This window comes from Salmo salar, chromosome ssa12 (genome assembly GCF_905237065.1).
Source record: "Salmo salar chromosome ssa12, Ssal_v3.1, whole genome shotgun sequence".
NCBI lineage: Eukaryota > Metazoa > Chordata > Actinopteri > Salmoniformes > Salmonidae > Salmo > Salmo salar.
The window spans coordinates 97,158,488-97,284,599 of NC_059453.1; the positions used below are offsets into that span (position 1 = coordinate 97,158,488).

At 44.2% G+C, this 126,112-nt stretch overlaps 2 protein-coding genes across 3 annotated transcripts; both read right to left on the reverse strand.

Annotated features, from left to right (window-relative positions):
* Positions 1-15,311: 15,311 nt before the first annotated feature.
* Positions 15,312-45,953, reverse strand: lmcd1 (LIM and cysteine-rich domains 1). The gene is made up of 8 exons (XM_014134099.2): positions 45,787-45,953; positions 37,324-37,409; positions 36,048-36,168; positions 35,373-35,498; positions 27,687-27,836; positions 27,128-27,343; positions 16,700-16,915; positions 15,312-15,766 (listed from the first exon to the last, which is right to left on the reverse strand). The coding sequence occupies exons 1-8, from the start codon at positions 45,811-45,813 to the stop codon at positions 15,629-15,631; spliced, it is 1,080 nt and encodes a 359-aa protein (XP_013989574.1). The 5' UTR covers positions 45,814-45,953; the 3' UTR covers positions 15,312-15,628.
* Positions 45,954-70,756: 24,803 nt separating this feature from the next.
* Positions 70,757-118,490, reverse strand: LOC106566225 (inositol hexakisphosphate kinase 1). Of its 2 annotated transcripts, none has more exons than XM_045691965.1 (6): positions 118,250-118,490; positions 87,948-88,152; positions 82,794-82,975; positions 78,262-78,437; positions 72,066-73,390; positions 70,757-71,940 (listed from the first exon to the last, which is right to left on the reverse strand). In XM_045691965.1, the coding sequence occupies exons 1-5, from the start codon at positions 118,356-118,358 to the stop codon at positions 72,707-72,709; spliced, it is 1,356 nt and encodes a 451-aa protein (XP_045547921.1). In that variant the 5' UTR covers positions 118,359-118,490; the 3' UTR covers positions 70,757-71,940; positions 72,066-72,706. The 2 variants fall into 2 exon arrangements, with proteins under 2 accessions (XP_045547921.1, XP_045547922.1); XM_045691966.1 differs by having other exon boundaries at positions 70,757-71,203; positions 71,261-73,390.
* Between the last annotated feature and the right edge of the window lie 7,622 nt (positions 118,491-126,112).

Consider the following 126,112-nt stretch of genomic DNA (forward strand, 5'->3'; position numbering starts at 1 on the left):
GAGGGCTGTTTGTATGGCTGGCTGGTTCGCTTTATGGAGAGGGCATCAATGAAGCTGCCGGAAACAGCACAACTTTTCCTCTCAAAACAGTGCCAAATTAAAGATGGCTGTAGTAGATGGCTTTGGCTAGGTAACTGCTGTTTGACTTGACATGAAACTAAACTAGAGGTTTTAATCCCGGTGCTGAACTAGTGTTTAGCAGGCAGCTAATTATTGTATGAGGCGTTTGTAGAATGTTATGTCCCCTATTGACTGAGGTGAACGAAGCTTCAGTAACAAGGTTATAAAGGCTGGGTTGACTTGAGGTGAACGAAGCTTCAGTAACAAGGTTATAAAGGCTGGGTTGACTTGAGGTGAATGAAGCTTAAGTAACAAGGTTATAAAGGCTGGGTTGACTTGAGGTGAACGAAGCTTCAGTAACAAGGTTATAAAGGCTGGGTTGACTTGAGGTGAACGAAGCTTCAGTAACAAGGTTATAAAGGCTGGGTTGACTTGAGGTGAACGAAGCTTCAGTAACAAGGTTATAAAGGCTGGGTTGACTTGAGGTGAACGAAGCTTCAGTAACAAGGTTATAAAGGCTGGGTTGACTTGAGGTGAACGAAGCTTCAGTAACAAGGTTATAAAGGCTGGGTTGACTTGAGGTGAACGAAGCTTCAGTAACAAGGTTATAAAGGCTGGGTTGACTTGAGGTGAACGAAGCTTCAGTAACAAGGTTATAAAGTCTGTTTTGACTGAGGTTCGTTAAACCACTACAGCAGCTGAAAGAGCCCTGGCAATCGTCCTTATGCAACGTCAGTGTAGAATAATATTATATAACATGGCATTGTGCACCCTTCTCATCTGAGCTGGAAATAGATAATCAACCTGAATAAAGAACATTCCATGTCCATTATGTCATGCAGTTCGCCCCCAAAATAGCAGCCAGCATAGCTCCATTTCACTCCTATGAAATGCCATGATCATTTATTTGTCTCTTTTTTTCTTCTTCTTCCAGGAAGGAAATAGGTAGGTCTGGTTAATTGTGGATGACGTAAAGACCTGACAATGTAGAATGAGTTCTAGAAGGTTGAATATCTGGGATTCTTACTGTGGCTATGTCAACACACACTGGTTATTGTTAGCCCTGCAGTCTGTCATCAAATAAAAACGCATGGGTTTAGGGTCTAAGTTATCTTAACGCTTGCCAACTGTGTGTGTGTGTGTGTGTGTGTGTGTGTGTGTGTGTGTGTGTGTGTGTGTGTGTGTGTGTGTGTGTGTGTGTGTGTGTGTGTGTGTGTCTGTGTTTGAGGTTAGGTTCTGAGGTATCTTATCACTTGCCAAGGGACTGGAATCCAAGAACTGTAAAATCAGAAGAAAGTATCCTGCATGTTGATGCTTAGCTGGTTGCTCTGGGCAATGGAGCGTAGTAAAAATGGTTAATGTTTCAAGCCAGCAAACACACTCACATATGCACACGCACACACAGTTTTCTGACAGGTACCAGTTGATCTCATGCAGCAATCAAGTAGCACCTTTTTTTTTATGTCTTGGGCACCGTAGCCACAGAGTGATGTGGATATTTAGACTACGGGGGCTCATGCAGGACATTATTGTGGCTGAGGATCAAAGCAGATATCCTTTCGCTGACCAGTGCCAGGAGTTGAGGAGGTTTGGGGAGAATTAAATCAATACTCCCTTCCAAAGCCCCAAATATGACTTGAGCGAATGTCAAAACCAACATCACAGGCTATGTCCCAAATTGCAACCAAAATCCACATTTTGTGCCCTGATGACTTTAGGGACCATAGGGGTCTGGTGAAATGTAGTGCTCTATATAAGGACAGGGTGCCATTTGGGACGCAGAGTACAGACTCCGGTGTGTGCAAAAAAGCTAAGCCAGAGAGTCTGAAATTCCACTCAGTTTAGGTTTTATGTCCCTCATATGACTTGGATATATGGATGTATGGATACATGCCAACAAGATCTCACGCTCTCACTTCAGTATTCAACGTTTGTCCAGGGGGGGATAAACGTCTATGAGTGAACTGAAATTAGGTAAGGGGAAGCATATGTGATCTCGCTGTAATGTATATGCACAACTGCACATTGTTTAAATGTGTTTTTTGGGTTCTGGGACTGAAGTGAGAGATATTTTAACAACTATTGGTTCAGTAAATGTTTGATGTTTTTATAGCAATTCGTTAAAATTATCAAGCACAGAAAAGTTTAAAGTGAAACAAATTTCATTAAACGAAATTGCAGCTGTTTTTTGTTTTATTTTCAAGGAAATATGTTATTTTGGTATAGCCACGGGCACACTGACCTATTTCTCTATGTCAGGGCTCAGTGTTGGTGTAGAGAAGCTACCCAGAGTTCAAATGTCAATATTCTGTATCCAGATTTAGTCAGTTAGTCAAAGTGTTATGTTAAAATGTTCCGGAGGCTTTGTGCCTCAGTGGCAGATAAGATTGTTAAAAGGAATTCATCAACAAATCTCAGACAAGACATGACGACAAACCAGACCAAGACAGTAGGAAGAGTTTTTTTTTGGTTACAGAGGTATTTTGGTCCATTCTGTAACCAAATGTGACTCGTTTCAGGAAACTAGGCGTATGTCACGGGTCACTACTTCACAGGAGAGATGTTTGAACTTAAATGTTTTTTAGTTTTTTTATCAAAATGCGTTTTTTTGGGCAGAAATGCCTTCTGGAACATGTGAACTTTCATGAGGCGGCAGGTAGCCTAGTGGTTAGAGTGTACAGGAGGCAGGTAGCCTAGTGGTTAGAGTGTAGAGGCGGCAGGTAGCCTAGTGGTTAGAGTGTAGAGGCGGCAGGTAGCCTAGTGGTTAGAGTGTAGAGGCGGCAGGTAGCCTAGTGGTTAGAGTGTAGAGGCGGCAGGTAGCCTAGTGGTTAGAGTGTAGAGGCGGCAGGTAGCCTAGTGGTTAGAGTGTAGAGGCGGCAGGTAGCCTAGTGGTTAGAGTGTAGAGGCGGCAGGTAGCCTAGTGGTTAGAGTGTAGAGGAGGCAGGTAGCCTAGTGGTTTGAGTGTTGGACTAGTAACCAAAAGGTTGCAAGATTGAATCCCCGAGCTGACAAGGTAAAAATCTGTCGTTCTGCCCCTGAACAAGGCAGTTAACCCACTGTTCTGTTCCTAGGCTGTCATTGAAAATAAGAATTTGTTCTTAACTGACTTGCCTAGTTAAATAAAGGTAAAAAAATGAGCCTTAATAAATAACTTGTATGCCATCAATAAATACAAATAAAATTGTTAAATTACGAGCCTAGTTGGTTTAGCCACAGAAAGACAGGAACCTTCCCGCTAGCCATGATTGGCTGAGATAATGGATGGGCTGGAGATGCAGAGAGATGAGTTCGGATTGGTCTACCATGTAACACGCTTCTGTCTATAACATGAGATGGTCAGTATGTGTAGGTAATCCTTTTTAACGCGGCTTTTTTGAAAGATATCACGTAGTAGACCTGCAAAAGTGTTGCTCTCCATTTTTTGGAGGACCGAGTTTTGAAATCAGTGGAATTAGAGTATTATAGCTAACAAGATGGAGAAAATTCAGGCGTTTTATTGCAAATATGCAAAGGGATTCGAAAACACACACAGAAGGCTGTTGTATAAAACACCTGTCTCCGGATTACATCTTCAAACTAAGGGTAACCATGGCATCCGTGGCAGAGATAGAAGCGTCCATCCATGTATGCAGGTAGGATAGTCTAGCTGGCCTCCCGAGTGGCACAGTGGTCTAAGGCACTGCATCGCAGTGCTAGCTGTGCCACTAGAGATTCTGGGTTTGCGACAGGGAGGCCCATGGGGAGGCGCACAATTTGGGCCAGCGTCGTCCAGGTTAGGGGAGGGTTTGGCCGGCAGGGATGTCCTTGTCCCATCGCACACTAGCGACTCCTGTGGCTGGCTGGGCGCAGTGCTGACATAGTCACCAGGTTGTACGGTGCTTCCTCCGACACATTGGTGGGGCTGGCTTCCGGGTTAAGTGGGCATCGTGTCAAGAAGCAGTGTGGCTTGGTTGGGTTGTGTTTCGGAGGACGCACGGCTCTCAACCTTCGCCTGTCCCTAGTTCATATGGGAGTTGCAGCAATGAGACAAGACTAACTACCAATTGGATTCCACGAAATTGGGGAGAAAACGTTTTTTTCAAATTGTATGCGTTTCTAAATTTGTCAAAGTTGTTTCAAGTTAAAGCGTACTGTTAACTAGCTAGCTAATGTTAGCTGGCTGGTTTGCCAGCTAACATTACGTGTATGAACTGTGTAGTAATATTATTTGTTTCTCAGAGCCATTTGCATTGCTAGGTATAGCCTAATGTTAGCTAGCTAACATTTAACTTGGTTGGTTAGCTACCTGCAGATTCATGCAGGGTTGTAACGTTATGATTTGGGATTATGGTTCCTTTTTTAGCTAGCTAGCTACATGACTAAACAAAAGACTCCACTATGCAAGTAACCATTTCACTACACCTTCTGTATCCTTGTGCATGTGACAAATCAACTTTGATTTTATTTGATATGGTATGTGTTAACAAGAGAAGGTAATGTGAAGAAAAACATGACCTGCACCAAAGTCAAATTAGGATATAACGTTAGGCCAACGAGACAGTGGCCACATTCTAAAATCTCCTGTAAAATGTCCTGCTTTTATTTCGTAACACTCAAAACCGTAAGTTATTTTCTGTAATTGGCTTGCCATTAACTTGTAAATAATGATCTTGTTGTGAGTTTATTTTACTGTAAAAATTAAGACAAAACAATGAGCTTAAAACCTGTTGGGGCTAGGGGGCAGTATTTGCACGGCCGGATAAAAAACGTACCCGATTTAACCTGTTTAGGATAGGGGGCAGTATTTTCACGGCCGGATAAAAAACGTACCCGATTTAATCTGGTTATTACTCCTGCCCAGAAGCGATAATATGCATATAATTCGTAGATTTGGATAGAAAACACCCTAAAGTTTCTAAAACTGTTTGAATGGTGTCTGTGAGTATAACAGAACTCATATGGCAGGCCAAAACCTGAGAAGATTCCATGCAGGAAGTGCCCTGTCTGACAATTTGTTCTCCTTCTGTGGCATCTCTATCAAAAAAACAGCATCTCTGCTGTAACGTAACATTTTCTAAGGCTTCCATTGGAGCCAGAAAGTGGAATGACGTCTCTGCAGTCTCTGGGCGAAAAACAGCAGGAGTTTTTGTGAGTGGTCAGGCAGGGAACAATGACACTGGAGATGCGCATCCACGAGACGACTCCATGTTTTTCTTTCAGTCTTTGAATGAATACAACGTCGCCCGGTTGGAATATTATCGCTATTTTACGAGAAAAATAGTATAAAAATTGATTTTAAACAGCGTTTGACATGCTTCAAAGTACGGTAATGGAATATTTTGATTTTTTTTGTCACGAAATGTGCTAGCGCATCACCCTTCGGATACTGACCTGAACGCACGAACAAAACGGAGCCATTTCAATATAATTATGGATTATTTGGAACCAAAACAACATTTGTTGTTGAAGTAGAAGTCCTGGGAGTGCATTCTGACGAAGAACAGCAAAGGTAATACAATTTTTCTTATAGTAAATCTGAGTTTGGTGAGCCCCAAACTTGGTGGGTGTCAAATTAGCTAGCCATGATGGCCGGGCTATCTACTCAGAATATTGCAAAATGTGCTTTCACCGAAAAGCTATTTTAAAATCCGACACCGCGATTGCATAGAGGAGTTCTGTATCTATAATTCTTAAAATAATTGTTATGCTTTTTGTGAACGTTTATCGTGAGTAATTTAGTAAATTGTTAGTAAATTCCCCGGAAGATTGCGGGGGGTATGCTAGTTCTGAACGTCACATGCTAATGTAAAAAGCTGTTTTTTGATATAAATATGAACTTGATTGAACAAAACATGCATGTATTGTATAACATAATGTCCTAGGGTTGTCATCTGATGAAGATCAAAGGTTAGTGCTGCATTTAGCTGTGGTTTGGGTTTATGTGACATTATATGCTAGCTTGAAAAATGGGTGTCTGATTATTTCTGGCTGGGTACTCTGCTGACATAATCTAATGTTTTGCTTTCGTTGTAAAGTCTTTTTGAAATCGGACAGTGTGGTTAGATTAACGAGAGTCTTGTCTTTAAAATGGTGTAAAATAGTCATATCTTTGAGAAATTGAAGTTTTTGCATTTTTGAGGTTTTTGAATAACGCGCCATGGGATTACACTGGCTGTTACGTAGGTGGGACGATTTGGTGCCACCTACCCTAGAGAGGTTAAGAATTATAGATACAGAACTCCTCTATGCACTTGCTATGTCCGATTTTAAAATAGCTTTTCGGTGAAAGCACATTTTGCAATATTCTAAGTAGGTAGCCCGGCATCACAGGGCTAGCTATTTAGACACCCACCAAGTTTAGCCCTCACCAAAGTCAGATTTACTATAAGAAAAATGTTATTACCTTTGCTGTTCTTCGTCAGAATGCACTCCCAGGACTTCTACTTCAATAACAAATGTTGGTTTGGTTCAAAATAATCCATAGTTATATTCAAATATCCTCTGTTTTGTTTGTGCGTTCAAGACACTATCCGAAGTGTAAAGAAGGGTGACGCGCACGACGCGTTTCGTGACAAAAAATTCTAAATATTCCATTACCGTACTTCGAAGCATGTCAACCGCTGTTTAAAATTAATTTTTATGCCATTTTTCTCGTAAAAAAACGATAATATCCCGACCGGGAATCTGTGTTTTAGTACAAAGAGAGAGAAAATAAAAACATGGTGTCGCCCCGTGCACACGCCTCAGTCTGATGGTCCTCTGACCGACCACTATCCAAACGCGCTAATGTTTTTCAGCCAGGGGCTGCCTCGACATCATTCAGCTTTTTCCCGGGTTCTGAGAGCCTATGGGAGCCGTAGGAAGTGTCACTTTACAGCAAAGATCCTAAGTTTTCAATAAAAAGAGTCAAGAAGCTCAAGGAATGGTCAGAGAGGGCACTTCCTGTACAGAATCTTCTCAGGTTTTTGCCTGCCATATGAGTTATGTTATACTCACAGACACCATTCAAACAGTTTTAGAAACTTTAGGGCGTCTTCTATCCAAAGCCAATAATTATATGCATATTCTAGTTTCTGGGCAGTCGTAATAACCAGATTAAATCGGGTACGTTTTTTATCCGGCCGTGTAAATACTGCCCCCTAGCCCTAACAGGCTAAGCCACAGGACTGTTTTGCTAGCAAAGACCGGAATATGTTCCGGGATTCTTACAATGGCATTGAGGAGTACACCACATCAGTCACTGGCTTCATCAATAAGTGCATTGATGACGTCGTCGCTGTCACACCCTGGTCTGTTTCACCTGTCTTTGTGATTGTCTCCACCCCCCTTCAGGTGTCGCCCTTCTTCCCCATTATCCCCTGTGTATTTATACCTGTGTTCTCTGTTAGTCCGTTGCCAGTTTGTCTTGTTTTTCAGGTCAACCAGCATTTTTGTTCTCTGCTCCTGCTTTTCCCAGTCTCTCGTTTTCTTGCCCTCTAGGTTTTGAACTTTGCCTGTCCTGACTCTGAGCCCGCCTGCCTGACCACTCTGCCTACCCTGACCCTGAGCCTGCCTGCCGTCCGGTAACGTTGTCCCACCTCTGGTTTACTGACTCCTGCGTCCCTTAACCTGTCTATTGCCTGTCCCTGTTGGAATATTAAAACATTGCCAATTACCTTGATTACCTTGATTCCTGATAGTCCCCACAGTGACCGTAAGTACATACCCCAACCAGACGCCATTGATTACAGGAAACATCCGCACTGAGCTAAAGTGTAGAGCTGCCGCTTTCAAGGAGTGGGATTCTAACCCGGACACTTATAAGAAATTCCGCTATGCCCTCAGACGAACCATCAAACAGGCAAAGCGTCAATACAGGATTAAGATTGAATCGTACTACACTGGCTCCGACCCTCGTCGGATGTGGCAGGGCTGGTAAACTATTACAGACTACAAAGGGAAGCACAGCCGCAAGCTGCCCAGTGACACGAGCCAACCTGACGAGCTAAATTATTTCTATGCTTGCTTTGAGGCAAGCAACACTGAAGCATGCATGAGAGCATCAGCTGTTCTCTGTAGCCAATGTGAGTAAGACCTTTAACTTCTCTAGGGTAGGGGGCAGTATTTTGACGTCCGGATGAAAGGCGTGCCCAAATTAAACTGCCTGCTACTCAGACTCAGAAGGTAGGATATGCATATCATTAGTAGATTTGGATCAAAAACACTCTGAAGTTTCTAAAACTGTTTGAATGATGTCTGTGAGTATAAAAGAACTCATATGGCAGGCAAAACCCTGAGAAAAATCCAACCAGGAAGTGGGAAATCTGAGAATTGTAGTTCTTTTGAATCCCTATCAAAACTACAGTGTCTGTGGGGTCACATTGCACTTCCTAAGGCTTCCATTGGCTGTCAACAGCCTTTAGAAATGTGTTTCATCCTTCTGTTACTGGGCAGAAAATAGGAGCTCAGTCAATGAGTGGACTGCCTGAGGACAAAGGACTTGGTGATGTGTGAGCCCACCAGTGCGCCGTTCCTTCTTTTACTTCTTGAATGAATATGCTATTGTCCGGTTGGAATATTTGACGTTTTATCTTAAAAAGACCCTAAGGATTGATTGTAAACAACGTTTGACATGTTTCTACGAACGATAATGGAACAATTTGACTTTTCGTGTCTGGATTTACGCTCGCGCGTTATCCCTTTGGAAAGTGATCTGAACGCACGAACAAAACGGAGATATTTGGACATAAATATGGAGTATTTCGAACAAAAATAACATTTCTTGTGGAAGTAGCAGTCCTGGGAGTGCATTCTGACGAAGATCAGCAAAGGTAAGAGAATATTTATAATACTAATTCTGAGTTTAGTTGACCCCAGAACTTGGCGGGTATCTGTATAGCTTGCTTTGATGGCGAGCTATGTACTCAGAATATTGAAAAATGTGCTTTCTCCATAAAGCTATTTTAAAATCTGACACAGCGGTTGCGTTAAGGAGAAGTGTATCTATAATTCTTTCAATAACTGTTGTAAATTTTATCAACGTTTATGATGAGTATTTTTGTAAATTGATGTGCACATTCATCGGAGGTTTTGGTGGGAATACATTTTCTGAACATCACGCGCCAATGTAAAATGGGGGTTTTGGATATAAATATGAACTTTATCGAGCAAAACATACATGTATTGTGTAACATGAAGTCCTATGAGTGCCATCTGATGAAGATCAAATGTTAGTGAGTATTTTAGCAGAATTTTTGGTTTTGTGATGCATGTCCTTGCTTGGAAAATGGCTGTGTGGTTTTTCTTATGAAGTTTATGTCCTAACATAATCTCATTTTATGCTTTCGCCGTAAAGCCTTTTTAAAATCGGACAATGTGGTTAGATTAACGAGAAGTTTAGCTTTAAAATGGTGTAAAATAGTTGATTGTTTGAGAAAATGAAATTCTTGCTGTTTTGTATTTCGCGCCATGTTATTTCACTGGCTGTTGAATAGTGTGTCCCGCAGAGACCTAGCCCAGAGAAGTTAACAGCTTGTACCCCCAAGCCATAAGACTTCTGAACAGCTAATCAAAGGACTACCCAGACTATTTGCATTTGCAAAACTGAGTTTAAATGTTTTTGGCTAAGGTGTATGTAAACTTCCAACTTCACCTGTATGTAGAGTCAATATAACTCTACCTACATAGCTCTAGGGATTGATGTTGAATTCCGTGTGTGTGTGAACAATATACATTTGTGGAACAATTAATAAAAACTCTGACCAAATAAGACTGTATCCTGACACACTGACGTTTATAACACCAAGAAAATAAAATCAAACATAAAGACGGGATCAAAAGAGTTTTATTATATCATCTATAATAAAAATACAAACCAAGAGGAAATATACTTACTATATGTATAGATGTAATAAGAAAGTACATGAAAACAAAATCATCTACTTAAACAAGGCAGATAATGAGCACGGTCACATACAAACAATAATGCCAATTATTATTTGGGATAATTAGGTTAATATAAAATCGGTTTTAAAACTTTTACATGCTTTGCAAGAAGAACGACATTTTAAATTAGTCTACTGATTGTCAATTTTCTGCATTTATCAAAAGTCCAATCAAAGTAAACGTGACGACTATTTGATTCTGAGTTCGGACATATATAAAGTTTCGTATCTGATAACTATTTATAAAAAAAAGGTGCATACATGTAAATTCTCTTTTTCATCAACTCACTTTACTCGCACATAAAGAGGGAGGCTTGCATTGCTGATGCTGGCAGACGTGCAGTTCAAATACACCACTGGAACACCGATTAAAGCTGTTTACTTGTCCTAATAATTTGAAAGATTGTTCAGCAAACCAGGCGTTTTAAAAATCGGTGTATGCTTATTTTGATTTTGACCTGACGCCGATTAATTAAGATAAGCAGAATAAGGCGTTTACATGACTAATGCCATACTCTGCCTTCTACCATAATCAATTTAATATCAAATTATTAGTGTGCATGTAAACGTACTCATTGTCAAATTGCAAAAAGAGCTCAGTCACCTGCTGTTTTAAAACAAACACAACTTATTAACTTTCTTTTTTATCTAACAAGACAACTAGCCATAGAACTAAGTTAACATATTAACTATTATCTAACAAGATAACTAGCCATAGAACTAAGTTAACATATTAACTATTATCTAACAAGACAACTAGCCATAGAACTAAGTTAACATATTAACTATTATCTAACAAGACAACTAGCCATAGAACTAAGTTAAAATATTAACTATTATCTAACAAGACAACTAGCCATAGAACTAAGTTAACATATTAACTATTATCTAACAAGATAACTAGCCATAGAACTAAGTTTCAATAAAAACACAGTTTTAGATTACTTTAATTATACTATTAGATGCCTTCTCTGAAAGCAGAAACCCATCCAAGACACAGTTAGATGTTAGTTGTAGAGTCCCTATCCATACGAACACTCCTGGCGAAAAGAAAATCATCAGAACATATTATGATCCTAAAACATGATAGTGCAGTCAAATAACAAAGAAATAAAAACTTACATTTAGATAATTTATTTAAAAAGGATTACTTTTTAAAAAAATGTTCTGCTTTGGGGAATTCCAGGTGTCCACCACGTAATTCCAGTTTTATGAACGCAAGTTTGGCTCCCAAATGGCACCCTATTCCCTATATAGTGCATTACATTAGACCAGAGCCCTATATAGTGCGCTACTTTAGACCAGAGCCCTATTCCCTATATAGTGCGCTACTTTAGACCAGAGCCCTATTCCCTATAAAGTGCACTACATTAGACCAGAGCCCTATTCCCTATATAGTGCATTACATTAGACCAGAGCCCTATTCCCTATATAGTGCGCTACTTTAGACCAGAGCCCTATTCCCTATAAAGTGCACTACATTAGACCAGAGCCCTATTCCCTATATAGTGCATTACTTTAGACCAGGGCTGGCACCCTATTCCCTACATAGTGCACTACTTTAGAGCCGTATATAGGGAATAGGGTGCCATTTGGGACAGATCCCAGGTCTACTAACTACTCTACGTCATCCCAGGTCTACTAACTACGTCATCCCAAGTCTACGTCATCCCAGGTCTACGTCATCCCAGGTCTACTAACTACGTCATCCCAGGTCTACTAACTACGTCATCCCAGGTCTACGTCTTCCCAGGTCTAACTACTCTACGTCATCCCAGGTCTACGTCATCCCAGGTCTAACTACTCTACGTCATCCCAGGTCTAACTACTCTACGTCATCCCAGGTCTAACTACTCTACGTCATCCCAGGTCTAACTACTCTACGTCATCCCAGGTCTAACTACTCTACGTCATCCCAGGTCTAACTACTCTACGTCATCCCAGGTCTAACTACTCTACGTCATCCCAGGTCTAACTACTCTACATTCTCTTCCACCAGCCGCTGTGTGTGTGTGTGTGTGTGTGTGTGTACAGTAGGCACATGAGTGGGCAAGCGAGACCAAGCCTGTTACAACATTATAGACCATCTCTGACAAGACCTATTAACTACTGAACCAGAGAGGAAGTGTCTTTGATCTTTAAAATAGATCGACATCAGGATAATTACCTTCTTTCATCTCTGGACTGTAATGATAATTCTGACTATTCTAAAGGAAGTAAAACTACACATGAGGAGGGTGGAGGGTGCTCTACAAAAATAACATCTGTATTTCTCCGGATTAACATTAAAATCATCATCTTATTAAAATTGTTTCACAACATCAGAAAGATAAACAATGGACAACCTCATGACTGAGAGGCAGAAATACAGTTTATCTACAACTTTGACAGACAAACCCAATATGAATAGGAGAAAGACAGACAGCAGGCCCGAGAGCTTGTGTTCTTAATGTTTTGTATACTCAGTGTATAGTGCACTATTTTTGCCCAAGGCTCTGGGTAAGGGAATCTGGTCCAATATGGACGCAGGCTCTACTCTGGGTTGGGCTGCAGAACTTCAGGACAGAACTTCAGGACAGGACTTCAGGACAGGACAGAACAGAATTTCAGGACAGGACTTCAGGACAGAACAGGACAGGACTTCAGGACAGGACAGAACAGAACATCAGGACAGAACTTCAGGACAGAACTTCAGAGGGATTGCATGGAGGAGCATTAAGTTGCCGGCAGGTAACACAAGTTAGGACGTGCTGCTGCACAGTGGTGTAAAGTACTTAAGTAGTACTTTCAAGTATTTTTACTTTTTTGGTGTATCTATACTTCACTTTTTATATTTTTGACAACTTTATCACGCTCAATAGTTTATACTGCTCCCGAGTGGCACAGAGGTCTAAGGCACTGCATCTCAGTGCCAGAGGCGTCAATCCAGTCCCTGGTTTGAATCCAGGCTGCATCTCATCCGGCTGTGATTTGGAGTCCAATAGGGAGGCGCACAATTGGTCCAGCATCGTCCAGGTTTGGCCGTCATTGTAAATAAGAATTTGTTCTTAACTGACTTGTATAGTTAAATATTTAAAAAATTATATAGTTTTCTTTAGGAATGTAGTGAAGTAAAATTATGTAATTTTTACTCCATACATTTTCCCTGACACCCAAAAGTACTCGTTACATTTTGAATACTTAGCTGGACAGGAAAATGTTCTAATTCACACAATCATCAAGAGAACATCCCTGGTCATCCCCACTGCCTCTGGTCTGGTGGACTCACTAAACAGAGAACATCCCTGGTCATCCCTACTGCCTCTGATCTGGAGGACTCACTAAACAGAGAACATCCCTGGTCATCCCCACTGCCTCTGGTCTGGTGGACTCACTAAACAGAGAACATCCCTGGTCATCCCCACTGCCTCTGATCTGGAGGACTCACTAAACAGAGAACATCCCTGGTCATCCCCATGCTTCCTTTGTAAATGATGTCTGAGTGTTGGAGTTTGCCCCTGGCTATCTGTAAATTATGTCTGAGTGTTGGAGTGTACCCCTGGCTATCTGTAAATTATGTCTGGGTGTTGGAGTGTGCCCCTGGCTATCTGTAAATTATGTCTGAGTGTTGGAGTGTGCCCCTGGCTATCTGTAAATAATGTCTGAGTGTTGGAGTGTGCCCCTGGCTATCTGTAAATAATGTCTGAGTGATGGAGTTTGCCCCTGGCTGTCTGTAAATGATGTCTGAATGTTGGAGTGTGCCTCCTGGCTCTCCATAATTAAACAAACAAGAAAATGATCTGCTTAATATTAGAAATGATTTATACTTTTGATACTTAAGAATATTTAAAAACCAAATACTTTTACTCAAGTAGTATTTTACTGGGTGACTTTCACTTGAGTCATTTTCTATTAAAGATGTCTTTACTTTTACTCAAGTATGACAATTGGGTACTTTTTCCACCACTGCTGCTGCAATATGGAGGGAGGAGGAGACTGTTGGTGATAATTATTGAGTCAGTGCATAAAGCACTAGAGTGCAACAGATGGAGGCTCACTGAGAAGAGCACGTCATAACAAGGTACACAACATGACCAAATGTATGTGGACACCTGCTCGTCGAACATCTCATTCCAAAATCATGGGCATTAATATGGAGTTGGTCCCCCCCCCCCTTTGCTGCTATAACAGCCTCCACTCTTCTGGGAAGGCTTTCCACTAGATGTTGGATCATTGCTGCGGGGACTTGCTTCCATTCAGCCACATGAGCATTAGTGAGGTCGGGCACTGATGTTGGGCGATTAGGTCTGCTCACAGTCAGCGTTCCAATTCATCCCAAAGGAGTTTGATGGGGTAGAGGTCAGGGCTCTGTGCAGTCAAGTTCTTCCTCACGATCTCATTCAAACCATTTCTGTATGGACCTAACTTTGTGCACGGGGGCATTGTCATGCTGCAACAGGGAAGGGCCTTCCCCAAACTGTTGCGTTTAGATTTCCCTTCACTGGAACTTAGGAGCCTGAACCATGAGAAACAGCCCCAGACTATATACAGTTGGCACTATGCATTGGGGCAGGTAGAATTCTCTTGGCATCAGCCAAACCCAGATTAGTCTGTCGGACTGCCAGATGGTGAAGTGTGATTCATCACTCCAGAGAACATGTTTCCACTGCTCCAGGGTCCAATGGCAGTGAGCTTTACACCACTACAGCCGACGCTTGGCATTGCTTATGGTGATGCTTGTGTGCGGCTGCTCGGCCATGGAAACCCATTTCATGAAGCTCCCGAAAAACAGTTATTGTGCTGACGTTGCTTCCAGAGGCAGTTTGGAACTCGGTAGTGGAGTGTTGCAACTGAGGACAGACGATTTTCAGAGGTACTGATCTGTGAGCTTGTGTGGCCTACCACTTCGTGGTTGAGCCGTTGTTGCTCCTAGACGTTTCCACTTCACAATAACAGCACTTACAGTTGCCCGGGGGCAGCTCTAGCAGGGCAGAAACTTTACGAACTGACTTGTTGGAAAGGTGGCACCTTATGACATTGCCACATTGAAAGTCACTGAACTCTTCAGTAAGGCCATTCTACTGCCAATGTTTGTCTATGGAGATTGCATGGCTGTGTGCTTATAGACCTGTCAGCAACGGGTGTGGCTGAAATAGCCGAATCCACTAATTTGAAATCGGGGTGTCCACATACTTTTGTATATATAGTGTATTTCTGGATAATGTATAGTGGTGGACCTCCCTAGATGGCCCTTCCTAGTGACTACCTGATACTTAGCCAATATAAGCTAGTTACTGAATTCTAAAATGGCACACATGACTAATCATGTATGCGTTTCAGCCTCTAAGGAAAGAGCCCTTAGTTCACAACTAATCACTGAAGACTTTATTAACGGTTTATAAGGAAATGAATGGAAATCCTGCAGGGGTACTGTAGGTCCCCGAGAGAAAGGTTGGCCCAGTGACATAGAATGATATGTAATAAATCATTATTATATACATATTATGTGATTTTATCTCTAGAAGATGGTCAGCCCTGGTGTAATGGGTTTGCTGGCGGATGGGTAAAGGGAGGGTGTCTAAACCAGTCTTGGTGTAAAGAGCATTGGGCCTGTCTTAAACTGGTCTTGGTGTTTGGGGACAGGAAGTGTCAGAAGCGGTCTTGGTTACGGCTGGGTGGTGGAGGGCCTAAACAGGCACGGGGCTGGGTGTTTGGGGACAGGAACAGGGGCTGTCAAGACTCTGGCCACACCGCCAGCAGCAGTAATGGTCCTGGTGCCACGCCCGGCCATCTGCCCCCTTCTTGTAGTCCTCACAGAAGATCAGCTGCAAACAGGAGGAGAAAAGATAGGATGTGTTTAAGGGTTCTTTATTGTATAAAATGTTTCTCTATGGAACCAAAAAAAAAAAAATCCACCCTAGACACAGATCAAAATACTGCAGAGATATTATGTCTGACTGCAGAGATATTATATCTGACTGCAGAGATATTATATCTGACTGCAGAGATACAGCATCTCTCCAGGCAGATAGAGCATCTCTCCAGCCAGATACAGCATCTGCGGTTATCTCCCCATAGAATCAGAATGAATAGAACTGACGTCCCTCATTCAATCATTGTATTATGTCTAGTGTGTAATGTACAGTGTATTTTGTGTACAGCAGTACTGTGTCTCAAAGACAATTTTCCCGTTGGGACATTACATTTTAGTCATTTAGCAGACGCTCTTATCCAGAGCGTTTTTTCCCCCCGTACTGGTCCCCCGTGGGAATCGAACCCACAACACCGGCGTTGCAAACACCATGCTCTACCAACTGAGCCACACGGGACCTTAATGTTCATCCTATACCTATTCTATTTCCATGAGTCTCCCCTCACCTCGTCAGACCCTGAACAGCGTGGTCTGGTGTCTCCCCTCACCTCATCACATCCTGAACAGCGTGGTCTGGTCCTCTGGCAGTAGTGTCTTCCACAGAGCAGCTCTCCTTCCCTCCTGCCCCCCCCCCCTTTCCTCTCCGCTCCGCTCCCTCCCTCCCTCCACCTCTCACCTCATCACATCCTGAACAGCATGGTCTGGTGTCTCCCCTCACCTCATCACATCCTGAACAGCGTGGTCTGGTCCTCTGGCAGTAGTGTCTTCCACAGAGCAGCTCTCCTTCCCTCCTGCCCCCCCCCTTTCCTCTCCGCTCCGCTCCCTCCCTCCCTTCACCTCTCACCTCATCACATCCTGAACAGCATGGTCTGGTGTCTCCCCTCACCTCATCACATCCTGAACAGCGTGGTCTGGTCCTCTGGCAGTAGTGTCTTCCACAGAGCAGCTCTCCTTCCCTCCAGTAGTACACTAGATCCACCAGAGCCTCTCCACACTCTGAACACACGAAGCAGGTCGGGTGCCACTGCTTGTCATAACCCGCCCACTCTGCATAGACCACAGGACTGTCCAGGGGGGCGAGCTCCCCGCAACCACTGCATTGCTGTAGGAGGGGAGAGTCGAGGGAGATATGGGGGGGGGGGCAAAAGTGAAAGATGTGGAATAAGAGGGAACAGGGGGAGAAAACACAACTCCGTTGAGCAAACTGACACCGCAGGAATGGAGGGGTGGGGGGGGGTAACCTACTAGCCAGCATACTGTCCCATCCACACAACATGATGGTGGTGCATCGTCCTCTCTCACAGCCCACATCACTACAGCAACAGCGCCAAAGCCAAGCCCGAAACGTGGTGCATTCCTGTTATGATATAAGCAATCAAAGTCAGATGTTTAGTCAGCTTTTAATTGTTTTCATAATGCTCTCCGTCTGTCTGTTTGTCTCCGTCGTCCTCTCTCGTAACGATGGCCTGTATGTACTATATCTCTCGTAACGATGGCCTGTATGTACTATATCTCTCGTAACGATGGCCTGTATGTACTAGATCTCTCGTAACGATGGCCTGTATGTACTATATCTCTCGTAACGATGGCCTGTATGTACTAGATCTCTCGTAACGATGGCCTGTATGTACTAGATAGAAGATTTTAAGATTAAAAAGACAGCGTTCTCAATGAAGCCACAATGACAAATCAGTTGAAAATAAATGTCAGCGTACAGTCACTTTGTAGTGAGACTAACATCCGAAGGAAAAGGATTGTCCACACTTGAGCTGATGTAACCGATGTGAAATGGCTAGTTAGTTAGCGGTGGTGCGCGCTAATAGCGTTTCAATCGGTGACGTCACCCGCTCTGAGACTTGAAGTAGGGTTGCCCCTTGCGTTGCAAGGGCCACGGCTTTTGTGGCGCGATGGGTAACGATGCTTCGTGGGTGTCAGTTGTTGATGTGTGCAAGGGTCCCTGGTTCGAGCCCAGGTTGGGGCGAAGAGAGGGACGGAACCTATCACTGTTACATTGATGCTGTTGACCCGGATCATTGGTTGCTGCGGAAAAGGAGGAGGTCAAAGGGGGGGTGAGTGTAACCGATGTGAAATGGCTAGTTAGTTAGCGGCGGTGCGCGCTAATAGCGTTTCAATATGTGACGTCACTCGCTCTGAGACCTGAAGTGGTTGTTCCCCTTGCGTTGCAAGGGCCGCGGCTTTTGTGGCGCAATGGGTAACGATGCTTCGTGGGGTGTCAGTTGTTGATGTGTGCAAGGGTCCCTGGTTCGAGCCCAGGTTGGGACGGAACCTACACTGTCAGAGACAGAGAGAGAAGCAGAGAGAGAAAGAGACAAAGGCAGAAAGACAAAGACACAAAGAGAGAGAGAGAGACAGACAAAGACAGATGGAGACAAAGACAGAGACAGATGGAGACAGAGAGAGAGACAAAGACAGAGAGAAGCGGAGACAGATGGAGACAAAGACAGAGAGAGAAGCAGAGCGTGAACAGAACTCCTACTCCCACATTTGTAGCCAGCACGGTTTATTCAGATGATATTTTAACAGGGCATAAACACATCCTTTCCTAGCAGCTGAACACAGACGGCCTCAATGAGTCATAAATCCTTGGTTTTATCACTATCCACAAAGGCACTTACTAGGGTGAAAAGACAAGGGCCCTACAGGCACTGGCAAGGTTATGTCCCAAATTGTGCCCTATGGCCCTGGTCAGTCAAAGAGCCCTATGGGCCCTAGTCAAACAAAGAGCCCTGGTCGGTCAAAGAGCCCTGTGGGCCCTGGTCGGTCAAAGAGCCCTGTGGGCCCTGGTCGGTCAAAGAGCCCTATGGGCCCTGGTCGGTCAAAGAGCCCTATGGGCCCTGGTCGGTCAAAGAGCCCTATGGGCCCTGGTCGGTCAAAGAGCCCTATGGGCCCTGGTCGGTCAAAGAGCCCTATGGGCCCTGGTCAAAAGTAGTGTACTATAAAGGGAACCATTTGGACCTCAGTGTGTGAAGACAACCCATTCACCACTTCTGTCTAGTGGGTTCAAGGATCCTAATTGGGTTTTGCCCATCTTCAGTGTCGGATGTATTGAAAAAAAAAACAGTAACTACATGTAAAAAAAAATAAAAAATCTGTTTTGGAGATGACGTTTTCATCTGACAGCAACGCTAGAAGACGTGTCTCATGACCGTTTCAGATGCGAACTACTTGCATCCATTTGCTGTATATGCTTGTTACCAAAATGATTGTCCACAATACAAAATGATCCCCCCCCCCCAATTTTTTTTCTTTTTTTTTCTTGTCATAATCCTAGACTATAGTGTAACTGTCAATCTGAAAAGGCTTGATAGACATTGTTTTGTAATGTCCATTTGGTATTTGGCTATTTTATTAGGATACCCATTAGCTGTGGCAATAGCAGCAGCTACTCTTCCTGGGGTCCACACAGAACATGAAACGTGATATAATACAGAACATTAATAGACAAGAACAGCTCATGGACAGAACTACATACGACGCATCCGGAAAGTATTCAGACCCCTTGACTTCTTCCACATTTTGTTACATTAAAGCCTTATTCTAAAATTGATTGCAATAATTTTTTTTTGCCCTCATCCACACACCAAAAACAGGTTGACATTTTTTGCAAATAAAGACAGAAATACCTTATTTACGTACATATTCAGACCCTTTGCTATGAGACTCGAAATTGAGCTAAGGTGCATCCTGTTTCCATTGATCATCCTTGAGATGTTTCTACAACTTGGAGTCCACCTGTGGTAAAATTCAATTGGACATGATTTGGAAAGGCACACACCTATATAAAAAAGTGACTAGTTTCAGGAAACTAGGCATATGTCGTAAGTCACAACTTCACAGGAGAGGCATTTGAATGTTTATTTTTTCAAAATATATAAAACGTTAGCCATGGAGAATTGCAAAATGTGTTGCTACTGCTCTCAATAACATTGCTGCCCTGAATTTATCAACAGGCGCTATCGAGAAAGGTCAGTGGAATAAAAGTTGTGATGGACTACTTTCATGAGGACGATTCTTATGACATCACAATCAGTGTGAACCAAGTGACTTGACACAACATTCCAAACAAGCTGTACAAACAAAACGGAAACAACACAGGACGTCTTATTTAATGAAAGGGGTTGCAGTCTGCTGTGAGGTGTTTATCCATGTATACGGGTAAGAGTCTAGCTACAGTTTCACATATTATACATTTCTAAATTTTGTCAGAAAGTTGTTTTCATTGCAAGTTAAAGCTTAAAATGGTTAGCTAGCTAACTAGCTAACGTTAGGTGGCTGGCTCTCTAGCTAAAATTACATGCATGATCTGTGTTGTAATAGTATCTCAGAAAATCCATTTGCATTGCTAGCTAACATTGAACCTATTCGGGTAACTTTAGCTGGCTATGACAATCGGTTTGTATTGCTAGTACTCTATGGATGGGGATTATGGTTCACTGTTAGCTAGCTAGCTAGCTACATGTCTAAACAAAAGACCAAGTTAACCTGTTAGGGCTAGGGGGCAGCATTGACACGGCTGGATAAAAAACATACCCGATTTAATCTGGTTACCACTCCTACTCAGTAACTAGAATATGCATATACTTATTACATATGGATAGAAAACACCCTAAAGTTTCTAAAACTGTTTGAATGGTGTCTGTGAGTATAACAGAACTCAAATGGCAGGTCAAAACCTGAGAGATTCCTTTACAGGAAGTGGCCTGTCTGACCATTTGTTGAACTTCTTTTCCATCTCTATCATTTACTAAGGATCTCTACTCTAACGTGACACTTCCCACGTCTTCCATAGGCTCTCAGAGCCCGGGAAAAAACAGAATGTCGTCATTCCAGCCCCAGGCTGAAACACATTATCGCCTTTCTCAAGTGGCCCATCAAGAGACACTAGCTTATGCGCGTGACCCCGACCGCCCCCGCCTTTGGGATTTTTTCCTCTGTTTGCCGAAAAGGAGATTCCCTGTCGGAATATTATCGCTTTTCTACGAGAAAAATGGCGTAAAAATTGATTTTAAACAGCGGTTGACATGCTTCGAAGTACGGTAATGGAATATTTAGAATTTTATTGTCACGAATTGCGCCATGCGCGCGACACTTCTTTACCATTTTGGATAGTGTCTGGAACGCACGAACAAAACGCCGCTATTCGGATATAACGATGGATTATTTTGGACCAAACCAACATTTGTTATTGAAGTAGCAGTCCTGGGAGTGCATTCTGACGAAGACAACAAAAGGTGATGAAACTTTTATAATAGTAAAGCTGATATTGGTGAGTGCTAAACTTGCCGGGTGTCTAAATAGCTAGCCCGTGATGCCTGGGCTATGTACTTAGAATATTGCAAAATGTGCTTTCACCAAAAAGCTATTTTAAAATCGGACATATCGAGTGCATAGAGGAGGTCTGTATCTATAATTCTTAAAATAATTGTTATGCTTTTTGTGAACGTTTATCGTGAGTAATTTAGTAAAATGTTAGCGAATTCCCCGGAAGTTTGCGGGGGTATGCTAGTTCTGAACGTCACATGCTAATGTAAAAAGCTGGTTTTTGATATAAATATGAACTTGATTGAACAAAACATGCATGTATTGTATAACATAATGTCCTAGGGTTGTCATCTGATGAAGATCATAAAAGGTTAGTGCTGCATTTAGCTGTCTTCTGGGTTTTTGTGACATTATATGCTAGCTTGAAAAATGGGTGTCTGATTATTTCTGGCTTGGTACTTCTGCTGACATAATCTAATGTTTTGCTTTCGTTGTAAAGCCTTTTTGAAATCGGACAGTGTGGTTAGATAAAGGAGAGTCTTATCTTTAAAATGCTGTGAAATAGTCATATGTTTGAAAAATTGAAGTTTTTGTATTTTAGAGGAGTTTGTATTTCGCGCCACGCCCATCATTGGATATTGGAGCAGGTGTTCCGCTAGCGGAACGTCTAGATGTAAGAGGTTAAGGGGGTGAATAGTTATGCACGCTCAAGTTCAGTTTTTTGTTGTGTAAATCAAATGATACAACCCCCCCCCCCCACAAAAAAAAAACATATTTTAATTCGAGGTTGTAAGGCAACAAAATAGGAAAAACGCCAAGGGGAGTGAAGACTTTCACAAGCCACTGTATTAATGTTATCTGGTGTTAGCAAGTTATTGATTTCATTAACAGTCTTTTTTAAGCCTACATACATTAGGATGGGCTATTTTCAGCCCTTTCCTGGGCAGTTTATCCTCTCTTGGGTAAGGGGCAGTATTTTCACGTCCGGATGAAAAGCGTGCCTGTAGTAAACTGCCTTCTACTCAGGCCCAGAAGGTAGGATATGCATATTATTAGTAGATTTGGATAGAAAACACTCTGAAGTTTCTAAAACTGTTTGAATGATGTCTGAGTATAACAGAACTCATATGGCAGGCAAAAACCTGAGAAAAAAATCCAACCAGGAAGTGTGGAAATCTGAGGTTTGTAGTTTTTCAAGTGATTCCCTATCCAATATACAGTGTCTGTGGGGTCATTTTGCACTTCCTAAGGCTTCCACTAGATGTCAAGTATTTAGAATGTTGTTTCATGCTTCTACTGTGAATGGGAAGAGAATAAGAGGTCTTGGAATCAGATGACTGAGAAAATGACATGAGCTCAGTGGCTCGTGCTCCCGTGAGAGTTATGTGTTCCTTTTCCTTTTTGAAGACAAAGGAATCGTTCGGTTGGAATATTATGGAAGATTTATGATGAAAACATCCTAAAGATTAATTCTATACATCATTTGACATGTTTCTACGAACTGTAATAACTTTTTTGACTTTGTCTGAACTTACTGCGCGAGCACAGTGCATTTGGGTTACTCTACTGAACGCGCGAACAAAAAGGAGATATTTGGACATAAATATGGACTTTATCGAAACAAATGAACATTTATTGTGGATTTGGGATTCCTGGGAGTGCATTCCGCTGAAGATCAAAGGTAAGTGAATATTTAATGCTATTTCTGAGTTTCGTTGACTCCACAAAATGGTGGGTTTGGTTTTGTGACTGAGCACTGTACTCAGATTATTGCATAGTGTGCTTTCCCCGTGAAGCTTTTTTGAAAATCTGTCACAGTGGTTGCATTAAGGAGATGTTTATCTATAATTCTTTGAATAAGTTGAATATTTTATCAACGTTTATGATGAGTATTTTTGTAAATTGTTGTGCTCATTCACCTGCAGTTTTGGAGGCAAAATATTTTCTGAACATCACGTGCCAATGTAAAATGGGGTTTTTGGATATAAATATGAACTTTATTGAACAAAACATACATGTATTGTGTAACATTGAGTCCTAGGAGTGTCATCTGATGAAGATCGTCAAAGGTAGTGCTTAATTTTAGCTGTATTTCTGGTTTTTGTGACGCCTCTCCTACTTGGAAAATGGCTGTGTGGTTTTTCTTGTTTAGGCTCTGTCCTAACATAATCTAATTTTATGCTTTCGCTGTAAAGCCTTTTTGAAATCGGACAATGTGGTTGGATTAAGGAGAAGTGTATCTTCAAAATGGTGTAAAATAGTTGTGTTTGAGAAATTTGAATTATGAGATTGATGTTTTGAATTTGCCACCCTGATATTTCACTGGCTGTTGATAGTGTGTACCGCAGGTGGGACGCTAGCGTCCCAGATGTCCCAGAGAAGTTAAAACTCGTTTTTCAACCAATCCACAAATTTCTTGTTAACAATTTATAGTTTTGGCAAGTCGGTCAGGACATCTACTTTGTGCAGGACACAATACATTTTTCCAACAATAGTTTACAGACAGATTATTTCTCTTATAATTCACTGTATCACAATTCCAGTGGGTCAGAAGTTTACATACACTAAGTTGACTGTGCCTTTAGCCTCTATGGGCTAGGTGGGACGCTTGCGTCCCACCTACGTAACAGCCACTTGCAGCCTGTGGCGCGATTTTCAAAACCTTAAAAATCCTATTACTTCAATTTCTCAAACATATGACTATTTTACAGCTATTTAAAGACAAGACTCTCGTTAATCTAACCACACTGTCCGATTTCAAAAAGGCTTTACAACGAAAGCAAAACATTAGATTATGTCAGCAGAGTACCAAGCCAGAAATAATCAGACACCCATTTTTCAAGCCAGCATATAATGTCACCAAAACCCAGAAGACAGCTAAATGCAGCACTCACCTTTGATGATCTTCATCAGATGACAACCCTAGGACATTATGTTATACAATACATGCATGTTTTGTTCAATCAAGTTCATATTTATATCAAAAACCAGCTTTTTACATTAGCATGTGACGTTCAGAACTAGCATACCCCCGCAAACTTCCGGGGAATTCGCTAACATTTTACTAAATTACTCACGATAAACGTTCACAAAAAGCATAACAATTATTTTAAGAATTATAGATACAGACCTCCTCTATGCACTCGATATGTCCGATTTTAAAATAGCTTTTTGGTGAAAGCACATTTTGCAATATTCTAAGTACATAGCCCAGGCATCACGGGCTCGCTATTTAGACACCCGGCAAGTTTAGCACTCACCATAATCATATTTACTATTATAAAAGTTTGATTACCTTTTGTTGTCTTCGTCAGAATGCACACCCAGGACTGCTACTTCAATAACAAATGTTGGTTTGGTCCAAAATAATCCATCGTTATATCCGAATAGCGGCGTTTTGTTCGTGCGTTCCAGACACTATCCGAAATGGTAAAGAAGTGTCGCGCGCATGGCGCAATTCGTGACAATAATTCTAAATATTCCATTACCGTACTTCGAAGCATGTCAACCGCTGTTTAAAATCAATTTTTACGCTATTTTTCCTCGTAGAAAAGTGATAATATTCCGACAGGGAATCTCCTTTTCGGCAAACAGAGGAAAAAATCCCAAAGGCGGGGGCGGTCGGGTCACGCGCATAAGCCCAGAGTCCCTTGATCGGCCACTTGAGAAAGGCGATAATGTGTTTCAGCCTGGGGCTGGAATGACGACATTCTGTTTTTTCCCGGGCTCTGAGCGCCTATGGACGACGTGGGAAGTGTCACGTTAGAGCAGAGATCCTTAGTAAAAGATAGAGATGGAAAAGAAGTTCAAGAAATGGTCAGACAGGCCACTTCCTGTAAAGGAATCTCTCAGGTTTTGACCTGCCATTTGAGTTCTGTTATACTCACAGACACCATTCAAACAGTTTTAGAAACTTTAGGGTGTTTTCTATCCATATGTAATAAGTATATGCATATTCTAGTTACTGGGTAGGAGTGGTAACCAGATTAAATCGGGTATGTTTTTTATCCAGCCGTGTCAATACTGCCCCCTAGCCCTTTAAACATCTTGGAAAATTCCAGAAAATTAGGTCATGGCTTTAGATGCTTCTGATTGGCTAATTGACATCATTTGAGTCAATTTAAGGTGTACCTGTGGATGTATTTCATGGCCTACCTTCAAACTCAATGCCTCTTTGCTTGACATCATGGGAAAATCAAAAAGAAATCAGCTATGACCTCAGAAAAAAAAATCTAGACCTCCACAAGTCTGTCATCCTTAGGAGCAATTTCCAAATGCCTGAAGGTACCACGTTCATCTGTACAAACAATAGTACGCAAGTATAAACACCATGGGACCACGTAGCCGACATACCGCTCAGGAAGGAGAGGCGTTCTGTCTCCAAGAGATGAACATACTTTGGTGCAAAATGTGCAAATCAATCCCAGAACAACAGCAAAGGACCTTGTGAAGATGCTGGAGGAAACAGGTACAAAAGTATCTATATCCACAGTAAAAACGAGTCCTATATCGACATAACCTGAAATGCCGCTTAGCCAGGAAGAAGCCACTGCTCCAAAACTGCCATAAAAAAGCCAGACTTCGGTTTGCAACTGCATATGGGGACAAAGACTGTACTTTTTAGAGAAATGTCCTCTGGTCATTTTGATGAAACAAAAATGGAACTGTTTGGCCATAATGACCATCGTTTTGTTTGGAGGGAAAAGGGGGAGGCTTGCAAGCTGAAGAAAACCATCCCAACCGTGAAGCACGGGGGTGGCAGCATCATGTTGTGGGGGTGCTTTGCTGCAGGAGGGACTGGTGCACTTCACAAAATAGATGGCATCATGAGGTTGGAAAATGATGTGGATATATTGAAGCCACATCAAGACATCAGTCAAGAAGTTAAAGCTTGGTCGCAAATGGGTCTTCCAAATGGACAATGACCCCAAGCAAACTTCCAAAGTTGTAGCAAAATGGCTTAAGGACAACAAAGTCAAGGTATTGGAGTGGGTGTCACAAAGCCCTGACCTCAATCCCATAGAAAATATGCGGGCAGAACTGAGAAAGCGTGTGCGAGCAAGGAGGCCTACAAACCTGACTCAGTTAAACCAGTTCTGTCAGGAGGAATGGGCCAAAATGTACCCAACTTATTGTGGGAAGCTTGTGGAAGGGTACCGAAACATTTGACCCAAGTTAAACAATTTAAAGGTAATGCTACCAAATACTAATTGAGTGTATGTAAACATCTGACCCACTGGGAATGTGATGAAAGAAATAAAAGCTGAAATAAATCACTACTATTATTCTGACATTTCGCATTCTTAAAATAAAGTGGTGATCCTAACTGACCTAAAACAGGGAATTTTTGAAAAACTGAGTTTAAATGTATTTGGCTAAGGTGTATGTAAACTTCCAACTTCAACTGTATACATATGTTTCTAATGTCCTCTTCAAGTGCTGGCTTTTCACCCACAGCGACCAACCCACCATTCATTCCAATCTTAACTCCTGTATGTGAACTTTATGGTTCAACATAATTAAAAAGTGAAGAGAACTAAGCATTTGTAATATGAATGTCAAAACAAAAATGAATTTTCTGTTAAAAAAAATAATTTAAAAAAATCCAATTATTCTTGTAGGAAAAAAATATCTCCTTCAAAGTCCAGGGGTGATGAAAGAGAAAAGTAAGGAATTGAGTAATGAAAGAGAAATGTAAAGTAGCCTAAGAATTGAAAGGCTTGGAGTGGGTTGGGAGGCTCTTTAGAGCAGGAAGAGCCTGAGGATAGGTGAGAGATGGGGTCAAAACAGACCTGGGTTCAAGTAGTATTAGAAATAATTTAAAACACTTAATCTGTGCTTGATTGAGCTTGCCTGGCTTAATGGAACCAATAGAATAGTTACTCCCAAAAACTGCAAACCATCTAACACGTAAAGCAAACACTCCTGTAAATATTGTAGTTAAAATGAGACTTACATATTCACTTTTACAGCAGTCAGTCCCATTGGTGGTAGGAGTATAAATAGGGTCTGGCTGGACAATGAGACTTACATATTCATTTTTACAGCAGTCAGTCCCATTGATGGTAGGCGTATCAACAGGGTCTGGCTGGACATTGGTGGCCTGCCCATTCCCAGTTCCGTTCTTCTGCTTATCTCCTTTGACGACGGGCGGAGGGTTAGCCCCTCCCTCCCCAGGAAGAGCCACCTCCCCTACTCCTAGAGCCTCCTCCTTGTAGCGCTTCATGAAGACAGACATGGCCTGGAGCTGGTGGAAGGAACAAGACCAACGATTGGAGAAATAAGCGTTCAGTCTATATGGTGTATATTCCATCTTCAACTATGGTTTAATGAATGTAATGTTTATTACTGCTAGTGAAGCTTAATATTTTATTAATTAAAATAACATACATTTGACATGATTTTGTTAACATAAATAATGGGTAGCTGTCTGCACTCTTTAGAAGGTTCTTCGTATCAAATAGTGTGTGGGTTTGAACATAAGAACCCGAGTGAAGAGACGGAGCACACTATCCAACATGTGGACAAATCCAAAAATGGAGGATTTATTTATTTGAAAGGACAAGAAGTGTATCAAATCAAATTCTAACCTGATCCTCTGGTAGTGGCCCGTGGCACTGGGAGGGGTCCTGATCGTAGACAGGTAGCTGTCTCATCAGCTGCCTGCGCCGGTACATCGCTCCCTCAGTCCCTGCTACAGGACGCTTTTCTTCTGGAAGCAACTCCATATACAGCATTGCCTGGAAAGGAGAGGGAGAGAGGTAGGGATGGAGAGAAGACAGAAAGAGGGAGTAAGAAGAAAGAGAGGGAGAGACAGAGACACAGAAGTAGGGACGGAGAGAAGACAGAAAGAGGGAGTAAGAAGAAAGAGGGAGAGAGAAGTAGGGACGGAGAGAAGACAGATGGAGTAAGGAGAGAGAGGGAGAGACAGAAGTAGGGACAGAGAGAGGAGAAAGAGAGTGAGTAAGAAGAGAAGACAGAAAGAGGGAGTAAGAAGAGAGAGAGGCCAGGAATCCCAAACCACCCCCCCCCTCATATCAACTCGCTCTGAGGGCCCCCCCCCCCCCCGCCCTCACCCCGTTGTCACATGTTGCTGACAAAACTCTGAGAGACTTCCAGAGTGGTGAGGGGCTTCCAGAGTGGTGAGGGGCTTCCAGAGTGGTGAGGGGCTTCCAGAGTGGTGAGGGGCTTCCAGGGTGGTGAGGGGCTTCCAGGGTGGTGAGGGGCTTCCAGAGTGGTGAGGGGCTTCCAGAGTGGTGAGGGGCTTCCAGGGTGGTGAGGGGCTTCCAGGGTGGTGAGGGGCTTCCAGGGTGGTGAGGGGCTCCGTTAAACCCATCACTTTTGGGGGACACACACCTGACTTGAATGATGCAATTAATGTTCCACTTTTAAACATTAAAACAAAATCATGAAATTCAAAATGAACAACCCCCCCCCGTGTCGTTTTACAGGATATACACAGAGTACACCAAACATTAGGAACACCTTCCTTATATTGAGTTGCACCGGCAACAATAGCAGCAAATCTAACGTGTCCAGACAAGTATTTTTGTTACTTTTAGGAGCTGGGTCCTGTAAAATACTTTGAGAGTATTGCTTGAGCTAAACGGTACAGGTAACATCTTTGATTAGTTCTGTTCGTTAAAATAAGGACTGTAGTCAGCAGCAGCTATAAGTGGCTTTAAAAAATCCTGAACTACACCCTGCAACGCCACCTAAATAGCACCCTATTCCCTACGTGGTGAACGACTTTAGACCAGGGCCATATGGGAGACAACCATGGTGTGTTTCCCCATTCCCGGTCGTTGAGAAACACAACCTCTAGTTCAGTGGTTCCTAACCTTTAATTTTTTTTTTTTTTAAATAAATAAATATCGGTTACTGTACCACCAACTGATTTTTGCTCTGCCCAGATTACTACCCCCCCCCGTGTGCATTTTACCCCCTGTGGTTAGACCAAGTGCCCCCAGGGGTCCCTATTACCCCTGGTTGATGGTTGGGAACCACTGCTCTAATCTACAGGGTCCCTGTTTGGGAACAGAGCACAGAGAGATCCATTCATACTGTAGTTCCCTGAGGCCCTTCTCCTTGTGCTGCCCCATACACACCCACACCGCATTACCCACGCTGCAACACTGACTCGTTATTAACAGAGCAGCCTTTATGGTGATGTTTAACACCACCACTTTAAGAGCAGTTTAACTAGCGTTATATGACAAATAAAACTTCTTGGCAGACATTTGTATTTTTTTTGAGGGGGAGAGCACACACAAAACACACACAACAACACACGCATTCCAGAGCAGTTCCACAGTGCTGGCCAATCAGCTACACCTCACAGTGCTGTGAGAGAGCTAGGGGACCATCACTCTCTCCTACAGCCTTCAGGCTGCTGTCAACACAATGTTGCCTCGCTAGCAGAGCCTTCCATCCCTCCTTTCCTAATCAAGCCAACCACCAAACATTGGGCCTACCAAACCACAGCTGTGACCTAGGACAACCCTGCTTCTCTACTACTGTCAGCACTCTGTGACCTGGCACACCCCTCTATTCCTCTTTTTCTCCATCTCTAACAAAAACGTACATCTAGCTAGTCTCTCAAAACAGCTAATTATCCTTCAGCTCTCCCCTAATAACAGATGTCAAACAAACACATTCCTAACAGCCTCAGTAAATAGTAAACTTCCTGGGTCACATTGGGTTTTCTTTGTGAGCACATCCAGGACGGATCGGGTGGGCTACAGCGCTCTAAGGGGTAAGCTCTGCTCACCACTCTCTGCCTGCCTCACACTCTACAATCCTGGGGTAAAGCTCACCGCTCACCATTCCACCACTCTACAATCCTGGGGTAAAGCTCACCGCTCACCATTCCACCACTCTACAATCCTGGGGTAAAGCTCACCGCTCACCATTCCACCACTCTACAATCCTGGGGTAAAGCTCCCCACTCCTGCCTGTCATTAGTGTGTCCTGATGAAGGCCGGCCCTGGCTTTAAGAGCATGAGGGAGACAGGCAGGAGAGAGGCCCACACACACACACACACACACACACACACACACACACACGCACGCACGCACACGCACACGCACACGCAGGCTTTAGCAGGCAGGCTGGATCATGTTCCTCGCTGCATCATACAACTCTGAGGTATTCTTATAGAGAGACCACTAATATTTACTGTACCACTAAGAGAAATATACATTAGCCGTTCCCGTGTCAGAAAAAAATGCATAGCAAAGACTACACTGAGATTGTATAACAGATGAATGAAACTCTCAAGCCAATATAAAACCTTGATCTGAGTTCTCTGTTGTGTAGGTCAGACTAGGTGACGCAGAGCCATTATACAGTTGGGACATTAAGGTTTCTACATTATGATGTATTAACATGACACTACAACATTCTATAGCAGCCATGTTAGAACCCCATTAACACTACAACATTCTATAGCAGCCATGTTAGAACCCCATTAACATGACACCACAACATTCTATAACAGCCATGTTAGAACCCCATTAACATGACACCACAACATTCTATAGCAGCCATGTTAGAACCCCATTAACACTACAACATTCTATAGCAGCCATGTTAGAACCCCATTAACATGACACTACAACATTCTATAACAGCCATGTTAGAACCCCATTAACATGACACTGCAACATTCTATAACAGCCATGTTAGAACCCCATTAACAAGACACTACAACATTCTATAACAGCCATGTTAGAACCCCCATTAACACTACAACATTCTATAACAGCCATGTTAGAACCCCATTAACACTACAACATTCTATAGCAGCCATGTTAGAACCCCATTAACACTACAACATTCTATAACAGCCATGTTAACTCCCCCAGTGATATAAAGCACTTACAGTGAGGGAAAAAAGTATTTGATCCCCTGCTGATTTTGTACATTTGCCCACTGACAAAGAAATTATCAGTCTATAATTTTAATGGTAGGTTTATTTGAACAGTGAGAGACAGAATAACAACAAAAAATCCAGAAAAACACATGTAAAATATGTTAGAAAATGATTTGCATTTTAATGAGGGAAATAAGTATTTGACCCCTCTGCAAAACATGACTTAGTACTTGGTGGCAAAACCCTTGTTGGCAATCACAGAGGTCAGACGTTTCTTGTAGTTGGCCACCAGGTTTGCACACATCTCAGGAGGGATTTTGTCCCACTCCTCTTTGCAGATCTTCTCCAAGTCATTAAGGTTTCGAGGCTGACGTTTGGCATCCCGAACCTTCAGCTCCCTCCACAGATTTTGTATGGGATTAAGGTCTGGAGACTGGCTAGGCCACTCCAGGACCTTAATGTGCTTCTTCTTGAGCCACTCCTTTGTTGCCTTGGCCGTGTGTTTTGGGTCATTGTCATGCTGGAATACCCATCCACGACCCATTTTCAATGCCCTGACTGAGGGAAGGAGGTTCACACCCAAGATTTGACAGTACATGGCCCCGTCCATCGTCCCTTTGATGCGGTGAAGTTGTCCTGTCCCCTTAGCAGAAAAACACCCCAAAGCATAATGTTTCCACCTCCATGTTTGACGGTGGGGATGGTATTCTTGGGGTCATAGGCAGCATTCCTCCTCCTCCAAACACGGCGAGTTGAGTTGATGCCAAAGAGCTCCATTTTGGTCTCATCTGACCACAACACTTTCACCCAGTTGTCCTCTGAATCATTCAGATGTTCATTGGCAAACTTCAGACGGGAATGTATATGTGCTTTCTTGAGCAGGGGGACCTTGCAGGCACTGCAAGATTTCAGTCCTTCACGGCGTAGTGTGTTACCAATTGTTTTCTTGGTGACTATGGTCCCAGCTGCCTTGAGATCATTGACAAGATCCCCCCATGTAGTTCTGGGCTGATTCCTCACCGTTCTCATGACCATTGCAACTCCACAAGGTGAGATCTTGCATGGAGCCCCAGGCCGAGGGAGATTGACAGTTCTTTTGTGTTTCTTCCATTTGCGAATAAAAGCACCAACTGTTGTCACCTTCTCACCAAGTTGCTTGGTGATGGTCTTGTAGCCCATTCCAGCCTTGTGTAGGTCTACAATCTTGTCCCTGACATCCTTGGAGAGCTCTTTGGTCTTGGACATGGTGGAGAGTTTGGAATCTGATTGATTGCTTCTGTGGACAGGTGGTCTTTTATACAGGTAACAAACAGATTAGGAGCACTCCCTTTAACCTGTTATGGCTAGGGGGCAGTATTTTCACAGCCGGATAAAAAACGTACCCGATTTAATCTGATTATTACTCCTGCCCAGAAACTAGAATATGCATATAATTATTAGGTTTGGATAGAAACTACTCCAAAGTTTCTAAAACTGTTTGAATGGTGTCTGTGAGTATAACAGAACTCATTTGGCAGGCCAAAACCTGAGAAGATTCTGTACAGGAAGTACCCTCTCTGACCATTTGTTGGCCTTCTTGATCATCTCTATCCAAAACAGGGGATCTCTGCTGTTACGTGACACTTCCTACGGCTCCCATAGGCTCTCAGAAGGCGGCAAAAAGCTGAATGGTGGCTTTGCAGGCCCTGACTGAAAAACATTAGCGCATTTTGATAGTGGTCGATCAGAGAACAGAGACGCGTGTTGGAGGCGACTCCATGTTTTTAATTCTTTCGTCTTTGAACGAAAACAACGACTCCCGGTCGGAATATTATCGCTTTTTTTACGAGAAAAATAACATAAAAATGGATTTTAAACAGCGGTTGACATGCTTCGAAGTACGGTAATGGAATATTTAGAATTTTTTTGTCACGAAACGCGTCGGGCTAACCCTTCGTCACCCTTGGATAGTGTCTTGAACACACGAACAAAACGCCGCTATTTGGATATAACTATGGATTATTTTGAACCAAACCAACATTTGTTATTGAAGTAGAAGTCCTGGGAGTGCATTCTGACGAAGAACAGCAAAGGTAATCAAACTTTTCTAATAGTAAATCTGAGTTTGGTGAGGGTCAAACTTGGTGCGTGTCAAAATAGCTAGCCTGTGATGACGTGCTATCTACTGAGAATATTGCAAAATGTGCTTTCACCGAAAAGCTATTTTAATATCGGACACCTTGATTGCATAAAGGAGTTCTGTATCTATAATTCTTAAAATAATTATGTTTTTTGTTAATGTTTATCGTGAGTAATTTAGTAAATTCACCGGATGTGTTCGGTGGGAATGCTAGTTCTGAACATCACATGCTAATGTAAAAAGCTGGTTTTTGATATAAATATGAACTTGATTGAACAAAACATGCATGTATTGTATAACATAATGTCCTAGGTGTGTCATCTGATGAAGATCAAAGGTTAGTGCTGCATTTAGCTGTGGTTTTGGTTTTTGTGACATTATATGCTAGCTTGAAAAATGGGTGTCTGATTATTTCTGGCTGGGTACTCTGCTGACATAATCTAATGTTTTGCTTTCGCTGTAAAGCCTTTTTGAAATCGGACAGTGTGGTTAGATTAACGAGAGTCTTGTCTTTAAAATGCTGTTAAATAGTCATATGTTTGAAAAATGGAAGTTTTCGGATTTTAGAGGAGTTTGTATTTCGCGCCACGCCCATCATTGGATATTGGAGCAGGTGTTCCGCTAGCGGAACGTCTAGATGTAAGAGGTTTTTAACATGACACTACAACATTCTATAACAGCCATGTTAACTCCCCCGTGGTATAAAGTACTTACAGTGAGGGAAAAAAGTATTTGATCCCGTTTCTTTTCTATTTCCCTCATTAAAGTGCAAATCAATTTATAACATTTTTGACATGCGTTTTTCTGGATTTTGTTGTTGTTATTCTGTCTCTCACTGTTCAAATAAACCTACCATTAAAATTATAGACTGATCATTTCTTTGTCAGTGGGCAAACGTACAAAATCAGCAGGGGATCAAATACTTTTTTCCCCTCACTAAGTAAAAATACTTTGAAGTAATTTTTTGTGGTATCTGTCAGGGAAGCAAACTAGTCACCTTTCGGTGACATTCGCCATTTTAAATCCAAAATAGGTGACCTAGGTCATTCGTGTAGATCCCATGAGAAGGGAGGGGGGGGCTTTGGATTACTACTGGCTGTAAACGAACGAGTGATGCGTTTGGAGCAATACTGGCTGTATCCAAGACTCAGCCAATCGTTCACATAACAGAATGCAGCATGCGACTGATGAGAAAAGAGACAACCAATTTGCTAGTTACAGTGCGCGCTCTGGAAAAACAGCTTGTCAGTTACAGCAGCGCGTCCCCTGAACTATAACGAAGAGGTAGGTGAAGCCTGACCATGGAGACAGGGGTGAGAAGGTGATGAATCATACTTCATGAGCTGTAATCGAAAAACAACTGGCATTTGGAAAGTTTGAGGTGTGTATCGTTTAGTATCTTGCTAGCTCGATCGAATTCTCCGTTAGCTAGCCAGAGAAATGTTGAGCAACATTAGCCAACTTAACTGATCAAATACTTGAGTTTATGGTGTATATAACAGGGTACTTTTTCCACCACTGAGCTCTGCATTAACATTAAATGGGGAATATAAAGAACATGCTATGTAGCTGAATATCGAGAATAAGAAGAAAATTCATCTAAAAAGAGCCGAACTCTAAACATATGGCTCTGTAGTGATGGTGGCTGTGGACGGACCATCAGTTCTGACTGACTAAAGGTGGGAAATGCCAAGTCTGGAACTATGTTGACCTCTACTACATCACACCTCAATGCTGCCTCTGGCTGAGGCTCACTGTGCTGTTACAGTCAGGTCCTATTCTGGAAGAGAGCAAATCTTTAATGGAGCTCTTTAAAAAAAAAAAAAAATGTAGGAGCTGGACCAGGTCCGACCAGGCCTTTTGTCCACAGGGACCCTTGAGGCCTCGTGTCAGAGCAGAGCGGAACGCGTTAGCAGGACAGAAACACATAAGGTCTAGAAATAAACCTTGTGGTTCTTCTGTCGGCTGACAGGCAGGAAGTGTGCCCACTGTGTGTCAGGGTGAAACCTCCCCCCCCCCCCCTTCTCAGGGGGACGTGGAATTATTAATTAATTTTAGCTGCTGTGACTTTAGTTCCCTCTTTCCGAGCACCAGAATAGGACAGGGCCAGAATAGGACAGGGCCAGAATAGGACAGGGCCAGAATAGGACAGGCTTCTGTCCTCCACTATGGAATTTGAACTTCACAGGCAAAGTGGTCATTTAAATTTAACTACATACTTTTACTAACTCAATTCAACAGGTAAAGTGGTCCCTTCCCTTCCCTCCTTCGTTCCCCCTCACCAGTTTCTGTGTGAGTCCTGGCGGTGCCCAGTCGTAGGTGATGGTGTTAAAGGTGGGGTCCTTCCTGGACACCACAGGGTTGGTGATGACCATGCGGTTACGTTTGTACACCCGGATACCCTTCACCTGTTACACAATGGAAAATGGAAAAGTACAGTATTTATGGCCTCAGGTGGTCAGAGGGTCTAAGCTGATGCCTCCAGAATACACATCCTACTGTAGCTGGATTCAACGCCGTCCCCTCTGCTATTTCACGTCTCTCTATTCCAGGCCTGGGCAACTCCTCGGGGGGGACTGATTGGTGTCACACTTTTGTCCACCAGCCCCAGTTAACACACCTAACTCCAATAATCAACTAATCATGATATTTAGTTAAAAATGCAAATAGTTTAAAATCAGGTGCGTTAGCTAGGGACAGGTGGGGGGGAGTGACACCAATCAGTCAATTCCCCCCCCCCCCCGAGGACTGGAATTGCCAAGACCTGCTCTATTCTATCCAATAAAATAACATGATTTATTTATTTAACCTTGATGAAGTCCCATTGACGTCAGAAGACCTCTTTTTTTACCCGGGATGCAGAATAACTTAATCTTCTTGGCGATATGAAATGCAGTGTATTCCACCTGAATTGTGTTTTTAAAAATGTTCAAAATGCATCAAATCAAAAAGATCACCTTGGCTGTCAGGTGGACGTATTTGGAGTCGGCGAGGAGACGACCCATCTTGTGATCGTCCTCTAGGTCTGAGCTGTGACCATGGTCTTCCACACTGCAGCCACACTGGGTACAGGCTTTTCTGGAGGCAGAGAATTCGTCATATATAAAAGGTAAAGTCATCCTCCAGTGTCCGGACACCCTGCATGCAGGGCAGAGTAGAACACGGCAGGGCAGAGTAGAACAGGGCAGATGATCATACAAAATAGCTAACATACATTCTTGTACAAAACACTTCCACTCTTTGTGATGGGTGGGTGTGTGCTTGGTTCTGATTGGTCCTTCGATCAGAACCAGCAACCTATGGATCTACTTGATCTCTCCAATGTATCCGTTTTTTTGTTCCTCTCTAATCAGGGACTGATTTAGACCTGGGACACCAGGTGGGTGATTCCTCTCCAATCAGGGACTGATTTAGACCTGGGACACCAGGTGGGTGCAATTTATTATCAAGTAGAACAGAAAACCAGCAGTGCTCCTGGAAACTCATAGGGTAGGATTTGAATACCCCTGGCCTAGGTTGAAGACATAGGTTAGAACAAGTCACATTCACAAGCTTTGGAAAATAAACTGATTCATGTCAAGAATTTTTCCTCATTTATGCAAAGAATTATGGGATATTATATTTTAGTTTTCCAACTAAAATATCTACAGGAAGTACCTCTTCATATCCACAGCAATAAAACAAAATCTATTTTTGTTTGGTTCAGCTGAACAACTATCAAAAGTTGTGTTTAGTCCTAAAGCTAAAAATGAAACTTATCTTAGGAATAGTTGAATGGGAGCAGTGGATTCTGGTCAGTTTAAGAACGGTGTGTTTATCATTGATTAGTCAGTGGCTGAATGCCAAATAGCCCCCTGTTCCCTATATAATGCACCACTTAACACGGCCCCTTGGGGGGGGGGGGCTCCACTGTTAACACGGCCCCTTGGGGGGGTGGGGCTCCACTGTTAACACGGCCCCTTGGGGGGCTCTGGTCAGAAGCAGTCTAGCGGAAAGGGTGCCATTTGGTAAAAGGACAATATTTCAGGACCATTCATCTTCCACTAGACACACACATCACCCCAAACAAAAACACTCCATTATGGCCATCGGCGGCAGAGAGGCAGTCAAGGCAAATGGAGCAAAAACATTCCAGAACCATTAGGGGAGAACTAAAAAAAGGGAACTAGGAAAACTTAGGAAGCCATCTTGCTTTACACCACTGCGTTGTGTGTAACGTTGGGGATAAATTACCTCCAGGAATGTGGGAGGAATCCAGAGCAGATCCCTTTACATGACAGACACGTTGCATCCTTCCCTACTAGAGCCGCTGACCACATCTGGGGAGAGAGGAGGAGAGGAGACAGACGATTAGACCAGGAATACAGGGAGGGAAACACTCAGTGGACCTGAGCCTCAGAGGCATTTGAAAGCTTCGTATCCTCAACTCATAAAGCATACAGACACCCCTTTGATGCGATTTATTAGGATCCTCATTAGCCTTGGACTGTAGGTTTGTTTTACTCCATGTGTAACTCTGTCTTGTTGTATGTTGTCGAACTGCTTTGCTTTATCTTGGGCAGGTCGCAGTTGTAAATGGGAACTTGTTCTCAACTAGCCTACCTGGTTAAATAAAGGTGAAATAAATACATTTTAAAAAAGGCAAATCATCTCACCGTGTGTGTGTGTGTGAACATGTTAAAGAGGAACTGAACCAAAACAGCCTGTGTGGCATCGATATTATTCAGAAACATCGATTGTAGTCCTAACATTGCGCAAAAATATTGAAGTACGATAACTTTTGGTCATAACAACTGGCCTACCTGGTTAAATAAAAATGAGAAATAAATAAAATGCCAACATCAACAGGTAGTCTTACTGGGGGTCACATAACGAAATAGACATTACAGACAAAAATACTTTACATACATTTAAAAACATGAACATGCACGCATCTTTCAGTACACACACACACAACCAGTAGGTCACATGGAGGAGAGGCGCTGTGCCATGAGGTGTTGCTTTATCCATTTTATTGAAACCAGGTTTAATGTTTATTTGAGCAATATAAGAAGGGAGTTCCATGCATTCATGGCTCTGTATAATACATGTCCATTTCCTTGATGTACAGCCCTCTGTTTACAATGAAGATCAAGATGTGCCGCTCTGTTCTGGGCCAGCTCCTTGCAGCACTTGACTGGACAATTATCAAGATAAAACTAGAGCCTGCAGGACTTGCTTGTGGAATGCATTGCCAAAAATAAAAAAGCAGAGCATTTCTTTATTACGGCCAGACCTCTCCCCATCTTTACAACCATTGAATCTGTGTTTTGACCATGACAGTTTACAATCTAAGGTAACGCCAAGTAATTTAGTCTCCTCAACTTGTTCAACAGCCACACCATTCATTACCAGATTCAGCTGAGGTCTAGAACTTAAGGAATGTTTTGTACCAAATACAATGCTCTTAGGTTTTAGAGATGTTCAGGACCAGTTTATTACTTATTATGACGGGCCACCCATTCCAAAACAGACTGCAACTCTTTGTTAAGGGTTTCAATGACTTCATTAGCTGTGGTTGCTGATGCGTATATGGTTGAATCATCAGCATACATGGACACACAGGCTTTTGTTTAATACCAGTGGCAGGTCATTGGAACATCATTTAGAAACACACTCACAGGGCCGTATACACACACACACACACACACACACACACACACACACAATAATAGTGAAGACATCAAAACTATGAAATAACACATATGGAATCATGTAGTAACCAAAAAAATATATATATATAAAAAAAAAAAGTTAAACAAAATCAAAATATATTTTACATTTGAGATTCTTGAAAATAGCCACCATTTCAGACTCCTAAAACATTAGAAGGTTGAGCAGAGTGACATCACAGATTACAGATACACTGAAACTCTCCCACGACTAGAATGATGTCATTGAGACTGGATTTTTATTTTATTTTTATTTTTTATGACACTTAAGATACAATTATATCCAATAGTAACCTAAAAGCATTAAGAAGAAGAGAAAAAAAACAGAAAAAATTCCCACAACTGTGTGTGTGTGTGTGTGTGTGTGTGTGTGTGTGCAGTTTGTACATGGACGATCCCTGTGATGAAGCAGCCCTGTCCTGTGTATCCTGCAGCAGCGTGCTGTCTAACTCTCTCGCTCTGTGTCTGTGTGTCTGTGTGTGTGTGACTGCGTGATCCTCCAATATAATTCTGTAGTGATTGGTCTGACTTATAAGCCAACTCTTCCTGAATGCGTCAACTCAGTCTAAACAAGCTCATGAATGAACAGTTTCGAATAGACTTGAAGATGTTTATTTTAAACTTGGGACCTGAGCCAGGTTGTTTTTGTCTCTCTCTCTATTGGACAAAGCCTGATGAAGCCCCAAAATAAGATCTGGTGCAACCAATTACCTTCAGAAGTCACATTATTTAACTAATAATGTCCACCTGTGTGCTACCTAAGTGTCACATGATCTCAGTAATATATATAACAAACATACACACACCTGTTCTGAAAGGCCCCAGAGTCTGCAACACCACTAAGCAAGGGACACCACTAAGCTAGGGGCACCATGAAGACCAAGGAGCTCTCCAAACAGGTCAAGAACAAAATTGTGGAGGTTATAAAAAAAATATCTGAAACTTTGAACATCCCACAGTTAAATCCATTATAAAAAAAATGTAAAGAATATGGCGCCACAACACACCTGCCAAGAGAGGGCTGCCCACCAGAACTCACGGACCAGGCAAGGAAGGCATTAATCAGAGAAGCAACAAAGAGACCAAGGATAACCCTGAAGGAGCTACAAAGCTCCACAGCAGAGATTGGAGTATCTGTCCATAGGACCACTTTAAGCAGTACACTCCACAGAGCTGGGCTTTACGGAAGAGTGGCCAGAAAAAAGCCATTGCTTAAAGAAAAAAATAAGCAAAACACATTTGGTGTTCACCAAAAGGCATGTGGGAGACTCCCCAAACATATGGTAGAAGGTACACTGGTCAGATGAGACATAAATGTAGCTTTTTGGCCATCAAGGAAAATGCTATGTCTGGCGCAAACCCAACACCTCTCCTCACCCCGAGAACACCATCCCCAGCATCATGCTGTGGGGATGTTTTTCATTGGCAGGGACTGGGAAACTGGTCAGGATTGAAGGATGGCGCTAAATATAGGGAAATTCTTGAGGGAAACCTGTTTCAGTCTTCCAGAGATTTGAGACTGGGACGGAGGTTCACCTTCCAGCAGGACAATGACCGTAAGCAACACTTGAGTTGTTTAAGGGGAAACATTTAAATGTCTTGGAAGGGCCTAGTCAAAGCCCAGACCTCAATCCAATTGAGAATCTGTGGTATGACTTAAAGATTGCTGTACACCAGCAGAAGCCAATCCTACTTGAAGGAGCTGGACCTGTTTTGCCTTGAAGAATGGGCAAACATCCCATTGGCTAGATGTGCCAAGCTTATAGAGACATACCCCAAGAGACTTGCAGCTGTAATTTCTGCAAAAGGTGGTTCAGTTGTGTCTTTGTTTGGTTCACAAAAAAAAGATGTAGCATCTTCAAAGTGGTTCGAGTAAATCAAATGATACAAACAAAATCAAAATACAAAATCTATTTTAATTCCAGGTTGTAAGGCAACAAAATAGGAAAAATGCCAAGGGGGGGGGGGGTGAACACTTTCGCAAGCCGCTAATCTTATTCATTGAGATCTAAAAGGCAAAAAAAAAAAAACTCATCCATGATCAGTACTCCTACTCGGAGACACTTTTCTGAAGAGGGACCAATGAGTACAGCATCGTGTGCCTGACCCCTCCCCTCCCTCTGGTCCCGGTCTATTTATAATCCATGATGTTGCAGAGTAGACTGCCAAAGCCAGCTCTGCTTTATGTACAAAGCACCATCATCGATCACTCTGTCCTTCACAGGAATACAGAGAAGAGACATGACAGAGACATGGGACTCGAAGGACACACAGGACAGAGGGCCCGTTCAAAATGGCACCCTAATCCCTATATAGGGCTCTACTTTTGACCAGAGCTCATAGGGGTGCCATTCCCCAGGCAGCACTTCTGTTCTGAAAGTGTCTGTTGAAAAGGTTAAGCAGACAGCATTAGAAACAGGAGAGCAACAAAACAAACTAGGAGGGCAACCATGGTATCAAATCCCTTTGTAATCCACAGCTTTGATGGCTGTCGGTCAGGGTAAATAGGTGTCAATGCAGGCAGGGTGAGGCAGCCACTTCGGCTTGGCAGACGTCTGTTATGCACTAATGTGAACGCCAAAGTAAACAACTGGTCTGAATGACAATGTTGTTCACTCAGAGGTGGCGCACACACACAAACAACTTACAGACGATCACACACGACAAGCTGCAGGTTCTCTCAAACCAGAAAAAAATGGTGTGATTTATCGAGCCACAATAACCCAGTCAGTCTTTATGCTTGGAGTATAAATACATAACGAGTGAGATATGCAAGTTACATTTTGCTGCCTAAATAGTGAGATATGCTAGCTACATATTTCTGCGTCAATAATGAGATGTTGGCTACATATTTCTCCATAAATAGTGAGATATGCTAGCTACATATTTCTCCGTAAATAGTATTGCTATGAAAAAAAAAAAAAAGTAAATAGACTTTCATTGCAACCACATTAGGGTGTGAAAATAAGAAATTGTGTGCTGCCTAAAAACCAATGTCCCTTTAGTCGGACGGGAAGAGTGATGAAATGAGCAAAGCGAAGTATGTGTGGAGGATCTATTTTTCGTTGTAAAGGATAAGGGCTGTAATGTTGTAACGGCTCTGTCGTTCTAAACACGTTAAGTATCAAGTTAGGAACTCAGCCAGAGCCGGGTGGAGAACTGAAGGGTCTAATAGCTCTAGGAAAGACTTGGATGGAGGAGGCCACGTCTAAACTGAAGTGGGTCAGCTCAAGAGCCTCTAGTCTTCAATAAACACACGTTGACGCATCCAATCAACTATAAATAGACGATTGTAGATGAATAGAATAAAATACCGCACTGTCCTTTTTGTAATAACATATTTATTGTAGCTTACTGCTCATCAAACTCAGTTTATCGATTGGACTGTGGAATACTTTGTTTCTGAAACACTGAGGTCTTTCATGAACTCTTCCTTCCCTATTGTAGAGTCGAGGAGTTCAGCGTAGGGTTCAGAACCGTTTTCAGAGAATTGTTAAAATGTGTCACTCCTCAATATGACAACATTGTGGGAGTACAAGAACACGGCGCGAGGAGAAGACTACAAGAACACGGTTGGGGTGTTGTTGAAATTTACTTTTGACTAGAACTCATAGGGTTGCAGGCGGAGAGACAGCGGACTGTAACAAGAGGTGCCAACCCCAAGCAGCACTTCTGTTCTGAAAGGTGCTTGGTGAAAAGGTTAAGCAGACAGCATTAGAAACAGGAGAGCAACAAAACAAACTAGGAGGGCAACCATGGTATCAAATCCCTTTGTAATCCACAGCTTTGATGGCTGTCGGTCAGGGTAAATAGAAGGTGTCAATGCAGGCAGGGTGAGGCAGCCACTTCGGCTTGGCAGACGTCTGTTATGCACTAATGTGACCGCCAAAGTAAACAACTGGTCTGAATGACAATGTTGTTCACTCAGAGGTGGCGCACACACACAAACAACTTACAGACGATCACACACGACAAGCTGCAGGTTCTCTCAAACCAGAAAAAAATGTGATTTGTAGAGCAGCAATAGTGTTGCTAGTTACCTATTTCCCTGTATATATAGTGTTGCTAGCTACCCGTTTCTCTGTATATATATATAGTGTTGCTAGCTACCCATTTCTCCGTATATATAGTGTTGCAAGTTACATATTTCTCTGTAAAGAGTGTTGCTATGAATATTTACTTATTTGACTTTCATTGCAACCGCATTAGGGTGTTAAATGAAGAAAAGTTGTGTGTTGCCTTAAAACCAATGTCCCTTTAGTCGGACGGGAAGAGTGATGAAATGAGCAAAGCGAAGTATGTGTGGAGGATCTATTTTTCGTTGTAAAGGATAAGGGCTGTAATGTTGTAACGGCTCTGTCGTTCTAAACACGTTAAGTATCAAGTTAGGAACTCAGCCAGAGCCGGGTGGAGAACTGAAGGGCCTAATAGCTCTAGGAAAGACTTGGATGGAGGAGGCCACGTCTAAACTGAAGTGGGTCAGCTCAAGAGCCTCTAGTCTTCAATACACACACGTTGACGCATCCAATCAACTAGAAATAGACGATTGTAGATGAATAGAATAAAATACCGCACTGTCCTTTTTGTAATAACATATTTATTGTAGCTTACTGCTCATCAAACTCAGTTTATCGATTGGACTGTGGAATACTTTGTTTCTGAAACACTGAGGTCTTTCATGAACTCTTCCTTCCCTATTGTAGAGTCGAGGAGTTCAGCGTAGGGTTCAGAACCGTTTTCAGAGAATTGTTAAAATGTGTCACTCCTCAATATGACAACATTGTGGGAGTACAAGAACAGGGTTGGGGTTGTTGTTGAAATGTAGGAAAGTATTTTAATGAGTCTGTCCTGTTGAATTGATCCGTCTTCGTCTCTAGTATGACAGGAGGAATAGCTGTGACACAGAAACAGACTAGACCAAGACTCCGTCCCAAAAGGCGCTCTATTCCCTATCTAGCGCACTACTTCTTTAACCAAGACCCATAGGGCTCTAGACAACAGTAGGGCGCCTCCCACAGGGAGGGAAAGGTCATTTTTGGCTGGGATCATCTGCAGCACAACAATGTGTGAATTCAGGATACATCCGTAGGGACGGTCAAGTAAGCTTAAGAGAGAGAGACGGACGGTCAAGCTATTTCAGAGAGGATTTTAGAAAGGTTGTGGCTTAGTTTTTGGTATTTCATAAACGGTCTAAAGCAGCTCACCATAGACAGGTGGTTGTTAGAGGACACGGCTTTCGATATCAGACTAAGACCTTTCAACACCATGCATACCGTAGCCAGTGAAAACTCTTTGTTAGAGGACACTGCTTTCAATATTTGTATTTATTATGAAATCCCCATTGCTCTTCCTCTCCGTCCAACTAAATTAAGGCAGTTTATAAAATGTTTAAAACATTACAATACATTCACAGATTTCACAACATACTGTGTGACCTTTAGCCCCTACACTACCACATATCTACAGTACTAAATCCATGTGTATATAGTGCATATGTTATCGTGTGTACAGTAGGCATGTGTCCGTTCCCGCTGTTCCAATATCAGACTAAGATTCAATACATGCATACCGTGCTCAGTCAACGAGTATCACACTTTCTTCAATTAGACCTTCCATTAAAAAGATCAGACACAGCTTAAATGACCCATAGAGGTCAAAATAAATGCTCTACAGTGCCGTCGGAAAGTATTCAGACCCCATGACTTACATTTTGTTACGTTACAGTCTTATACTAAAATTTGATTAAATTGTTTCTTTCACCCCCCCCCTCATCAATCTACACACAATACCCAATAATGACAAAGAAAAAACAACTATAGATTTTTGCAAATGTATAAAAGAACAGAAATATCAGTATTCAGAACCTTTACTCAGTACTTTGGCAGCGATTACAGCCTCGAGTCTTCTTGGGTATGACGCTACAAGCTTGGCACACCTGTATTTGGGGAGTTTCTCCCATTCTTCTCTGTAGATCCTCTCAAGCTCTGTCAGGTTGGATGGGGAGCGTCGCTGCACAGCTATTTTCAAGTCTCTCCAGACGTGTTCGATCAGGTTTAAGTCCGGGTTCTGGCTGGGCCACTCATGGACATTCAGAGACTTGTCCTGAAGCCACTCCTGCATTGTCTTGGCTGTGTGCTTAGGGTCGTTTGTCCTGTTGGAAGGTGAACCTTCGCCCCCAGTCTGAGGTCCTGAGCGCTCTGGAGCAGGTTTTCATCAAGGATCTCTTTACTTATATCTTATCATCTTTCCCTCCATCCTGACTAATCTTCCAGTCCCTGACACTGAAAAACATCCCAAAAGCATGACGCTGCTGCTGCCACCGCCATGCCTCACCGTGGCTTGGTCTTTGCTCTGACATGCTGTGGGACCTTATGTAGACTGGTGTTTGCACCTTTCCAATTCATGTCCAATCAATCTAATTTACTACAGGTGGACTCCAATCAAGTTGTTTAAACATCTCATCCAATCAAATTGTAGAAACATCTCAAGGATGATCAATGGAAACAGGATGCACCTGAGCTCAATTTCAAGTCTCATAGCAAAGTCTCATAGCAAAGGCATTTCTGTGTTTTCACTTTGTCATTATGGGGTAATTGTGTGTAGACTGATGAGGGGGGAAAGATATAAGGCTGTAACATAACAAAATGTGGAAAAAGGAGTCTTTCCGAATGCACTGTATGTAGGGAGATAAACCTTTTTTTTTTTTTAAAACATCAGTCTTGGTGGATTACTGGTCAGAATATAACGTTTTGCATTCCTATAAGAAAACCTATCACCACTGTTCCTCACAGAACACTGACAGGGTCAGGTTCAAGAAGTGGACAGGTTACACTAACAGACTAGTACAGACAGCAGTGAAAAACACTACAGGAAATATGGAAGATTATGCATAGATTTTGTGGTTGCTGCTACAATTATTGTTTGTTTTTTTAACACTTTAAAAAAAAAAAATGTATGAAAACATTTACAAGTGTGTTTCACTCACCTTCTCTATTCCAGAGGTCAAATCCATAGTCCTCAAGTTGAAGGGCTGAGATACAGTTCCAAAGAGAAATGTAGCCTATCTGGAGGTGTGTTGGATAGCTCTGCTCTCTTCAGAGAACTGTGGTGAACTCCACTACTATGGTTTTCTGCTGCACACGAGTCTGACAAAGAAGGCTTAAATGACTGGCCGCTGGGATTCCCTGGAACACCCGTGCCAACCCAATCGCAGCAAAGTAAAACACCCCACAACCAATAGAATTCCAGTGGTATTTTCCCCTCCTCCTCCCACTTTTTTTTTTAATTTTTCTTCCCCTTTCTCTTTCTTACAAATTGGGAACACCCATTGTCTGGATCAGATAGAGACATGACCTCACTGGTGAGTGAGGATGCAATATCAGGCCCCAGGAATGCACTAGTCACATAGTACCCGTCCCAAGAGGCACCCTGCCCCTCTACATAGTGCACTACTTTGACCACGACCTATAGGCTCCTAACGTAGAGACTAGGGTGCTAATTGGGACACATTAATAGTTGTGATCTCTTGCTGTTAGGGAGATGTTTCCTGTGCTTTTTAAACCAAAGAGCTTTATTTTGCCTTTTTATGGAAGTGGGTGAACAGGAAGGAGGACAGGAGTACAGACCCAAAACAATGGTCAGCGGTTGAGATTGTTGGGCCGCACCAGCACACACACACACACACACACACTTTGAAGATAATTACAGGTGGGTCGGCTGAGACAGTCGGTCATGCACACAAACTCTAGAAATGATACAATTATTATTATTATTATAATAACCTCATTCCAATGTTCTGTTTTTCTAACATCTGTGACTGAGCCCCACGTTGCATAACAATACCCCATAATGACAAAGTGAAAATAACAAGCCATACAATTGTTCTACTACAAGTATGTTGTCATACAGGATGACCCATTCATTCAAAACACTATCCAGAGATAAGACACAAGGAAGGTGCAGCAGATATTTGTTTTATTTAAAAATGTTTGAGCGATACTTTTGAGACCAATGCTTATATTATTATTGATACACATATCACAACAAAGTCATGAAAAAGTTGCATTATATAGAAAAAACTTCAAAAAAAAAAAAAGTTAAATTACTTTATATGAATTTAATAATAAAATAACTTCACTAAAGTGTTCACTTCACTTGGACACTGACACATCGGTGGAATCATCAATACAGTAATTGACCTGACTGCTTTGGGACCATGGTGATTGTGTCAATCTCCAGTTATTACATGGGATACTGTACATTGAACTCTTTACACAAATCCCTCACCTTTAGAATAGAATGTACAATATAAATAGATTTATCTCAACCTTTAACCTACTAACCCTCAATCTTACAGAAGTCTAGCTCTCCTGGAGGGGGGGGTAGGACAATAAGATCTGCTAAAACATTTCATCTAAAAGAGAAAAAAATAAAAATACTGGCTTCTGAAAATATGTTGAGGAGACGGGGTGAATCATCTCAAATGGCATTTCTTCCTCTGCTCAGCTCTTTCTCAAAATGTCAGAATGTTATACGAGAGAGGACGAGAGGAATTGAGGAATGACTTTTTAAGATGTATCCTTTTTGGATCAGGAAATGAAATGGAAGCGCTCAGGAGAATGGCTGGCAAGTGATGGTTTCAGACACTGTTGGACTAAAACACCAGCTCAACAGAACCCATACGATCAAAACAGTCTTCTATTGTTTTGAACTATGATTGGTCCAAATCAGTAGAGAAAAGAAACTGGCAACAGAACATGAGGTTGACATCAGAGCATAAAGATCGCATTCTAAACAGCACCACATCCCCTATATAGTACACTACTTTTGACCAGGGCCCAACAGTAGTGCACTGCATAGGGAATAGGGTGCCTTTTGGGAAGCAGACAATAAAGACAACAGAAACATGTAAACAGTAAACTCCAAGGTAACTTGTCTTGTCTACATTGATTGAAGTGGACTTAACAGGTAACATCAATAAGGGACCATATATTTCACCTGGTCAGTCTATGTCATGGAAAGAGCAGGTGTTCTTAATGTTTTGTACACTCATTGCACATAACTCTGTCCTCTCAGACACTATATAACCACAGTATTGACTGTTATATCTGGAGTATTTCTCCTGTCTTATCCAGTGTCATTTGTGAATTTAAGTATGCTCCCTCTAATTCTCTCCCTCCCGGAGGACTTGAGCCCTGGGACCATGCCTCAGGACTCCTTGCTGTCCCCAGTCCACCTGGTCGTGCTGCTGCTCCAGTTTAAACTGTTCTGCCTGCGGCTATGGAACCCTGACATGTTCACCGGACGTGCTACCTTGTCCCGGACCTGCTGTTTTGGACTCGCTCTACCGCACCTGCTGTCTCTAACTCTGAATGATCGGCTATGAAAAGCTAAATAACATTTACTCCTGAGGTGCTGACCTGTTGCACCCTCGACAACCACTGTGATTATTATTATTTGACCATGCTGGTCATCTATGAACAACTTGGCCATGTTCTGTTATAATCTCCACCCAGCACAGCCAGAAGAGGACTGGCCACCCCTCATAGCCTGGTTCCTCTCTAGGTTTCTTGCCTTTCTAGGGAGTTTTTCCTAGCCACCGTGCTTCTACACCTGCATTGCTTGCTGTTTGGGGTTTTGGGCTGGGTTTCTGTACAGCACTTTGAGATATCAGCTGATGTAAGAAGGGCTTTATAAATACATTTGATTGATTGATTGATTTTGACCAGAGCCCCAGTTAAAAGTAGTGCACTACATAGGGAATAGACCCCTAAGGGCCCTCTTCAAAAGTAGTGCACTCTGTAGGGAATAGGGTACCATTTCAGATGCAACATCCATCTATCCCTTTTCTTAGGGTCCCTCCACCACACTGGCAGGTAACCAACCAGGACCAGTATCAACCCTTAACCACTACTCCCTAGGCAGGAAACCAACCCTTAACCACTACTCCCTAGACAGGAAACCAACCCTTAACCACTACTCCCTAGGCAGGAAACCAACCCTTAACCACTACTCCCTAGGCAGGTAACCAACCCTTAACCACTACTCACTAGGCAGGAAACCAACCCTTAACCACTACTCCCTAGGCAGGTAACCAACGCTTAACCACTACTCCCTAGGCAGGAAACCAACCCTTAACTACTACACCCTAGGCAGGAAACCAACCCTTAACCACTACTCCCTAGGCAGGTAACCAACCCTTAACCACTACTCCCTAGACAGGAAACCAACCCTTAACCACTACTCCCTAGGCAGGAAACCAACCCAGAATCAACCCTTAACCACTACTCCCTAGGCAGGAAACCAACCCTTAACCACTACTCCCTAGGCAGGTAACCAACCCTTAACCACTACTCCCTAGGCAGGAAACCAACCCAGAATCAACCCTTAACCACTACTCCCTAGGTACATACATCTGGATCACATACTGTAGATATGGAAAATACATTCAATACATATATTGATAGAATATATTTAAAGTGTTTGAGATGAGGTGCATTTGATGATTTGGCTTGACGTTTGGAGTAATCTTTACTCCCCGACCCGAGGTCCCGTTGCTCCCCGACCCGGGGTCCCCGTTGCACCCCGACCCGGGGTCCCGTTGCACCCCGACCCGGGGTCCCGTTGCTCCCTGACCCGGGGTCCCGTTGCTCCCCGACCCGGGGTCCCCGTTGCTCCCCGACCCGGGGTCCCCGTTGCACCCCGACCCGGGGTCCCGTTTCTCCCAGACCCGGGGTCCCGTTGCTCCCCCCGACCCGGGGTCCCGTTGCTCCCCCCGACCCGGGGTCCCGTTGCACCCCCGACCCGGGGTCCCGTTGCTCCCCGACCCGGGGTCCCGTTACACCCCCCCCGACCCGGGGTCCCGTTACACCCCCCGACCCGGGGTCACATACGGGACATTACGGGAAATACTTTCAAAATGATTTCTAGAACAGTGAGGGACAGAAAGCGCTATCGGGGATGACACACAGACATATAATATTTTCAGTTTTATTTGACTAGATATTTAGTTATAGATCAGACCTGGCTCACATGTTGTATGTACATCGTGGACAAAACATTAAGAACACCTGCTCTTTCCATGACAGACTGACCAGGTGAATTCAGGTGAAGGCTATGATCCCTTATTGATGTCACTTGTTAAAACCACTTCAATCTGTGTTGATGAAGGGGAGGAGACAGGTTAAAGAAGGATTTTTAAGCCTTGAGACAATTGAGACATGGATTGTGTATGTGTGCCATTCAGAGGGTGGGCAAGACCAAAGATTTAAGTGCCATTGAATGGGATATGGTAGTAGGTGCCAGGCGCACCGGTTTGGGTCAAGAACTGCAATGATGCTGGATTTTTCATAGTCAACAGTTTCCCGTGTGTTTCAAGAAGGGTGGTCCACCAGCCAAAGGACATCCAGCCAACTGGACACAACTGTGGGAAGCATTGGAGTCGACATGGGCCAGCATCCCTGTGGAACACTTTCGATACCTTGTAGAGTCCAATGCCCCGACGAATTGAGTCTGTTCTGACGGAAAACAGGGGGTGCAACTCAATATTAGGAAGGTGTCCTTAAATGTTTTGTACACTCAGTGTATTTGAAATACTATTGAAAACATATTTGAGGTACGCTTAATTTGGCCATTTGGGACTATTCCATTGTGTCATGTACTGTGCGATGATATATACCTCCAGGGTGCACTATGTATTCCCATCAGAGCAGTGCACCGTGATGATAAGGCGGTAGAATGTCCTCTACTCACCCTAATAAGCTTTGCTTTATGATAATGACCATATCAAACAAAATGTATTAAAGAGTGTGTGTGTCTCCTCTCTGTTCACCCACTGTCCTACGGAGGAGCTCCACCCTACGACGCAGGACTCTTAGCCAGGAGTGTGACCTGACCCTTGAAGTATCGTACACCTCTTTTTCCTGACCCCGTTCCTCTAGCAACCCCCCCCCCCCACCCCAATGGTCACGTTGGGCCCGATGGCGCAGCTCTCTACTATCGGGGCTGTAAGGTCCTGGAGAGACACAGAGCAATGACATGTTAGAACAGGGCATGTAATCATAAACCTGATATAGGATCAGGTCCTGTCCATAGAAAATCTGGTTAAAACAGGGCATGTATTCATAAACCTGATCTAGGATCAGGTCCTGTCCTGTCCATAGAATCGTATTCATTTTGATCTAAAAGGCAAAGCTGATGCTCTGGATTCCTACTGCGTGTGAAGTCCTGTTATTTTGCTGGTCCTGAGGCGCCCTCTTGTGGGACGTATGTGTAAACGTGTGGTTACTGTGCCGTTACAGTGTGTATGGGCTTGAAACCTTCTACCACCGTCTACTAGTGCATATTCAGAAACAACCCCTAGCCTCTAATCCTTGGACACTTGTGTAGATCTGAAAGGAAGGATAAGGTGTCAGCAATATGGAGGAAATACCACCAAGCCAACCAGAGGACAGCAATATGGAGGAAATACCACCAAGCCAACCAGAGGACAGCAATATGGAGGAAATACCACCAAGCCAACCAGAGGACAGCAATATGGAGGAAATACCACCAAGCCAACCAGAGGACAGCAATATGGAGGAAATACCACCAAGCCAACCAGAGGACAGCAATATGGAGGAAATACCACCAAGCCAACCAGAGGACAGCAATATGGAGGAAATACCACCAAGCCAACCAGAGGACAGCAATATGGAGGAAATACCACCAAGCCAACCAGAGGACAGCAATATGGAGGAAATACCACCAAGCCAACCAGAGGACAGCAATATGGAGGAAATACCACCAAGCCAACCAGAGGACAGCAATATGGAGGAAATACCACCAAGCCAACCAGAGGACAGCAATATGGAGGAAATACCACCAAGCCAACCAGAGGACAGCAATATGGAGGAAATACCACCAAGCCAACCAGAGGACAGCAATATGGAGGAAATACCACCAAGCCAACCAGAGGACAGCAATATGGAGGAAATACCACCAAGCCAACCAGAAGACAGCAATATGGAGGAAATACCACCAAGCCAACCAGAGGACAGCAATATGGAGGAAATACCACCAAGCCAACCAGAAGACAGCAATATGGAGGAAATACCACCAAGCCAACCAGAGGACAGCAATATGGAGGAAATACCACCAAGCCAACCAGAGGACAGCAATATGGAGGAAATACCACCAAGCCAACCAGAGGACAGCAATATGGAGGAAATACCACCAAGCCAACCAGAGGACAGCAATATGGAGGAAATACCACCAAGCCAACCAGAGGACAGCAATATGGAGGAAATACCACCAAGCCAACCAGAAGACAGCAATATGGAGGAAATACCACCAAGCCAACCAGAAGACAGCAATATGGAGGAAATACCACCAAGCCAACCAGAGGACAGCAATATGGAGGAAATACCACCAAGCCAACCAGAAGACAGCAATATGGAGGTAATACCACCAAGCCAACCAGAAGACAGCAATATGGAGGAAATACCACCAAGCCAACCAGAGGACAGCAATATGGAGGAAATACCACCAAGCCAACCAGAGGACAGCAATATGGAGGAAATACCACCAAGCCAACCAGAAGACAGCAATATGGAGGAAATACCACCAAGCCAACCAGAGGACAGCAATATGGAGGAAATACCACCAAGCCAACCAGAGGACAGCAATATGGAGGAAATACCACCAAGCCAACCAGAGGACAGCAATATGGAGGAAATACCACCAAGCCAACCAGAGGACAGCAATATGGAGGAAATACCACCAAGCCAACCAGAGGACAGCAATATGGAGGAAATACCACCAAGCCAACCAGAGGACAGCAATATGGAGGAAATACCACCAAGCCAACCAGAGGACAGCAATATGGAGGAAATACCACCAAGCCAACCAGAGGACAGCAATATGGAGGAAATACCACCAAGCCAACCAGAGGACAGCAATATGGAGGAAATACCACCAAGCCAACCAGAGGACAGCAATATGGAGGAAATACCACCAAGCCAACCAGAGGACAGCAATATGGAGGAAATACCACCAAGCCAACCAGAGGACAGCAATATGGAGGAAATACCACCAAGCCAACCAGAGGACAGCAATATGGAGGAAATACCACCAAGCCAACCAGAGGACAGCAATATGGAGGAAATACCACCAAGCCAACCAGAGGACAGCAATATGGAGGAAATACCACCAAGCCAACCAGAGGACAGCAATATGGAGGAAATACCACCAAGCCAACCAGAGGACAGCAATATGGAGGAAATACCACCAAGCCAACCAGAGGACAGCAATATGGAGGAAATACCACCAAGCCAACCAGAGGACAGCAATATGGAGGAAATACCACCAAGCCAACCAGAAGACAGCAATATGGAGGAAATACCACCAAGCCAACCAGAGGACAGCAATATGGAGGAAATACCACCAAGCCAACCAGAGGACAGCAATATGGAGGAAATACCACCAAGCCAACCAGAGGACAGCAATATGGAGGAAATACCACCAAGCCAACCAGAAGACAGCAATATGGAGGAAATACCACCAAGCCAACCAGAGGACAGCAATATGGAGGAAATACCACCAAGCCAACCAGAGGACAGCAATATGGAGGAAATACCACCAAGCCAACCAGAGGACAGCAATATGGAGGAAATACCACCAAGCCAACCAGAGGACAGCAATATGGAGGAAATACCACCAAGCCAACCAGAAGACAGCAATATGGAGGAAATACCACCAAGCCAACCAGAGGACAGCAATATGGAGGAAATACCACCAAGCCAACCAGAAGACAGCAATATGGAGGAAATACCACCAAGCCAACCAGAGGACAGCAATATGGAGGAAATACCACCAAGCCAACCAGAGGACAGCAATATGGAGGAAATACCACCAAGCCAACCAGAGGACAGCAATATGGAGGAAATACCACCAAGCCAACCAGAAGACAGCAATATGGAGGAAATACCACCAAGCCAACCAGAGGACAGCAATATGGAGGAAATACCACCAAGCCAACCAGAAGACAGCAATATGGAGGAAATACCACCAAGCCAACCAGAAGACAGCAATATGGAGGAAATACCACCAAGCCAACCAGAGGACAGCAATATGGAGGAAATACCACCAAGCCAACCAGAGGACAGCAATATGGAGGAAATACCACCAAGCCAACCAGAGGACAGCAATATGGAGGAAATACCACCAAGCCAACCAGAAGACAGCAATATGGAGGAAATACCACCAAGCCAACCAGAGGACAGCAATATGGAGGAAATACCACCAAGCCAACCAGAGGACAGCAATATGGAGGAAATACCACCAAGCCAACCAGAGGACAGCAATATGGAGGAAATACCACCAAGCCAACCAGAGGACAGCAATATGGAGGAAATACCACCAAGCCAACCAGAGGACAGCAATATGGAGGAAATACCACCAAGCCAACCAGAAGACAGCAATATGGAGGAAATACCACCAAGCCAACCAGAGGACAGCAATATGGAGGAAATACCACCAAGCCAACCAGAGGACAGCAATATGGAGGAAATACCACCAAGCCAACCAGAGGACAGCAATATGGAGGAAATACCACCAAGCCAACCAGAGGACAGCAATATGGAGGAAATACCACCAAGCCAACCAGAGGACAGCAATATGGAGGAAATACCACCAAGCCAACCAGAGGACAGCAATATGGAGGAAATACCACCAAGCCAACCAGAGGACAGCAATATGGAGGAAATACCACCAAGCCAACCAGAGGACAGCAATATGGAGGAAATACCACCAAGCCAACCAGAGGACAGCAATATGGAGGAAATACCACCAAGCCAACCAGAGGACAGCAATATGGAGGAAATACCACCAAGCCAACCAGAGGACAGCAATATGGAGGAAATACCACCAAGCCAACCAGAGGACAGCAATATGGAGGAAATACCACCAAGCCAACCAGAGGACAGCAATATGGAGGAAATACCACCAAGCCAACCAGAGGACAGCAATATGGAGGAAATACCACCAAGCCAACCAGAGGACAGCAATATGGAGGAAATACCACCAAGCCAACCAGAGGACAGCAATATGGAGGAAATACCACCAAGCCAACCAGAGGACAGCAATATGGAGGAAATACCACCAAGCCAACCAGAGGACAGCAATATGGAGGAAATACCACCAAGCCAACCAGAGGACAGCAATATGGAGGAAATACCACCAAGCCAACCAGAGGACAGCAATATGGAGGAAATACCACCAAGCCAACCAGAAGACAGCAATATGGAGGAAATACCACCAAGCCAACCAGAGGACAGCAATATGGAGGAAATACCACCAAGCCAACCAGAGGACAGCAATATGGAGGAAATACCACCAAGCCAACCAGAAGACAGCAATATGGAGGAAATACCACCAAGCCAACCAGAGGACAGCAATATGGAGGAAATACCACCAAGCCAACCAGAGGACAGCAATATGGAGGAAATACCACCAAGCCAACCAGAGGACAGCAATATGGAGGAAATACCACCAAGCCAACCAGAGGACAGCAATATGGAGGAAATACCACCAAGCCAACCAGAGGACAGCAATATGGAGGAAATACCACCAAGCCAACCAGAGGACAGCAATATGGAGGAAATACCACCAAGCCAACCAGAGGACAGCAATATGGAGGAAATACCACCAAGCCAACCAGAGGACAGCAATATGGAGGAAATACCACCAAGCCAACCAGAGGACAGCAATATGGAGGAAATACCACCAAGCCAACCAGAGGACAGCAATATGGAGGAAATACCACCAAGCCAACCAGAGGACAGCAATATGGAGGAAATACCACCAAGCCAACCAGAGGACAGCAATATGGAGGAAATACCACCAAGCCAACCAGAGGACAGCAATATGGAGGAAATACCACCAAGCCAACCAGAAGACAGCAATATGGAGGAAATACCACCAAGCCAACCAGAGGACAGCAATATGGAGGAAATACCACCAAGCCAACCAGAGGACAGCAATATGGAGGAAATACCACCAAGCCAACCAGAGGACAGCAATATGGAGGAAATACCACCAAGCCAACCAGAGGACAGCAATATGGAGGAAATACCACCAAGCCAACCAGAGGACAGCAATATGGAGGAAATACCACCAAGCCAACCAGAGGACAGCAATATGGAGGAAATACCACCAAGCCAACCAGAGGACAGCAATATGGAGGAAATACCACCAAGCCAACCAGAGGACAGCAATATGGAGGAAATACCACCAAGCCAACCAGAAGACAGCAATATGGAGGAAATACCACCAAGCCAACCAGAGGACAGCAATATGGAGGAAATACCACCAAGCCAACCAGAGGACAGCAATATGGAGGAAATACCACCAAGCCAACCAGAGGACAGCAATATGGAGGAAATACCACCAAGCCAACCAGAGGACAGCAATATGGAGGAAATACCACCAAGCCAACCAGAGGACAGCAATATGGAGGAAATACCACCAAGCCAACCAGAGGACAGCAATATGGAGGAAATACCACCAAGCCAACCAGAGGACAGCAATATGGAGGAAATACCACCAAGCCAACCAGAGGACAGCAATATGGAGGAAATACCACCAAGCCAACCAGAGGACAGCAATATGGAGGAAATACCACCAAGCCAACCAGAGGACAGCAATATGGAGGAAATACCACCAAGCCAACCAGAGGACAGCAATATGGAGGAAATACCACCAAGCCAACCAGAGGACAGCAATATGGAGGAAATACCACCAAGCCAACCAGAGGACAGCAATATGGAGGAAATACCACCAAGCCAACCAGAGGACAGCAATATGGAGGAAATACCACCAAGCCAACCAGAGGACAGCAATATGGAGGAAATACCACCAAGCCAACCAGAGGACAGCAATATGGAGGAAATACCACCAAGCCAACCAGAGGACAGCAATATGGAGGAAATACCACCAAGCCAACCAGAGGACAGCAATATGGAGGAAATACCACCAAGCCAACCAGAGGACAGCAATATGGAGGAAATACCACCAAGCCAACCAGAGGACAGCAATATGGAGGAAATACCACCAAGCCAACCAGAGGACAGCAATATGGAGGAAATACCACCAAGCCAACCAGAGGACAGCAATATGGAGGAAATACCACCAAGCCAACCAGAGGACAGCAATATGGAGGAAATACCACCAAGCCAACCAGAGGACAGCAATATGGAGGAAATACCACCAAGCCAACCAGAGGACAGCAATATGGAGGAAATACCACCAAGCCAACCAGAGGACAGCAATATGGAGGAAATACCACCAAGCCAACCAGAGGACAGCAATATGGAGGAAATACCACCAAGCCAACCAGAGGACAGCAATATGGAGGAAATACCACCAAGCCAACCAGAGGACAGCAATATGGAGGAAATACCACCAAGCCAACCAGAGGACAGCAATATGGAGGAAATACCACCAAGCCAACCAGAAGACAGCAATATGGAGGAAATACCACCAAGCCAACCAGAGGACAGCAATATGGAGGAAATACCACCAAGCCAACCAGAGGACAGCAATATGGAGGAAATACCACCAAGCCAACCAGAGGACAGCAATATGGAGGAAATACCACCAAGCCAACCAGAGGACAGCAATATGGAGGAAATACCACCAAGCCAACCAGAGGACAGCAATATGGAGGAAATACCACCAAGCCAACCAGAGGACAGCAATATGGAGGAAATACCACCAAGCCAACCAGAGGACAGCAATATGGAGGAAATACCACCAAGCCAACCAGAGGACAGCAATATGGAGGAAATACCACCAAGCCAACCAGAGGACAGCAATATGGAGGAAATACCACCAAGCCAACCAGAGGACAGCAATATGGAGGAAATACCACCAAGCCAACCAGAGGACAGCAATATGGAGGAAATACCACCAAGCCAACCAGAGGACAGCAATATGGAGGAAATACCACCAAGCCAACCAGAGGACAGCAATATGGAGGAAATACCACCAAGCCAACCAGAGGACAGCAATATGGAGGAAATACCACCAAGCCAACCAGAGGACAGCAATATGGAGGAAATACCACCAAGCCAACCAGAGGACAGCAATATGGAGGAAATACCACCAAGCCAACCAGAAGACAGCAATATGGAGGAAATACCACCAAGCCAACCAGAGGACAGCAATATGGAGGAAATACCACCAAGCCAACCAGAGGACAGCAATATGGAGGAAATACCACCAAGCCAACCAGAGGACAGCAATATGGAGGAAATACCACCAAGCCAACCAGAGGACAGCAATATGGAGGAAATACCACCAAGCCAACCAGAGGACAGCAATATGGAGGAAATACCACCAAGCCAACCAGAGGACAGCAATATGGAGGAAATACCACCAAGCCAACCAGAGGACAGCAATATGGAGGAAATACCACCAAGCCAACCAGAGGACAGCAATATGGAGGAAATACCACCAAGCCAACCAGAGGACAGCAATATGGAGGAAATACCACCAAGCCAACCAGAGGACAGCAATATGGAGGAAATACCACCAAGCCAACCAGAGGACAGCAATATGGAGGAAATACCACCAAGCCAACCAGAAGACAGCAATATGGAGGAAATACCACCAAGCCAACCAGAGGACAGCAATATGGAGGAAATACCACCAAGCCAACCAGAGGACAGCAATATGGAGGAAATACCACCAAGCCAACCAGAGGACAGCAATATGGAGGAAATACCACCAAGCCAACCAGAGGACAGCAATATGGAGGAAATACCACCAAGCCAACCAGAGGACAGCAATATGGAGGAAATACCACCAAGCCAACCAGAGGACAGCAATATGGAGGAAATACCACCAAGCCAACCAGAGGACAGCAATATGGAGGAAATACCACCAAGCCAACCAGAGGACAGCAATATGGAGGAAATACCACCAAGCCAACCAGAGGACAGCAATATGGAGGAAATACCACCAAGCCAACCAGAGGACAGCAATATGGAGGAAATACCACCAAGCCAACCAGAGGACAGCAATATGGAGGAAATACCACCAAGCCAACCAGAGGACAGCAATATGGAGGAAATACCACCAAGCCAACCAGAGGACAGCAATATGGAGGAAATACCACCAAGCCAACCAGAGGACAGCAATATGGAGGAAATACCACCAAGCCAACCAGAGGACAGCAATATGGAGGAAATACCACCAAGCCAACCAGAAGACAGCAATATGGAGGAAATACCACCAAGCCAACCAGAGGACAGCAATATGGAGGAAATACCACCAAGCCAACCAGAAGACAGCAATATGGAGGAAATACCACCAAGCCAACCAGAGGACAGCAATATGGAGGAAATACCACCAAGCCAACCAGAGGACAGCAATATGGAGGAAATACCACCAAGCCAACCAGAGGACAGCAATATGGAGGAAATACCACCAAGCCAACCAGAGGACAGCAATATGGAGGAAATACCACCAAGCCAACCAGAGGACAGCAATATGGAGGAAATACCACCAAGCCAACCAGAGGACAGCAATATGGAGGAAATACCACCAAGCCAACCAGAGGACAGCAATATGGAGGAAATACCACCAAGCCAACCAGAGGACAGCAATATGGAGGAAATACCACCAAGCCAACCAGAGGACAGCAATATGGAGGAAATACCACCAAGCCAACCAGAGGACAGCAATATGGAGGAAATACCACCAAGCCAACCAGAGGACAGCAATATGGAGGAAATACCACCAAGCCAACCAGAGGACAGCAATATGGAGGAAATACCACCAAGCCAACCAGAGGACAGCAATATGGAGGAAATACCACCAAGCCAACCAGAGGACAGCAATATGGAGGAAATACCACCAAGCCAACCAGAGGACAGCAATATGGAGGAAATACCACCAAGCCAACCAGAGGACAGCAATATGGAGGAAATACCACCAAGCCAACCAGAGGACAGCAATATGGAGGAAATACCACCAAGCCAACCAGAGGACAGCAATATGGAGGAAATACCACCAAGCCAACCAGAGGACAGCAATATGGAGGAAATACCACCAAGCCAACCAGAGGACAGCAATATGGAGGAAATACCACCAAGCCAACCAGAGGACAGCAATATGGAGGAAATACCACCAAGCCAACCAGAGGACAGCAATATGGAGGAAATACCACCAAGCCAACCAGAGGACAGCAATATGGAGGAAATACCACCAAGCCAACCAGAGGACAGCAATATGGAGGAAATACCACCAAGCCAACCAGAGGACAGCAATATGGAGGAAATACCACCAAGCCAACCAGAGGACAGCAATATGGAGGAAATACCACCAAGCCAACCAGAGGACAGCAATATGGAGGTAATACCACCAAGCCAACCAGAAGACAGCAATATGGAGGAAATACCACCAAGCCAACCAGAAGACAGCAATATGGAGGAAATACCACCAAGCCAACCAGAAGACAGCAATATGGAGGTAATACCACCAAGCCAACCAGAGGACAGCAATATGGAGGAAATACCACCAAGCCAACCAGAGGACAGCAATATGGAGGAAATACCACCAAGCCAACCAGAGGACAGCAATATGGAGGAAATACCACCAAGCCAACCAGAGGACAGCAATATGGAGGAAATACCACCAAGCCAACCAGAGGACAGCAATATGGAGGAAATACCACCAAGCCAACCAGAGGACAGCAATATGGAGGTAATACCACCAAGCCAACCAGAGGACAGCAATATGGAGGAAATAGCACCAAGCCAACCAGAAGACAGCAATATGGAGGAAATACCACCAAGCCAACCAGAGGACAGCAATATGGAGGAAATACCACCAAGCCAACCAGAGGACAGCAATATGGAGGAAATACCACCAAGCCAACCAGAGGACAGCAATATGGAGGAAATACCACCAAGCCAACCAGAGGACAGCAATATGGAGGAAATACCACCAAGCCAACCAGAAGACAGCAATATGGAGGAAATACCACCAAGCCAACCAGAGGACAGCAATATGGAGGAAATACCAACGCTAGTTGAGAGGTGATGAGACTCAGGGACCCCCATTGGTTCTGGAATAGATATGGTGCAAATAACGTTTGCAATTTGGCATCAATAACATGACAGTAATTCTACCTCAAACACAAACGTGTGAATACCAATTAAACTAAAACCAACCATCGTAGGTTGACTCAATAAGGTTACATGACTTTAGCTAGTAGACATACTAATGATCTACTGTCCAGAGGGTAACAGCAAACAGCTCAATGTCTTCCCAAAATAAAGTTAGCACTCTTGACTCAAGAGATGCTAATCAATCCATCTCTGAAACCTCTCAAAAAGCCAGACTAAAATAATACAGCTAGCTAGGGGTAGCTACAAGTCAAGTAGTAGGCTACTCACCCCTCGCCATAAGACAAAAACAACTTAGGGGCAGCAGGTAGCCTAGCGGTTCATAGCGTTGGGCCAGTAATCAAAATGTTGCTGGTTCGAATCCCTGAGCCAACTAGGTGAAAAATCTGTCTGTGCCTTTGAGTAAGGAAAGCACTTAACCCTAACTGCTCCTGTAAGTCACTCTGGATAAGAGTGTCTGCTAAATGACAAATCAAGAACGCTAAGGTTCACCTTCTAAGTTAGCTAGCTATTTAACTAGCAAGCTTGACTGTCAGTTTATAAAAGCCAAAGAATGCTTAGAACGTTATGAATTTCTCATGCACTTAAATGGCTAGACAAATAAACTTGGCAACAAAAAAAACGTCCCTTTTTCAGGACCCTGTCCTTCAAAGATATTTAGATATTTACGAAATAACTTCACAGATCAGTTTCCCTATGCTTGTTCAATGACCCATAAACAATGAATGAACATGCACCTGTGGAACGGTCATTAAGACACTAACAGCTTACAGATGGTAGGCAATTAAGGACTCTGAAAAACAACAAAAGAAAGATGCCCAGGGTCCCTGCTCATCTGCGTGAATGAGCCTTAGGCATACTGTGAGGAGGCATGAGGACTGCAGATCTGGCCAGGGCAATAAATTGCAATGTCTGTACTGTGAGACGCCTAAGACAGCGTTACAGGGAGACAGGACGGACAGCTGATCGTCCTCACAGTGGCAGGCCACGTGTAACAACACCTTCACAGGATCGGTACATCCGAACATGTTTTATGTTTTTAATAGTATTTCACATACACTGAGTTTACAGGATGGCAACAACTGCCCGAGTTACACCAGGAACGCACAATCCCTCCATCAGTGCTCAGACTGTCTGCAATAGGTTACACTGGTGTAAAGCCATAACACACACGTTTTTCCAGCAACAGACTATGATCAATAATGTCAAAAGACGCACTGAAGTCTAACAAAACAGGCCCCACAATATTTTTATACATTTTTCTCAGCCAATCATCAGTCTGTGTATATTGTCAATTTGTTTACTGTAAAATTGCATTGTATCTGGTCAAACACCCCTTTTTTCCAAATGTTTACTAATGGTTGGTCACAGGCTGATTGGTCAGCTATTTGGACCAGTTAAGGGGGCTTTACTATTCTTATGTAGGGGAATAGCTTTTGCTTCCCTCCAGGCCTGGGGCACACTTAATATTAGGCTTAAATTGAATATATGGCAAATAGGAGTGGCAATATCGTCGGCTATTATCCTCACTAATTTTCCATCCAAGTTGTCAGACCCCGGTGGCTTGTCATTGTTGATAGACAACAATAATTTTTTCACCTCTTCCACACCACTCACTTTACGGAATTCTAAATTACAATGTTTGGATGGAAACCTAGCTACAGAGATATAAAAACAGATATTAAAAGGTGACAGAGCTAGAGCGGTGTTTGTCAGTCCATGAGACATCCCAAAAGCCGGTCTTCTTGCAAAATCTGTATTATGACCCTTCTATGGAAAGATGACTCTCACGATGATCTTCTCCATTTTTCTTTATGACCTCCACAAGCATCTTGGGACTCGTCTGAAGCCGGTACAGCCCAACTGCCAACTTCTGTCTAGCGTCCAAACTAGGGCTGACCCCATTTTGTCGACTAGTCGATTGTTTGGTCGATAGGCTGTTGGTCGACCAAGATGTTTTTTTTTAGTCGAGCAGTCTCAAATATATATGTGAGTCGTTTCAGAAAACTAGGCCTATGTCGCACATCACTACTTCACAGGAGAGCCATTTGAACGTCTTTTTATGTATTTTTTTTAAAAATGTGTTAATGTTTTTGGGTAAAAATGCCTTCTGGAACATCATGTGCCTGAATAACAAACTTGTAAATATGAATATAATTGTTAAAATACAAGCCTAGTTGGTTTAGGCACAGAAAAAGTGGGCAACCTTCCTGCTAGCAATAATTGGCTGAGATAATGAGTGGGCTGGACATGCCGAGAGATAACTTCGGATTGGTCTGCCATGTAACACGCTTCTGTCTATAACATGAGCTGGTCAGTATGTGTAGGTAATCCTTTCTAACGCTGCTTATTAAAGTTATCATGAAGAACTGCAAAAGTGTTGCTCTCCACTTTCTGGAGGACCGAGTTTTGAAATCAGTGGAATTAGAGTATTATAGCTAAGGAGATGGAGAAAATTCAGGCGTTTTATTGCAAATATGCAGATGGAGTCAAAAAGAGAACACACACAGGGCTGTTGTATAAAACACCTGTCTCCGGATTACATCTTCAAACTAAGGGCAACCATGGCATCTGTGACAGAGAGGGAGAAGCATCAATCCATGTATACATTTTCAGATATTACACATTTCTAATTTGGTCAGAAAGTCATTTTCATTCCAAGTTCAAGTGCACTGTTAGCTAGCTAGCTAACGTTAGCTGGCTGGCTCGCTAGCTAATGTTACGTGTATGATCTGTGTAGTAATATTATTCGTATCTCAGAGCCATTTGCATTGCTAGTTATAGCCTAATGTTAGCTAGCTAACATTGAACCTGGTTGGTTAGCTACCTGCAGATTCATGCAAGGTAGTAACGTTATGAGTTGGGATTATGGTTCATTGTTTAGCTAGCAAGCTACATGTCTTAACAAAAGACTCCACTATGCAAGTAACTATTTCAATAGAATGTTTATGATGTCACTGCGACAAATGTCGAGTTTGGTGAGGGCCAAACTTGGTGGGTGTCAAATTAGCTAGCCGGGATGGCCGGGCTATGTACTCAAAATATTGCAAAATGTGCTTTCGCCGTAAGGCTATTTTAAAATCTGACACCGCGATTGCATAAAGGAGTTCTGTATCTATAATTCTTAAAATAATTATGTATTTTGTGAACGTTAATCGTGAGTAATTTAGTAAATTCACCGGAAGTTTGCGGTGGGTATGCTAGTTCTGAACATCACATGCTAATGTAAAAAGCTGGGTTTTGATATAAATATGAACTTGATTGAACAAAACATGCATTTATTGTGTAACATAATGTCCTAGGAGTGTCATCTGATGAAGATCATCAAAGGTTAGTGCTGCATTTAGCTGTGGTTTTGGTTTTTGTGACATATATGCTTGCTTTGAAAATGGCTGTGTGATTATTTTTGGCAGGGTACTCTCCTGACATAATCTAATGTTTTGCTTTCGCTGTAAAGCCTTTTTGAAATCGGACAATGTGGTTAGATTAACGAGAGTCTTGTCTTAAAAATGGTGTAAAATAGTCATATGTTTGAGAAATTGAAGTTATAGCATTTTTGACGTATTTGTATTTCGCGCCACGCGATTCCACTGGCTGTTGACTAGGTGGGACGCAAACGTCCCACCCTGCCCAGGGAGGTTATATGTAAGTGCTTTAATATGTTTGGACCCCAGGAAGAGTAAATGCTGCTTTGGCAGGAAGGAATTGGGATCCATAATAAATACAAATACAAAAGTACTACTGCAAAAAATGTGGCAAAGCAATTCACTTTTTGTCCTGAATGCAAAGTGTTAGTAATGTTTTTGGGCAAATCTAATGAGTACCCACTCTCCATATTTTCAAGCATAGTGGTGGCTGCATCATGTTATGGGTATGCTTGTAATCGGTAAGGACTGGGGAGTTTTTCCGGATAAAAAATAAACGGAATGGAACTAAGCACAGGCAAAATCCTAGAGGAAAACCTGGTTCAGTCTGCTTTTCACCAGGCACTGGGAGATACATTCACCTTTCAGCAGGACAGTAACCTAAAACACAAGGTGAAATCTACACTGGAGTTGCTTACTAAGAAGACAGTGAATGTTTCTGAGTGGCCGTGTTACAGTTTTGACCTAAATCTACTTGAAAATTAATGATAAGACCTGAATAAGGTTGTCTAGCAATGATCAACAACCAATTTATAAGAGCTTGAAGAATTTTGAATAGAATAATGGGTAAATGTGGGTAGGAGCGTTGGGCCAGTAACTGAAAGGTTGCTGGATCGAAACCCTGAGCTGACAATGTAAATGTTTTTTATTGGTGCTTACTCCCAACCACTACTGGAATCTGCTTGTTCACATAACTAGTCACAATGTCCAACAAGACTCCAGATATAACACCTTTTATGCCTTCTTCTTCTTCTGCTCTATCGAGATGTAGGAAATGAAAACGAAACACCTCCTTGACTATATCTGACTCTACACTGACTGACTCTACCTTTCCTAATACCTCCTTGACTATATCTTCTGGTGAAAGAATTACATTTCATGAATGGCCTCATGTATTATTGCTTAATCAGGATACTTCTAGAAGGATCAGATCAGCCTATGGTATATTTAATATGATATACTTCTGATCAGTCTATGGTATATTTAATATGATATACTTCTGATCAGTCTATGGTATATTTAATATGATATACTTCTGATCAGTCTATGGTATATTTAATATGATATACTTCTAGAAGGATCAGATCAGCCTATGGTATATTAAATATGATATACAGTTGAAGTTGGAAGTTTACATACACTTAGGTTGGAGTCATTAAAACTAGTTTTTCAACCACTCCACAAATTTCTTGTTAACAAACTATAGTTTTGGCAAGTCGGTTAGGACATCTACTTTGTGCATGACACAAGTAATATTTCCAACAATTGTTTCCAGACAGATTATTTCACTTATAATTCACTGTATCACAATTCCAGCGGGTCAGAAGTTTACATACACTAAGTTGACTGTGCCTTTAAACAGCTTGGAAAATCCCAGAAAATTATGTCATGGCTTTAGAAGCTTCTGATAGGCTAATTGACATAATTTGAGTCAATTGGAGGTGTACCTGTGGATGTATTTCAAGGCCTACCTTTAAACTTAGTGCCTCTTTGCTTGACATCATGGGAAAATCAAAAGAAATCAGCCAAGACCTCAGAAAAAAATTGTAGACCTCCACAAGTCTGGTTCATCCTTGGGAGCAATTTCCAAACCCCTGAAGGTACCACGTTCATCTGTACAAACAATAGTACACAAGTATAAACACCATGAGACCACGCAGCCGTCATATCGCTCAGGAAGGAGACGCGTTCTGTCTCCTAGAGATGAACGTACTTTGGTACGAAAAGTACAAATCAATCCCAGAACAACAGCAAATGACCCCAAGCATACTTCCAAAGTTGTGGCAAAATGGCTTAAGGACAATAAAGTCAAGGTATTGGAGTGGCCATCACAAAGCCCTGACATCAATCCTATAGATTTGTGGGCAGAACTGAGAAAGCGTGTGCGAGCAAGGAGGACTACAAACCTGACTCAGTTACAACAGCTCTGTCAGGAGGAATGGGCCAAAATTCACCCAACTTATTGTGAGAAGCTTGTGGAAGGGTACCAGAAACATTTGACCCAAGTTAAACAATTTAAAGGCAATGCTAACAAATACCAAATGTATGTAAACTTCCGACTTCAACTGTACTTATAGAAGGATCAGATCAGCCTATGGTATGTTTCATATCAGGACACACAACTGCAATGCATATTGACCGCTTGTCTTCTTCAGGCAGAGTGAAGATTAGCAGCACGATGAAGACTCTAGCAGCACGAATAAGACTCTAGCAGCACGAATAAGACTCTAGCAGCACGAATAAGACTCTAGCAGCACGAATAAGACTCTAGCAGCACGAATAAGACTCTAGCAGCACGAATAAGACTCTAGCAGCACGAATAAGACTCTAGCAGCACGAATAAGATTCTAGCAGCACGAATAAGATTCCAGCAGCACAAATAAGACTCCAGCAGCCCGAAGAAGACTCCAGCAGCCCGAAGAAGACTCCAGCAGCCCGATGAAGACTCCAGCAGCCCGATGAAGACTCCAGCAGCCCGATGAAGACTCTAGCAGCACGATGAAGACTCTAGCAGCACGAATAAGACTCCAGCAGCCCGATGAAGACTCCAGCAGCCCGATGAAGACTCCAGCAGCCCGATGAAGACTCCAGCAGCCCGATGAAGACTCTAGCAGCCTGAAGAAGACTCTAGCAGCATGAAGAAGACTCTAGCAGCATGAAGAAGACTCTAGCAGCATGAAGAAGACTCTAGCAGCCCGATGAAGACTCTAGCAGCCCGATGAAGACTCCAGCAGCCCGATGAAGACTCCAGCAGCCCGATGAAGACTCTAGCAGCACGATGAAGACTCTAGCAGCCCGATGAAGACTCCAGCAGCCCGATGAAGACTCTAGCAGCATGAAGAAGACTCTAGCAGCATGAAGAAGACTCTAGCAGCCTGAAGAAGACTCTAGCAGCATGAAGAAGACTCTAGCAGCATGAAGAAGACTCTAGCAGCCTGAAGAAGACTCTAGCAGCATGAAGAAGACTCTAGCAGCATGAAGAAGACTCTAGCAGCATGAAGAAGACTCTAGCAGCATGAAGAAGACTCTAGCAGCATGAAGAAGACTCTAGCAGCATGAAGAAGACTCTAGCAGCACGAAGAAGACTCTAGCAATTGAAACGTGTTGCAGTTGTTTTTAGACAGTAAGAATGAAATACAAAATAACAGACAAAAGAACGACACAGAAACATTTCTTTCTTAAATAAATGTTTTATAGCTCACATTCAAAGTTGTCATAAAGATGTCATATTATAATTCTTAAAAAAATATCCATCCATGCAACAACAACAAAAGGAAAAAGATACTCTCGGGTAATATATATATATATATATATTTTTTTTTCAGATCTATGGAAACACTGATAACATCAACCACAGAGGAAGAATTTCCACTTCTTCTTCCAGATCCCTTTATAGACTCATGAGGATTCTTCTTCTTTCATAACATTTTTTGATTAGTATATCCCTTTATCTTTGTTCTAAATGGCACCCTATTCCCTATATAATGCACTACTTCAGACCAGGGACCATTGGGCTCCCGAGTGGCACTGCATCTCAGTGCTAGAGGCGTCACTACAGACCCTGGTTCGATTCCAGGCTGTATCACAACCGGCCGTGATTGGGAGTCCCATAGGGCGGCACACAATTGGCCCAGCGTCATCCGGGTTTGGCCGTCGTTGTAAATAAGAATTTGTTCTTAATTGACTTACCTAGTTAAATAAGTAGTACATAATAGGGAATAGGGCTCTGGTCTAAAGTAGTACACTATATAGGGAATAGGGCTCTGGTCTAAAGTAGTACACAATAGGGAATAGGGCTCTGGTCTAAAGTAGTGCACTATAGGGAATAGGGCTCTGGTCTAAAGTAGTGCACTATAGGGAATAGGGTGCCATTTGGGATGCATCTGTCATCTCTGGTGGTTTGTTTGGATGCAAACTAAAACACATTTTCCTTTAGGAAACTTCATTTTAGGCAAATGCCCCCTTTTTAAAAGGTTAAAACAAATTAAGATAACAATTTTTCAGTTTTTTTTTTAGAAGATGGTAATATATGTCTAGTAAGCTGCTTTGAAAATACATGTCTTTTTTCCCTTCTTTTTATTCCTCCAAAGCATTTCTCTGGGTTAATTAACCAGAACAATAACACATTACCCTGCCAAGTAGACTGATAGAAAGGTCTTCCTTCACCACAGGTGGAAATGCCATTATCATATCGTTCCATATTAATAAGAGTATGAAGAAAAAAAAGGTATTCAATAAATAAGAATGAGTTTGGAACTCTGGGTGTCATCAGACGACAACGCAACTTTTTAAACAGTTGTGGAAGAGAGTGACTTGACTTTTTTTCTGGAGACAATTTCAATATCGAGAAACAAGGGAGCACAAATAGAACCCAATAGGATTGATTCTAGAATCAGAATAGATGTAGTAGATAGAATTGGTTCTAGAATCAGAATAGAATGTAGTAGATAGAATTGGTTCTAGAATCAGAATAGAATGTAGTAGATAGAATTGGTTCTAGAATCAGAATAGAATGTAGTAGATAGATCTCTAAATCTTAGTCAGTCATTCAACAGTTTTGTTTTGTTGAGCTAATCTAACTGCAGTAGTAATATTAGTGCTTTTACAATTCTGGCCACATCAAAAAGTCAGTTCATGTGCTTGTGTAGAATTAGAGCATAGATAGACTTAAAGATAAAATATTATAGCACAGTAGTGCTTTTAGTCAAAGTAGGGTTGCAAAGTGCTGGTAGGTTTTCCAGAACTATTGATAGGAGGATTCCGGATTCCCTGCTTACATCATCCTGATTCTGGGAACCTTCCAACTGGGGTTTCTCCGGAAAGTTTATAGAAAAGTTTGTGGTCGTACGCACATCCTTAAAAACGTTGTTGCTGGGCTGTACACTGTGTCGGATTGAAACGTTGTCAATAAAGCTGTGGGAGCATCAACAGTGCGAGGGCCTTCCTGTTCTTTACACATTTGGGGAAAGTTACCAGAAATGTACACACCTGTCAGTGATATTCAACAGAAAAAAAGACCAGACCTGCATCCTGCCAGAGCAGAGGGTAAAAAAATGATCCACATGAACTGTTATGATTTATGGCTACAGTGCAACATTCAACAACCAATCTACACAGAGAGACGTCCTAAACAAATGACTGCCTCCATCACTCCACTGTGAGTGAGTAGGCTGGGGGACAAAGGGAGGACACAGAAGAGGAAGAGAGAGAGAGAGAGTGGTGGAGGAAGAGTGGACAGTCTAACTTTCCTGCTACATGTGCTAAAATGGAGGACAAGGGTTCACTGTGTATCGGTGGTGAGAGAGTAGCAGACCTGAGTTCAAATACCTCTTCAAAATCTTTTAAATGCTTTGAGTGTTTACTTCAGTCTGCCTGGTGTTCCAGATCACGGGCAGGATTTGCAGTTTTGTGACTATTCTATTTTGTTTAATTTTGCCAGGCAAGCTCAATCAGGCCCTGCTTAAAGTATCTGAAACGATTTGAACCCAGGTCTGGCGAGTAGTCCGCCCCTTGACGTGACTTAAACGCCCCCGGAAGAAAATAAGTACTATAACATTTATTTATTTTTAATTACAAAACAAATTATAATCATGCTTTGATGCTTTCAATACACCTTCTACAGTGCAAATTTAAAAAAGGAAAGAGATATTTGATATTTTCAAGATCATAAAATCAGAGAAAGTTGTAAGGATGACGGAGTCCCAATAGCATACCTGGGCTGGGACCGTCCTAAATACCAGACACTGGTAGAGGGAGGGGCTGACCAAGATCAGGAAGAAAATATATTTAAATAATAATATTCTAGAACTTTAAATGAAACGGTCGGTTACTATTTTGGAACTGAATGAGAGAGATGAGTATAAAAAGCAACAATATATAACTGATCTGTTTCTAAATTAGATGACAGTGTACAGACAGACAGACAGACAGACAGACAGACAGACAGACAGACACAGACAGAGAGACACAGAGAGAGAGACAGAGACAGACAGACAGAGACAGACAGAGAGAGACAGACAGACAGACAGACAGACAGACAGACAGACAGACAGACAGACAGACAGACAGAGACAGACAGACAGAGAGACAGACAGACAGAGACAGACAGAGAGACAGACAGACAGACAGACAGACAGACAGACAGACAGACAGACAGACAGAGACAGAGAGAGACAGACAGACAGACAGACAGACAGACAGACAGACAGACAGACAGACAGACAGACAGACAGACAGACAGACAGACAGACAGACAGACAGAGCTGTGTGGTATTTCAGCCTGAAGGTTACGTCCCTTAATTGCACCCTATTCCCCATGTAGGTCACTACTTATGACCAGGTCCCATAGGGCATAGGGAAACCCATAGGGCTCTGGTCAAAATTAGTGCAGTAGATAGGGAATAGGGTGCTATTTCAGCCACACATGGGTTGTATTTATTTTTAAACTTATTTTATCCAGAGGCAGAGCCAAGTATTAACCCTTTAGCTTCAGTCTTTGTTTTACAGTAAAGCTCTCATCACTCACAGCAACCTGTAAGAAAGCTGCTCTTCTTTGTTTTACAGTAAAGCTCTCATCACTCACAGCAACCTGTAAGAAAGCTGCTCTTCTTTGTTTTACAGTAAAGCTCTCATCACTCACAGCAACCTGTAAGAAAGCTGCTCTTTTTCAGCCCTGATAGGAATACTGCTGTAAGGGACTTTCCCCAAGACCCCAGCCTAACCCAACCCACCCACTGTCCCCACCAACCCTCAACACACACAGATAGACAGATCTCTCTTCCCTGTACCAGTCCCACACCGGAGACCGGCTAAAATGGCACTATTCCCTATATAGTTCACTACTTTAGACCAAAGCCTTATGGGTTTCCCTATGGGCCCTGGTCCAAAGTAGCGCACTATAAAGGGAATAGGTTGACATTTGGGACAAAGAAAAGACCCTGGACCTTCCCTGAGCAGTAGCTGCTTTACTTTCAAACCAAACCCTGCAATACTTCAGCTGGCCACATGGCGGCGACAAACCCACAAGGCAAACAGACCCTCTGTTTTCCTTCAGAGGAATGGCAGCCATCTCTGTCCAGGAGGAGGAGGATATAACAGGGCTGTAGATGCTCTCTGTACGTTTCTCATGAGTCTACCTTCGCAGAGAGGGTATAACAGGGCTATAGATGCTCTCTGTACGTTTCGTTTCTCATGAGTCTACCTAAGCAGAGAGGATATAACAGGGCTGTAGATGCTCTCTGTACGTTTCTCATGAGTCTACCTTCGCAGAGAGGATATAACAGGACTATAGATGCTCTCTGTACGTTTCGTTTCTCATGAGTCTACCTTCGCAGAGAGGATATAACAGGACTATAGATGCTCTCTGTACGTTTCTCATGAGTCTACCTTCGCAGAGAGGATATAACAGGACTATAGATGCTCTCTGTACGTTTCGTTTCTCATGAGTCTACCTTAGCAGAGAGGATATAACAGGACTATAGATGCTCTCTGTACGTTTCGTTTCTCATGAGTCTACCTTAGCAGAGAGGATATAACAGGACTATAGATGCTCTCTGTACGTTTCGTTTCTCATGAGTCTACCTTAGCAGAGAGGATATAACAGGACTATAGATGCTCTCTGTACGTTTCTCATGAGTCTACCTTAGAAGGAGCACAACAGTCAGAGAGGAGAGTGACCTTTACAGCCTACGGTCATGACCTTTAACCTTTACAGTCAGACAGTAGCCTTCCACTCCATCACTCAAGGTTCTTCTTGTTTCATATTCATTCTGAGCTTTTCTTTCTTTCTCCAAATATAATCATCAAGGATAGGGTAGTAGCACTTTGGGAGAGGAGGAGGAGGGTGGAGAGATCTGAAGACGCAGGATGAAGATGTGTCAGGTTACAGCTACAGGTTCTCGTCTCCTGAAGGATGGCCATCGGTAACGTCCCAAATGGCACCCTATTCCCTACACAGTGCACTTATTTTGACCCGAGCCATGTGGGCCTTGGTCAAAGAGCCCTGTGAGCCCTGGTCAAAAGTAGTGCACTATATAGGGAATAGGGGATACCATTTGAGACACATCCAACGCGTCAGTCCCAGGTAATACCGCTACAGGTTCTCTTCCCTTATGCCCTCCAGGATCTTGATGAGGCTCTCCAATCCAAACACGTATCCTCGGTCCGGCCCGTCGTGCACCGTCTGGTCGTCGCGGAAACCTTTGAAGGTGCTGTGGGCAAAGTCTATCATGCGGACGTCCACACTGATGCTCGGGCTGGAGGGACGAGGTGGAGGACCGTGAGGGTCCGAGGGAGGCTGCTGTGGCTGTGGAGGGTTGGTGGGGCAGTGTGGTGGTGGTGGTAGGAGAGACTGTGGGAGATGGAGAGGTTCTTCGGTCGTTCTCTGGACCGTTTGGAGCCCCAATAGTAACCCCGGTCCCTGGACACCCATTCCTACTCCTGGGTTGACCAGCACCACCTCCTCCTTCTCTGAGGGCATCTCAGCGACTGGCTGTGGTACAAGCCGTGGTGCTTTCTGCCAGACGTGGGCCACGTCAGGCTCCTTCCCCTCGTAGATGATGAGCAGGGAGGATGAGTAGAAGCGGTAGGTGGTCTGTCTCTCCAGAACGGCCTTCAGGCTGCGTAGTTTGCACAGCATGGGCTCAAACAGGTCCTTCCTGAGCGACACCCCGTTGTGCAGGTATTGGTGGAGGGCGTGGCGGAAGCCCTCGATGGACAAGCTGCGGCCGTAGTACTTGTTCCTGCACAGATAGTGGCCCGTACCCATCTGGTACACCTGGACCATAGAACCACAGAGAGAGAACAGAGGTTATACCTGGACCATAGAACCACAGAGAGAGAACAGAGTTTATACCTGGACCATAGAACCACATAGAGAGAACAGAGGTTATACCTGGACCATAGAACCACATAGATTACACCTGGACCATAGAACCACATAGATTACACCTGGACCATAGAACCACATAGATTACACCTGGACCAATGTTAGTTAGTTATCACTATCAACGTTTCCCTTTACTGTGGGAATTGTGATCGAATCAATGCAATATTATCCACTTTCAATACAACATGTCAAAACAAAACAAACTATGCAAGAGGTTGTTTAGGGCAGAACGCATCGGAGTAGGATTATATTTCATTAACAGGCACGACTCTGGCCCATACACTACTTCGGACCGGTGCAGCTAACCAATCAGAGCTGCAGTAGGCCTATATGCAAATTGACCATTGTCATATATGGATCTGTGCCATTTACTTTGAACTGGACTGTGTTTACAGCATGAGCGGTCGTGATTAGATGAGCTTGTTTTGAGATCAAAGTGAGAGCTGCATGTAGCCATGTGTGCACATTTTATTCATATCCTTTGCTAGTTAGTGAATTATTAGCCCAGTTATAAATAATGTAGTCAGCAATGGGAGTGACTGCTTCCTACAAGAGCACAAAACATGTGCATTTCTATGAAACGCGAGTCAGGTAAAGAGCTTTATTTTGTCTTAAAGGGGCAGTGTTGTATTTTGAGACAGGCTTGAATAAGGTAAGTAGCCAATAGGCAGAGGGTAGCATCATTTGTCTGATTCTCTGTAATAACAGTATGGCAATAATAATGCATTTTATTTTGTGACGGGGTTTCTTGCATCAAACAACATTTTCAATCACCTCCTTGTCTGAAGGACAAGTAGATAAACAGGTTCATGACAAGCCCTGCACGTTTTTTTTCAATAGTCTCATGGAATGTAGGTCCTACATTGAACACCACACATTGGCTGCTACTGTAGGCTGAATGATAGAACAGCTATTTCCATGTTAAAATGTGTATGAGATGCATTTTCTCCATTGTTTTTGAAGGTAGCCCACTCTGGTAGTCCGACATTATGATCAAATTGCCACAGTAGCCTACTTGGCCACTGTTAAAACTGTAACTTAAAGCGGGTACAGCCTCAGTGTTCACAGTGAAACTGTAACTTAAAGCAGGTACAGCCTCAGTGTTCACAGTGAAACTGTAACTGAAAGCAGGTACAGTCTCAGTGTTCACAGTGAAACTGTAACTGAAAGCGGGTACAGCCTCAGTGTTCACAGTGAAACTGTAACTGAAAGCAGGTACAGTCTCAGTGTTCACAGTGAAACTGTAACTGAAAGCGGGTACAGTCTCAGTGTTCACAGTGAAACTGTAACTGAAAGCGGGTACAGTCTCAGTGTTCACAGTGAAACTGTAACTGAAAGCGGGTACAGCCTCAGTGTTCACAGTGAAACTGTAACTGAAAGCGGGTACAGCCTCAGTGTTCACAGTGAAACTGTAACTGAAAGCGGGTACAGCCTCAGTGTTCACAGCATACCGGAAGTCACACAGGATTTTCACAAGGTTCAAGTTCGTGTTAAGCAGATCTGAAATTTGCTCAGTGATGAAAAACATTTGAGGGAACATTGACCTGGACCGTAGAACAATGAGATAAGAGGTTACACTTGGTATTACACAGGACACAGAGGCTCTGTCCCACAAGGCATCATATTCCCTATACAGGACATAGGGTGCCTATTGGGATACAGTCAGAGTACACATGGAGGTTAGACCTCTACCATGAAAACAGACAGACAGACAGACAGACAGACAGACAGACAGACAGACAGACAGACAGACAGACAGACAGACAGGTTAGACCTCTACCATTAAAACAGACAGAGAGCAGAGAGAGGTTAGACCTCTACCATTAAAACAGAGAGAGAGAGAGAGAGAGAGAGAGAGAGAGAGAGAGAGAGAGAGAGGTTAGATCTCTACCATTAAAACAGACGGAGAGAGAGAGAGAGAGAGAGAGAGAGGTTAGACCTCTACCATTAAAACAGAGAGAGAGAGAGAGAGAGAGAGAGAGAGAGAGAGAGAGAGAGAGAGAGAGAGGTTAGACCTCTACCATTAAAACAGACAGAGAGAGAGAGAGAGAGAGAGGTTAGACCTCTACCATTAAAACAGACAGAGAGAGAGAGAGAGAGAGAGAGAGAGGTTAGACCTCTACCATTAAAACAGACAGAGAGAGAGAGAGAGAGAGAGAGAGAGAGAGAGAGAGAGAGAGAGGTTAGACCTCTACCATTAAAACAGACAGAGAGAGAGAGAGAGAGAGAGAGAGAGAGAGAGAGAGAGAGAGAGGTTAGACCTCTACCATTAAAACAGACAGAGAGAGAGAGAGAGAGAGAGAGAGAGAGAGAGGTTAGATCTCTACCATTAAAACAGACAGAGAGAGAGAGAGAGAGAGAGAGAGAGGTTAGACCTCTACCATTAAAACAGAGAGAGAGAGAGAGAGAGAGAGTAGAGAGAGAGAGAGAGAGAGAGAGGTTAGACCTCTACCATTAAAACAGACAGAGAGAGAGAGAGAGAGAGAGAGAGAGAGAGAGAGAGAGAGAGAGAGAGAGGTTAGACCTCTACCATTAAAACAGACAGAGAGAGAGAGAGAGAGAGAGAGAGGTTAGACCTCTACCATTAAAACAACAGAGAGAGAGAGAGAGAGAGAGAGAGAGAGAGAGAGAGAGAGAGAGAGAGAGGTTAGATCTCTACCATTAAAACAGACAGAGAGAGAGAGAGAGAGAGAGAGAGAGAGGTTAGATCTCTACCATTAAAACAGACAGAGAGAGAGAGAGAGAGAGAGAGAGAGAGAGAGAGAGAGAGAGAGAGGTTAGATCTCTACCATTAAAACAGACAGAGAGAGAGAGAGAGAGAGAGAGAGAGAGAGAGGAGGGGTTAGATCTCTACCATTAAAACAGACAGAGAGAGAGAGAGAGAGAGAGCAAAGAGAGAGAGAGAGAGAGAGAGAGAGGTTAGACCTCTACCATTAAAACAGACAAGAGAGAGAGAGAGAGAGAGAGAGAGAGAGAGAGAGAGAGGTTAGACCTCTACCATTAAAACAGAGAGAGAGAGAGGTTAGACCTCTACCATTAAAACAGACAGAGAGAGAGAGAGAGAGAGAGGTAGAGCGACCATTAGAGCAGAGAGAGAGAGAGAGAGAGAGAGAGAGAGGTTAGACCTCTACCATTAAAACAGACAGAGAGAGAGAGAGAGAGAGAGAGAGAGTAGAATTAAGAGAGAGAGAGAGAGAGAGAGAGAGAGAGAGAGAGAGAGAGAGAGAGGTTAGACCTCTACCATTAAAACAGACAGACACACAGCAGAGAGAGGAAATAAAAGAGATGAGAATGTGGATGAGTCATCAATGATTTATCACAGTGTAAATGGAGGAGGAGAGAAGGCCTTTTGAAGCTGGATGGAGGATAAATGCTGTGCCCACTGTCTGTCCCGTCCGTGCTGCTGTTATAGGCTCTACATTGCAAACAGACAGTCAGTCACACCATCCGTCCCTCTGTAATTCATGTTTTGCTTCTAAACGTGTGTGTGTGTGTGTGTGTGTGTGTGTGTGTGTGTGTGTGTGTGTGTGTGTGTGTGTGTCTGGGAGTGCTGGGATAAAGGCGAAAGATTAATTTAAGTTCCAATCGAATGGATAATAAAGCATCTATTCCATCCCAGTTGATAGGACATTCACTATCCTCACCTTCTGTCCTGCTCTGGTTACTGCTGTGGGGTTTTTGTCTGAGCCAAGGTGTTAGGAGAAATATAGAGACGCAAGTAAAGAATCTATGGCGTAGTCGGAGCTACTGTGTCTAGAGACGACCTCAGAATCTACGGCGTAGTCGGAGCTACTGTGTCTAGAGACGACCTCAGAATCTACGGCGTAGTAGGAGCTACTGTGTCTAGAGACAAGACAACCTCAGAATCTACGGCGTAGTAGGAGCTACTGTGTCTAGAGACAAGACAACCTCAGAATCTACGGCGTAGTAGGAGCTACTGTGTCTAGAGACGACCTCAGAATCTACGGCGTAGTCGGAGCTACTGTGTCTAGAGACAACCTCACAATCTACGGCGTAGTCGGAGCTACTGTGTCTAGAGACGACCTCAGAATCTACGGCGTAGTCGGAGCTACTGTGTCTAGAGACAAGACAACCTCAGAATCTACGGCGTAGTAGGAGCTACTGTGTCTAGAGACAAGACAACCTCAGAATCTACGGCGTAGTGGGAGCTACTGTGTCTAGAGACGACCTCAGAATCTACGGCGTAGTGGGAGCTACTGTGTCTAGAGACGACCTCAGAATCTACGGCGTAGTCGGAGCTACTGTGTCTAGAGACGACCTCAGAATCTACGGCGTAGTCGGAGCTACTGTGTCTAGAGACGACCTCAGAATCTACGGCGTAGTCGGAGCTACTGTGTCTAGAGACGACCTCAGAATCTAAGGCGTAGTCGGAGCTACTGTGTCTAGAGACAATCATGCTCCCTCAGCATCCTTCTCCAATCAATCCATCAAGCTCCAGAATAGACAAATCAAGAAAGATATTAGAAATACTGCTACTATAGAATTGAGGGTAGATATTTTAAGCATAATGTATCCATTTAACGTTAGGGAGCATGATTGTTCCTTGACAGGTCTTCTTGGCTTGGTATCCCTTGCATAAGAGGTCTCCTAACCTCAATGAGACTTCCATGTGAAATAAAGTTTGACAGAAGGTTTCCTGAAGACAATGTGGGTGTTTGCTTCAGCTGTCTGAAAGCCTTTAGTGGAAAAACATCAATATTAACAAATGTTAAACAAACAAGAAGTAGGACAACCCTCACCTGCATTCCACAGACTCGCACCCCCAGAGTGGCGGAGGTGCTCTGTTCACACTTCTTCATCTGCCTGGCTGCTTTCTCCTCCGAGGCATCGTCCCCGTGCTGCCGCGTGCCCATCTTCAGATCCAGGATGCACGGGTAGCTGAAGTGATGGACCACGTTCTCCAGGAGCAGGAACTCTAGGAGGGGATCAGAGGTCAAGGAGAACCACGCTCTCTCTCTTGGGGAACAAGGAATTAGCAAAACAGTCAAAGTAATATTGCTGCTCCACTCATTCATTCAGGGAGGAGGTCAAAGAAAGGCATGCAGTCTCCTCGGTGAGTTGGACTCGCGTTATGAGGTAGTCCTGCCTGCTTCTTCAAATCACTGTCACCCTCGGTCCAACAGGGCATTTCCTCTTGTTCTGATGGTTTGTCTATTACATCGTATCTTCCTGGGTTCAGAGCTTACTGACTCAAACACTTTGTAGAAATAGTGTACGCATCTACAGACTATCTGCACACAACTAAGTCAAGTATTGGCCAGTACTATTTAGCTGTACACAACAGGAGGCAAATATATCACACGTATACAGTATCTAATAGAGTGGAGAGGACATATGGGAGGGAGTGGAGTACAGCCAAATTACAGATCAACACCATCCTCCGGCTGGACTCCCACTCTCCAGCCCCCTCTGGCTGGACTCCCCCCTCCGGCTGGACTCCCCCCCTCCGGCTGGACTCCCCCCCTCCGGCTGGACTCCCCCTCTCCGGCTGGACTCCCCTCTCCAGCCCCTCCGGCTGGACTCCCCCCTCCGGCTGGACTCCCCCCTCCGGCTGGACTCCCCCTCTCCAGCCCCCTCCGGCTGGACTCCCCCCCTCCGGCTGGACTCCCCCCTCCGGCTGGACTCCCCCCCTCCGGCTGGACTCCCCCTCTCCAGCCCCCTCTGGCTGGACTCCCCACCTGAGTGTCAAGTTGCTTGGAACTTTGAATATGTACTTTTAAGACCAATAACTAAGTCCGCAAGCTGTAGATGTGTAGAGGATCGTAATGCTACAGTAGATAACACCCAGCCATCGTAATGCTACAGTGGATAACACCCAGCCATCTTAATACTACAGTGGATAACACCCAGCCATCTTAATACTACAGTGGATAACACCCAGCCATCTTAATACTACAGTGGATAACACCCAGCCATCTCTATACCACAGTGGATAACACCCAGCCATCTCAATACCACAGTGGATAACACCCAGCCATCTTAATGCCACAATGGATAACACCCAGCCATCTCAATACCACAGTGGACAACACCCAGCCATCTTAATACCACAGTGGATAACACCCAGCCATCTTAATACTACAGTGGATATCACCCAGCCATCTCAATACTACAGTGGATAACACCCAGCCATCTTAATACTACAGTGGATAACACCCAGCCATCTTAATACCACAGTGGATAACACCCAGCCATCTTAATACCACAGTGGATAACACCCAGCCATCTTAATGCTACAGTGGATAACACCCAGCCATCTCAATACCACAGTGGATAACACCCAGCCATCTTAATACCACAGTGGATAACACCCAGCCATCTTAATACCACAGTGGATAACACCCAGCCATCTTAATACCACAGTGGATAACACCCAGCCATCTTAATACCACAGTGGATAACACCCAGCCATCTCAATACCACAGTGGATAACACCCAGCCATCTTAATACCACAGTGGATAACACCCAGCCATCTCTATACTACAGTGGATAACACCCAGCCATCTCAATACCACAGTGGATAACACCCAGCCATCTCAATACCACAGTGGATAACACCCAGCCATCTTAATACCACAGTGGATAACACCCAGCCATCTTAATACTACAGTGGATAACACCCAGCCATTGTAATGCTATACAGTCATTATAAAACCCTCCCAGCTGCTGTTTATCTTCTCTTATATCACAGCTGTGCAGCCAAACCTCTATAAAACTCCTTCTGATCTGCTAGTTCAATCCAATTTGTACTGGTCCAGAACCTTCCAGCATTCTCTGAACAACAGGCCTATGTTTAGTGGTAATTCTATAGGTCATTCTGGATTGGGACATACAGCTGGATCTACAAAACAGATGGTGTGGTGAGACCATTGACGTGTATAAACCCTAGATGACTGACAGGGGGCGCTGTTTAGAAGACACTGCGCAGCCATTTTTTTTTTTTGGTATTGATTTTGGAAGCTATAGAAGTGCATTGTTTGTCTACATTCTATTTTTCCCAAGTATATTCTACTACAGACATTTTTAATGCATACTTTTAAGTTATATTATGTGAATTGAAGATTTAAAAAATATATATATATATATAAAACGATCCCTTTGAGGATGTTAGCTTTGAACCCGAGTGCAGGAGTCAAGTCACAGTAAAATGTCTCTTTTCCTCTCACTGGGCAGAACGCTGAGCAGGAATGTGTGAGCACAGTGGAAATTCTAATCTGCCCTTGACGTCTGTAGTTTCTACTTTGCGTTGCAGCAGTACGTGTCAGACTGAGGGACAGTGTTTTCATTTAACATGGGGGACGGGTCCTCCAGGGTTTATGTCTACTAAGCATTTCAAACAAAGAAGAAAAAGGTTTTATTGCAACGAATCCGGTCCTCTTCTTTCTTTAAACAAAGTAAAAAATAAAAAAAACAGAGTCTGTGTCAGAAATGGCACCCTATTTCATAGTGCACTACTTTTGACCAGGACCCTATAGGGAATAGGGTGCACTACTTTTGACCAGGGCCCATAGGGAAAATGGGTGCCATTTGGGATAGAGTAGAGAGATACACAGTCAGGGACACAGTGAACTTCATCTAAACGCCTCAACCACCCACACCTAGGTCCACCGGAGACAGAGACTAAGGCTGTGTCCAAAATAGCACCCTATTCCCTACAGTGCACTATTTTTGACCAGACACATAAGTGGAGGACATCCCATTCCATTCCCAACACTGAGAATGTGCAGTACAACATTTCTTCTAATAATATTTGGTTCCTGTGGTCTGTCTTGATACGGTCAGGAGAGAACCTTGCACTACTTTGACAGTAAAGGAGAGAACCTGGCACTGCTTTGACAGTAAAGGGGAGAACCTGGCACTACTTTGACAGTAAAGGAGAGAACCTGGCACTGCTTTGACAGTAAAGGAGAGAACCTGGCACTACTTTGACAGTAAAGGAGAGAACCTGGCACTGCTTTGACAGTAAAGGGGAGAACCTGGCACTGCTTTGACAGTAAAGGAGAGAACCTGGCACTGCTTTGACAGTAAAGGAGAGAACCTGGCACTGCTTTGACAGTAAAGGAGAGAACCTGGCACTGCTTTGACAGTAAAGGAGAGAACCTGGCACTGCTTTGACAGTAAAGAAGAGAACCTGGCACTGCTTTGACAATAGTGTCCACGTTAACGTTAGGTTATAACTAGCAATGCAAATGAATTTCTGATGTGAATAATATTACTACACAGATCATACACGTAACATTAGCTAGCGAGCCAGCAAGCTAACGTTCACTAGCTAGCAAACAGTGCACTTCAACTTGCAATGAAAATGTTCTACCTGAAAATGTAACTCTTAACCGTATACACGGATGAACGCTTCACTGCAGACTGGAACCATTAAACTCCATCTTGTTTGGCCAGTGTTGTTTCAAGTCACTTTCTGCGTGTGCAGAAAGTAGCCCATCACTTTTTCCCAACTGATCTTTGTCGATAGCGCCTGCTAAATTAAGGGCATCAATGTTGCCGAGACAAGTAGCAAAACTTTTGTAGTTCTCGATGGCTAACGTTGTATCTTTCAAAAAAACGGCGCGGTTAGAAAGGTCAACACATACTGAGCAGCTCACGTTACAGACAGAAACATGCTACATGGCAGACCAATCAGAACTCATGTCCCAGCATGTCCAGCCCATCCATTATCTCGGCCAATCATGGCTAGCGGAGAAGATTGCTGACTTTTTCCGTGGCTAAACCAACTAGGCTCGTAATTTAACTATTGTATTAGTATTTACAGATGGAATACAAGTTTGTTATTAAGGAACATGAAAGTTCACATGTTCAAGAAAGCATTTCTGGGGGGTAAAAGAAGACAGTGTTTATGTTGATCCGGTCACCTTCCCTCTATCTGGTTAGGGTACGTGTGAATAGAGATCTGAAATAACTAATCAATGAGGAAAACAGTAGGTCTGTCCCAGACACCTCATCATGGATAGTGTTTAACTTAACCTGATCAACTCCCGTGTTAGTAGCATCCCCTCTGTTAATTTACCTTTTAGCCTTTTCTATCTATCTGGTTGTGTACATGGAAGACTAACGTTTTCCCTCATTGGTTAACTCAGTCAGTCAGTCCCAGACTCCTCATCATGAAGTTCGATGGTGATCATAGATTGATAGTGTATCGTGTTTTTGACATTCACCCATTAGGACTTTCCTAGTATGTGATTTTGCTGAGCTTCCAGCAGTACTCCTGACTCTGTCTTATCGTGTTGGTAAAAAACGACCTGAGAAAAGGGATACTGTAGAGCTTCCTGTCCTTGGACTCTGATCTCATGCGGCTGAGCTGCTGTCTGTGGCAGCGGAGGCTCCAGGGGTTGTGGCTGATCTTCTCTGAGCCCAGGCCGCTGTTATTATCCAGCATCTGGAAGGGGACATCACTGTAGATCTGTAACTCTAGACGAGGACTCTTCAGTTCCTGGAGACTGGAGGGAGAGGACACAGGGACAACAGGGTTAACAAACAGGTTAACTAAGAGGTTAACTGGCAGGTTAACTAAGAGGTTAACTAGCAGGTTAACTAAGAGGTTAACTAGCAGGTTAACTAAGAGGTTAACTAGCAGGTTAACTAGAGCACCACAACATGTCACTGTGGATCTGGAACTTCGGACGAGGACTCTGCAGGAGACTGGACGGAGAGGACAAGCAAAGACTATCTAATATATTGACAAGATAGTCGAGTCACTGCTCTAACAATGGAAATACATGTCCTAAAAGATGAAAGGCAGGCGGGAAGAGGCGAGATTAGGAAGGACCATTCTAGCCAATAAGAGTGCAGATATGCGTGTGAAGACTACTGCAATGCTCTACTTTCCGGCTACCCGGATAAAGTACTAAATAAACTTCAGTTAGTGCTAAATACGGCTGCTAGAATCCTGACTAGAACCAAAACATTTGATCATAATACTCCAGTGCTAGCCTCCCTACACTGGCTTCCTGTTAAGGCAAGGGCTGATTTCAAGGTTTCACTGCTAACCTACAAAGCATTACATGGGCTTGCTCCTACCTATATTTCCGATTTGGTCCTGCCGTACATACCTACACGTACGCTACGGTCACAAGACGCAGGCCTCCTAATTGTCCCAAGAATTTCTAAGCAAACAGCTGGAGGCTGGGCTTTCTCCTATAGAGTTCCATTGTTATGGAGTGGTCTGCCTACCCATGTGAGAGACGCAGACTCGGTATCAACCTTTAAGTCTTTATTGAAGACTCATCTCTTCAGTAGGTCCTATGGTTGAGTGTAGTCTGGCCCAGGAGTGTGAAGGTGAACGGAAAGGCACTGGAGCAACGAACCGCCCTTGAAGTCTCTGCCTGGCCGGTTCCCCTCTCTCCACTGGGATTCTCTGCCTCTAACCCTATTACAGGGGCTGAGTCACTGGCTCACTGGTGCTCTTCCATGCCGTCCCTAGGAGGGGTGCGTCACTTGAGTGGGTTGAGTCACTGACGTGGTCTTCCTGTCTGGGTTGGCGCCCCCCTTGGGTTGTGCCGTGGCGGAGATTTTTGTGGGCTATACTCGGCCTTGTCTCAGGATGGTAAGTTGGTGTTTGAAGATATCCCTCTAGTGGTGTGGGGGCTGTGCTTTGGCAAAGTGGGTGGGGTTATATCCTGCCTGTTTGGCCCTGTCCGGGGGTATCATCGGATGGGGCCATAGTGTCTCCTGACCCCTCCTGTCTCAGCCTCCAGTATTTATGCTGCAGTAGTTTATGTGTCGGGGGGCTAGGGTCAGTCTGTTATATCTGGAGTATTTCTCCTGTCTTATCCGGAGTCCTGTGTGAATTTAAGTATGCTCTCTCCAATTCTCTCTTTCTCTCTCTCGGAGGACCTGAGCCCTAGGACCATGCCTCAGGACTACCTGGTATGATGACTCCTTGCTGTCCCCAGTCCACCTGGCCGTGCTGCTGCTCCAGTTTCAACTGTTCTGCCAACTGTTCTATGGAACCCTGACCTGTTCACCGGACATGCTACCTGTCCCAGACCTGCTGTTTTCAACTCTCTAGAGACAGCAGGAGCGGTAGAGATACTCTCAATGATCGGCTATGAAAAGCCAACTGACATTTACTCCTGAGGTGCTGACCTGTTGCACCCTCGACATCTACTGTGATTATTATTATTATTTCACCATGCTGGTCATTTATGAACATTTGAACATATTGGCCATGTTCTGTTATAATCTGTTATAATCTGGCACAGCCAGAAGATGACTGGCCACCCCTCATAGCCTGGTTCCTCTCTAGGTTTCTTCCTAGGTTTTGGCCTTTCTAGGGAGTTTTTCCTAGCCACCGTGCTTCTACACCTGCATTACTTGCTGTTTGGGGTTTTAGGCTGGGTTTCTGTACAGCACTTTGAGATATGAGCTGATCTAAGAAGGGCTATATAAATACATTTGATTCGATTTGATTTGAACAAAAGGCAGAACTAAGACGGTTTTCTCAAAGTTGCCGGAATGCCACGTGCATCCACTTATATCAGTACATTTGTAACAGCCTAAACATTACGACACTTCTGTTCGATCAAATAAGCCTCAGGTAATTCGACACTTTCTCATAGACCTCCATACAAAACAATCCCCACTTGGTCTGCTTATGTCACGTGGACTGATTCTCGGCAGAGTAAATCCTCTCTGGGACAACACAAAGGACACAACGGAAGGTCAACTAATACAAAACAGTTTCATTTTAAATCCTTCTGGGTTTACTCAGAAACCCTTGTTTTAAAGGTCAACTAACTAACCAAGGGCACCAAAACAGACACAGCCAGGGCACCACAGGGCACCACAGGTCAACTAGCCAACAGAGGGCACCAAAACAAAAACAGCCAGGGCACCACAGGTCAACTAGCCAACGGAGGGTACCAAAACAGACACAGCCAGGGCACCACAGGTCAACTAGCCTACGGAGGGCACCAAAACAGACACAGCCAGGGCACCACAGGGCACCACAGGTCAACTAGGAGGTAAAAGCACAGCCAGGCACACAGGGCACACAGGTCAACTACGGGGGACCAAAACAGACACAGCCAGGGCACCAAGGTAACTCGGAGGGCACCAAAACGCACCAAAGGCACCACAGTCAACTAACGGAGGGTACCAAAACAGACACAGCCAGGGCACCACAGGGCACCACAGGTCAACTAGCCTACGGGGGGTACCAAAACAAAAACAGCCAGGGCACCACAGGTCAACTAGCCTACGGAGGGTACCAAAACAGACACAGCCAGGGCACCACAGGTCAACTAGCCGATAAAACTCTTAGGCGGCCCGCTCAAGGATTTAAATGGCAGAAAAACACCATTGTGTGTTTTTTTTTTTTACGCTGATCTTTTTTTGGTACATAATGTCTACATAATAATTTCCTATGACTGAAAACAGCCTCTGGCGATCCCTAACCTCCATTTTATATCTCATTAAAAACGTTGCCAGTTGAAGTGATGTGCATCTCGCAATTCCGAAACAGTTATACTCAGGGATGATTTCAAACGGGGCCTTAGTTTGCCATTTTTTCAGGGTTACAAACCAAAATATGTCTTATTTTTGATATAGGCCTACAGACTAATTCTAAATGGATTATCAATTCCACATGGAACAAACACTGCATGGTGATGAATTACATCCAGGGTATCTGTTTGGTGAGTAGGCCAAGGTGTAATGATTCTGATGAAAACAAGCTCTGTATTTATCAAACAAATGTTTATTTTGGCTTCATATTTTCAGTGTGGAACCTGTCTATGTTTAGGGGGGGGGGTTATTGTTTATGCTAACCAATTTCAAATAGCCTAAGTGGAAAAAGCCTAAGCGGAAAATAGAAGGGACGCAATTATTCCAAAACTGCAGCTTGTTGTTGGAACACATTTGTCCTACTTCAAATCAACCAGTACATTTTGAATTTGTAATAAAACGGTTGTCATTTGGCAAGGAATGTATCCCATCAGAGGCATTTTTTTTATGCTCACAGTCCTACTGTTTTTTTGGGGTGTTTATTTCTGTAGGTCTTATGGTAGCTGGTGTGCTCACTCAAGACAACATGTTTTAAATAAAATAAATCAGGACAAGCCACGAAGCACATTCCACCAAATAGTTTTACAGTATATAAAAAAAATAAAAATAAAACAAAATGGAGTTTTGATGTCTGTTCAAGTACTCTTACCATTTACCAAGAAAGTTTTCATTTATCTTTTTTTGCAGTTGTCCATTTACCACCACAAACTGATGCTGGCACTAAGACCTCACTCAACCAGCTGTATAGAGCCATAAGCAAACACCCAGAGGCAGCGCTTCTCGTGGCTGGTCATTTCTATGCAGGGAAATTGAAATCCATTTTCCTTCATTTCTACCAGCATGTCTCCTGTGCAACTAGAGGCAACACAACTCTAGATCCCCTGTACTCCACAATCAGAGACGATTACAAGGCCCTCCCTCTCCCTCCATTCGTCAAATCTGACCATAACTGTGGGGATGATGGCAGCATCATCCTGTGGGGATGTTTTTCAGTGGCAGAGACTGGGAGACTAGTCAGGATTAAGGGAAAGATGAACAAGAGCAAAGTACAGAGAGATCCTTGATGAAAACCTGCTCCAGAGCGCTCAGGATCTCAGACTGGGGTGAAGGTTGACCTTCTGACAGGACAACGACCCTAAGCACACAGCCAAGACAACGCTGGAATGGCTTCATGACAAGTCTCTCAATGTCCATGAGTAGCCCAGCCAGAGCCCGGACTTGAACCCGACCTGAAAAGAGCTGTGCAGTGACGTTCCCCATCCAACCTGACAGAGCTTGAGAGGATCTGCAGAGAAGAATGGGAGAAACTCCCCAAATACAGGTGTGCCAAGCTTGTAGCGTCATACCCAAGAAGACTCGAGGCTGTAATCACTGCCAAAGGTGCCTCAACAAAGTACTGAGTAAAGGGTCTGAATACTTAATTAAATATGATATTTAAGTTGTTATTTTTAATACATTGTCAAACATTTCTAAAAAACAGTTTTTTTGCTTTGTCATTACGGGGTATTGTGTGTAGATTGATGAGGTAATAATACAATTTAATAAATTTTAGAATAAGGCTGTAACGTAACAAGAGAAGGGATCTGAATGCATTGTAAGTAAGTTATCGCTACTCATAGTGTATTTATATCTTGTATTTTATTATCTTGTATTATCTTGTGCCATCTCTTTCTTACTTCATCTTTTTGGGAAGCCCTTCGCTGTTAGTCTACACCTGTTGTTTAAGAAGCATTTGATTTGCTAATGAGTTATTGATTATTACATAAGCATACATACCCACCCACCCATCCCACTGGCTTCTCACTCACTTCTCAGTAGTGTTTCTCTGGTGTGCGGGGCGGTCGTCTTTTATCTCTCTGGTAGACACACACACACACCATTCCCTATCCCCACTGCTCTACTCACTTTTCAGTGCTGTCACTCTCGTGTGGTAGCTTCTCCTCCTTAATCTCGGAGGTGGAGCGGTGGAGGCTACGTCGGGAGTGTTTCCTCCGGGGTTGGTCCCTCTCCGGTAGGTCCTCGTGGTCCAGGCCCTCACTCTCCACGTACGGGTACGCCACCAGGTTGATGTAGCCGTCTATGTCTCCCTCGAAACACACCATCACCATGCCTAGAGGAGCAGAGAGCAGGGGTTTGATCAGCACAACAATAACAGGATTTTGACAAGGGGATAAGGTCCGTTTCAGAAATGAATGGAGGATAAATGTCAGAAAAAGGCAAGAATTCCTGATTAAATCAGGAAGAAGCACATCCCTGAGAGAGGGAGAAAGAGGAACAGAGTAATTTCAAAAGGTGTGTGTGTGTGTGTGTGTGTGTGTGTGTGTGTGTGTGTGTGTGTGTGTGTGTGTGTGTGTGTGTGTGTTTCAGTGTTGTATGAGGAGGTTGGTATCAGAGAAAGACAAAACACAATTGTACCAGCCATTCTATGTCATTGGGTCTACCATGTACTAATTCAAATTCAAAGCAATTGGATACCATAAATGACATCACAGAGCAAGGTGACAATGTACTGTCAGACACCTTCCGCTAGAGGAAAATAAAAATAAAAAACTCAGGAAGACGATTCATTTTTTTCCCCCTCACTACAGCTTTGAGATAAACTATATAGTCAAAAGTATGTGGACACCCCTTCAAATTAGTTGATTCGGGTATTTCAGCCCCACCCGTTGCTGACAGGTGAATAAAATTGAGCACACAGCCATGCAATCTCCACAGACAAACATTGGCAGTAGAATGGCCTTACTGAAGAGCTCAGAGACTTTCAACGTGGCACCGTCATAGGATGCCACCTTTCCAACAAGTCAGTTCGTCAAATTTCTATCCTGCTAGAGCTGCCCCCGGTCAACTGTAAGTGCTGTTATTGTGAAGCGGAAACGTCTAGGAGCAACAACGGCTCAGCCGCAAAGTGGTAGGCCACACAAGCTCACAGAACGGGACCGCAGAGTGCTGAAGGGCATAACAAATGTCTGTCCTCGGTTGCAACACTCGGTTGCAAATATCTTAATGCTACAGCATAAATTCCATACAATTCTGTGCTTCCAACCTTGTGGAAACAGTTTGGGGAAAGCCGTTTCCTGTTTCAGCATGACAATGCCCCCATGCACCAAGGCGAGGTCCATACAGAAAAAAACCCCCACATCAGACAACTTTTGAGGTGTGGGGAAGAAAATATACACTACCGTTCAAAAGTTATGGGGTCAATTAGAAATGTCCTTGTTTTCCATGAAAACAGACATGAAATGAGATGCAAAATGAATAAGAAATATAGTCAAGACATTGACAAGGTTATAAATAATGATTTTTAACTGAAATAATAATTGTGTCCTTCAAACTTTGCTTTCTGTCAAAGAACCCTCCATTTGCAGCAATTACAGCCTTGCGGACCTTTGGCATTCTAGTTGCCAATTTGTTGAGGTAATCTGAAGAGATTTCACCCCATGCTTCCTGAAGCACCTCCCACAAGTTGGATTGGCTTGATGGGCACTTCTGACGTACCATACGGTCAAGCTGCTCCCACAACAGCTCAATAGGGTTGAGATCCGGTGACTGTGCTGGCCACTCCATTATAGACAGAATACCAGCTGACTGCTTCTTCCCTAAATAGTTATTGCATAGTTTGGAGCTGTGCTTTGGGTCATTGTCCTGTTGTAGGAGGTATTTTCTTTTTTCCAACCAGTTGAAAGTGTCTGTTGGTACTTACAGAACATGATGTCAGATCAGTTGGTGTCTAGGATATTATATCTGATGATAGGACGACATAAATTGTATCTTGTAAAGTCTACACATTCAGATTCACATGGAATTGTTGTGCAATTTAAATGTGAAACTATTTGCGAAAAGATTAAATGTAATTTTAGCTTCTAAATGAGAGAATTGTTTTCATAAGTAAACAATGCTCGCTCAGTGGCCACGCCCAAGTGAATAGACATTGGTTGAGAACTATGAAACACGCCCTTCTCTCCCCCAATACAAAAGCCCGTTGACAACCTTGTGTTCCCGACGACGTGAGGACTGGTGTCCATACTAATTTCAACGTGGAGGTGACGATCGCCACGCTGGAAGGATGAATTTCGACTACACCAGCCAGAATATAGCACGAGTATGGCAACTTGGTATGAACGTTGAACTCTTATTCGCTAAAGAAGTGATACATCCTAGACGTCGAGTTATCAGCAGCAGCTGTAAACGTACGCGGCCTAGGAAAGGACAGACAATCTCTTCAGAACGACAGGGTACTACAACGCATGTGTTCTACCACGACAACAGCAGTACTACAACGCATCCATTCTATCACACGACGACATTACTACAATGTATCCATTCTATCACACGACAGCTGTACTACAACGCATCCATTCTATCACCTGACGACAGCAGTACTACAACGTATCCATTCTATCACACGACGGCAGTACTACAACGTATCCATTCTATCACACGACGGCAGTACTACAACGTATCCATTCTATCACACGACGGCAGTACTACAACGTATCCATTCTATCACACGACAGCAGTACTACAACGTATTCATTCTATCACACGACAGCAGTACTCCAACGTATCCATTCTATCACACGACAGCAGTACTACAACGTATCCATTCTATCACACGACAGCAGTACTCCAACGTATCCATTCTATCACACGACAGCAGTACTCCAACGTATCCATTCTATCACACGACAGCAGTACTCCAACGTATCCATTCTATCACACGACAGCAGTACTCCAACGTATCCATTCTATCACACGACAGCAGTACTCCAACGTATCCATTCTATGACACGACAGCAGTACTCCAACGTATCCATTCTATCACACGACAGCAGTACTCCAACGTATCCATTCTATCACACGACAGCAGTACTCCAACGTATCCATTCTATCACACGACAGCAGTACTCCAACGTATCCATTCTATCACACGACAGCAGTACTCCAACGTATCCATTCTATCACACGACAGCAGTACTCCAACGTATTCATTCTATCACACGACAGCAGTACTCCAACGTATTCATTCTATCACACGACAGCAGTACTACAACGTATTCATTCTATCACACGACAGCAGTACTCCAACGTATCCATTCTATCACACGACAGCAGTACTCCAACGTATCCATTCTATCACACGACAGCAGTACTACAACGTATCCATTCTATCACACGACAGCAGTACTACAACGTATCCATTCTATCACACGACAGCAGTACTCCAACGTATCCGCCCAGAAATATTCTTCAAAGGAAAAGGGAGATCTCTGCTGGGCAACCCAGCCTTCCATCTTCGACCAATCTATCAAAACGCAGCTTAGATAAATATATTTTTTGCATTTTCCTTTTCCGAATGGGCGGTAAAATTTAGATAGCATAAGATTGTGTATTTACGACAGCATAGCTTCATAAGGTCTGATAGAGACCCAATCCTTTTGTTCCTCAGTCTTCCCGCTCATTCATTCAAAACCCAACCCCCTTTCTTTGTGTAACCGGCAGTCATATCTGTTCCGTCCGATAGGGAAGTTTTCTTTTATGACATAATTAGTAATCAATGTATGAGCCATTCTGTGTAGATGTAATTGTATGTGATTATTTAGGTATTTAGTAAATAAATAATTAAACCAAATGTTGTATTGCTGATTCAACTTGTTAGCCAGGGTTCGTGAAGATAACCAAGAATTTTACGATATTCAGATGAGACTGAATAAGGTGACGAATAATAATTGACTGCTACTGATTACCAGGTCTTTTAGAGTTTATTCGGAATACAACAGCACTATAAACATTCTTCCGTGGTGCCCCAACTTCCTAGTTAATTACATTTACATGATTAGTTTAAATCAGGGAATATTAATTACAGAGAATTGATAAAATAGCATGTCATATACCATTTAATCCATAGTAAAGACACGACAACGTCTATGTAGATATTCCATTAAAAATCATCTGTTTCCAGCTACAATAGTCATTTACAACATTAACAATATCTACACTGTATTTCTGATCAATTTGATGTTATTTTAAATGAAGAAAAAAAAAAAGTGCTTTTCTTTCAAAAACAAGGGCATTTCTAAGTGACCCCCAAACACGCCGGATTGATACAAATCATCATGATATCATATCATTCTGCCCGGTAAGCCAACACTGCAGTTATCATTTAATTTGGAAAGTTTGATGGGAAAGCCATTAGAAATGACTTTCGGCATCGCTAACTGGCTGCAAAAAGGGATAGACAGGCCTTCCCATGTCATTAGGTCTTCAGGAAGTTGCAAGAAATAAAATAAAAATCACTGATGCTTTCTTTAATATTCTTTACATGTAAGCTTTGGACTGAACATATCTGAGCTGGCTTTTTTCTCTAGGTCACTCTGAAACAACTGCACAGTGAAGCCTATCAGTAAAACCACTATTTATTATCTGGGAGATTTTGGGGTCCTGGTTGCACCTGATCGCTCCCATAATAAAATGTCAGGTCGCACAGCAAAATATCTAGGAGCAAATGGTCACACTTTAAATCCCCGGTTATAGGAGGTAGAGGTGATATCATCTCATCTGGCCAAGCAGTCCGTCTGTCACAACGGCAGGGTTTGAAAGAGGTAGAGAGAGATAGAGGTAGAGAGAGAGAGGTAGAGAGAGAGGTAGAGAGAGAGGTAGAGAGAGAGGTAGAGAGAGAGGTAGAGAGAGAGAGAGAGGTAGGGAGAGAGGTAGAGAGAGGTAGAGAGAGGTAGAGGGTAAGAGAGAGAGAGAGGTAGAGGGAGAGAGAAGTAGAGAGAGAGACAGGTAGAGGGAGAGAGAGAGGTAGAGGTAGAGAGAGAGAGAGGTAGAGGGAGAGAGAGAGGTAGAGGTAGAGAGAGAGATAGAGAGAGAGGTATAGGTAGAGAGAGGTAGAGGGAGAGAGAGAGGTAGAGGGAGAGAGAGAGGTAGAGGTAGAGAGAGAGGTAGAGGTAGAGAGAGAGGTAGAGGTAGAGAGAGAGGTAGAGGTAGAGAGAGAGGTAGAGGTAGAGAGAGAGAGGGAGAGAGAGGTAGAGGTAGAGAGAGGTAGAGGTAGAGAGAGAGGTAGAGAGAGAGGTAGAGGGAGAGAGAGAGGGAGAGGTAGAGGTAGAGAGAGAGGTAGAGGGAGAGAGAGGTAGAGAGAGGTAGAGGGAGAGAGAGAGAGAGGTAGAGGGAGAGAGAGAGGTAGAGGTAGAGGTAGAGAGAGAGGTAGAGGGAGAAAGAGGTAGAGAGAGAGGTAGAGGGAGAGAGAGAGAGAGAGAAGTAGAGGGAGAGAGAGGTAGAGAGAGGTAGAGGGAGAGAGAGAGGTAGAGGGAGAGAGAGAGGTAGAGAGAGAGAGAGAGAGAGAGAGAGAGAGGTAGAGAGAGAGGTAGAGGGAGAGAGAGAGAGAGGTAGAGGGAGAGAGAGAGGTAGAGGTAGAGTGAGAGATGCAATTAAAATCAGAGGCATTTGTTTCAACAGTAACTTGGGAAAGGTTTTCTATATTATTATAAATGTAATAGTTATAAACTTCCTGAATAAGCACCAATGTCTTGAGTCAAAGACATATTGAACAAAAACATTGCAGGACTGATCATATTTCCACCCTGACAGATAAACATGTCTACCACCATAAGACCAATACCACCCTGACAGATAAACATGTCTACCACCATAAGACCAATACCACCCTGACAGATAAACATGTCTACCACCATAAGACCAATACCACCCTGACAGATAAACATGTCTACCACCATAAGACCAATACCACCCTGACAGATAAACATGTCTACCACCATAAGACCAATACCACCCTGACAGATAAACATGTCTACCACCATAAGACCAATACCACCCTGACAGATAAACATGTCTACCACCATAAGACCAATACCACCCTGACAGATAAACATGTCTACCACCATAAGACCAATACCACCCTGACAGATAAACATGTCTACCACCATAAGACCAATACCACCCTGACAGATAAACATGTCTACCACCATAAGACCAATACCACCCTGACAGATAAACATGTCTACCACCATAAGACCAATACCACCCTGACAGATAAACATGTCTACCACCATAAGACCAAAATGTACGCTGGCTTTAAAACATTTGATTCTATTTGGCACACAGGACTGTTCTACAAAGATATTGAAGGTGGTGTAGGGGGTAAAACATGACATGATTAAATCAATGTATACTGGCAATACGCGCAGCATCAAAATTGGGAAGAAAAGAACAGAATTCTTTAACCAGGGGCCTTCGTCAGGGTTGCTAATCTGAGCCCTGCACTCTTCAATATTTACATCAACGAATTGGCCACTATTCTAGACGAATCCTCAGCCCCTAGTGTTAGTCTCCACAATTCAGAGGTTAAACGCCTGAACTTCTCAGATGACCTATGCCTGATGTTACCCACAGCACACGGCCTACAGCAGAGCCTGGACCTGCTAGAGCAGTACTGCCAGACCTGGGCCCTGGCAGTAAACCCCAAAAAGACTAAAATAATGATTTTCCAGAGAAGATGCAGATCTCAGGGAATTAGACCAAAGTTCTCAATTGGTACAAAATATATAGAGTAGTGCACACACTACAATTACTGAGGTTTAAAAATAAGCTCAACTGGACACCTTAACCTGTTGGGGCTAGGTGGCAGTATTTTCACGGCTGTATAAAAAAACGGACCCGATTTAATCTGGTTACTAATCCTACCCAGTAACTAGAATATGCATATACTTATTATATATGGATAGAAAACACCCTAAAGTTTCTAAAACTGTTTGAATGGTGTCTGTGAGTATAACAGAACTCATTTGGCAGGCAAAACCCTGAGACAGATTCTGACAGGAAGTGGATACCTGATGTGTTGAATTACCTTTAAGCCTATGCCATTGAAACACACAGGGGCTGATTAATGTTTTGGCACTTCCTATTGCTTCCACTAGATGTCACCAGCCTTTACAAAGTGTTTTGAGTCTTCTACTGTGAGATCTGACCGAACAAGAGCCTTGGAACGGTGATGGCCGATTAGACTCTGGCGCGAGGTCATGTTGGGTACCCTCGTTCCAATACGTTTTAAAAGAGAATGCATTCATCCACCTTGAATATTATTCATGTTCTGGTTAAAAAAGGCACTAATGATTTATGCTTTACACCGTTTGACATGTTTGAACGAACGTAAATATATTTTTTCCCCTCGTTCATGAAGTGAAGTCCGGCGGGCTTAGATCATGTGCTAACAACACGGAGCTTTTTGGACATAAATGATGAGCTTTTTTGAACAAAACTACATTCGTTATGGACCTGGAATTCCTGGAAGTGACATCTGATGAAGAGAATCAAAGGTAATGGATTATTTACATAGTATTTTCTATAATTCTATAATTCTATAATTCTATAAATCTATAATTCTTTAAATGACAATATAATATTTTACCAATGTTTTCTAATTTTAATTATTTAATTTGTGGTGCTGACTTGACTGCTGGTTATTGAAGGGAAACGATTTCCTGAACATCAACGCCATAGTAAAAAGCTGTTTTTGGATATAAATATGAACTTGATAGAACTAAAAATGCATGCATTGTCTAACATAATGTCCTAGGAGTGTCATCTGATGGAGATTGTCAAAGGTTAGTGCATCATTTTAGCTGGTTTTATGGTTTTGGTGACGCCTGTCTTTGAATTGACAAAACATTACACACAGCTATTGTCAATGTACTCTCCTAACATAATCTAACTTTATGCTTTCGCCGTAAAACCTTTTTGAAATCGGACAACGTGGTTAGATTAAGGAGATGTTTATCTTTCAAAGGGTGTAAGATAGTTGTATGTTTGAAAAATTTGAATTTTGACATTTATTTGGTTTCAAATTTGCCCCTCTTGAAATGCCAGGTGCATTTCAAGAGGGGCAAATTTGAAACCAAATAAATGTCAAAATTCAAATTTTAGGGTGCACCATGGGTGGCACGCTAGCGTCCCACATAGCCCCAAGAGGTTAATGAGGCAGTGAATGAACAGAGAGAAAGCAGGGCATTCTACGCCATTAAAAATGAAATGCCTATTAAAATGTTGCTAAAACTAATTGAATATGTCATTGAACCAATTGCACTTTATGGCAGCGAGGTGTGGGGTCCACTTGCAAAACAAGATTTCACCCAATGGGACAAACACCCAATTGAAACCCTGCATGCAGAGTTCTGTAAGATTATCCTACCTACATGTCCAGAGGAAAACAACAAACAATGAATGCAGGGCAGAATTAGGCCAATATCCACTAATAATTAAACATAAAAAAATAGCAAGTCAGTTTTGGAAACATCTAAAATACAGTGACCCCCTCTCATATCATTACCATGCCCTGGAATGCCAAGAGCTGAACACAGAAAAGAGTCCCCTCATCCAGCTGGTCCTGGGGCTGAGTTCACAAACCTGTTCTACTAACATAGTGAAGCCTCAGGACCAGAACATCCAATCAATCAGGATAAACCAAATTACAACACAGTCAAAACAAAACTACATTGCTGATAAGGGAATGTATATGTTTAAGGTAATGACTAAAGAATTCCACCCTGAAACGTAATTATTAGATTATGTAACATGTATAATGAATATTTAGAGTGGTAAACTTATGTCCAATAAGGTTTGGTCGAGACAAGTAAGGGAGAGAAATGTGTGTGTGTGTCTAAGAAGATACAGAGTACAATTAAACTATTCATGACTTGACCTGGTTGGAACTCGGGAGGATGGAACTGCCAGCCTGATAAACGAGGAATGAGGACTGTGGGGAAAAATACATCCCACCTACTGTTTGTGTGTCTGTGTGTGCGTGGAAGTTGGTGGGGGTGAGAGTTATAAAATGACGTCTTTGCATTTTGGACGGTAGAACGTTCTCGTGAATAAAAAAAAAAAACCTTTTGCAGAATCTGAGTCTTTGCCTAATTATTATTAAACCCAGGGTCTTACAAACCTCGGGTAAATGGTCAAAGCTTAAATGATTGTTAGTTATCATCATTGGGATTGAACATTCTCGTGACGCTCCGCATCACCAAGCCATTATGACACAGTAAGAATTGTTTCCACACCCATCTATGGCATTAGAGTTCAAAGAATGTAGTACTGTACGTTCAAATCTATTGTGGTAAATGTATTTTGATTATTGGGATTGAAAATTCTTGTGACAATTGCTTATTGGGAAACACAAGCACAAAGCAAAATGCAATGCTATCCGGCCCTAAGTCGACAAAACACCACGGCAAACAATTTGACCATGGTTACTGATCAAAACCTTAGAAAAACTTTGACAAAGTCCAGGCTCAGTGAGCACAGCCTTGCCATTGAGAAGGGTAGATACAGGAAAACCTGGCTCCCTGTAGAGGAAAGGATGTGCAACCACTGCACCACAGCAGAACCTGAGACAGAGCTGCATTTCCTGACGACATGTCAAACATAAATAACAATGAGAGTGTAGTTTCCCCAAATTTGAAACCCTTATTCAAGGTTTCAAAGACCTCTCTGATGAGGATAGGCTACCCGTCCTGTTGGGGGAGGACGCAGAGAGCTGTGGGTTGGCAGCGCACTACATTGCTGCCTGCTATAAAATGAGGGCCAGTGTCTGACAGACCAACCAACCTGCACATGCCATTGTAGGGTTATTTTGACCCTTGATTATTGTTGTCACCGATTGTCCCATTGACAATCTTGAATATTAATTATTTTAATTATGTTAATATTGTAAAATAAATCACTTCATTCCCAACGTACACTTTGACAATATGTACATTGTTAAGTCATGCCAATGAAGCAAACTGAAATTAATTGAATTGAGAGAGAATTAGGGCAGCAGCGGGTAAATTATCCTAGCCTCTCGTATCCTCTCCTGACAGATGGATAGACGGACGGATGGGTAGACGGATGGGTAGACGGATGGACGGATGGGTAGACAGATGGGTAGACAGACAGACGGACGGACGGACGGGTAGACAGATGGATGGGTACACGGATGAATGGATGGGTGGATGGATGGTTGGGTACACGGATGGATGGACGGGTAGACAGACAGACAGACGGACGGATGGACAGACGGACGGACGGGTAGACAGATGGATGGGTAGACTGACAGACGGATGGATGGATGGGTAGACTGACAGATGGAAGGATGGATGGATGGATGGATGGGTGGGTGGGTAGACTGACAGACGGACGGATGGATGGATGGATGGGTAGACTGACAGACGGACGGATGGATGGATGGATGGGTAGACTGACAGACGGATGGATGGATGGATGGGTGGGTAGACTGACAGACGGATGGATGGATGGGTGGGTAGACTGACAGACGGATGGATGGATGGATGGATGGGTGGGTAGACTGACAGATGGAAGGATGGATGGATGGATGGATGGATGGATGGATGGATGGATGGATGGATGGATGGATGGATGGGTGGGTAGACTGACAGACGGATGGATGGATGGATGGGCAGACTGACAGATGGAAGGATGGACGGATGGATGGGTAGACTGACAGATGGAAGGATGGATGGATGGATGGGTAGACTGACAGATGGAAGGCTGGATGGATGGATGGATGGGTAGACTGACAGACGGATGGATGGATGGATGGATGGATGGATGGGTGGGTAGACTGACAGATGGAAGGATGGATGGATGGATGGATGGATGGGTAGACTGACAGACGGATGGATGGATGGATAGATGGATGGGCAGACTGACAGACGGACGGACGGATGGATGGGTAGACTGACAGACGGATGGATGGATAGATGGATGGGTAGACTGACAGACGGATGGATGGATGGATGGGCAGAATGACAGATGGAAGGATGGATGGATGGATGGCTGGATGGATGGATGGATGGGTAGACTGACAGACAGATGGATGGATGGATAGACTGACAGACGGATGGATGGATGGGTAGACTGACAGATGGATGGAAGGATGGATGGATGGGTAGACTGACAGACGGATGGATGGATGGATGGATGGGTAGACTGACAGACGGATGGATGGATGGAAGGATGGATGGATGGATAGATGGATGGGTAGACTGACAGATGGAAGGATGGATGGATGGATGGATGGGTAGACTGACAGATGGAAGGATGGATGGATGGATGGGTAGACTGACAGATGGAAGGATGGATAGATGGATGGGTAGACTGACAGATGGATGGATGGATGGATGGATGGATGGATGGGTAGACTGACAGATGGATGGATGGATAGACTGACAGATGGAAGGATGGATGGATGGATGGGTAGACTGACAGATGGAAGGATGGATAGATGGATGGGTAGACTGACAGACAGGATGGATGGATGGATGGATGGATGGATGGATGGATGGGCAGACTGACAGATGGATGGATGGATAGATAGATAGATGGATGGATGGATGGATGGATGGATGATGGATGGATGGGTAGACTGACAGATGGAAGGATGGATGGATGGATGGGTAGACTGACAGATGGAAGGATGGATAGATGGATGGGTAGACTGACAGATGGAAGGATGGATAGATGGATGGGTAGACTGACAGATGGAAGGATGGATGGGTAGACTGACAGATGGATGGATGGGCAGACTGACAGATGGAAGGATGGAGATGGATGGATGGATGGATGGATGGATGGATGGGCAGACTGACAGATGGAAGGAAGGAAGGAAGGATGGATGGATGGATGGGCAGACTGACAGATGGATGGATGGATGGATGGGTAGACTGACAGATGGATGGATGGGTAGATAGAAGGATGGAAGGATGGATAGAAGCAGCTAAGGCTTTTACAGCTCTCTGATCACTCAGTGAGGTCATCACCAGCCAGGCCACAACACTGCTAATGAACAGAGAAAGGGCTGATGTCAGACCAGTTGTGTGTGTGTGTGTGTGTGTGTGTGTGTGTGTGTGTGTGTGTGTGTGTGTGAGAGAGAGAGAGAGGGAGAGCACATAATCATGTAATGTGAGGCAGTCTACTAAGGTCCTGAAACAGAGTGGTGTGTGAGTATAGCCCGTGGCTAGTTGTTCAGTAGTATTACACATTGACTGGTTCCCATATTATCCATCTTCTCAGATGGAAGAAGAGGTGACCTCGGACCTCTGAAGCCATAATGGGTGAACCGACGGCCATGAAAGTACAGCAGGAAGTGTGCCCGTTGACCAGGAAAGTAGGGTAGGAAGGACAGGATTCAAAATGTGCTTTATTAAGTGGTTGGATGGGCAATGCCCGTTTCAGCAGTAATTCTGTTTCTATGTATCAAACCACATCCAGCCTGTGGGTTCGGACCAGTAAATGGTCTCCTTCTCAACCTGTATAGTAAGAAGATGTATTCTAATACTGCATCCAAACATATCATTCTAATAGATCAACTATTTGATCAGACATGAAATCCCTAGATAGACCTTACTCATACCGCGGCCATGGTCGTAAAATATCGATGTTCTAAAAGCCCCAGTCACGTCCCTGTAATCCTCCTGTCTGTCCCCCCTGCCTGTCTGTCTGTCTGACCCCCCCCTGCCTGTCTGTCTGTCTGACCCCCCCTGCCAGTCTGTCCCCCCTGCCTGTGTGTCTGTCTGTCCACCCCTGCCTGTCTGTCCCCCCTGCCTGTCTGTCTGTCTGACCCCCCCTGTCTGTCTGTCTGTCGGACCCCCCTGTCTGTCTGTCTGTCTGACCCCCCCCTGTCTGTCTGTCTGTCTGACCCCCCTGCCTGTCTGTCTATCTGTCTGACCCCCCTGCCTGTCTGTCTATCTGTCTGACCCCCCTGCCTGTCCGTCTGTTTGTCCCCCCTGCCTGCCTGTCTGTCTGTCCCCCCTGCCTGTCTGTCTGTCTGACCCCTCCTGTCTGTCTGTCTGTCTGTCTGTGTCTGTCTGTCTGTCTGTCCCCCCTGCCTGTCTGTCTGTCTGACCCCCCCTGCCTGTCTGTCTGTCTGACCCCCCCTGCCTGTCTGTCTGTCCCCCTGCCTGTCTGTCTGTCCCCCCTGCCTGTCTGTCTGTCCCCCCTGCCTGTCTGTCTGTCCCCCTGCCTGTCTGTCTGTCTGACCCCCCCTGCCTGTCCGTCTGTCCCCCCCTGCCTGTCCTGTGTGTATTAATATCTCATTCTCCTGGCCACCTGGCTGCCTGGCCACCTGGCTACCTGGTCATTCCTCTTGTTGTCATGTATCAACAATGCAGAGCGTGTGGTTCTCGGCAGCAGCAGTCCTATTTATATACAGACTATATCTAAGTCCCAAATGGTATCCTACTCCATAAGTAGCACACTACTTTTGACCAGAGCACTACAAAAGGGAACAGGGAGCCATTTTGGATGCATCCTATAAAGTCAGGCCAGGCGGGAAACAGAGCCAGCTATGGAGAGGTAGAGAGATTGTAATGGAGGGAAAAACCTGCCCTCTGTTACCGTTACCGTTACCCTGCTAGCACTGGAATAGACCAGGGGAGTTACCGTTACCCTGCTAGCACTGGAATAGACCAGGGGAGTTACCGTTACCCTGCTAGCACTGGAATAGACCAGGGGAGTTACCGTTACCCTGCTAGCACTGGAACAGACCAGGGGAGTTACCCTGCTAGCACTGGAACAGACCAGGGGAGTTACTGTTACCCTGCTAGCACTGGAATAGACCAGGGGAGTTACCGTTACCCTGCTAGCACTGGAATAGACCAGGGAGTTACCGTTACCCTGCTAGCACTGGAACAGACCAGGGAGTTACCGTTACCCTGCTAGCACTGGAACAGACCAGGGAGTTACCGTTACCCTGCTAGCACTGGAATAGACCAGGGGAGTTACCGTTACCCTGCTAGCACTGGAATAGACCAGGGGAGTTACCGTTACCCTGCTAGCACTGGAACAGACCAGGGGAGTTACTGTTACCCTGCTAGCACTGGAACAGACCAGGGGAGTTACCGTTACCCTGCTAGCACTGGAACAGACCAGGGGAGTTACCGTTACCCTGCTAGCACTGGAATAGACCAGGGGAGTGACCGTTACCCTGCTAGCACTGGAATAGACCAGGGGAGTTACTGTTACCCTGCTAGCACTGGAACAGACCAGGGGAGTTACCGTTACCCTGCTAGCACTGGAATAGACCAGGGGAGTTACCCTGCTAGCACTGGAATAGACCAGGGGAGTTACCGTTACCCTGCTAGCACTGGAATAGACCAGGGGAGTTACCGTTACCCTGCTAGCACTGGAATAGACCAGGGGAGTTACCGTTACCCTGCTAGCACTGGAACAGACCAGGGGAGTTACTGTTACCCTGCTAGCACTGGAACAGACCAGGGGAGTTACCGTTACCCTGCTAGCACTGGAACAGACCAGGGGAGTTACCGTTACCCTGCTAGCACTGGAATAGACCAGGGGAGTTACCGTTACCCTGCTAGCACTGGAACAGACCAGGGGAGTTACTGTTACCCTGCTAGCACTGGAACAGACCAGGGGAGTTACTGTTACCCTGCTAGCACTGGAATAGACCAGGAGAGTGACCGTTACCCTGCTAGCACTGGAATAGACCAGGGGAGTTACTGTTACCCTGCTAGCACTGGAACAGACCAGGGGAGTTACCGTTACCCTGCTAGCACTGGAACAGACCAGGGGAGTTACCGTTACCCTGCTAGCACTGGAATAGACCAGGGGAGTTACCCTGCTAGCACTGGAACAGACCAGGGGAGTTACTGTTACCCTGCTAGCACTGGAATAGACCAGGGGAGTTACTGTTACCCTGCTAGCACTGGCATAGACCAGGGGAGTTACCGTTACCCTGCTAGCACTGGAATAGACCAGGGGTTGTTACTGTTACCCTGCTAGCACTGGAACAGACCAGGGGAGTTACTGTTACCCTGCTAGCACTGGAATAGACCAGGGGAGTTACCGTTACCCTGCTAGCACTGGAATAGACCAGGGGAGTTACTGTTACCCTGCTAGCACTGGAACAGACCAGGGGAGTTACCGTTACCCTGCTAGCACTGGAATAGACCAGGGGAGTTACTGTTACCCTGCTAGCACTGGAACAGACCAGGGGAGTTACTGTTACCCTGCTAGCACTGGAACAGACCAGGGGAGTTACTGTTACCCTGCTAGCACTGGAACAGACCAGGGGAGTTACTGTTACCCTGCTAGCACTGGAACAGACCAGGGGAGTTACTGTTACCCTGCTAGCACTGGAATAGACCAGGGGAGTTACTGTTACCCTGCTAGCACTGGAACAGACCAGGGGAGTTACTGTTACCCTGCTAGCACTGGAATAGACCAGGGGAGTTACTGTTACCCTGCTAGCACTGGAATAGACCAGGGGAGTTACCGTTACCCTGCTAGCACTGGAATAGACCAGGGGAGTTACCGTTACCCTGCTAGCACTGGAACAGACCAGGGGAGTTACTGTTACCCTGCTAGCACTGGAACAGACCAGGGGAGTTACTGTTACCCTGCTAGCACTGGAATAGACCAGGAGAGTTACTGTTACCCTGCTAGCACTGGAACAGACCAGGGGAGTTACTGTTACCCTGCTAGCACTGGGATAGACCAGGGGAGTTACCGTTACCCTGCTAGCACTGGAATAGACCAGGGGAGTTACTGTTACCCTGCTAGCACTGGAATAGACCAGGGGAGTTACCGTTACCCTGCTAGCACTGGAATAGACCAGGGGAGTTACTGTTACCCTGCTAGCACTGGAACAGACCAGGGGAGTTACTGTTACCCTGCTAGCACTGGGATAGACCAGGGGAGTTACTGTTACCCTGCTAGCACTGGGATAGACCAGGGGAGTTACCGTTACCCTGCTAGCACTGGGATAGACCAGGGGAGTTACCGTTACCCTGCTAGCACTGGAATAGACCAGGGGAGTTACTGTTACCCTGCTAGCACTGGGATAGACCAGGGGAGTTACCGTTACCCTGCTAGCACTGGGATAGACCAGGGGAGTTACCGTTACCCTGCTAGCACTGGAATAGACCAGGGGAGTTAACGTTACCCTGCTAGCACTGGAACAGACCAGGGGAGTTACTGTTACCCTGCTAGCACTGGAACAGACCAGGGGAGTTAGGCATACACACCAATGTATTTATTAACTTAACCTGATATGGGGACGGACGGACGCACACACACGGACAGACACACAGGGACACACACACACGCCTATGTAAACATGCAGACAGATAGGCGGGAGCTCCATACCAAATGGAAGGCACTCTGCATCCAATCAGAGCAGTGACATTGGGACGGTGCTAAAATGACAACAAGCAGACAGAGACGGACTGGAATAGACTATTGTCACCTACGTCTCGGCGTTTGTGGAGTATGGGGACTCCAAATATACAGTACCAGTCAAAAGTTTGGACACACCGACTCATTCAAGGGTTTTTCTTTATTTTACTATATTCTACATTGTATAATAATAGTGAAGACATCAAAACTATGAAATAACACATTTGGAATCATGTAGTAACCAAAAAAAGTGTTAAACAAATTAAAATACATTTTAGATTTTTCAAAGTAGCCACCCTTTTCCTTGATGACAGCTTTGCAGGCTCTTGGCATTCTCTCAACCAGCTTCACCTGGAATGATTTTCCAACAGTCTTGAAATAGTTCCCACATATGCTGAGCACTTGTTGGCTGCTTTTCCTTCACTCTGTAGTCCTACTCATCCCAAACCATCTCAATTTGGATGAGGTCGGGTGATTGTGGAGGCCAGGTCATCTGATGCAGCGCTCCATCACTCTCTTTCTTGGTCAAATAGCCCTTACACAGCCTGGAGGTGTGTTGGGTCATTGTCCAGTAGAAAAACAAATGGTCCCACCACTAAGCGCAAACCAGATGGGTATGGCGTATCGCTGCATAATGCTGTAGCAGCCATGATGTTAAGTGTGCCTTGAATTCTAAATAAATCACTGACAGTGTCACCAGCAAAGCACCATCACACCACCTCCTCCATGCTTCACGGTGGGAACCACACCTCCAGAGATCATCCGTTCACCTACTTGGCTTCTCACAAAGACACGGCGGTTGGAACAAAAAATCTCAAATTTGGACTCCAGACCAAAGGACAGTCCACCAGTCTAATATCCATTCCTTGTGTTTCTTGGCCCAAGCAAGTCTCTTCTTCTTATTGGTGTCCTTTAGTAGTGGTTTCTTTGCAGCAATTTGACCATGAAGGCCTGATTCACGCAGTCTCCTCTGAACAGTTGATGTTGAGATGTCTGTTACTTGAACTCCGTGAAGCAATTATTTGGGCTACAATTTCTGAGGCTGGTAACTCTAATTAACTTATCCTCTGCAGCAGATGTAACTCTGGGTCTTCCATTCCTGTGGCGGTCCTCATGAGAGCCAGTTTGATGGTTTTTGCGACTGCATTTGAAGAAACTTTCAAAGTTCTTGAAATGTTCCGTATTGACTGACCTTCATGTCTTAAGGTAACAATGGACTGTTGTTTCTCTTTGCTTATTTGAGTTTTCCTTGGCATAATATGGACTTGGTCTTTTACCTAACAGGGCTATCTTCTGTATAACAACCCTACTGTGTCACAACACAACTGATCGGTTCAAACACATTAAGAAGGAAAGAAATTCCACAAATAAACTTTTATCAAGGCACACCTGTTAATTGAAATGCATTCCAGGTGACTACCTCATGAGGCTGGTTGAGAGAATGCCAAGAGTGTGCAAAGCTGTCAACAAGGCAAAGGGTGGCTACTTTGAAGAATCTCAAATGTAAAATATATTTTGATTTGTTTAACATTTTTTGGGTTACTACATGATTCCATGTGTTATTTCATAGTTTTGATGTCTTCACTATTATTCCACAATGTAGAATAGAGTAATATGAAGAAAAACCCTTGAATGAGTAAGGGTGTCCAACATTTTGACTGGTACTATATACCTGGCTGCCCGTAGTAAGTTAAGGCTTAGATTTAATTAAACATACTTTTAATGTACAGTTGTAGTCGGAAGTTTACATACACTTAGGTTGGAGTCGTTAAAACTCGTGTTTCAACCACGCCACAAATTTCTTGTTAACAAACTATAGTTTTGGCAAGTCGGTTAGGACATCTACTTTGTGCACGACAGAAGTAATTTTTCCAACAATTGTTTACAGACAGATTATTTCACTTATAATTCACTGTATCACAATTCCAGCGGGTCAGAAGTTTACATACACCAAGTTGACTGTGCCTTTAAACAGCTTGGAAAATTCCAGAAAATGATGTCATGGCTTTAGAAGCTTCTGATAGGCTGATTGACATAATTTGAGTCAATTGGAGGTGTACCTGTGGATGTATTTCAAGGCCTATCTTCAAACTCAGTGCCTCTTTGCTTGACATCATGGGAAAATCTAAAGAAATCAGCCAAGACCTCAGAAAACAATTGTAGACCACAAGTCTGGTTCATCCTTGGGAGCAATTTTTTCTGGCCTTCTCTACTTACTTACTTCACACTTACTTTTATATCATTCTTAACTTCTTAAAGCATTGTTGGTTAAGGGCTTGTTGGTTTGAAGGGCTTGTTGGTTAAGGGCTTGTAAGTAAGCATTTCACTGTAATACCTGTTGTATTTTACTGTGACAAATAAAAATAGATTTGAGTAATGGAGAATAAACCGTAAGCTATATAAACAAAGAGAGTCGCACACTCCATATGTATAACCAACCAGTCATTTATTGGGGCGGCAGGTAGTCTAGTGGTTAGAGTGTAGAGGCGCCAGGTAGCCTAGTGGTTAGAGTGTAGAGGCGGCAGGTAGTCTAGTGGTTAGAGTGTAGAGGCCGCAGGTAGTCTAGTGGTTAGAGTGTAGAGGCGGCAGGTAGTCTAGTGGTTAGAGGGGGGAGGCAGGTAGTCTAGTGGTTAGAGTGTAGAGGCGCCAGGTAGCCTAGTGGTTAGAGTGTGGAGGTGGCAGGTAGCCTAGTGGTTAGAGTGTAGAGGAGGCAGGTAGCCTAGTGGTTAGAGTGTAGAGGCGGCAGGTAGTCTAGTGGTTAGAGTGTAGCGGAGGCAGGTAGTCTAGTGGTTAGAGTGTAGAGGCGGCAGGTAGCCTAGTGGTTAGAGTGTAGAGGCGGCAGGTAGCCTAGTGGTTAGAGTGTAGAGGCGGCAGGTAGCCTAGTGGTTAGAGTGTAGAGGCGGCAGGTAGTCTAGTGGTTAGCGTGTAGAGGCGGCAGGTAGCCTAGTGGTTAGAGTGTAGGGGTGGCAGATAGCCTAGTGGTTAGAGTGTAGGGGGGGTGGCAGGTAGACTAGTGGTTAGAGTGTAGGGGCGGCAAATAGCCTAGTGGTTAGAGTGTAGGGGGGGTGGCAGGTAGACTAGTGGTTAGAGTGTAGAGGCGGCAGGTAGCTTAGTGGTTAGAGCGTTGGGCCAGTAACCGGAAGGTTGCTGGATTGAATCCCCCGAGCTGACAAGGTAAAAATCTGTCGTTCTGCCCCTGAACAAGGCAGTTAACCCACTGTTCCTAGGCCGGCATTGAAAATAAGAATTTGTTCTTAACTGACTTGCTAAGTTATAGTTTTCACCTGGTCAATCTATGTCATGGAAAGAGCAGGTGTTCTTAATGTTTTGTCCACTCCGTGTAGTTTAGGGTATGACATGATGAAATCTGTCAGGGAAACAGAGAGAACAGTCCATTGGCTAATTAAAGTGTAGGAGATGTTACAGGCCTCCTCCAACAGGAACCCAGGTCTATTTATAAGCTGTCTTACTCGACATGATTGATTACACCAAACGATGCCATCCCAAACACAGGTGGCTGGCAGGCAGGGTGCTGCTCTCGTTTGGTGTTTTAAACACTTCCTGTCTCCTCCTCTTAATCTATGATGAAGAGCAGAGCAGAGGACACTGTAGCCTGGTTTCATATCTGTTTGTAGCATCTTGCCAACTCCTAGTCATTGGATCTGACAACGAGACAGCACAAACGAATCTGGCACCAGGCTAAGACAGTGAAACAATGGAGTGTTTCTGTTTTAAACACTTCTTCCCCTCTCTCTCTCTCGCTCTTCCTGCTCTCTCCATGTTAATGGATTGGCTCTGTCTGTCTAATCCACAGACACACTGCCTAACACGTTCACAGAATTGGTTAACGCTTGAGGTACCTGGGGGTCTCCACCGAGCTAGGAAAATCTGCTTTTAGTTTTAATGCACCATATGGCTGAAACAAAATCCTAAATACATTTCATCTTGAAGTTCTAGGCAAAATAATATATAAATACATATTTATATAATATAAAAGTAATGATTCAGGACTTGGAGGAATGTAACTGTTTTTCTGGGTGATCTGTGATGTTTTATTTGTGCTGTATTTTAATGTGTATACACTAACGTTCAAAGGTTTGGGGTCAATTAGAAATGTCCTTGTTTTTGAAAGAAAATCACATTTTTTTGTCCATTAAAATCACATGAAATTGATCAGAAATACAGTGTAGACATTGGTAATGTTGTAAATGACTATTGTAGCTGGAAACGGCAGATTTTTTTATAGAATATCTACATAGGCGTACAGAGGCCCATTATCAGCAACCATCACTCCTGTGTTCCAATGGCACGTTGTGTTAGCTAATCCAAGTTTATCATTTTAAAAGGCTAATTGATCATTAGAAAACACTTTTGCAATTATGTTAGCACAGCTGAAACCTGTTGTTCTAATTAAAGAAGCAATAAAACTGGCCTTCTTTAGACTAGTTGAGTATCTGGAGCATCAGCATTTGTGGGTTCGATTACAGGCTCAAAAATGGCGAGAAACAAAGACTTTCTTCTGAAACTCGTCAGTCTATTCTTGTTCTGAGAAATGAAGGCTATTCCATGTGAGAAATTGCCAAGAAACTGAAGATCTCGTACAAAGCTGTGTACTACTCCCTTCACAGAACAGCACAAACTGGCTCTAACCAGAATAGAAAGAGGAGTGGGAGGCCCCAGTGCACAACTGAGCAAGAGGACAAATACATTAGTGTGTCTAGTTTGAGAAACAGACGTCTCACAAGTCCTCAACTGGCAGCTTCATTAAATAGTACCCGCAAAACACCAGTCTCAACGTCAACAGTGAAGAGGTGACTCCGGGATGCTGGCCTTCTAGGCAGAGTTGCAAAGAAAATGCCATATTTCAGACTGGCCAATAAAAATAAAAGATTAAGATGGGCAAAAGAACACAGACACTGGACAGAGGAACACTGCCAACTGTGTTTAATTTGCATTTCTTTCAAAGTGACCCCAAACTTTTTAACGTATATATTTAGGTGTATATTTAGGTATAATGTGTAAATGTATGTTGTATATACAGGGCACATCTGTATTTTTAGATATTTATTTATTTAACCCTTATTTTAACCAGGTAAGATGACTGAAACATTCTCATTTACAGCAACGACCTGGGGAATAGTTACAGCGGAGAGGAGGGGGGATGAATGAGCCAATTGGAAGCTGGGATTAGGTGGCCATGATGGTATGAGGGTCAGATTGTAAAAAAGAGACCTAGGTTTCATTAACATTTTCCCTGTTAAAATAAAGGTTAAATAAAACAAAAATCATGTTAATGTATAATGCCTGTAGTTAAGCAATAAAGGCCAGATGGGGTGTGGTATACGGCCAATATACCACGGCCAAGGGATGTTTGTAGGCATGACGCAACGCCCTTAGCCGTGGTATATTGGCCATATACCACAAAGCCCTGAGGTGCCTTATTGCTATTATAAACTGGTTACCAACTTAACTAGAGCGGTACAAATAAATGTTTTGTCATACCTGTGGTATACGGTCTGATATACCATAGCCAATCAGGATTCAGGGCTCGAACCACCCAGTTTATAATGTCTGATATACAACGGCTTTCAGCCAATCAGCACTATTCACTGTATAGTCAGCCCTGTCAAGAGAGAACACTCCCACAGTGAGGAGAATCGGACCATAGCCTACGAGAGCTTCTGGTATTTCGTACTTCTGTCAGTGTGTGATAAACAAATGTTTTCCAAGAGACTTAGTGACAATGTACGTGATGGTCTGCAAGGTGTTTATAAAGCTGCGGGGGAAAGCCTGTGAATTGGTGACGATTAGGGAAATGCATCTTTACGTTTCAAGATGCTTCGATACGCATCTAAATACACACACACACACACACACACACACACACACACACACACACACACACACACACACACACACACACACACACACACACACACACACACACACACACACACACACACACACACACACACACACACACACACACACACACACACACACACACACACACACACACACACACACTGATGTGTGTCTATGGTGTATGTACAATGTAGGCAGCTGATCTGAGCCCATAAAGGAGACTAGACATCTACCACCCCACTACCACTATCAGATTAGAGCCATAATGGAGACATCTACCACCCCACTACCACTATCAGATTAGAGCCATAATGGAGACATCTACCACCCCACTACCACTATCAGATTAGAGCCATAATGGAGACATCTACCACCCCACTACCACTATAAGATTAGAGCCATAATGGAGACATCTACCACCCCACTACCACTATCAGATTAGAGCCATAATGGAGACATCTACCACCCCACTACCACTATCAGATTAGAGCCATAATGGAGACTATACATCTACCACCCCACTACCACTATCAGATTAGAGCCATAATGGAGACATCTACCACCCCACTACCACTATCACATTAGAGCCATAATGGAGACATCTACCACCCCACTACCACTATCAGATTAGAGCCATAATGGAGACATCTACCACCCCACTACCACTATCAGATTAGAGCCATAATGGAGACATCTACCACCCCACTACCACTATCAGATTAGAGCCATAATGGAGACATCTACCACCCCACTACCACTATCAGATTAGAGCCATAATGGAGACATCTAACACCCCACTACCACTATCAGATTAGAGCCATAATGGAGACATCTACCACCCCACTACCACTATCAGATTAGAGCCATAATGGAGACATCTACCACCCCACTACCACTATCAGATTAGAGCCATAATGGAGACATCTACCACCCCACTACCACTATCAGATTAGAGCCATAATGGAGACATCTACCACCCCACTACCACTATCAGATTAGAGCCATAATGGAGACATCTACCACCCCACTACCACTATCAGATTAGAGCCATAATGGAGACATCTAACACCCCACTACCACTATCAGATTAGAGCCATAATGGAGACATCTACCACCCCACTACCACTATCAGATTAGAGCCATAATGGAGACATCTACCACCCCACTACCACTATCAGATTAGAGCCATAATGGAGACATCTACCACCCCACTACCACTATAAGATTAGAGCCATAATGGAGACATCTACCACCTCACTACCACTATCAGATTAGAGCCATAATGGAGACATCTACCACCCCACTACCACTATCAGATTAGAGCCATAATGCAGACATCTACCACCCTACTACCACTATCAGATTAGAGCCATAATGGAGACATCTACCACCTCACTACCACTATCAGATTAGAGCCATAATGGAGACATCTACCACCCCACTACCACTATCAGATTAGAGCCATAATGGAGACATCTACCACCCCACTACCACTATCAGATTAGAGCCATAATGGAGACTAGACATCTACCACCCCAATACCACTATCAGATTAGAGCCATAATGGAGACATCTACCACCCCACTACCACTATCACATTAGAGCCATAATGGAGACATCTACCACCCCACTACCACTATCAGATTAGAGCCATAATGGAGACATCTACCACCTCACTACCACTATCAGATTAGAGCCATAATGGAGACATCTACCACCTCACTACCACTATCAGATTAGAGCCATAATGGAGACATCTACCACCCCACTACCACTATCAGATTAGAGCCATAATGGAGACATCTACCACCCCACTACCACTATCAAATTAGAGCCATAATGGAGACATCTACCACCCCACTACCACTATCAGATTAGAGCCATAATGGAGACATCTACCACCCCACTACCACTATCAGATTAGAGCCATAATGGAGACATCTACCACCTCACTACCACTATCAGATTAGAGCCATAATGGAGACATCTACCACCCCACTACCACTATCAGATTAGAGCCATAATGGAGACATCTACCACCCCACTACCACTATCAGATTAGAGCCATAATGGAGACATCTACCACCCCACTACCACTATCAGATTAGAGCCATAATGGAGACATCTACCACCCCACTACCACTATCAGATTAGAGCCATAATGGAGACATCTACCACCCCACTACCACTATCAGATTAGAGCCATAATGGAGACTAGACATCTACCACCCCACTACCACTATCAGATTAGAGCCATAATGGAGACATCTACCACCTCACTACCACTATCAGATTAGAGCCATAATGGAGACATCTACCACCCCACTACCACTATCAGATTAGAGCCATAATGGAGACATCTACCACCCCACTACCACTATCAGATTAGAACCATAATGGAGACATCTACCACCCCACTACCACTATCAGATTAGAGCCATAATGGAGACATCTACCACCCCACTACCACTATCAGATTAGAGCCATAATGGAGACATCTACCACCCCACTACCACTATCAGATTAGAGCCATAATGGAGACATCTACCACCCCACTACCACTATCAGATTAGAGCCATAATGGAGACATCTACCACCCCACTACCACTATCAGATTAGAGCCATAATGGAGACTAGACATCTACCACCCCACTACCACTATCAGATTAGAGCCATAATGGAGACATCTACCACCTCACTACCACTATCAGATTAGAGCCATAATGGAGACATCTACCACCCCACTACCACTATCAGATTAGAGCCATAATGGAGACATCTACCACCCCACTACCACTATCAGATTAGAGCCATAATGGAGACTAGACATCTACCACCCCACTACCACTATCAGATTAGAGCCATAATAAAGACATCTACCACCCCACTACCACTATCAGATTAGAGCCATAATGGAGACATCTACCACCCCACTACCACTATCAGATTAGAGCCATAATAAAGACATCTACCACCTCACTACCACTATCAGATTAGAGCCATAATGGAGACATCTACCACCCCACTACCACTATCAGATTAGAGCCATAATGGAGACATCTACCACCCCACTACCACTATCAGATTAGAGCCATAATGGAGACATCTACCACCCCACTACCACTATCAGATTAGAGCCATAATGGAGACATCTACCACCTCACTACCACTATCAGATTAGAGCCATAATGGAGACATCTACCACCCCACTACCACTATCAGATTAGAGCCATAATGGAGACATCTACCACCCCACTACCACTATCAGATTAGAGCCATAATGGAGACATCTACCACCCCACTACCACTATCAGATTAGAGCCATAATGGAGACATCTACCACCCCACTACCACTATCAGATTAGAGCCATAATGGAGACTAGAAATCTACCACCCCACTACCACTATCAGATTAGAGCCATAATGGAGACATCTACCACCCCACTACCACTATCACATTAGAGCCATAATGGAGACATCTACCACCCCCCTACCACTATCAGATTAGAGCCATAATGGAGACATCTACCACCCCACTACCACTATCAGATTAGAGCCATAATGGAGACATCTACCACCCCACTACCACTATCAGATTAGAGCCATAATGGAGACATCTACCACCCCCCTACCACTATCAGATTAGAGCCATAATGGAGACTAGACATCTACCACCCCACTACCACTATCAGATTAGAGCCATAATGGAGACATCTACCACCTCACTACCACTATCAGATTAGAGCCATAATGGAGACATCTACCACCCCACTACCACTATCAGATTAGAGCCATAATGGAGACATCTACCACCCCACTACCACTATCAGATTAGAGCCATAATGGAGACATCTACCACCCCACTACCACTATCAGATTAGAGCCATAATGGAGACATCTACCACCTCACTACCACTATCAGATTAGAGCCATAATGGAGACATCTACCACCCCACTACCACTATCAGATTAGAGCCATAATGGAGACTAGACATCTACCACCCCACTACCACTATCAGATTAGAGCCATAATGGAGACTAGACATCTACCACCCCACTACCACTATCAGATTAGAGCCATAATGGAGACATCTACCACCCCACTACCACTATCAGATTAGAGCCATAATGGAGACATCTACCACCCCACTACCACTATCAGATTAGAGCCATAATGGAGACATCTACCACCTCACTACCACTATCAGATTAGAGCCATAATGGAGACATCTACCACCCCACTACCACTATCAGATTAGAGCCATAATGGAGACATCTACCACCCCACTACCACTATCAGATTAGAGCCATAATGGAGACATCTACCACCCCACTACCACTATCAGATTACAGCCATAATGGAGACATCTACCACCCCACTACCACTATTAGATTAGAGCCATAATGGAGACTAGACATCTACCACCCCACTACCACTATCAGATTAGAGCCATAATGGAGACATCTACCACCCCACTACCACTATCAGATTAGAGCCATAATGGAGACATCTACCACCCCACTACCACTATCAGATTAGAGCCATAATGGAGACATCTACCACCCCACTACCACTATCAAATTAGAGCCATAATGGAGACATCTACCACCTCACTACCACTATCAGATTAGAGCCATAATGGAGACATCTACCACCCCACTACCACTATCAGATTAGGGGGGACAATGTAGGCTGTTTTCTTGTCCCCCCACTTTGGTTCTGAAATCACTATCACCAAGTGTTTGAGGTAGTAATGTATCAATATTTATAATTTACAAATGAGCTAGGACAAAGCCAATGAATATATAGTACAATTTTGGAACTCACCCCCATCTGAAAATGGAATGGTTTTGACTGTTGAATGCTTACAGAGTAATGTTCTCCTGCTTTGGGCGGAAGGTAGCCTAGTGGTTAGGGCGTAGAGGCGGCAGGTAGCCTAGTGGTTAGGGCGTAGAGGCGGCAGGTAGCCTAGTGGTTAGAGTGTAGAGGAGGCAGGTAGCCTAGTGGTTAGGGCGTAGAGGCGGCAGGTAGCCTAGTGGTTAGAGCGTAGAGGCGGCAGGTAGCCTAGTGGTTAGAGTGTAGAGGCGGCAGGTAGCCTAGTGGTTAGAGTGTAGAGGCGGCAGGTAGCCTAGTGGTTAGAGTGTAGAGGCGGCAGGTAGTCTAGTGGTTATAGAGTAGAGGCGGCAGGTAGCCTAGTGTTTAGAGCGTTGGGACTAGTATCCGGAAGGTTGCAAGATCAAATCCCTGAGCTGACAAGGTAAAAATCTGTCGTTCTGCCCCTGAACAAGGCAGTTAACCCACTGTTCCCTGGTAGGCCATCATTGAAAATAATTTGTTCTTAACTGACTTGACTAGTTAAATAAAGTTAAAAAATGCAGTCAACCTCACAAAAGTGATTTCTGTTCTCGTTGTGAAATTATCAACTTTACCCTTTATATCTAAAAATGACCATATACACACTGATCATTTGAAGCAAAACTAACAAAACTATTACTGATGGTGAACCTGAACAATCAAAATGTTTTATAAACCCAGTTCAACAGGTATAGTCAGATGAGAGTCGTGTTTCCAGTAGTTTACCTTTATAACAGTGCATAGATCACAATAACCTAACAAATTACACACAGCACCAGTCAAAAGGGTTGGATACACATGTTGAATGATCTGCATGGGCCATATAGCTGGATATGTTGTTGAATGATCTGCATGGGCCATATAGCTGGATATGTTGAATGATCTGCATGGGCCATATAGCTGGATATGTTGTTGAATGATCTGCATGGGCCATATAGCTGAATAAGTTGTTGAATGATCTGCATGGGCCATATAGTTGAAAAAGTTGTTGAATGATCTGCATGGGCCATATAGCTGAATTAGTTGTTGAATGATCTGCATGGGACATATAGCTGAATAAGTTGTTGAATGATCTGCATGGGCCATATAGCTGAATAAGTTGTTGAATGATCCGCATGGGCCATATAGCTGGATATGTTGTTGAATGATCTGCATGGGCCATATAGCTGAATATGTTGTTGAATGATCTGCATGGGCCATATAGCTGAATATGTTGTTGAATGATCTGCATGGGCCATATAGCTGGATATGTTGTTGAATGATCTGCATGGGCCATATAGCTGAATATGTTGTTGAATGATCTGCATGGGCCATATAGCTGAATATGTTGTTGAATGATCTGCATGGGCCATATAGCTGAATATGTTGTTGAATGATCTGCATGGGCCATATAGCTGAATATGTTGTTGAATGATCTGCATGGGCCATATAGCTGGATATGTTGTTGAATCATCTGCATGGGCCATATAGCTGGATATGGTGAATGATCTGCATGGGCCATATAGCTGCATATGTTGTTGAATGATCTGCATGGGCCATATAGCTGGATATGTTGAATGGTCTGCATGGGCCATATAGCTGGATATGTTGTTGAATCATCTGCATGGGCCACATAGCTGAATATGTTGTTGAATAATCTGCATGGGCCATATAGCTGAATATGTTGAATGATCTGCATGGGCCATATAGCTGACTATGTTGTTGAATGATCTGCATGGGCCATATAGCTGAATATGTTGTTGAATGATCTGCATGGGCCATATAGCTGGATATGTTGTTGAATGATCCGCATGGGCCATATAGCTGGATATGTTGAATGATCCGCATGGGCCATATAGCTGAATATGTTGTTGAATGATCTGCATGGGCCACATAGCTGAATATGTTGTTGAATGATCTGCATGGGCCATATAGCTGGATATGTTGAATGATCTGCATGGGCCATATAGCTGGATATGTTGTTGAATGATCTGCATGGGCCATATAGCTGGATATGTTGAATGATCCGCATGGGCCATATAGCTGAATATGTTGTTGAATGATCTGCATGGGCCATATAGCTGGATATGTTGAATGATCTGCATGGGCCATATAGCTGAATATGTTGTTGAATGATCTGCATGGGCGATATAGGTAAATATGTTGTTGAATGATCTGCATGGGCGATATAGCTGGATATGTTGTTGAATGATCTGCATGGGCCATATAGCTTTTAAAAACCTAATGTTCTCGTTTCTTTCCGTTTGATATGACTGACTTCAGTTTTACGCATCCTGACTTTACTCCCGCTGCGCCATTTATCTCAGAAAGTTTTTTAATAGAATTTTTTTTTTATAACCTACAAATATGTCAGGCCTAAAGGTACTGATGAGAGAGAGAACAAACAATAGCAAGATAGAAACATCTAATGAGTAAGTTTGAACAGAGTTGAATAAATCTTAGTCAAATAGAATGAACGCATCCCTCCTCCTTGCCGTTGTGAACCAAACAGCCAAAAGCCAAATCCTACTAATTGAAATGTCATAAAATAATGAAGTTATGAGGCTCTAATGTCAACATCTATAGACACACAGCTTTGTTTTAAAATGACAAATATTACAGGCAACAACGAAGTTAAATTGAGCAAAACAAATTCAAGATGGAAAAATCGAACGATAAATCAAAAAGAACAACTCTTATGAAAGAAATGAAGGGTAGGTTGGTATATTAGAATATTATTGTGCAGCCTACCTACAACACATAGAAGCCTAGACCTTAATGAACCAGGAAGATGAGGTGAAAACGTTTATTATTGAATCAGGTTCCTGTTCTGTGAACAGCAGAGTTGCGTGGTCAACAGCCGGGCCCCTTGATGATTTTTACAACCCCATCACACGACGCACAGCGAGCGAGGCTCCTTCACGGTCACTTCCTCTATTCTGCAACGCGTCGGCACACACAGACACACGCTTTCCTGTCACAGCTCCAACCAAAAAAAACATTTGGCTTCAAAATATATTTGTTATAATTCCTCCCGGAATCGAGCTCTCACGGTCAATATGTTATTATTTTATTTTTTTGTGATTGTTTTAAATACAGTTTTAGTTGGCTGGTACGGGCGATAAGATTGTATATCAGGCGATTGTACAAGTACAGAGTCATTATGGTATAGCCCAGGCCTGGTTGACACTCCTCTCACCTTTGTCCTCTGGTTTAAATTCCTTCATGTCAGGAAGGGACTCATAAAAGTTTAAGGTTAGCGGTTAGGGTCACAGATTAGAGGTCAAGGTTCAACTCTTACCTTTGTACTCTGGTGTAAACTCCTTCATGTCAGGCGGCAGGGACTCGTAGAAGCGCTGCTCCCGGGTGATGAGTGGTTTACACACTGTGTGGTCATCATAACGCATCATACTGGTGTGTCCTCCCACCTGGTGTACGAAGGGTTCTAGTGGAACCCCTCCACACCGCCGACCCCCCAGGCCTGTCCCAAACCCCAGCCCTAACCCTGCCTGGCCCCCTAGCCCTAACCCTGCCTGGCCCCCTAGCCCTAACCCTGCCTGGCCCTGGCCCCCTAGCCCTAACCCTGCCTGGCCCCCTAGCCCTAACCCTGCCTGGCCCCCTAGCCCTAACCCTGCCTGGCCCCCCAGCCCTAACCCTGCCTGGCCCCCCAGCCCTAACCCTGCCTGGCCCTGGCCCCCCAGCCCTAACCCTGCCTGGCCCTGGCCCCCCAGCCCTAACCCTGCCTGGCCCTGGCCCAGTGACCCCAGTCCTAACCCTGCCTGGCCCTGTCCCAGTCCTAACCCTGCCTGGCTCGCTCCGTTCTTCCCTGATGCTCCTTCCATGGTGTGAGAGAGGCACATGGCGTTAGAGGACCTGGTGGGGGTGGCAGGGGCGCGGGCTGGAGGGCGCAGGGCGGGCGGCTGGGAGCGCACGCTGCTGCCGGGAGGGGGAGGAGCCAGCCCGCCGGCCGCAACCCAAACGGATCAATCAGATCTCGGCTCCTCGATGAATAGCACTGGGCGAGAATATCACACCTTCACCAGCCACCTGAAAGATGGAGAGAGAGAGAGAACAGAGAGAGAGAGAGAGAACAGAGAGAGAGAGAGAGAGAGAACAGAGAGAGAACACAGAGAGAGAGAGAACAGAGAGAGAGAGAACACAGAGTGAGAGAGAGAGAGAGAGAGAGAGAAACAGAGAGAGAGAGAGAGAGAGAGAGAGAGAGAACACAGAGAGAGAGAACAGAGAGAGAGAGAGAACAGAGAGAGATAGAACACAGAGTGTGAGAGAGAGAGAGAACACAGAGGAGAGAGAGAGAGAGAGAGAGAGAGAGAGAGAGAGAGAGAGAGAGAGAGAGAGAGAGAGAGAGAGAGGAGAGAACGTCAGGCAGAAGTTGTACTGATTCAGGCCTAACCTTTATTTAAGCAGGTAAATCAATTAGGACGAGCTGAGTTGACACAGACATCAGCATGAGGAATCAGAACCACAACACGGCAGGTTACTTCCTCCTCCCATGCTCTCTAGGGATTGGCTAATGGTGGGTGGATGCCAGAGAGAGAGATTTTATCTGTCTGTGTTTAGCCTAAATGGTAGCTAGCCATCTGCAGAGCTCCCTGCTCTGCCTGCCTACCCTGTCCTGTAGACACTTTATTACATTAGCCTGGTCCATGTCAGCACACACACACACACACACCCCTAACAGTCAGTCTGACACTCTCTTACAGAGACAAACACACTTGAGTATCAGCATCTCTCAACCACCACAGGCCTGTGTCCCACCTCCTCATCTTCAACCCTGAAGCCCAGACAATCAAGCTACAGTAAATCTCCCAGACAATCTGCAGTGCACTATGGGTACTATGGGTATTGGAAGATAATTCATAACAAGCCATACGTCTAAAGACAATCCCTGATAATCCCTGACCATTTAGTCTGTCTGTTGTCTTTAAAAGGTCATCCCATCTGTAATATCACTCAGTTACATACAGCCAGCCAGCAAGAGAGAGACACACAGAGATAGACAGAAATAGAGCAAGAGAGAGAGAGAGATGCAGAGAGAGAGAGAGATGCAGAGAGAGAGAGAGATGCAGAGAGAGAGATAGAGAGAAAGAGATACAGAGAGAGAAAGAGATACAGAGAGAGAGAGAGATACAGAGAGAGAGAGAGAGAGAGAGATGCAGAGAGAGAGAGAGAGAGAGATGCAGAGAGAGAGAGAGAGAGATGCAGAGAGAGAGAGAGAGAGAGAGAGACGCAGAGAGAGAGAGAGACACAGAGAGAGAGAGATGCAGAGAGAGAGAGATGCAGAGAGAGATGCAGAGAGAGAGAGAGATGCAGAGAGAGAGAGAGATGCAGAGAGAGAGAGATGAGAGAGAGAGAGAGATGCAGAGAGAGAGAGAGAGATGCAGAGAGAGAGAGAGAGATGCGAGAGAGAGAGAGAGATGCAGAGAGAGAGAGAGAGATGCAGAGAGAGAGAGAGATGCAGAGAGAGAGAGAGATGCAGAGAGAGAGAGATACAGGGTCTTGAGTTATCGATCTAACCATAAGCAGAATTGCATTCCAAGCATTTCCCATTCGGCCAGAATGTGGTGCTGTGTGTGTGGTCCCATCAGGAATCAGTTCAGACTACAGTACAGGGGGGTCCCAGGTGTTCACAGGAGTCATGGGGGGGGGGGACAGGACTCAGAGGAGAGTTAGGGGGGGGGGGGGTCCCAGGGCTCAGAGGAGAGTTGGGGGGGGTCCCAGGGCTCAGAGGAGAGTCGGGGGATCTGGGACCGAACATTGGCATGACAACATAGGCAGCCAGTGGAACATTTATGGAAAAAGGTTGGATGCATGTATCTATAGGTTTAATCTGCCAAAAGCCAATCAGGCTCCTTTTCCATGTAACACCTGACTCACTGGATTATTAATCTGACATTGAACACACAGAACATGTAGGCTACGCCTCACAGCAACACCAGCTCTAAAAATAATCTACCGTTACTTTCATAGTGAGAAAAACCAGGAAGTAGGTCTACTTCATCAAACAGAAAAATACAGTGCTGCTATGGCTGATATACCAGTTTTACAACCCAGAGGCAAAGACATTAGACTAATAGAATAAAATGGATTCCAAAGAGCAGCAAAGACAGAGCAGAGCAGCTAGACAACGATACACTTGTTATTGCCACAGTATCAGTTGTAGGATTGGTGAGCCCTAGGCTTAAACCTTCTAATGTTAACGGACCCGCGCTGTGCCAGTCCTTCAGTAAGCAGCCTAATCACAACCTATCAATGTACACCAGCCCAAACCTGTCGCTGGGAAGGTGGCTACAGGTGGATATTAGGTAGACCAATAGGTGCCCCATTTAAACTCCTAACTCAGTCAGCAGCAGAAATGTATTTTGGAAGCTGGGGATGGAGAAGCTGGGGGTGGAGATGCTGGGGATGGTGAAGCTGGGGGTGAAGATGCTGGGGAGGAGATGCTGGGTTTGGAGAAGCTGGGGGGAGATGCTTTGGAGATGCTGGGGGTTGGAGATGCTGGGGTGGAGATGCTGGGGTTGGAGATGCTGGGGTTGGAGATGCTGGGGTTGGAGATGCTGGGTTTGGAGAAGCTGGGTTTGGAGAAGCTGGGGGTGGAGATGCTGGGGTGGAGATGCTGGGGTGGAGATGCTGGGGAGGGAGATGCTGGGGGTGGAGATGCTGGGGTGGAGATGCTGGGGGTGGAGATGCTGGGGGTGGAGATGCTGGGGGTGGAGATGCTGGGGGTGGAGACCAACTCTCTCACCACCTCTCTCTTCCCCCAACACCCAGGCTCTTATCTCAGGTCGTAACAGGTTGAAAATGTCAATGAAGACAGTTGCCAGTTGGTCAGTGCATGATTCATGTAGGGTAGTAACGTTATGAGTTGGGATTATGGTTCAATTGTTTAGCTAGCTACATGTCTAAACTCAAATCAAAAGTATTTATATAGCCCTTCTTACATCAGCTGATATCTCAAAGTGCTGTACAGAAACCCAGCCTAAAACCCCAAACAGCAAGCAATGCAAATGTAGAAGCACGGTGGCTAGGAAAAACTCCCTAGAAAGGCAGGAACCTATGAAGAAACCTAGAGAGGAACCAGGCTATGAGGGGTAACCAGTCCTCTTCTGGCTGTGCCGGGTGGCGATTATAACAGAACATGGCCAAGATGTTCAATTGTTCATAAATGACCAGCATGGTCAAATAATAATAATCATAGTAGTTGTAGAGGGTGCAACAGGTCAGCACCTCAGGAGTAAATCTCAAATGTCAATAGAATGTTTATGATGTCACAGCGACAACTATTGATGGACGTAGCTGGTACATTAGCTCTGGCCGTCTACTCCGAATTCAGAGCACTCTAGTCTGAGTGTGCCAGAGCGCAGAATAACTGACCAATTTACAAACAAACGATCAACACCCATTTAATATGGCCGGTGTCAGTAAAAGTTGGAACTAAATTGTTGCCAGCAGCCCAGCTGCAGTCACCAACGCTCTGGATAACATGAAAACAGCCTAACCAGCTCTGCTAGGGAGAGTTACATGGTCAGAGTGAGTTGTTCTCTCATTATGTATCTGGAAGTAGCTAGCCAAAGTTAGCCAGTTAGCTTGGGTGCTTGACTGCTGTCGTTTTTCCTCTTTCCCCCCCTTTTCCTCTAACCCGTCATTGTAGAATAATAATTTGTTCTTAACTGACTTGCCTAGTTAAATAAAGGTTAAATTTAAAAAGAAATCTGGAGGGCCCGTGAAACTGCGGTATGCCACTGGGTGTAGTGACAGAGTACAAAGGCCACTGCCAAGGTTAGAGCCCAGCACTTTAATGAGAGAGATGCCACTACTGCAATGCCTGGCCTGCTGTCTGCTAGTATACCGGGCTGGAGCTACTAGCCCCATACTGCCCCTTAAGGTTCTTCTTAGGCCTCGATCCCACATGTTTTAGTGGAGAAGAGGACCTACTTCATACAGCCTTCTCCATCCAAGGCTGGGCCACATGATTAATATGAGTCTTATTAACCAGTCCTGACTGACAGGCTCGGAATAACCCAGGGGGAATCTAGCCTAAATAAACATACTGTAGCCAGCGCTGCCCAGTGTACCCTTAGCCCTACCTACTCCTGCCCTCCCTACCCACCCCTCCTTATCCTACCCACCCCACCCTACACTCCACATTCCCTGCCCTCCCTCCTTACCCTACCCACCCTACACTCCACATTCCCTGCCCTCCCTCCAGCCTCTGCTCTTTCCCTGGCATCTCCAACCAGTCCAGCACAGAACTTCCTGCCAGCGGCGGATCACATGAGTCTCAGGAGGAGAGGAAGTCATGGTGGCCGGGCCTGTGGCTGGGCCAGTGGCCGGACCTGTGGCTGGGCCAACAACAGTGACATCACCTTAACCCAGCCCTCTCGGTTGGATTTGCATCACCGTGAAGGAATGTGACCCTCTGGGAGCGGCAGAGACAGCAAAGCCATAAGTCTACACTAAATTTACGACATTAAAAGGACTGAATGCCAGAGGGCGACGGATTAACACGGCCTGACAAAAGACTATAAATAGACACCGACAGCTTCTATCGATTCATAATTCTACTACTACTATAGATACATTCATTCTACTTAGAGACCTACATAGACTATATGGTTCAGGGTCCATACAAAATATTCCAAATTGATCTTGACAGCTTCTGTCAGTATTTACATTTTAGTCCTTTAGCAGACGCGCTTGTCCAGACTGACTTACGGTAGTGAGTTTATTTTTATACAGATATCTATAGATGTATATATTCTACATATAGAACTGTATAGGCTACAGCCATTCATACAACACTATGCATTTCATGCAGACACCTGACTGTCAATTCCTATTCTACTTACAAACGACTAAAGCAAGCTACAAACACAGACACCCTGGGCCGAAATAGAAGTGTTTTAAAATGGTGGGTGGCTCCCCGTCCCTTGCCTCGATACCCATTTACAGCTAGACCCCCCCCTGGTAGATCTGATTTGAGTGACAGCTAGAGAACATAAGGAAAGGAACGGGACCATGCGACAGTCCTGACTTGTTTGGTCCAGATGTAGACTATGAACAGGTGTGGGAGGTCAGACACAAAACATTTACATAACATTTTTACATTTTAGTCATTTAGCAGACGCTCTTATCCAGAGCGACTTACAGTAGTGAATGCATACATTTCATTTCATGCATTTAAAAAAAAAAATTATAATTGTACTGGCCCCCCGTGGGAATCGAACCCACAACCCTGGCGTTGCACACACCATGCTGGCGTTGCAAACACCATGCTCTACCAACTGAGCCACAGGGAAGGCCAAAACCACACGCAATGGCTGTCTACTTCAGAAGACTTTCAGTAGACTGTACATTAGTGTTTCCATTAGGCCTAAACCCTGACCTAGACATTAAAGCAGAAGACATTTAAAAAAAAAAAAATGTATTGATTTCAATAATGGACAAGTGCAGGTACCATATAGCACATCGTCCTCAGTCTTAAAAGTTTTTTTCTCCAGTTTTGTGACAACAGCGATCTCTGTCTCTGTGAAGCCTTGAAACCAGACTTCCCATTGAGTCCAGACCGTTACCAGCGTGTGTTTTGAGACATTTATTCACTTAAAAGAGATGATCTGAAATAAAATAAAATAGTCTAGGCCAAGGCGTATTTGAAAGACAGGACGTGATATAGCCTACCAAGTTCAAGAACAAGTTAACTACTGACTTTCAGCATGCATATAGGGAAGGGACCTCAACTTGTACTGTACTGACTAAGAAGAAAGAGGATTGGTTAAAATAAATGGATAATAAGATGATAGTTGGAGCTGTATTGTTAGATTTCAGTGCTTCCTTTAATGTTATTAATCGTCATTTATTATTGAGAAGAAGAAAAAAACATCACATGCCATCACATGGTTGGAGAGTTATTTATCCAATAGAACTCAAGAGTATTCTTCAATTGAAGCTTCTCTAACATCAGATATGTGCAGTGTGGTATCCCTCAGGGCAGTTGCCTTGGTCCCTTACTCTTCACTATTTCTACAAATGATTTGCCACTTGTCTTACAAGAAGCTGAAAGGACAATGAATGCTGATGATTGCACACACTACACATCAGCACCTACAGCCAGTGAGCTCACTGAGAGACTCTTAGCAAGGAGTTACAGTCACTGTCAGAATGGGTAATTAGCAATAAACTGATCTTAAAAACATTTAAAACCAAAAGCATTGTATTTGGTTCAAAGCAATCTCTTAGACACTAAACCTCAACTGGAGTTAAGACAGTTAAACAAGTTGAAGAGGTTGAACTCCTAGGAGTAACACTGGATGATCAGTGTGGCGGATGAATTAGAATTAGTTGGGTAACATAGATAATTAAGATGTCTTATCTGCATAATATGCTTATGTGATATACTTGTTATTAGAATGTATCCCTTTGGACTCTGGTGTTGACAGTTGCAATTCTTCCCTCAGCTGGGGCTCAGTTACCTGGGGCCCAGAGAGGGGAGAGGTCAGGCTTGTCTTTTACATGACCCTGGTGCTATGCAGAATATCAGTAAAGGGAAGAGAACAGGAGGGAACATTGTCTTCATATGTGAATGTATCCGTTTAACCATGTGAAGGGATGGCGTGATTAATGGGGAACCAATTACTGGTTTCCACAATGTCTGTGTGCCAGTCACTCCTTTGGCCTTGGGGGATGTGTGTGGTAGTGTCTGGAGTTGACAATTGATTTATGCCATTGGATGAGTTGGTGTTTTTGTGCTAGGAGTAACAGAAACAAGATAGCAACCTCGTCTTAGGGGCCAAACTGAACGATAATTTATAGCGAATGCTATCTTGGCTACGGGATACTCCTTTCTTATTTATAAAGTCTCCCTTTGTGAACTGTTCCTAATATCTGTGGTTTGTTATGTCGACTAGGGGATCTTTGCTATAAAAAGATCTCAGTAGCCATTGTGTTGCCACTCTCATCGGATCATTAGAAAATGGTGAATCGTTGACTAGTCATTGCTATTGCAAAGCTCTTATTATTAAAGATTTAGTTTAAGTATGACTCTGACTTGTGTGATAAGTTTGTCTCTCCTCATTTGATAATAGAGAAATTAACCACCACACCAGTTATCATGGTCAAGTCATATTGACAAAGTTTTTGGGGAGATTTA

What these genes read in the sequence shown, in the direction of transcription:
- lmcd1 (XM_014134099.2), bottom strand. Translation starts at nt 45,813, where the DNA reads ATGGATTTGACCTCTGGAATAGAGAAG. An exon ending in TTCCTCCCACATTCCTGGAG is followed by an intron (nt 36,169 to 37,323) that starts GTAATTTATCCC and finishes CTCTGCCTCCAG; the next exon opens with AAAAGCCTGTACCCAGTGTG. An exon ending in GCTGTTCAGGATGTGATGAG is followed by an intron (nt 15,767 to 16,699) that starts GTGAGGGGAGAC and finishes TCCTGTTTGCAG; the next exon opens with CTGATCTTCTGTGAGGACTA.
- LOC106566225 (XM_045691965.1), bottom strand. Translation starts at nt 118,358, where the DNA reads ATGATGCGTTATGATGACCACACAGTGTGTAAACCACTCATCACCCGG. An exon ending in GTTTACACCAGAGTACAAAG is followed by an intron (nt 88,153 to 118,249) that starts GTAAGAGTTGAA and finishes CTGCTCCTCTAG; the next exon opens with GCATGGTGATGGTGTGTTTC. An exon ending in TGCGAGTCTGTGGAATGCAG is followed by an intron (nt 73,391 to 78,261) that starts GTGAGGGTTGTC and finishes TCTATGGTCCAG; the next exon opens with GTGTACCAGATGGGTACGGG.